The following is a 144,179-nucleotide window of genomic DNA, read 5'->3' as shown; positions in this document are numbered from 1 at the left end:
GAAAATGAATTCTCCACATCTTTGCGCCAAACTAAAAGAGGCTGAGAATAGAACTCAGAGAGCCTGTCAGCAGATGTTGCTACTCCATGATAAACTTCAAGACCTAAAGATCAGATATGAAAATGCTGTGAATGCCAACTTTAGGTGCTTACGATATCCCCTACGCATGAAAATTGTTACAGTAGAAGGCGTCATAAACATGTACTACGAATACACAGGAGAGAAACAGAAGCAAGTTGAAGCTATGAGATACAAGCTATTTGGCGAAGAAGCAGAGTACGAACCCTTCGAAGAAGATTACGCAGAGCACATGGAACAGTGAACAGTTCCAGTTACCAGTCGTCAGTCTGTAAAAAGGGCTCTTTTAAGAGCCACAAAATTATTTCAAAAAGAGTCTGAATTGTTGACATTACCATCTAAGCATTCTATTTCATAATAAATTTTATAAATACACTTGGAAACCGTATCCAAATAAAACAAAGTATTCCATTATATGTAATCACATTCGTTTCAGAAGTTTTCTTAGTATTTTTCTCATTGTAAATTACGTTCAACAGTTAATTTCGTTTTTTTATTATCCTATAAAGAATAAAAAGAGAATTTTTCTTTGTTCTTTTGTCATATGAAGAATAAAAGGAGTTAGTATTTTTTCTACAGTTCAAGTTAATCAATAAATATCTTTTTTTTTTTACCTATGAAGAATAAAAGGAGGTTTTTTTAGTACGTCCAGTGGCAAATATTTGATACATGTTCAGGAAAAAGATGAGAAACGTGTTTAACAATTTCGGACATTAACTACTCAAATAATTTCCCAAACTATGAAATCTTTTTAAACTGCTCCTTTCGTTTCCATTGCAAAAAAGAACACGCTATCAGAAATGATTAGTTCTGGATTAATCAAGCTTATCACGATATCAAGCAGCATCGAGCTCATCAAGGTTTTTTCTGTATCAAACGCCACAATATACATAAGAACAAATTGAAGTAAAGTAAAGTAAAGTAAAGTAAAGTAAAGTTAAGTAAAGTAAAGTAAAGTAAAGTAAAGTAAAGTAAAGTAAAGTAAAGTAAAGTAAAGTAAAGTAAAGTAAAGTAAAGTAAAGTAACGTAAAGTAAAGTAAAGTAAAGTAAAGTAAAGTAAAGTAAAGTAAAGTAGAGTAAAGGTAGAGTAAAGTCAAATTAAAGTAAATAAATGTGCTAATTAGAATAAGTAGATATTTAAGTGAAATAAATCAATATTTTTTTCTATAAAACTTACAAAATTTAATTTTCTGACTTTTATCCGCTCTTTGTCTCTGTTTAAGTCTACATGAAAGTCTTTAATTCTAATCAAGTAGCTGATTAACTGTCATTGAACGGTGCAAATTAAACGACAGGCAACTAGTTTCTAGAGCTTGGGTGATATCATTATCAATCAATTAAGGTATTAATTAAAACATTGGCGTTAAGTGGAGAAAAGCAAACACACTTAGTGTCATTTTCGATTCACGACTTTACGATTTCTACGTGTCATCTTGACATCAATATGAGCATCGTTTGACACACACTGTGTGTAAATAAAAAGCTGGTGTAAAACTATTGAGACATCTGTCTGTATCCAGAAATCATTTAATAAACAATCGGTAAACTAAGTCTATAAAAAAGAAAGAAAATGAATCCTCCACATCTTTGCGCCAAACTAAAAGAGGCTGAGAATAGAACTCAGAGAGCCTGTCAGCAGATGTTGCTACTCCATGATAAACTTCAAGACCTAAAGATCAGATATGAAAATGCTGTGAATGCCAACTTTAGGTGCTTACGATATCCCCTACGCATGAAAATTGTTACAGTAGAAGGCGTCATAAACATGTACTACGAATACACAGTAGAGAAACAGAAGCAAGTTGAAGCTATGAGATACAAGCTATTTGGCGAAGAAGCAGAGTACGAACCCTTCGAAGAAGATTACGCAGAGCACATGGAACAGTGAACAGTTCCAGTTACCAGTCGTCAGTCTGTAAAAAGGGCTCTTTTAAAAGCCACAAAATTATTTCAAAAAGAGTCTGAATTGTTGACATTACCATCTAAGCATTCTATTTCATAATAAATTTTATAAATACACTTGGAAACCGTATCCAAATAAAACAAAGTATTCCATTATATGTAATCACATTCGTTTCAGAAGTTTTCTTAGTATTTTTCTCATTGTAAATTACGTTCAACAGTTAATTTCGTTTTTTTATTATCCTATAAAGAATAAAAAGAGAATTTTTCTTTGTTCTTTTGTCATATGAAGAATAAAAGGAGTTAGTATTTTTTCTACAGTTCAAGTTAATCAATAAATATCTTTTTTTTTTACCTATGAAGAATAAAAGGAGGTTTTTAAGTACGTCCAGTGGCAAATATTTGATACATGTTCAGGAAAAAGATGAGAAACGTGTTTAACAATTTCGGACATTAACTACTCAAATAATTTCCCAAACTATGAAATCTTTTTAAACTGCTCCTTTCGTTTCCATTGCAAAAAAGAACACGCTATCAGAAATGATTAGTTCTGGATTAATCAAGCTTATCACGATATCAAGCAGCATCGAGCTCATCAAGGTTTTTTCTGTATCAAACGCCACAATATACATAAGAACAAATTGAAGTAAAGTAAAGTAAAGTAAAGTAAAGTAAAGTAAAGTAAAGTAAAGTAAAGTAAAGTAAAGTAAAGTAAAGTAAAGGTTAAGTAAAGGTAGAGTAAAGTCAAATTAAAGTAAATAAATGTGCTAATTAGAATAAATAGATATTTAAGTGAAATAAATCAATATTTTTTTCTATAAAACTTACAAAATTTAATTTTCTGACTTTTATCCGCTCTTTGTCTCTGTTCAAGTCTACATGAAAGTCTTTAATTCTAATCAAGTAGCTGATTAACTGTCATTGAACGGTGCAAATTAAACGACAGGCAACTAGTTTCTAGAGCTTGAGTGATATCATTATCAATCAATTAAGGTATTAATTAAAACATTGGCGTTAAGTGGAGAAAAGCAAACACACTTAGTGTCATTTTCGATTCACGACTTTACGATTTCTACGTGTCATCTTGACATCAATATGAGCATCGTTTGACACACACTGTGTGTAAATAAAAAGCTGGTGTAAAACTATTGAGACATCTGTCTGTATCCAGAAATCATTTAATAAACAATCGGTAAACTAAGTCTATAAAAAAGAAAGAAAATGAATTCTCCACATCTTTGCGCCAAACTAAAAGAGGCTGAGAATAGAACTCAAAGAGCCGGTCAGCAGATGTTGCTACTCCATGATAAACTTCAAGACCTAAAGATCAGATATGAAAATGCTGTGAATGCCAACTTAAGGTGCTTACGATATCCCCTACGCATGAAAATTGTTACAGTAGAAGGCGTCATAAACATGTACTACGAATACACAGTAGAGAAACAGAAGCAAGTTGAAGCTATGAGATACAAGCTATTTGGCGAAGAAGCAGAGTACGAACCCTTCGAAGAAGATTACGCAGAGCACATGGAACAGTGAACAGTTCCAGTTACCAGTCGTCAGTCTGTAAAAAGGGCTCTTTTAAGAGCCACAAAATTATTTCAAAAAGAGTCTGAATTGTTGACATTACCATCTAAGCATTCTATTTCATAATAAATTTTATAAATACACTTGGAAACCGTATCCAAATAAAACAAAGTATTCCATTATATGTAATCACATTCGTTTCAGAAGTTTTCTTAGTATTTTTCTCATTGTAAATTACGTTCAACAGTTAATTTCGTTTTTTTATTATCCTATAAAGAATAAAAAGAGAATTTTTCTTTGTTCTTTTGTCATATGAAGAATAAAAGGAGTTAGTATTTTTTCTACAGTTCAAGTTAATCAATAAATATCTTTTTTTTTTTACCTATGAAGAATAAAAGGAGGTTTTTTTAGTACGTCCAGTGGCAAATATTTGATACATGTTCAGGAAAAAGATGAGAAACGTGTTTAACAATTTCGGACATTAACTACTCAAATAATTTCCCAAACTATGAAATCTTTTTAAACTGCTCCTTTCGTTTCCATTGCAAAAAAGAACACGCTATCAGAAATGATTAGTTCTGGATTAATCAAGCTTATCACGATATCAAGCAGCATCGAGCTCATCAAGGTTTTTTCTGTATCAAACGCCACAATATACATAAGAACAAATTGAAGTAAAGTAAAGTAAAGTAAAGTAAAGTAAAGTAAAGTAAAGTAAAGTAAAGTAAAGTAAAGTAAAGTAAAGTAAAGTAAAGTAAAGTAAAGTAAAGTAAAGTAAAGTAAAGTAAAGTAAAGTAAAGTAAAGTAAAGTAAAGTAAAGTAAAGTAAAGTAAGGTAAGGTAAAGTAAAGTAAAGTAAAGTAAAGTAAAGTAAAGTAAAGTAAAGTAAAGTAAAGTAAAGTAAAGTAAAGTAAAGGTTAAGTAAAGTCAAATTAAAGTAAATAAATGTGCTAATTAGAATAAATAGATATTTAAGTGATATAAATCAATATTTTTTTCTATAAAACTTACAAAATTTAATTTTCTGACTTTTATCCGCTCTTTGTCTCTGTTCAAGTCTACATGAAAGTCTTTAATTCTAATCAAGTAGCTGATTAACTGTCATTGAACGGTGCAAATGAAACGACAGGCAACTAGTTTCTAGAGCTTGGGTGATATCATTATCAATCAATTAAGATATTAATTAAAACATTGGCGTTAAGTGGAGAAAAGCAAACACACTAAGTGTCATTTTCGATTCACGACTTTACGATTTCTACGTGTCATTTTGACATCAATATGAGCATCGTTTGACACACACTGTGTGTAAATAAAAAGCTGGTGTGAAACTATTGAGACATCATTCTGTATTCAGAAATCATTCAATAAACAATCGATAAACTAAGTCTATAAAAAAGAAAGAAAATGAATTCTCCACATCTTTGCGCCAAACTAAAAGAGGCTGAGAATAGAACTCAGAGAGCCTGTCAGCAGATGTTGCTACTCCATGATAAACTTCAAGACCTAAAGATCAGATATGAAAATGCTGTGAATGCCAACTTTAGGTGCTTACGATATCCCCTACGCATGAAAATTGTTACAGTAGAAGGCGTCATAAACATGTACTACGAATACACAGTAGAGAAACAGAAGCAAGTTGAAGCTATGAGATACAAGCTATTTGGCGAAGAAGCAGAGTACGAACCCTTCGAAGAAGATTACGCAGAGCACATGGAACAGTGAACAGTTCCAGTTACCAGTCGTCAGTCTGTAAAAAGGGCTCTTTTAAGAGCCACAAAATTATTTCAAAAAGAGTCTGAATTGTTGACATTACCATCTAAGCATTCTATTTCATAATAAATTTTATAAATACACTTGGAAACCGTATCCAAATAAAACAAAGTATTCCATTATATGTAATCACATTCGTTTCAGAAGTTTTCTTAGTATTTTTCTCATTGTAAATTACGTTCAACAGTTAATTTCGTTTTTTTATTATCCTATAAAGAATAAAAAGAGAATTTTTCTTTGTTCTTTTGTCATATGAAGAATAAAAGGAGTTAGTATTTTTTCTACAGTTCAAGTTAATCAATAAATATCTTTTTTTTTTTACCTATGAAGAATAAAAGGAGGTTTTTTTAGTACGTCCAGTGGCAAATATTTGATACATGTTCAGGAAAAAGATGAGAAACGTGTTTAACAATTTCGGACATTAACTACTCAAATAATTTCCCAAACTATGAAATCTTTTTAAACTGCTCCTTTCGTTTCCATTGCAAAAAAGAACACGCTATCAGAAATGATTAGTTCTGGATTAATCAAGCTTATCGCGATATCAAGCAGCATCGAGCTCATCAAGGTTTTTTCTGTATCAAACGCCACAATATACATAAGAACAAATTGAAGTAAAGTAAAGTAAAGTAAAGTAAAGTAAAGTAAAGTAAAGTAAAGTAAAGTAAAGTAAAGTAAAGTAAAGTAAAGTAAAGTAAAGTAAAGTAAAGTAAAGTAAAGTAAAGTAAAGTAAAGTAAAGTAAAGTAAAGTAAAGTAAAGTAACGTAAAGTAAAGTAAAGTAAAGTAACGTAAAGTAAAGTAAAGTAAAGTAAAGTAAAGTAAAGTAAAGTAAAGTAAAGTAAAGTAAAGTAAAGTAAAGTAAAGTAAAGTAGAGTAAAGGTAGAGTAAAGTCAAATTAAAGTAAATAAATGTGCTAATTAGAATAAATAGATATTTAAGTGAAATAAATCAATATTTTTTTCTATAAAACTTACAAAATTTAATTTTCTGACTTTTATCCGCTCTTTGTCTCTGTTTAAGTCTACATGAAAGTCTTTAATTCTAATCAAGTAGCTGATTAACTGTCATTGAACGGTGCAAATTAAACGACAGGCAACTAGTTTCTAGAGCTTGGGTGATATCATTATCAATCAATTAAGGTATTAATTAAAACATTGGCGTTAAGTGGAGAAAAGCAAACACACTTAGTGTCATTTTCGATTCACGACTTTACGATTTCTACGTGTCATCTTGACATCAATATGAGCATCGTTTGACACACACTGTGTGTAAATAAAAAGCTGGTGTAAAACTATTGAGACATCTGTCTGTATCCAGAAATCATTTAATAAACAATCGGTAAACTAAGTCTATAAAAAAGAAAGAAAATGAATCCTCCACATCTTTGCGCCAAACTAAAAGAGGCTGAGAATAGAACTCAGAGAGCCTGTCAGCAGATGTTGCTACTCCATGATAAACTTCAAGACCTAAAGATCAGATATGAAAATGCTGTGAATGCCAACTTTAGGTGCTTACGATATCCCCTACGCATGAAAATTGTTACAGTAGAAGGCGTCATAAACATGTACTACGAATACACAGTAGAGAAACAGAAGCAAGTTGAAGCTATGAGATACAAGCTATTTGGCGAAGAAGCAGAGTACGAACCCTTCGAAGAAGATTACGCAGAGCACATGGAACAGTGAACAGTTCCAGTTACCAGTCGTCAGTCTGTAAAAAGGGCTCTTTTAAGAGCCACAAAATTATTTCAAAAAGAGTCTGAATTGTTGACATTACCATCTAAGCATTCTATTTCATAATAAATTTTATAAATACACTTGGAAACCGTATCCAAATAAAACAAAGTATTCCATTATATGTAATCACATTCGTTTCAGAAGTTTTCTTAGTATTTTTCTCATTGTAAATTACGTTCAACAGTTAATTTCGTTTTTTTATTATCCTATAAAGAATAAAAAGAGAATTTTTCTTTGTTCTTTTGTCATATGAAGAATAAAAGGAGTTAGTATTTTTTCTACAGTTCAAGTTAATCAATAAATATCTTTTTTTTTTTACCTATGAAGAATAAAAGGAGGTTTTTTTAGTACGTCCAGTGGCAAATATTTGATACATGTTCAGGAAAAAGATGAGAAACGTGTTTAACAATTTCGGACATTAACTACTCAAATAATTTCCCAAACTATGAAATCTTTTTAAACTGCTCCTTTCGTTTCCATTGCAAAAAAGAACACGCTATCAGAAATGATTAGTTCTGGATTAATCAAGCTTATCACGATATCAAGCAGCATCGAGCTCATCAAGGTTTTTTCTGTATCAAACGCCACAATATACATAAGAACAAATTGAAGTAAAGTAAAGTAAAGTAAAGTAAAGTAAAGGTTAAGTAAAGTCAAATTAAAGTAAATAAATGTGCTAATTAGAATAAATAGATATTTAAGTGATATAAATCAATATTTTTTTCTATAAAACTTACAAAATTTAATTTTCTGACTTTTATCCGCTCTTTGTCTCTGTTCAAGTCTACATGAAAGTCTTTAATTCTAATCAAGTAGCTGATTAACTGTCATTGAACGGTGCAAATGAAACGACAGGCAACTAGTTTCTAGAGCTTGGGTGATATCATTATCAATCAATTAAGATATTAATTAAAACATTGGCGTTAAGTGGAGAAAAGCAAACACACTAAGTGTCATTTTCGATTCACGACTTTACGATTTCTACGTGTCATTTTGACATCAATATGAGCATCGTTTGACACACACTGTGTGTAAATAAAAAGCTGGTGTGAAACTATTGAGACATCATTCTGTATTCAGAAATCATTCAATAAACAATCGATAAACTAAGTCTATAAAAAAGAAAGAAAATGAATTCTCCACATCTTTGCGCCAAACTAAAAGAGGCTGAGAATAGAACTCAGAGAGCCTGTCAGCAGATGTTGCTACTCCATGATAAACTTCAAGACCTAAAGATCAGATATGAAAATGCTGTGAATGCCAACTTTAGGTGCTTACGATATCCCCTACGCATGAAAATTGTTACAGTAGAAGGCGTCATAAACATGTACTACGAATACACAGTAGAGAAACAGAAGCAAGTTGAAGCTATGAGATACAAGCTATTTGGCGAAGAAGCAGAGTACGAACCCTTCGAAGAAGATTACGCAGAGCACATGGAACAGTGAACAGTTCCAGTTACCAGTCGTCAGTCTGTAAAAAGGGCTCTTTTAAGAGCCACAAAATTATTTCAAAAAGAGTCTGAATTGTTGACATTACCATCTAAGCATTCTATTTCATAATAAATTTTATAAATACACTTGGAAACCGTATCCAAATAAAACAAAGTATTCCATTATATGTAATCACATTCGTTTCAGAAGTTTTCTTAGTATTTTTCTCATTGTAAATTACGTTCAACAGTTAATTTCGTTTTTTTATTATCCTATAAAGAATAAAAAGAGAATTTTTCTTTGTTCTTTTGTCATATGAAGAATAAAAGGAGTTAGTATTTTTTCTACAGTTCAAGTTAATCAATAAATATCTTTTTTTTTTTACCTATGAAGAATAAAAGGAGGTTTTTTTAGTACGTCCAGTGGCAAATATTTGATACATGTTCAGGAAAAAGATGAGAAACGTGTTTAACAATTTCGGACATTAACTACTCAAATAATTTCCCAAACTATGAAATCTTTTTAAACTGCTCCTTTCGTTTCCATTGCAAAAAAGAACACGCTATCAGAAATGATTAGTTCTGGATTAATCAAGCTTATCGCGATATCAAGCAGCATCGAGCTCATCAAGGTTTTTTCTGTATCAAACGCCACAATATACATAAGAACAAATTGAAGTAAAGTAAAGTAAAGTAAAGTAAAGTAAAGTAAAGTAAAGTAAAGTAAAGTAAAGTAAAGTAAAGTAAAGTAAAGTAAAGTAAAGTAAAGTAAAGTAAAGTAAAGTAAAGTAAAGTAAAGTAACGTAAAGTAAAGTAAAGTAAAGTAACGTAAAGTAAAGTAAAGTAAAGTAAAGTAAAGTAAAGTAAAGTAAAGTAAAGTAAAGTAAAGTAAAGTAGAGTAAAGGTAGAGTAAAGTCAAATTAAAGTAAATAAATGTGCTAATTAGAATAAATAGATATTTAAGTGAAATAAATCAATATTTTTTTCTATAAAACTTACAAAATTTAATTTTCTGACTTTTATCCGCTCTTTGTCTCTGTTTAAGTCTACATGAAAGTCTTTAATTCTAATCAAGTAGCTGATTAACTGTCATTGAACGGTGCAAATTAAACGACAGGCAACTAGTTTCTAGAGCTTGGGTGATATCATTATCAATCAATTAAGATATTAATTAAAACATTGGCGTTAAGTGGAGAAAAGCAAACACACTAAGTGTCATTTTCGATTCACGACTTTACGATTTCTACGTGTCATTTTGACATCAATATGAGCATCGTTTGACACACACTGTGTGTAAATAAAAAGCTGGTGTGAAACTATTGAGACATCATTCTGTATTCAGAAATCATTCAATAAACAATCGATAAACTAAGTCTATAAAAAAGAAAGAAAATGAATTCTCCACATCTTTGCGCCAAACTAAAAGAGGCTGAGAATAGAACTCAGAGAGCCTGTCAGCAGATGTTGCTACTCCATGATAAACTTCAAGACCTAAAGATCAGATATGAAAATGCTGTGAATGCCAACTTTAGGTGCTTACGATATCCCCTACGCATGAAAATTGTTACAGTAGAAGGCGTCATAAACATGTACTACGAATACACAGTAGAGAAACAGAAGCAAGTTGAAGCTATGAGATACAAGCTATTTGGCGAAGAAGCAGAGTACGAACCCTTCGAAGAAGATTACGCAGAGCACATGGAACAGTGAACAGTTCCAGTTACCAGTCGTCAGTCTGTAAAAAGGGCTCTTTTAAGAGCCACAAAATTATTTCAAAAAGAGTCTGAATTGTTGACATTACCATCTAAGCATTCTATTTCATAATAAATTTTATAAATACACTTGGAAACCGTATCCAAATAAAACAAAGTATTCCATTATATGTAATCACATTCGTTTCAGAAGTTTTCTTAGTATTTTTCTCATTGTAAATTACGTTCAACAGTTAATTTCGTTTTTTTATTATCCTATAAAGAATAAAAAGAGAATTTTTCTTTGTTCTTTTGTCATATGAAGAATAAAAGGAGTTAGTATTTTTTCTACAGTTCAAGTTAATCAATAAATATCTTTTTTTTTTTACCTATGAAGAATAAAAGGAGGTTTTTTTAGTACGTCCAGTGGCAAATATTTGATACATGTTCAGGAAAAAGATAAGAAACGTGTTTAACAATTTCGGACATTAACTACTCAAATAATTTCCCAAACTATGAAATCTTTTTAAACTGCTCCTTTCGTTTCCATTGCAAAAAAGAACACGCTATCAGAAATGATTAGTTCTGGATTAATCAAGCTTATCACGATATCAAGCAGCATCGAGCTCATCAAGGTTTTTTCTGTATCAAACGCCACAATATACATAAGAACAAATTGAAGTAAAGTAAAGTAAAGTAAAGTAAAGTAAAGTAAAGTAAAGTAAAGTAAAGTAAAGTAAAGTAAAGTAAAGTAAAGTAAAGTAAAGTAAAGTAAAGTAAAGTAAAGTAAAGGTTAAGTAAAGGTAGAGTAAAGTCAAATTAAAGTCAAATTAAAGTAAATAAATGTGCTAATTAGAATAAATAGATATTTAAGTGAAATAAATCAATATTTTTTTCTATAAAACTTACAAAATTTAATTTTCTGACTTTTATCCGCTCTTTGTCTCTGTTCAAGTCTACATGAAAGTCTTTAATTCTAATCAAGTAGCTGATTAACTGTCATTGAACGGTGCAAATGAAACGACAGGCAACTAGTTTCTAGAGCTTGGGTGATATCATTATCAATCAATTAAGATATTAATTAAAACATTGGCGTTAAGTGGAGAAAAGCAAACACACTAAGTGTCATTTTCGATTCACGACTTTACGATTTCTACGTGTCATTTTGACATCAATATGAGCATCGTTTGACACACACTGTGTGTAAATAAAAAAGCTGGTGTAAAACTATTGAGACATCATTCTGTATTCAGAAATCATTCAATAAACAATCGATAAACTAAGTCTATAAAAAAGAAAGAAAATGAATTCTCCACATCTTTGCGCCAAACTAAAAGAGGCTGAGAATAGAACTCAGAGAGCCTGTCAGCAGATGTTGCTACTCCATGATAAACTTCAAGACCTAAAGATCAGATATGAAAATGCTGTGAATGCCAACTTTAGGTGCTTACGATATCCCCTACGCATGAAAATTGTTACAGTAGAAGGCGTCATAAACATGTACTACGAATACACAGGAGAGAAACAGAAGCAAGTTGAAGCTATGAGATACAAGCTATTTGGCGAAGAAGCAGAGTACGAACCCTTCGAAGAAGATTACGCAGAGCACATGGAACAGTGAACAGTTCCAGTTACCAGTCGTCAGTCTGTAAAAAGGGCTCTTTTAAGAGCCACAAAATTATTTCAAAAAGAGTCTGAATTGTTGACATTACCATCTAAGCATTCTATTTCATAATAAATTTTATAAATACACTTGGAAACCGTATCCAAATAAAACAAAGTATTCCATTATATGTAATCACATTCGTTTCAGAAGTTTTCTTAGTATTTTTCTCATTGTAAATTACGTTCAACAGTTAATTTCGTTTTTTTATTATCCTATAAAGAATAAAAAGAGAATTTTTCTTTGTTCTTTTGTCATATGAAGAATAAAAGGAGTTAGTATTTTTTCTACAGTTCAAGTTAATCAATAAATATCTTTTTTTTTTTACCTATGAAGAATAAAAGGAGGTTTTTTTAGTACGTCCAGTGGCAAATATTTGATACATGTTCAGGAAAAAGATGAGAAACGTGTTTAACAATTTCGGACATTAACTACTCAAATAATTTCCCAAACTATGAAATCTTTTTAAACTGCTCCTTTCGTTTCCATTGCAAAAAAGAACACGCTATCAGAAATGATTAGTTCTGGATTAATCAAGCTTATCACGATATCAAGCAGCATCGAGCTCATCAAGGTTTTTTCTGTATCAAACGCCACAATATACATAAGAACAAATTGAAGTAAAGTAAAGTAAAGTAAAGTAAAGTAAAGTAAAGTAAAGTAAAGTAAAGTAAAGTAAAGTAAAGTAAAGTAAAGTAAAGTAAAGTAAAGTAAAGTAAAGTAAAGTAAAGTAAAGTAAAGTAAAGTAAAGTAAAGTAAAGTAAAGTAAAGTAAAGTAAAGTAAAGTAAGGTAAGGTAAAGTAAAGTAAAGTAAAGTAAAGTAAAGTAAAGTAAAGTAAAGTAAAGTAAAGTAAAGTAAAGTAAAGTAAAGTAAAGGTTAAGTAAAGTCAAATTAAAGTAAATAAATGTGCTAATTAGAATAAATAGATATTTAAGTGATATAAATCAATATTTTTTTCTATAAAACTTACAAAATTTAATTTTCTGACTTTTATCCGCTCTTTGTCTCTGTTCAAGTCTACATGAAAGTCTTTAATTCTAATCAAGTAGCTGATTAACTGTCATTGAACGGTGCAAATTAAACGACAGGCAACTAGTTTCTAGAGCTTGGGTGATATCATTATCAATCAATTAAGGTATTAATTAAAACATTGGCGTTAAGTGGAGAAAAGCAAACACACTTAGTGTCATTTTCGATTCACGACTTTACGATTTCTACGTGTCATCTTGACATCAATATGAGCATCGTTTGACACACACTGTGTGTAAATAAAAAGCTGGTGTAAAACTATTGAGACATCTGTCTGTATCCAGAAATCATTTAATAAACAATCGGTAAACTAAGTCTATAAAAAAGAAAGAAAATGAATCCTCCACATCTTTGCGCCAAACTAAAAGAGGCTGAGAATAGAACTCAGAGAGCCTGTCAGCAGATGTTGCTACTCCATGATAAACTTCAAGACCTAAAGATCAGATATGAAAATGCTGTGAATGCCAACTTTAGGTGCTTACGATATCCCCTACGCATGAAAATTGTTACAGTAGAAGGCGTCATAAACATGTACTACGAATACACAGTAGAGAAACAGAAGCAAGTTGAAGCTATGAGATACAAGCTATTTGGCGAAGAAGCAGAGTACGAACCCTTCGAAGAAGATTACGCAGAGCACATGGAACAGTGAACAGTTCCAGTTACCAGTCGTCAGTCTGTAAAAAGGGCTCTTTTAAAAGCCACAAAATTATTTCAAAAAGAGTCTGAATTGTTGACATTACCATCTAAGCATTCTATTTCATAATAAATTTTATAAATACACTTGGAAACCGTATCCAAATAAAACAAAGTATTCCATTATATGTAATCACATTCGTTTCAGAAGTTTTCTTAGTATTTTTCTCATTGTAAATTACGTTCAACAGTTAATTTCGTTTTTTTATTATCCTATAAAGAATAAAAAGAGAATTTTTCTTTGTTCTTTTGTCATATGAAGAATAAAAGGAGTTAGTATTTTTTCTACAGTTCAAGTTAATCAATAAATATCTTTTTTTTTTACCTATGAAGAATAAAAGGAGGTTTTTTAGTACGTCCAGTGGCAAATATTTGATACATGTTCAGGAAAAAGATGAGAAACGTGTTTAACAATTTCGGACATTAACTACTCAAATAATTTCCCAAACTATGAAATCTTTTTAAACTGCTCCTTTCGTTTCCATTGCAAAAAAGAACACGCTATCAGAAATGATTAGTTCTGGATTAATCAAGCTTATCACGATATCAAGCAGCATCGAGCTCATCAAGGTTTTTTCTGTATCAAACGCCACAATATACATAAGAACAAATTGAAGTAAAGTAAAGTAAAGTAAAGTAAAGTAAAGTAAAGTAAAGTAAAGTAAAGTAAAGTAAAGTAAAGTAAAGTAAAGTAAAGTAAAGTAAAGTAAAGTAAAGTAAAGTAAAGTAAAGTAAAGTAAAGTAAAGTAAAGTAAAGTAAAGTAAAGGTTAAGTAAAGGTAGAGTAAAGTCAAATTAAAGTAAATAAATGTGCTAATTAGAATAAATAGATATTTAAGTGAAATAAATCAATATTTTTTTCTATAAAACTTACAAAATTTAATTTTCTGACTTTTATCCGCTCTTTGTCTCTGTTCAAGTCTACATGAAAGTCTTTAATTCTAATCAAGTAGCTGATTAACTGTCATTGAACGGTGCAAATTAAACGACAGGCAACTAGTTTCTAGAGCTTGAGTGATATCATTATCAATCAATTAAGGTATTAATTAAAACATTGGCGTTAAGTGGAGAAAAGCAAACACACTTAGTGTCATTTTCGATTCACGACTTTACGATTTCTACGTGTCATCTTGACATCAATATGAGCATCGTTTGACACACACTGTGTGTAAATAAAAAGCTGGTGTAAAACTATTGAGACATCTGTCTGTATCCAGAAATCATTTAATAAACAATCGGTAAACTAAGTCTATAAAAAAGAAAGAAAATGAATTCTCCACATCTTTGCGCCAAACTAAAAGAGGCTGAGAATAGAACTCAAAGAGCCGGTCAGCAGATGTTGCTACTCCATGATAAACTTCAAGACCTAAAGATCAGATATGAAAATGCTGTGAATGCCAACTTTAGGTGCTTACGATATCCCCTACGCATGAAAATTGTTACAGTAGAAGGCGTCATAAACATGTACTACGAATACACAGTAGAGAAACAGAAGCAAGTTGAAGCTATGAGATACAAGCTATTTGGCGAAGAAGCAGAGTACGAACCCTTCGAAGAAGATTACGCAGAGCACATGGAACAGTGAACAGTTCCAGTTACCAGTCGTCAGTCTGTAAAAAGGGCTCTTTTAAGAGCCACAAAATTATTTCAAAAAGAGTCTGAATTGTTGACATTACCATCTAAGCATTCTATTTCATAATAAATTTTATAAATACACTTGGAAACCGTATCCAAATAAAACAAAGTATTCCATTATATGTAATCACATTCGTTTCAGAAGTTTTCTTAGTATTTTTCTCATTGTAAATTACGTTCAACAGTTAATTTCGTTTTTTTATTATCCTATAAAGAATAAAAAGAGAATTTTTCTTTGTTCTTTTGTCATATGAAGAATAAAAGGAGTTAGTATTTTTTCTACAGTTCAAGTTAATCAATAAATATCTTTTTTTTTTTACCTATGAAGAATAAAAGGAGGTTTTTTTAGTACGTCCAGTGGCAAATATTTGATACATGTTCAGGAAAAAGATGAGAAACGTGTTTAACAATTTCGGACATTAACTACTCAAATAATTTCCCAAACTATGAAATCTTTTTAAACTGCTCCTTTCGTTTCCATTGCAAAAAAGAACACGCTATCAGAAATGATTAGTTCTGGATTAATCAAGCTTATCACGATATCAAGCAGCATCGAGCTCATCAAGGTTTTTTCTGTATCAAACGCCACAATATACATAAGAACAAATTGAAGTAAAGTAAAGTAAAGTAAAGTAAAGTAAAGTAAAGTAAAGTAAAGTAAAGTAAAGTAAAGTAAAGTAAAGTAAAGTAAAGTAAAGTAAAGTAAAGTAAAGTAAAGTAAAGTAAAGTAAAGTAAAGTAAAGTAAAGTAAAGTAAAGTAAAGTAAAGTAAAGTAAGGTAAGGTAAAGTAAAGTAAAGTAAAGTAAAGTAAAGTAAAGTAAAGTAAAGTAAAGTAAAGTAAAGTAAAGGTTAAGTAAAGTCAAATTAAAGTAAATAAATGTGCTAATTAGAATAAATAGATATTTAAGTGATATAAATCAATATTTTTTTCTATAAAACTTACAAAATTTAATTTTCTGACTTTTATCCGCTCTTTGTCTCTGTTCAAGTCTACATGAAAGTCTTTAATTCTAATCAAGTAGCTGATTAACTGTCATTGAACGGTGCAAATGAAACGACAGGCAACTAGTTTCTAGAGCTTGGGTGATATCATTATCAATCAATTAAGATATTAATTAAAACATTGGCGTTAAGTGGAGAAAAGCAAACACACTAAGTGTCATTTTCGATTCACGACTTTACGATTTCTACGTGTCATTTTGACATCAATATGAGCATCGTTTGACACACACTGTGTGTAAATAAAAAGCTGGTGTAAAACTATTGAGACATCATTCTGTATTCAGAAATCATTCAATAAACAATCGATAAACTAAGTCTATAAAAAAGAAAGAAAATGAATTCTCCACATCTTTGCGCCAAACTAAAAGAGGCTGAGAATAGAACTCAGAGAGCCTGTCAGCAGATGTTGCTACTCCATGATAAACTTCAAGACCTAAAGATCAGATATGAAAATGCTGTGAATGCCAACTTTAGGTGCTTACGATATCCCCTACGCATGAAAATTGTTACAGTAGAAGGCGTCATAAACATGTACTACGAATACACAGTAGAGAAACAGAAGCAAGTTGAAGCTATGAGATACAAGCTATTTGGCGAAGAAGCAGTGTACGAACCCTTCGAAGAAGATTACGCAGAGCACATGGAACAGTGAACAGTTCCAGTTACCAGTCGTCAGTCTGTAAAAAGGGCTCTTTTAAGAGCCACAAAATTATTTCAAAAAGAGTCTGAATTGTTGACATTACCATCTAAGCATTCTATTTCATAATAAATTTTATAAATACACTTGGAAACCGTATCCAAATAAAACAAAGTATTCCATTATATGTAATCACATTCGTTTCAGAAGTTTTCTTAGTATTTTTCTCATTGTAAATTACGTTCAACAGTTAATTTCGTTTTTTTATTATCCTATAAAGAATAAAAAGAGAATTTTTCTTTGTTCTTTTGTCATATGAAGAATAAAAGGAGTTAGTATTTTTTCTACAGTTCAAGTTAATCAATAAATATCTTTTTTTTTTTACCTATGAAGAATAAAAGGAGGTTTTTTTAGTACGTCCAATGGCAAATATTTGATACATGTGCAGGAAAAAGATGAGAAACGTGTTTAACAATTTCGGACATTAACTACTCAAATAATTTCCCAAACTATGAAATCTTTTTAAACTGCTCCTTTCGTTTCCATTGCAAAAAAGAACACGCTATCAGAAATGATTAGTTCTGGATTAATCAAGCTTATCGCGATATCAAGCAGCATCGAGCTCATCAAGGTTTTTTCTGTATCAAACGCCACAATATACATAAGAACAAATTGAAGTAAAGTAAAGTAAAGTAAAGTAAAGTAAAGTAAAGTAAAGTAAAGTAAAGTAAAGTAAAGTAAAGTAAAGTAAAGTAAAGTAACGTAAAGTAAAGTAAAGTAAAGTAAAGTAAAGTAAAGTAAAGTAAAGTAAAGTAAAGTAGAGTAAAGGTAGAGTAAAGTCAAATTAAAGTAAATAAATGTGCTAATTAGAATAAATAGATATTTAAGTGAAATAAATCAATATTTTTTTCTATAAAACTTACAAAATTTAATTTTCTGACTTTTATCCGCTCTTTGTCTCTGTTTAAGTCTACATGAAAGTCTTTAATTCTAATCAAGTAGCTGATTAACTGTCATTGAACGGTGCCAATTAAACGACAGGCAACTAGTTTCTAGAGCTTGGGTGATATCATTATCAATCAATTAAGGTATTAATTAAAACATTGGCGTTAAGTGGAGAAAAGCAAACACACTTAGTGTCATTTTCGATTCACGACTTTACGATTTCTACGTGTCATCTTGACATCAATATGAGCATCGTTTGACACACACTGTGTGTAAATAAAAAGCTGGTGTAAAACTATTGAGACATCTGTCTGTATCCAGAAATCATTTAATAAACAATCGGTAAACTAAGTCTATAAAAAAGAAAGAAAATGAATCCTCCACATCTTTGCGCCAAACTAAAAGAGGCTGAGAATAGAACTCAGAGAGCCTGTCAGCAGATGTTGCTACTCCATGATAAACTTCAAGACCTAAAGATCAGATATGAAAATGCTGTGAATGCCAACTTTAGGTGCTTACGATATCCCCTACGCATGAAAATTGTTACAGTAGAAGGCGTCATAAACATGTACTACGAATACACAGTAGAGAAACAGAAGCAAGTTGAAGCTATGAGATACAAGCTATTTGGCGAAGAAGCAGAGTACGAACCCTTCGAAGAAGATTACGCAGAGCACATGGAACAGTGAACAGTTCCAGTTACCAGTCGTCAGTCTGTAAAAAGGGCTCTTTTAAAAGCCACAAAATTATTTCAAAAAGAGTCTGAATTGTTGACATTACCATCTAAGCATTCTATTTCATAATAAATTTTATAAATACACTTGGAAACCGTATCCAAATAAAACAAAGTATTCCATTATATGTAATCACATTCGTTTCAGAAGTTTTCTTAGTATTTTTCTCATTGTAAATTACGTTCAACAGTTAATTTCGTTTTTTTATTATCCTATAAAGAATAAAAAGAGAATTTTTCTTTGTTCTTTTGTCATATGAAGAATAAAAGGAGTTAGTATTTTTTCTACAGTTCAAGTTAATCAATAAATATCTTTTTTTTTTACCTATGAAGAATAAAAGGAGGTTTTTTAGTACGTCCAGTGGCAAATATTTGATACATGTTCAGGAAAAAGATGAGAAACGTGTTTAACAATTTCGGACATTAACTACTCAAATAATTTCCCAAACTATGAAATCTTTTTAAACTGCTCCTTTCGTTTCCATTGCAAAAAAGAACACGCTATCAGAAATGATTAGTTCTGGATTAATCAAGCTTATCACGATATCAAGCAGCATCGAGCTCATCAAGGTTTTTTCTGTATCAAACGCCACAATATACATAAGAACAAATTGAAGTAAAGTAAAGTAAAGTAAAGTAAAGTAAAGTAAAGTAAAGTAAATTAAAGTAAAGTAAAGTAAAGTAAAGTAAAGTAAAGTAAAGGTTAAGTAAAGGTAGAGTAAAGTCAAATTAAAGTAAATAAATGTGCTAATTAGAATAAATAGATATTTAAGTGAAATAAATCAATATTTTTTTCTATAAAACTTACAAAATTTAATTTTCTGACTTTTATCCGCTCTTTGTCTCTGTTCAAGTCTACATGAAAGTCTTTAATTCTAATCAAGTAGCTGATTAACTGTCATTGAACGGTGCAAATTAAACGACAGGCAACTAGTTTCTAGAGGTTGAGTGATATCATTATCAATCAATTAAGGTATTAATTAAAACATTGGCGTTAAGTGGAGAAAAGCAAACACACTTAGTGTCATTTTCGATTCACGACTTTACGATTTCTACGTGTCATCTTGACATCAATATGAGCATCGTTTGACACACACTGTGTGTAAATAAAAAGCTGGTGTAAAACTATTGAGACATCTGTCTGTATCCAGAAATCATTTAATAAACAATCGGTAAACTAAGTCTATAAAAAAGAAAGAAAATGAATCCTCCACATCTTTGCGCCAAACTAAAAGAGGCTGAGAATAGAACTCAGAGAGCCTGTCAGCAGATGTTGCTACTCCATGATAAACTTCAAGACCTAAAGATCAGATATGAAAATGCTGTGAATGCCAACTTTAGGTGCTTACGATATCCCCTACGCATGAAAATTGTTACAGTAGAAGGCGTCATAAACATGTACTACGAATACACAGTAGAGAAACAGAAGCAAGTTGAAGCTATGAGATACAAGCTATTTGGCGAAGAAGCAGAGTACGAACCCTTCGAAGAAGATTACGCAGAGCACATGGAACAGTGAACAGTTCCAGTTACCAGTCGTCAGTCTGTAAAAAGGGCTCTTTTAAAAGCCACAAAATTATTTCAAAAAGAGTCTGAATTGTTGACATTACCATCTAAGCATTCTATTTCATAATAAATTTTATAAATACACTTGGAAACCGTATCCAAATAAAACAAAGTATTCCATTATATGTAATCACATTCGTTTCAGAAGTTTTCTTAGTATTTTTCTCATTGTAAATTACGTTCAACAGTTAATTTCGTTTTTTTATTATCCTATAAAGAATAAAAAGAGAATTTTTCTTTGTTCTTTTGTCATATGAAGAATAAAAGGAGTTAGTATTTTTTCTACAGTTCAAGTTAATCAATAAATATCTTTTTTTTTTACCTATGAAGAATAAAAGGAGGTTTTTTAGTACGTCCAGTGGCAAATATTTGATACATGTTCAGGAAAAAGATGAGAAACGTGTTTAACAATTTCGGACATTAACTACTCAAATAATTTCCCAAACTATGAAATCTTTTTAAACTGCTCCTTTCGTTTCCATTGCAAAAAAGAACACGCTATCAGAAATGATTAGTTCTGGATTAATCAAGCTTATCACGATATCAAGCAGCATCGAGCTCATCAAGGTTTTTTCTGTATCAAACGCCACAATATACATAAGAACAAATTGAAGTAAAGTAAAGTAAAGTAAAGTAAAGTAAAGTAAAGTAAAGTAAATTAAAGTAAAGTAAAGTAAAGTAAAGTAAAGTAAAGTAAAGGTTAAGTAAAGGTAGAGTAAAGTCAAATTAAAGTAAATAAATGTGCTAATTAGAATAAATAGATATTTAAGTGAAATAAATCAATATTTTTTTCTATAAAACTTACAAAATTTAATTTTCTGACTTTTATCCGCTCTTTGTCTCTGTTCAAGTCTACATGAAAGTCTTTAATTCTAATCAAGTAGCTGATTAACTGTCATTGAACGGTGCAAATTAAACGACAGGCAACTAGTTTCTAGAGGTTGAGTGATATCATTATCAATCAATTAAGGTATTAATTAAAACATTGGCGTTAAGTGGAGAAAAGCAAACACACTTAGTGTCATTTTCGATTCACGACTTTACGATTTCTACGTGTCATCTTGACATCAATATGAGCATCGTTTGACACACACTGTGTGTAAATAAAAAGCTGGTGTAAAACTATTGAGACATCTGTCTGTATCCAGAAATCATTTAATAAACAATCGGTAAACTAAGTCTATAAAAAAGAAAGAAAATGAATTCTCCACATCTTTGCGCCAAACTAAAAGAGGCTGAGAATAGAACTCAAAGAGCCGGTCAGCAGATGTTGCTACTCCATGATAAACTTCAAGACCTAAAGATCAGATATGAAAATGCTGTGAATGCCAACTTTAGGTGCTTACGATATCCCCTACGCATGAAAATTGTTACAGTAGAAGGCGTCATAAACATGTACTACGAATACACAGTAGAGAAACAGAAGCAAGTTGAAGCTATGAGATACAAGCTATTTGGCGAAGAAGCAGAGTACGAACCCTTCGAAGAAGATTACGCAGAGCACATGGAACAGTGAACAGTTCCAGTTACCAGTCGTCAGTCTGTAAAAAGGGCTCTTTTAAGAGCCACAAAATTATTTCAAAAAGAGTCTGAATTGTTGACATTACCATCTAAGCATTCTATTTCATAATAAATTTTATAAATACACTTGGAAACCGTATCCAAATAAAACAAAGTATTCCATTATATGTAATCACATTCGTTTCAGAAGTTTTCTTAGTATTTTTCTCATTGTAAATTACGTTCAACAGTTAATTTCGTTTTTTTATTATCCTATAAAGAATAAAAAGAGAATTTTTCTTTGTTCTTTTGTCATATGAAGAATAAAAGGAGTTAGTATTTTTTCTACAGTTCAAGTTAATCAATAAATATCTTTTTTTTTTACCTATGAAGAATAAAAGGAGGTTTTTTTAGTACGTCCAGTGGCAAATATTTGATACATGTTCAGGAAAAAGATAAGAAACGTGTTTAACAATTTCGGACATTAACTACTCAAATAATTTCCCAAACTATGAAATCTTTTTAAACTGCTCCTTTCGTTTCCATTGCAAAAAAGAACACGCTATCAGAAATGATTAGTTCTGGATTAATCAAGCTTATCACGATATCAAGCAGCATCGAGCTCATCAAGGTTTTTTCTGTATCAAACGCCACAATATACATAAGAACAAATTGAAGTAAAGTAAAGTAAAGTAAAGTAAAGTAAAGTAAAGTAAAGTAAAGTAAAGTAAAGTAAAGTAAAGTAAAGTAAAGTAAAGTAAAGTAAAGTAAAGTAAAGTAAAGGTTAAGTAAAGGTAGAGTAAAGTCAAATTAAAGTCAAATTAAAGTAAATAAATGTGCTAATTAGAATAAATAGATATTTAAGTGAAATAAATCAATATTTTTTTCTATAAAACTTACAAAATTTAATTTTCTGACTTTTATCCGCTCTTTGTCTCTGTTCAAGTCTACATGAAAGTCTTTAATTCTAATCAAGTAGCTGATTAACTGTCATTGAACGGTGCAAATGAAACGACAGGCAACTAGTTTCTAGAGCTTGGGTGATATCATTATCAATCAATTAAGATATTAATTAAAACATTGGCGTTAAGTGGAGAAAAGCAAACACACTAAGTGTCATTTTCGATTCACGACTTTACGATTTCTACGTGTCATTTTGACATCAATATGAGCATCGTTTGACACACACTGTGTGTAAATAAAAAGCTGGTGTAAAACTATTGAGACATCATTCTGTATTCAGAAATCATTCAATAAACAATCGATAAACTAAGTCTATAAAAAAGAAAGAAAATGAATTCTCCACATCTTTGCGCCAAACTAAAAGAGGCTGAGAATAGAACTCAGAAAGCCTGCCAGCAGATGTTGCTACTCCATGATAAACTTCAAGACCTAAAGATCAGATATGAAAATGCTGTGAATGCCAACTTTAGGTGCTTACGATATCCCCTACGCATGAAAATTGTTACAGTAGAAGGCGTCATAAACATGTACTACGAATACACAGTAGAGAAACAGAAGCAAGTTGAAGCTATGAGATACAAGCTATTTGGTGAAGAAGCAGAGTACGAACCCTTCGAAGAAGATTACGCAGAGCACATGGAACAGTGAACAGTTCCAGTTACCAGTCGTCAGTCTGTAAAAAGGGCTCTTTTAAGAGCCACAAAATTATTTCAAAATTAGCCTGAATGGTTGACATTATCATCTAAGCATTCTATTTCATAATAAATTTTATAAATACACTTGGAAACCGTATCCAAATAAAACAAAGTATTCCATTATATGTAATCACATTCGTTTCAGAAGTTTTCTTAGTATTTTTCTCATTGTAAATTACGTTCAACAGTTAATGTCGTTTTTTTTTATTATCCTATAAAGAATAAAAAGAGAATTTTTCTTTGTTCTTTTGTCATATGAGGAATAAAAGGAGTTAGTATTTTTTCTACAGTTCAAGTTAATCAATAAATATCTTTTTTTTTTACCTATGAAGAATAAAAGGAGGCTTTTTTAGTACGTCCAGTGGCAAATATTTGATACATGTTCAGGAAAAAGATGAGAAACGTGTTTAACAATTTCGGACGTTCACTACTCAAACTAGACATCATTGAGATGGGAGCCATCTCTGTGGGCCCCGCTGTGAATAACATGTGGTAAAAAATTTGTTTCTTTACCATAGGACATGGGGTTGTCATCTTAAACCAAAGTTTTTGACCTTGACCTTTGACCTAGGAAGTTGTACATACATTATGACACACCCTCTGGTGTTGGTTAATATACATGTCAAGTATAAACTTTGAAATCATAACGGTTCTCTTGATATAGAGCGGACACAATTTGTTACGGACGGACGGACAGACTGATCACTATAGGGCAACCCACCATTCGGTGGGGCCCTAATAATTTCCCAAACTATGAAATCTTTTTAAACTGCTGCTTTCGTTTCCGTTGCAAAAAAGAACACGCTATCCGAAATGATTAGTTCTGGATTAATCAACCTTATCACAATATCAAGCAGCATCAAGCTCATCAAGCTTTTTTGCATATCAAACGCCGCGATATATTACGGTCAACTTCAGAACAAAGTAAAGCAGTGTTGGGGAATCATTAATGACACAGCAGGTCTGCCAAAATGTCCGTTTTTACAGATTTCAGACAAAACAGTGACCTAGTTTTTACACACAAGAATATAATATCTCATCATGTTCCTGAACTACATATGCATGCATTTAGGATAATATTTAATACCTGATGTCTCTACCATTAAAGAAGTGGCATTTATAACAACACATCTGGAAAGAGTTAATAGATCATGCATTGCAAGATTGAACTCCCTGCAGTCAACACAGTTCAGCTGGGGCACTTCTTAAACAAGAGGAAAAGTATTCAAATTTTTAACATCAAGAAGGGCACTAAGGGTTGTCATATATTTATAACACATCTGGAAAGAGTTAATAGATCATGCATTGCAAGATTGAACTCCCTGCAGTCAACACAGTTCAGCTGGGGCACTTCTTAAACAAGAGGCTGTCAGAGTGACAGCAAACCGGATTTTCCTGCAGAGGTCGAACCCTGAACAATTGAGCAAGTATGGACACTACATTTAAGCTTAAAACAGCTCTGAATTTGGATTGTGATTGAATATTTGACACAGCATAGGTTTGTGACACAAAATGAATGTGGTCAAAGAACTGAAATATTTGAAATTGGACATTTACCTATTATGGTCCAATATCCAAAATCCAAGTACATATTAGAATCAGCATATCAAAGAAACCCAAGAATTCAATTTTTGATGAAATCAGACTAAAGTTTTATTTAGGACCCTTTGGACCTCAATGTGGACCAATTTGATAAAGGAGCCCAAAATCCAAAATCTCTCAATACATGGTTAGATTCAGCATTTCAACGAACCCCATAAATTCAATTTTTGTTGAATCAAACAAAGTTTAATTTTGGACCCTGATTTGGACCAACTTGAAAACTGGGCCCAAAAAAAATCTAATATTTAAATACAGGTTTAGATTCAGCATTTGAAAGAACCCTATATATATTTAATTTATGTTGAAATGAAACACAGGTTAATTGTATCCATAATATTTTCTGTGCAAAGGATAATAACTCAAACTGGATAAAATTTTTCTAAAATAAGATATGATGCAATTTTTCAAAACATAATCAATAATATAATAACAACAACCAGTGATGACTAAGTTCTCTAAAATTATATATGATTTAACACTCAAACATTGTTAGAATCAGTATATCAAAGAACCAAAGAATTCAATTTTTGATGAAATTAAACAAAAGTTTAATTTAGGACCCTTTGGACCTCAATGTGGTATTATCTTATTAATAATGAAAAGAAATACAGGTTTAGATTAAGCATTTCAAAGAACCCTATATTTATTCAATTTATGTTGAAATCAAACACAGTTTAATTTTGGACACCGATTTGGACCAACTTGAAAACTGGGCCCAAAATCAGAAATCTAAATATATGTTTATTAATAAACAATATAAGCTTAGTTTTTAAAGGAGTTCACTTCATAAAAAAAAAAAAAATATATAGCATTCAGAAAATTACTTTTTACAGAATAACAAACAAACTTGCCACAAAATTCTTCAAACAATTTACCAAAGAAAAGAAGAAAAAAATCCAAAATCTTATTTATCATTAATACAATGTCTTTTCAAAATCTATAAAACTTATCAGTAACAAGAAATAATTGTAACAGGATGCTGTTACGAAGTCTCCCAAACAAAGCTCCAATAATTCGTCATTCCCATGGTCGCCTGACATTGGGCAAAGTCCAGTACAAATTGGTTTGTGATATGCATAAGTGATGCCTATGGACTGACCCTGTATGTCATTCAAATCTTCTTGAAATGACAAACAGGAATATATATGGTTATTTAGGGGTGGAGATCTGGACCGTTTACAAGTTCTCAAAAGGGGGGGGTGTGTGTGTGCGTGATCGACAGTGGACTCGCCCTTTATTTCATATGATTTGTTTTTTTGTCCCATACAAGAATATATCATACTTTAACTTTGTTTAAACCTGTTTATTTACTTTTGACTTTAATTATTTATCCCTTGTAATTTTTTATTAACTGTGTATTTGCATTCAGGTGTCACAGGTCAAATTTATTCGTTCATTGTGTGTTAATTTACGTTTTTTGATTGAGTTAAGCCTTCCAATTGATATTTTATAGTGTGTTTTTCTATGTTGTGATGTTATACTATTGTTTCAGAAAAGGGAGAAGGTTTGGTACCATTAAAACGTTTAATCCCGCTGCAAATGTTTGCACCTGTCCTAAGTCAGGAATCTGTATGTAGTTCATACGTGTTTCTCGTTTCTCGTTTTTATATAGATTAGACCGTTGGTTTTTCCGTTTGAATGGTTTCACACTAGTAATTTTTTGGGGCCCTTTATAGCTTGCTGTTCGGTGTGAGCCAATGCTCCGTGTTGAAGGCCGTACCTTAACCTATAATGGTTTACTTTTATAAATTGTAACTTGGATGGAGAGTTGTCTCATTGGTACTCATACCACATCTTTCAATATCTATATGGTTTAGGGGTGGGGATCGCGACCGTTTACAAGTTCTTAAACAGGAGGGGGTGGGGGTGACCCCAGGGGACTCACCTTTTATTTCATTTGATTTGTTTTATTGTCCCATACAAGATTATATATGGTTTCGGGGTGGGGATCTTGACCGTTTACAAGTTTTCAAAAAGAAGGGGGTGGGGGTTACTCCAGGGGACTTCCCCTAAATTTCATTTGATTTGTTTTATTGTCCTATACAAGATTATATATGGTTTTCGGGGTGGGGATCTTGAACGTTTACAAGTTTTCAAAAAGAAGGGGGTGGGGGTTACCCCAGGGGACTTCCCCTAAATTTCATTTGATTTGTTTTATTGTCCCATAGGAGAATATATATGGTTTCTTGGTGGGGATCTTGACCGTTTACAAGTTTTCAAAAAGAAGGGGGTGGGGGTTACCCCCATGGACTTCCCCTATATTTCATTTGATTTGTTTTATTGTCCCATACAAGAATATATATGGTTTCGGGATGGGGATCTTGACCGTTTACAAGTTTTCAAAAAGAAGGGGGGTGGGGATGACCCCTCTGGACTTCCCCTATATTTCATTTGATTTGTTTTATTGTCCCATACAAGAATATATATGGTTTAGGGGTGGGGATCTCGACCGTTTACAAGTTCTCCAACAGAAGGGGGTGGGGGTGACCCAGAGGGACTCGCCTTTTATTTCATTTGATTTGTTTTATTGTCCCATGCAAGAATATATATGGTTTAGGGGTGGGGATCTCGACCATTTACAAGATAAAAGTACATTCTCAAATTGAAGGGGGTGGGGGTAAGAATATATATGGTTTAGGGAGACTTAATTATCTACAAAATGTCTAATAATGAACAGTAAATTTCAAACTTCATTTATACAGTCCTTCTAGTAAATTTCAAACTTTATATATACATTCCTACAGATCTTATCAGGAAACAGAAAATTTTCAAATAAATCTGTCACTCCAATGATTATCATATGCTAAGATATTTCCCAGATCTAATAAATAATGAAAATCATACTTGCAAATCTGAAGGGTTATTCTTTTGAACAGAACTATGGTTTAACATAGTACTCTAACATTACATATATAATAATTAATAATGTAATTAACTTCAAAATGTCTAATAATATAGCTTATAATCATCACCACTTAGGAAATAGAAAATTTTCAAATAAATCTGTCACTCCAATTTTAATTTTGAGATAAGACATTTACTACGCATAGTCATAATATGATAACAAGAGAAAAATATTTAAAAATACCACTTTTGGATATAAAAAATGGCGATAACTCAAAAAGGATAAATACTAAAATAGTGAAAATTGAACTAGACCTTTTCATGTTATTGAAGAGACAGTTTGGCCTGTCTGCCTGCCCGCCCGCCCGCCGTACATCCCCAAATCAATAACCGATATTTCCTTCGAAAATCCGGTTAAAAATATGGAGGGTCATGTGGGCTATAAAAGAATGGCTGTTACATTCATGACTACCGGCGGGATTGGGGGAAAGGGGTTACAGCCCAGCAACTCTGGAACAGAAGAACAGAAAATAAAAAAAAAAATGAAAAGGAGCTTTCTTTTATCAATCCCAACACTAATGTAAGGTTTTGAGGAAATCAATCCAGGCATACTGGAGTAAGTGCGCAACATGTGAAAAATTGCCTTAATTTGAATGGTTCAAGTCCATTAACTCTAGAACAACAAAGCAAATTTAAGTTATCATACCAAGAAAGTGTTGACGGAAGGATGGGCGAACAAACAAACATTGATATACCATAATTAAGTACTGTCTTCAACAGGAAAATCGATATTCAATTACTCCAAAAAAGGTTGTCATATTTTTCTTAAAATTTGATAGATAGATCTGGACCTGCTGATCAATGCTGTAGGCATGGTGAGCAAAACTCTGTATTTAACATTTGAAGTCAACCATCTCACATTATTAAAAGATCAAATTTATATTACACAGAAACTGCAAAGCAATAATAAAATTAATGGTATTAGTTAAGTGTTTTATAATTTATTGACATATTATCATTTTCAACAATATTTACACAAAAATAAACAATGATGTGCCATAATTAATGAGCATTTAATGACTAGACAATGTAATGAAAATTAGACTTGTAACCATTTCAACTAAATTTGTAATGAACACCATTAGGCTTTTAACCATTGGAACTTTACAAGTAATGGAAATCAGGCTTGTAACCATGTCAGCTAAATATGTAATAACAGCATCAGGCTTTTAACCATAGCAACTTAAAATGTTTATGAACAACATCAGGGTTGTAACCATGTAAACTTTATATGTAATCCCTTCAGCATCAGGCTTGTTACCATGCCAACATTACATGTAATGAACAGCATCAAGTTTTTAACCATGGCAACTTAACAAATAATGACCTAACTTTGGAAACCCATGTAAAAACAAGAAAAAAAAAATCTTTTTGGCAATACAGTTACTTACATATTTCTAATTTTCCTAAATATTCAATACCTGTTTCAAAAAAAATCCAAAACAACCCTGTACATTACAACGTTTGACATGAAGCCTTCATTTGCTGAATTTATTCCATTGGTATTGTATTTCAAAATATAACATGATGTATGTTAAGTCTTAACGTAAGTATAAACTGTAAAATCTTATACGTTGCAAAACCTGAAATAATTAAGACCTTTTCATTCTGTAAAATGAATTAACCTTTATTTTCTAAAATAACATCATTCATTCCCTTACAGACTAACAGCATCATCCCCCATCCAAAAAAAAAAATCACCAATAATTTTAATCTTCAACTATAAACTATAAACTGCAAAATCAATATGTAAAAAAAAAAAAAAAATTCAATGTTTGTTACAAAAAATGAGATGCAAACAATGATTAAATGAGGCATTTTGACATGTGTCACATACATATCATGTTACTGCACCTATCCCATACATTATCCCCCACCCCTCTTATTTATCATACTGTAGATTTTCAAGTATCATCCTTTTTACAACTGGTAAAAAATCATAGTTACCATAATTCTATCATATCTTTACTAACAGACAAAAATTCAATGATCAGAGAATTATTATAAAAATAGTTTGCTTTAACTTTGGCTGAACTGTTAAGGTAGCACAATACAAAGATTTTATACCTCCAACTCCCCAGTTTTAAAATGCTGTAACTTTCTTTATAATGCTTGAAAATTTATAAAAGTGGTATTTATAGATAGCTAACAGATTACTCTTTCAAATTAATGCAATGTTAGTATTATACAACAATTATGTAATTAATTATAATTTTAACTGTGTCTACAAAATTTTACAAGAAATTTCCACTTTCAATTGAAATTAGCTTCTTCATGGATACCCCGAGAGGGTTGATTTTATAATATGTTGTTCCTAGAGCCATTATCTACAAAAGGGTGTCTCAGATTTTGGATAGAATGTATAGATCAAATTTTACACCTAATCAAATAATCTCTACTTTTATGTGGTAAGGATGTTTACACTAATTACAGATTTATGAGAGAATGGAATATGATAGCGATAATTTGAGACACCCTTTTGTAGCTCCTGCTGTGTTGATTAAGATAACGTTAAAATTTCTTGTGTAGTTATAGAGATGTCAGAGCTAAATTCATTCAAGTGAACTGACCAAGATTTTGCCATTAATTGCATAATGATGGATTACATAATGATTGCATAACAAAAATATTGCATTCATTTAAAAGACTAATCTTTTATCTATCTATATATACCTTTTTTATTAATTTGTATGCAGTCATAAGAAAGTAACATCATTTTAAAGGTTGGAGATTGGAAGTAAAAAAATCTTTGTATTGTGCTACCTTAAATGAGTATATCTGTGAATTATACATAAATTTGACATTAAGTTTATTTGGGAATGTTGCAAAATTTGTATATCTTTTTTTCAACCTATATTTTTGGAACAAATTCTTAACATGTATGACCATTTTTTCTCTGTATTTGTTTCACTCGAAGGGTCAAAGTAAAAAAAATTGTTTTATAATAACATCAATACTTAATATCTATATATATAGGGGTTAGTTCTTCATATAGTATTAAGTTAATATATCTGAGGGGTTAATGGCATACAAACTTTTTGTCTGCATATATATATATATATAATTCAGTGTTCTCCCCAGGATCTTTTTTAGTGCTGTAATAAGCATGCAATATTCGACTGATTTAACTTTTATGTCCTAACATTATCTTATGTCTTTGATGAGATATTGTTTATTTTAAATATATTAAAAAAAATAATTACAAATTCCTGATGAAATAATAGAAGTTTGTATCAGCTGAAGTTTCATTTAATATAGTATTATAGGATCATTTTTTGTAGAGGTTATTGATGTGTAAACAATTCACTCACAAACCAATAAAAGTCCAAAGTTTCTGCATTTTTTAAAAATTCTATCAAGTAAGAAACTTAAAATAAATTTGAATCTTTCTGGCAAGGAGGTTATTTCATTATCTTTTTATTGAATTGGTCCCCCCTGTACACATTCCACAACTAGAACCAGTAGATAAGAGAACAGAAAGCAAACAGGTAAGTGCAGGAAACGCAAAACTGAAAAAATAATGATTCCTTCACTGATATTGAACTTCGCATTTAGTCCTTTCTATTCAACTACCCAACAATCTATTTTCTCAATTTTCACATTATCCTGCTATAAATATATGAGGGAATACTAATATTTGCGACGATCGATATTCGCCTCATTTTTCCACTCTCGAAAATTAGTTTGTTTAGAGTCTAATAAGATAACACTGGTTAAATGCAGTAGCCCTGGATCTGCAGCACATTCACTGCCTGGGGAGAACACAGTATTTACACATAAGGTACATACATTTTACTTCTGCTGCCTACCAATTACACATTCTGTTAAATAGTCTTTTAACTTGATTGTAACATTCATTCAAATCATCACAAAACACATTCTTCCAAATAAAAAACAAAAAAAATAAAAAAATCTGTTCTGGATTACAGTTCTGTGTTGTCTGATTAGTGTATTGTGTAATTAAATAAGAAGTGATCATAAAACTACAGGCTAAGAGACAAACATTTAGTCCAACCATTAATAGAAGATTTAATTTGTACTAAATGTTAAACAGAGTTCCTATCAAGGATTGATTGATTGTTGGTTGCTTAACATCCAGTGGCAATCCTATCCAGAAAGTCTTCCCCTCCAACACATGTTTCAGAGATGAAATGTATGTTTAAAAAGTGGCATACTTTGACATAAACTGCCTTATAAAAAGTGAAAATGCCTAACTAATAATACAAAAGTATAAGACATCAAATACTGTATTTGGATTTCAGAATATAGAATATATTAAATATTTAACCATGTTAAGTTGACATTTGGATGCATACAGTAAAGTTCACTGATGTCTTTGTCATAATGTTAAATTCATGGTCTACTGAATGAATGGAAATACAAGGCAGCATCCAATGTAAAAAGTTTACCCCAAATATATTTTAGATTGTATGTTACTTCTAACATTTGCCGATGAAATCATAAAATCCCAAATATATGAATTGTATAATAAATTCTGTACTAACATCCTGATATTTTTATATAAATTCAACATAGCATGGTACAGATGACATAAATATTGCTCCTTTTCCCATAATTTTACAAATCAACAATTTTTCCCATTATAAAGCTCTTTCTTTACAATTAAGAAGTTCAGAAATACTACTTTTTATCTCTACTAAATAACAGTCTTACACACACTCATATGTCTTTCACACACTCAAATGTCTTGCACTCACTTACATGTCTTAAACACACTCATATGTCTTACACGCACTCTAAACACTACTAAACAGCTAACAAACACAAGGATCTCCATGTGTTGAGAAAACAACACTGTGAACATAAATACGAGGGTTTTGTGTCTTTGGCATAAAATAACTAATTGGAAGCTCATATAAAACATGATCTTGCAAACAAAAGTGAGAATGGTGTTTCTCACTGAGAGGGATCATTCTAACAAATAATTGAAAGAATAACTAATAAAATCTCAATGTCACATGAAACAAATCATGGCACTTAAGTGTTGTCAATAGTAGCACTATGGTTCAATGGTTAACAGCACAATCATTCTAAAACTCTATCTCCCATTTTCTAAGATAAAATATATTATACTCTAATCTCCACATAACTGTTATTCATCTAATAATAATTATTGTCACATTCATTTAACTCTCAATTGAGATTTGTTTATTTTCCTTGAGATTCACACATAATAATACTTGAATAACATCTTTTTAGAGTTGCCTCCCCTTGATTATGATCAATCAAGCTGACATCTCATAGTTGTGTCCCCTTGATGGCAAGGAACCAAGCAGGACTATCACAGATTTAAATGAGGAATTGCACCATTAAATGTTCATACAGCTGATACTTGTTCTTCTTCATCATGATCTGTAAAAATAAGGAATAATATTTATCTCTTTTATCTTTTTCCTCCTCAATATGATGTTTTACCCACAAGGACTGTTTTGTAAATTTTAAAACACTTGTTGTACATTGACTGTGGTTCACTGCAGTAATCTTCTACAAATTGGCTCCCAATATTTTGACTGAAATGTGTGCATTTTTATCTTTTTCTTTGTCATTTATTTTTTCAGGTTTTATTCTTTTTTATATTTTAAGAGATGGTCATTAGAAAACCTTTTTTAAGTTTAACCTTGGTGGTTCTTTTTCATGTTCGCCTATCTCTAGTGAAATGAGTCCTGTGTTCATTCCCTGACCAGATCAAAAGCAGAAATTTATTGAAATGAAGTGTTTAAGAATAAAGATCAATGCTTAGTTCAACAAAGATGACTGTCTGGTTGAAAGTGGTTGGATATGTGTCACAAAATGTGTATATTGACCCCTAGATAATTTTGCTTTTTTGTGTCAATGGGTTGTTGTCTCCTTGACATATACCCTACATTTCCTTTTATTCAAGTTCCTGAATGTGAATGCATATTTTATAGCAAATAGGACAATCCTACATGATTCACTCTCCAAGAATCCCAGAGTAATTTTTTTTGAATTTTGAATTTACCATTAAATTATGACTGATTGATTACTGGTATGAAAAAAAGAATTTCAAGCGATTATATTTAATTATTTTCACTTTACCTAACTTTATTTTCTTTACAAACAATAACAACATTTAATAATTCAAGTATAGAGCTTTTTCAACGAATAAAGTTGCATAACTCCTCAGTGTCATATCAGAAATTTATAAAAAACAAGAGTGCACACGCTGAAATGTCTCGCCTTCTTTACTAATCATCGATATTATGTTGATAGTCCTAAATATAAAGCTTTATTACAACTGTCACATAAACTTAACATTAACCAAGTAAACTAAACATTGACCAATGAACCATGAAAATGAGGTCAAGGTCAGATGAACCATGCTAGGCAGGCATGTACAGCTAACAATTCTTCCATACAACAAATAGAGTTGACCTATTGCTTATAGTTTAAGAAAAACAGACCAAAACACAAAAACTTAACACTGAGCAATGAACCTTGAAAATGAGGTCAAGGTCAAATAAAACCTGCGTGACTGCCAAATAGATCATAAAATATTTCCATACACCAAATATAGTTGAACTATTGCATATAGTATAAGAAAAACAGACCAAAACACAAAAACTTAACTATAACCACTGAACCATGAAAATGAGGTCAAGGTCAGATGACACCTGCCAGTTGGACATGTACACCTTACAGTCCTTCCATACACCAAATATACTAGACCTATTGCTTATAGTATCTGAGATATGGACTTGACCACCAAAACTTAACCTTGTTCATTGATCCATGAAATGAGGTCGAGGTCAAGTGAAAACTATCTGACGGGCATGAGGACCTTGCAAGGTACGCACATACCAAATATAGTTGAACTATTGCACATAGTATTAGAAAAAAAGACCAAAACTCAAAAACTTAACTTTGACCACTGAACCATGAAAATAAGGTCAAGGTCAGATGACACCTGCCCGCTAGACATGTACACCTTACAATCATTCCATACACCAAATATAGTAGACCTATGGCATACAGTATAAGAAAAACAGACCAAAACACAAAAACTTAACTATAACCACTGAACCATGAAAATGAGGTCAAGGTCAGATGATACCTGCCAGTTGGACATGTACACCTTACAGTCCTTCCATACACCGAATATACTAGACCTATTGCTTATAGTATCTGAGATATGGACTTGACCACCAAAACTTAACCTTGTTCACTGATCCATGAAATGAGGTCGAGGTCAAGTGAAAACTGTCTGACGGGCATGAGGACCTTGCAAGGTACGCACATACAAAATATAGTTATCTTATTACTTATAATAAGAGAGAATCTAACATTACAAAAAATCTGAACTTTTTTTTCAAGTAGTCACTGAACCATGAAAATGAGGTCAAGGACATTGGACATGTGACTGACGGAAACTTCGTAACATGAGGCATCCATATACAAAGTATGAAGCATCCAGACCTTCCACCTTCTAAAATATAAAGCTTTTAAGAAGTTAGCTAACGCCGCCGCCGCCGCCGCCTCCGCCGTAGCCGCCGCCGCCGCCGCCGGATCGCTATCCCTATGTCGAGCTTTCTGCGACAAAAGTCGCAGGCTCGACAAAAAAACAACTAATTAGTGCTTATTTTAATTGATATAAAACAGTCACAAAAGTTTCATGAAAATTGGATGAAGTATTTTTGAGTTATTGTCCGACATGTTGACGACGAATGGACAGACAGATGGACACAGTATACCATAATAAGTCCCGGAAACGGGCGTATAAAAAAAATCTTCAGAACAGCAGAGACATATAATACACCAGATTGACAACTCCTTTCAATGGCAATATAATCTACTCAAATATCATACTGCTCTCCCATTATTTTTCAAACTTCTTTTTCTCAATCAGACTTATTACTTCTCTTTTAATTTTTCCAAATATGGTTGAAAAAGTTTGAAAATTATACCTTTTTAAAAGATTACTGTATTTGGCAGTGTATAGCACACAATTGTGTATAATACACAGCATGTATAATACATAAACAAATGATGCAAGTAAAAAATTGACATCAAGATATTGAAAATTCAAGGTAGTCACAGAAAGAGGATTGGTGTAGCTATAGCTGAAACTTCTTTTTTGTTTTTTGATAGTACAAATATGATGTTAAAAATCGGGAAATACTTTAGCACAAATATGAAATTATAAATAGGGAAATATAAATAATATCTTGATATTGCAGGTAATAATCATACTTTTTTTGTGATTTTACGAAAATACGATTTTAATTTGTACTCAATCATTTTCAATGAAATCATGTGATATCATGAGATTTGATCTAGTTGTCAATCTCTTGTATTATATGTCTATGTTACAGTATAAAATAACAAGTGCTTTGTGAACTTTTAATATGCCATTAGATTTTTCATCTATAACATGTAGGTCTACTGCTAAAATTTTGTAACAGTGTGCATAGCATCAACATTCGAAAAATAACAAACTGTATTCTATTGTTAACTAATGTAACCAACGTCCCAGTCACCATCTCAAATAGAAACAAAATTATGCAAACGGAAAGTTAATAAAATAATCAAGGTTAAAACAGGGAAAAAACAAACTGATGATAAAATGTATTAACTGAAATCCTGATCTACTGCTGATAGTATTTGTTAAGAGACATGTTAGCAATTGATCTACCCCCCATTTCTCCTAAATTTAATAAATTTCTCCCATTTGTTCCCCCCTTGAGACGACCCCCCAAGAATTGTCTGACCAATAAAACTTGGTAAAAGAAGGCAATTCATGTTTCTCTAACTAGAAATCAGATCATTGTAAATACCATCCAAAACATTCTTATCAAAAACCAAAAACTTTCATTTATTATCAAAGTACCAGATTTTCCCACACACCCTGCCCACAGTGATCATTCAAATATTTGCCATATGCATGACAGAATCTAATAAAAAGAACCTTAATAAAGGTCAATTCATTTAGTTAGGTAGCATTTTACTCATTTTTTTCTGATGATACATAATGGATGAATATCAAATCTGTTTGTTGACTTTTATATCAATGAGTATACAATGATACAGGATTTCTAGCTCTATACATGAGTGTATATACACAGCAGTACGGTCAGGATAAAGTCATGCTTTAGATCTACAAATGCATTTTCCTACAGTTTCCTTTCCGTTTGTTCAATCTCCTAATAATAAAAATCTAAACATGACCAACAATAATTTAGAATTCAAAACTGTATGTATTTTGTTTTGGTTTAATAATTAAGAAACTTTTCACTGAATAAGTGATACCCATTAAATTTCTGTATTCAAAGTTGCGTACGACTTATTCCTTGTTTTTCTTGATGACATAAGCAACATAACACCTACCCTCTGGTGCTCGGCTGTATTTAGCTGACCCGTTGTAGTATCCCATGCCCCCATCATGCGATCGGGCCCGATCATTCTTGTACAATTGCTTCTTGCGGGCAAGCTGAGCCATTTGAGTTGCAGAATGGTAGTCAGGCAAAGGAGGTCGCCGTACATTAGTGTACGTTTGGTGTATATAGTTGCTATATGCTGTTGAGAAGGCAGAAAAAGGGACAGGACTTAATAATAGCAAGTTAATAATCACCCAACATTCAAATATCTAGTATAAGTCTTGCACATTTAGGCCATTCCATTCATTTACCATTTTCATAAGTCAAATGATATTTAATTTCCATTGTTTTGAATTAAAATGTTTTTTTCTACAAATCCTTTCAAAGGAAATACTAAATGTAAAAGTCTTAAAAGAATAATGTTGCAAATTTCACCAAAACTGCAACATTGTACTAGCATTTTAGAATTTTATCAAATTTCTAATTTCTTATTCAGATCTTATTTTTTTTTAATCTAACAACAGTAAAATTAGTGCATTAATATTATCAAATGGGGAATGACCTAAATATACAATTCATATTTATTATAAAAATTTGATCTTTAATGGTAAGAATGCAAGTCTTCTTCTTTCCTTTTTTTATTTAACAAAATAGCAAAACAATAGAATTCAGAAAAGAGACAGAAGAAAAATATTTCATACATCTACAGGCAAAAATAAAATGAAATATCAAAATAAAACAAAGTGAAATCAATGCATGACAAATTACATTCTAAATTTTTGTCTCAATATTTGGAATTTTCATTTCAAGGATTTACTGTTCAAGACAAATATATTTACTTACTATAGAAACATTTATTTGGGTTCAAATTTTGTGGCTTTAATGATCTATAATAGATATCATTGGGATACATTTTCCTGGTTTAAGGAAGAGATTTTCTTTATTTATTATTTTTTGTTGGGGTTTTCTTTTTATTGTTAAAATAAACCATATTAAAACCTCGACAAAAATTTCTGCTTTTCCAGGTGGATGTCATTTGAATTTTACCAAAGAAATACCCTTGAGTAGTCTTAAAAAGTGACAAAAAATTCAGAATGTAATTTGAACTGATCAACAGTAAAGTATATTGATTAGGTAGTGACAAACTAGCATTTGGGATTACCATGCAATGCATACATTCCACTAATATTTTCCCCATTCCATTCAGCTGGCAATTACCCATCCCATAATTCAATATAAATACGTTATAAATAACAAGACGTCAAATATTCACAACTTTTCTAGAAATAATTTTTTTAAATTTGTGGATTTACGCTTCATTTGATCAAATGGTATAAATATTTAAAGTAAGAGAGATAAACTTATGTCCACAATTTTCTCATATTTGTGATTTCAAAATCTACATTTCATATTTTTTCTACTATGACAACAGTCAAGACGTTTTCTAAACCCCAGGACTTTTTTTCCTGAAATTTGTAAAATAATCACAAAATATTCACTCAATAATAATTAATGTAAAATTATGCAAACCAATAATAATATTCAAGCTAAATTATACAATGAAAAAAACCTACATATTGAAAATGAATGAGTTTATGAGTTATTACCAGCGTGTGTTATGCCATGCCAACAAAATGAAAACCAAAACAGCTACATGCTATAGCACACTAAAATGAAAAGCTTCAAGTTGTCACTCATCTTTCTTTAAAATATTTCCTATAACTGCAATGCATTCCTTAAATTGACTGCTTTAAATCTTTGAAACCCAAAAAAATCTATTAAAAAATGTAAAAGACAGCCCAAAGAAAATTGCAATGTTTCAGCAAAAATATATACCATTATTACTAGAAGTAATTAATCTTGTTTCAACAAACGTGACCTAATATTTAGACAGATATATTCTGTTCTGAATGTTTGGAGTAGATTTTAGATCAACCAGCATTGATTAAAGGTGTGTCTTGTTATTGACTATAACAAGATCCTATCTACTATACTTCCTCTGTTTAGCAAAAACCAGCTTTGGCAGGAAACCTTCTTCTCTTCCTACAGTAGTAATACTGTAGTATTTTGAATCTCAGTTCAAAGGTCACCTTTCTTGTAAGGTCAGTTTTCTCTGATCCTGAGGATGACCTTTATATACTAGTTTAACTGTAAATTGATTCATATTAAATTCATTATTGATCAAGAAGAGTATCCCCATTAATAAAGATCCAAATAATAAAATGAAATCTACACCGTTTACAATCATAGGAAGGATTAAAGATCTCCTGAAGGTATTATCAACTTTAAAAAATATAACAGATACATGTTACCAACTCCGGGGTAGATTGATCTGAAACGTACAGCAAATATTGCCATCCACCATTATATCTAATGTACAGCAAATATTGCCATCATCCATTACATCTAATGTACAGCAAATATTGCTATCCACCATTACATTTAATGTACAGCAAATATTGCCATCCACCATTACATTTAATCAATTCGTTGATTTAGAATCTACTCCAAGCTCATTTTAAGACAGTGAGTAAGGATCTTTTACATAATAACTAAATCTACTAATCACTGAATACACTAAAGAAACTTCAGAATGTTGTCAGCTTGAAACTTTTCATCTTACGAGCAAATTAATAATGATATGAACTGACACATGCCATCACAAACAATGGTGGGTAAATGGATGAGAATGATTTCTCACCTGGCGAGTTTTGCATAACCACATGGTATGGCGGCAGGGGTGGCCGCACCTGTGGCTGTGCTACAGGTGGAGACTGTTGTTGAGATTGAGATGTCGCTGGAAGATACAACAATGTCGTACAATACAAGAGATACACATACACAGGAGATAAACAACAAATTATACTCATATCATGGATAAAGAAATACCTATAACCCAGAGTTTAATCTGTAAAAAAACATATGAAAGGATTTCCTTGAGCACAACACTGGTGTTAACTTCAACAGTTATGCTAGAGTCCAAAAAGTTGGAGCCAAAATATAAAAATATTGTAAATCATTAATATAAAGTAAAATTTAATAATTACATAATTTTTTTCTCATAAGATGCAGGTTCACTTTATGTCATGACTTTTGCTATTTCCAAACTAAATAATTCCTTGTGAATAATTGCTGTTCCAGAATGAACAGAATGATATATCATTGTCTACAATGAAAATTTCATTTGTAACTGTTACAAAGAAAGGTTAGAAATTCTCTTCGATCAGACTAATATCAGAGCTTTAAAGTCTTAATTCAACTGTATCCCTAAACATCAGGATATTATCAGAAGATTGAAAAGTGTCACATCTCTTCCTGTCTTGTACTGATAAATTTGATATCTGATGACAGCTTGTTATTTCCTGAAACAAACTGACCCAAATGTATACCCCCTCTCAATTCAAATCCCAAGATCAATTTCTACATTTCACAGATAAAAGTTTTATTTAAATTACCCCAAATTTTTTTACTCTTAATAGCTTTGTTAAAATCGTTAAATTTGAACCCTAAATTCCTACCAATATGTTCAAGTGAAGACCACCAAAATCTTTTTTTTTTATTACCGTTATTATGCTCAATAACAAGTTGCAAAAGTATAGAAATAAAATATAGCCAAGTGCCTGAAAAAGCAGCTACTAGCAAATTTTGGCAAGGTTTGCAAATGCAAAAAGTATAGATGCAAAATAACCCTGAACCAAAGCAATATCAATCTGCATATATATATATATACAGCATCAGAGAATAACAGAAGCGGGTACAATACTACAAGTAAGGGTCAATATACATACATGGGATTTACACTACAGTTCGTGTGAATTGTACTATGTTCACCCATTCACAGTGAGAAGTCGATCCTATGTGCACCTTACTTTACATCTTGTATTTTGTAGAAATGAAAATTTAAACACTTTTCTGCTTATCTCCATGAATTGAACTAATACTTTAAATAATAAATTGCACAATAAACCGCATGTCTAGTTCACAAGGTGGACAGTTGAACACGGTAGAAGCTTTGCCCACCCCATTCCAACTATGGATGGCTGGGAAAATCCACCTGACCTGTAGTGTACTATATTCAATCAAATGAACAAATTGGAAATTGTTTAAAAAACAAGTATCATGTCTTGTAGTGACTGAAGGGAGACAACCTTCATACTTTATCAAATATAAGGACAAATGTATGATGAGAGAATAGAAGACATTTACCATTAATTCGTTTATGACTTATGACAAATGTTACATATTGAACTTCAATAATTTGTATGCTATTGTAAATAATTCTTTTTCAATTGTTCAAATTTACTATACATAATTTTTCTTTTCAATCAAATCTGATAAATTATTTTCTTTTGGAAATAAACATTCCAAATTTCTTGAAAGATGCTTAGATAACTATAGATCAACATTTTAAATATTAAAATAAAAAAAAGAAATATATACTAGTATTCAAATCAAATTTTGAAAGTACATTCCAAGGAAATATCTTTCAACACTGAATTCTTTTCACAATACTTCATTGCACATCTTCATATCTTTTTAGATTTTCCATATCTTTTCACTCGGGTTCAAAAATTAATATTTTTATTCAGTAAAATTTTAAGGCACATTTACCAATGATCTTAAATATATGTTTAATTTATGAACCTTCTCCAAAAATAAATCCCTTAATAAAAAGACTAATATTTCAAAAGTGTAAGATTATAAGTCTTTTTACGATATAAATCAACTTAAAATAGACATATACAAAATATACAGTGAAGAGGAAACATCAATGGTAGATAAGTATATCCAATGAACGCACTCTTAAAACTTCCTGCAATTACTGTAGATTACAATTTCCAATTGCTTCTGAATTTGATACATACCGGTCTGAGGAGGTACAAATCTATGATGAGGAGATATAGTTCCTCCTGATCCTGCCGAATGTACGCTTTGGGAGTCGTAACTGTTCCGCCCAGAATCACTCTCGTATGTGGGAGGACAACTATGGCTACTACCTGTGGGACTTGCAGATTCTGTTGAACCAAGGGATCCTACAAAAGAATTCAGTACAAATCACAAAAGTCAAGCTTTACCCAAAAGCCAAATACTCATACACTGTATATTCTTTATGTTTGTAGATACAGTGTACAATGTAATAAATTTCTTTGACTGAGGAAAAATGATTAAAAATTCCTCAAATGGATCCATAATAGCAGATTACACAAACTTAGGTACTGTCTTTTGTAAATTTTGCTGAAAAATGACTTTGTTCCCAAGTCTAGAAAATAGGGGAAAAAATCCTCAAACAATTCCATAATAGCAGGTGTACAATTTCCTTTTGTGTTCAATCTATCTGTAAAATTTCAAGGATCTGGTTTGAAAACAGTAGGAGAAATTATTTTATGTATAGAAATTTAGTTATGATAACCAAAAAGAGGTAACCCTTTTTTCCTTTTTGCTCTGCTGATGGCACCCATGATGTTGCTATAAACAAGACAAGTAAAAATCTACCAACACCTATGTCTTGTTTCATAACATACATCGACGAGACAAACACTTAGGAAATAATAAACATTCATTTGAAAGTATATAAACAAAAAGTCAACTTGATTAACTTCTCCATGCAGAGAAATATTACAAATAGACAATCAAGCATAAACAAAACAAGAAAGAAATGCATGCCATAAAAAAACCCTAAGAAATGGTTAGAGATTTTTACTAATCATTTTCATCAAGAAAATGTAAATAATTTCAAGCTTAACAACCTTACCGTTAGAATACTCTCCTCATTTGTCAAAAAAAGAAAAAAAAACATATTCTGTAATTTTGTAAGTTCTTACCAGTCCGAACAGGTTTGTGTCTTGAGCTGATATGGCTCAGAGATATCACAGATGAACTCTCAGGAGTAAGATGAACTGGTCGAGTGTGTCTCGGTGAATGTTGCTGCCGTCGATTTGACATTGGACTAGTGAGATTGGTTGGGGGATGATGATGTGTATGCTTAGATGTGTGGGGTCGGACTTTATCAGACAAACCCATGAGTTTTCGTATGGCTTCGGGAGACTCAGCACCTAATTAAGCAAAAGTCACATGCAATATTAGTTACGAGGAAATAAGAAATCATTCAATAGCTCGGAAATTATTCTATATATAGAAATTTAGTAATAACTTTGTAATTCTAAGGCCTCATGATAATTTATGTCTTTAGAAGGTTTTATCAAATAGGATAAATTGAGATGCATTTTTCAAGAATACATCAACGAGTTCAAATATGCCTATCTATTTAAGTAGGCATTTAGCCCCCATCTCTTTTTGAATGGTTATTCTTCAAACAGCAAAACAAACGTGGGGTGATTTTTCCAGGAAAACAAAATCATTTTGTTTGAATATTAAAAAATCAAATTAACAATGCCCACAACGGAATGGGCTCAGAGAAATAAAGATGGCAGCTTTTGAAAGGGGAAACATTCTACTTTGATAAATTGAAAGATTTCTAAGACTGGGGAAACAAAAGAATAAATAAAAGATATATTCAAAAAACAGCAATACAAAATGTTGTCATGACAGAAGAGAAGCTTTAATAACAGGCAAAGTAAACAGAAAATGATGACTGATCAATTATCATGCTGAAGGTCAATATACAAAGAACATACATAATTAAATATATAAGCAATGTTTATCAATGAAATATCACATACAACTAGAGAGAAACTTTTATTTATTTGCAGAAAATATTATTATTGAAATTTAGTAAAAGGTTCCACCGAACCCTGTGTCTCACCTGCGGTTGGTACTGTCAAATTAAAAGTGTAATGTTGACTTAAAAAGTGAGTCCATTTATCAGTAAAATACAGAATTCAAAAATAAATTGTAACTTTTTGTTTAGATGCTATTTTTGGTCTTGAAGATTAGCTTCTGTCCAAGATTCGTAACAATCAATGAAGGTTTACAAATTTCTTAAGTCAAAAAAATGTAATCCCTGACTGTCTGTAAAATATTAACTGTAAAAACCTAAGTCATGTATCAGAAAAATACTGAAAATTAAAAAAATTATATCCACTTATCAATAAAATATGTAAAATGAAAATAATTAGTTTTAAAATTTGCTCTGGATACTGTCTTCTGGTCATAAACAAGCTTCTGTCCAAATTTCATAAAGGCTTGACAAAGTTATTGATGTCTAAAAAAAACTATAACCACAGACTGAACCTAAATATTGAGAATCGCTATGTCTTGCTTTCATCACTTTGCAAGGATGGAATTGAAGATGAATTCCATTTCCTCATTAAATGTAAAGCGTTAGAATTTAATAGAAATATAATCTTTTGTAATTTAAGTGATATAGTTCCATCTTTTGTTAAAATGTCTGAACAAGATAAATTTAGTTTCATTTTGAAAAGTAATGATACTGACATTTGTACTGTATGTGTAGCTGGAATAAGCTATATGTATGATTTGAACATTCATTTAAAGTAAACATAATGTTGTTAAGAACTGTTGTAGTATTAAAGCTTATTCTAATAGCTTGAATTAATAATATAGTATGAATAACACCTCCACGCAATGTAGATATAAAATATGTGTCTCTTATCATTGAGAAAATATGTCTCTGTATATTTGTTTTTGTTTATTTTTGTCTATTTTTTGTATTTGTATTTTGTATATGTCAGCTGGTATCATTCCTGTATTGGAATTTACACCAATAAAATTATTTGATTTGATTTGATTTGATTTGCTTTTCCAAAATAAATGTCGGAGGCTCAACTAAAAATTAAAAGGTTGAATTTTCTCAAAATTTTGATGTTTAACAGATAGCAGCAATACAAAATATTACCCAACTATAAAAGGGTCTTTCAAATTGGCTGATTTCACTGGCTCAAGACAATTTGTTCACTTCTTACGAAGTCTACATGACATTTTATACTGTATTTCTACTTACCAAATCTGGGACCACTTGGGACTATAACTTTCTTTTCTTCAGTTAAATTTGGTGTTGAAACACTGCTGCTTAATGCATGTAATGTGTGATCTTTCTTTACTGTAGAAGAAATAAAATTTTAGCAATGCAGATCCCAAATCACTTGAAAACTTTTCTATTACTGTAGTGATCTAGTTTGCAATTCTAAACATTTTTTATACGTTTTCACTCTTATAAGTGAAATTTGGTGTTATTTCCCTGGGAAATCATGTGTTTTCAAATGTTTAAAAAAAAATAAAATAAATGGGGAATGTGTCCATGGGACACAGATGATGCCCCTGCTTGCATATCATATAAAGTTATAAAGGGACACTACCCAAATTTGTACTTGATCTGAGTTTTGTGGTAATAAGTATTGTGTATCAGTTTCATAACATTTGGTTGAGGCAAACTAAAGTTAGAGAACGGAAACCTCAGCAATTTTTCCATTTGTAAAGGGGCATAACTCTAGAACAGTAAAAGTGACGCCACCAAAATTCAAACTTGATCTGTGTTTTGTGGTAATCAGCATTGTGTATAAGTTTCATAACATTTGATTGAGGCAAACTAAAGTTAAAGAAAGGAAACAAAAGTTTCAGCAATTTTTCCATTTATAAAGGGGCATAACTCTAGAACGGTTAAAGTGAAGCCATCAAAAACGTTAGATAACGGAATCCAACTTTGGGATATACGGACGGACGGACAAGGGTAAAACTTAATGCCCCCTCCGCTACGGCAGGGCCATAAAAAAGAATATCACATAGAAAATTAGTAATGTAGAGAAACTTGGTTGAGCAGACATCTTTCATTTGACAGAGTCCTACCAAATCAAGATTTTTTTCAATAATTTTGTATATTCAAATTGAATATTTTGAAAAATTAGTTTTGGGTCCTTGTTTACACTGTCATTGAACATGCATCAAATATTTTCTTTTGTCGATTTATGATGTTAAGAAGTGGTTCCTTTGTAACTAAGAGTTTTGTACATATGTGTAATGCTTTGTTTCGGTATAGCAATCAAAAGAGATCCAAAACCCCAAGACATTGGAAACTCAAGTCTTGAACAATACAAATCTATATATACCATATGTCAAGCTCAAGTACATATTCATGTATCCTTTGGATCTTGGTAGCAAATATTAAACATATAGTCTCCTAACAAAACATATTCTTATAAAGTTAGCCATTACAGAATCTACAGTGTATTGTGGGTAATTTTGTTGTTCATACACCAAATATAAGTTATATAATGGTTAACTATCCATTGTGTAGGATGTTGTCAACCAATCACAAGCTTTTGCTCTGTTTTTGAAAATATTACCCAGAATGCATTAGATTCTGAATGGTTAATTATTTCCCCTACCAGGAATTTCACACTGATGAGACATTTCCATAAGTTTTTCTTCATTGTCTATCACTTTTAGATTACATAGATATGACTTCACACGTCGTTTCATCTCGTTTTCCTCATACATCTTTTTTGCATTAGGTAACGTAGAACCACGCCGTGCCCTCATTCTCTTCATAGTGGCTATACCAGAGATCCAGGTACTTTCGTCATGACTGGGCGTACCCAAGAACATTGTACTCACATCCTGATGCAAAACAAAATAGTTCAAATATATTTTACTGATAAATATATCAATCACAAGAAGTTTGTACTTATATATCTATGTTTATGTTCATAACCTGAATGATCGACATACTTCACTTGTATTTTTTTACCTTATATATTTGCGTAATTTAAAGAATATTATGTAACATGTGGCCTGTAATGATTTTTGTCCTATTTTAGTTATGCCAATGAACTATATCTGTATATTTAATTCTTATACCATTAACACTAATATCAATACAAAGTGTATTATGAACATGTTAGCAAGGATCCACAAATTTTTTCACACAATTTTGGTAATTTTGAGATGACTTGAAAGTTCAGGTCTTTTTTTCAAACTGTTGAAATCATTCACACAAAATTCATGGCAGCAAGAAACTTGTATTGACTGGATTCATTGCATTTACTTCTTGAAGTTTCTTACCATTTTTTTATAAGCATTCAAGAACGATTTATGGAATGCAAAAGTCTAAAACTGAAATAATTTTAATGACTAAAAACGGTAAATTTCTCAGGAATCGTTAACGCTTCTTTCCATTTTGAAGACGAAATAAACACCAAAGTTTCCAGCTAATACTAAATTCTAGATTTATTAACGGGATTTATTCTGTTTATCAAATGATAGGAAATCATCGTATTTTTAAACAGAATTGGTGATAGTCTTTACTGAAAAGTTTTGAAATAATGAAGTTAGTTGTAATGGAATAGAATTTCTTTAAAGTATTATTTCTGAGCTTGATCACCACGACTGTCATTAGCCAATATCTCCCAGAGGCATCCATATGGTTATTAGGAGGACCCCCAGGATTATCATACTATACTGTTTCTGGACCATTGCTTGATAGTATCCATGTAATGAACTAAGTTAAACTTACATATTTTGCGGAAGCCATGTTGCATATATGTCTTGTTTCTCTTGCTATTAAACGGAACTTTTCAAAGTTGACTAAACCATCTACATAGGAATCATTCCCTAGATGTATAAATGTCAAATCTTTCTTTGCAATGGGGAAGAAAGGCAGCTGAAATATATAAAATATGAAAGTTTATCGAAAGCAACATTTCTAAACAAGATGTACTGTGAGGTTTTGCTCAATAGTTACACCTCAGTTCAATACAAAAATATAGTTTTCCACAAGTAAATAGAGGAACATCAAAGGAAGAAAAAATTGGTTGCTACATTACGCATAACCAGATGATTTATTGATTGATTGGTGGTTGAACACCACTTTCAGCTCTATTGTAACACCTGTAACACTGTTGATGCTGACACAGTCACATGACTGGCATACTAATAACTCATCTTTGGGGACATTTCTTGCATTTGGAACTGCTTTCTGATGCATTTCTTTTTAACCAAAACACATATATTTTACTTACTGTGACAAATTTTTTTAAACTTAGTTTTTCTGCACCATTGGTCTGCTGTCTCAATGATATATATCCTACATCTCCTTTTATTCATATTAAGAAAAGAGTTAACTGATCAATCAAATTGGTTTCAATTCTAAAACTCTAACTTACCATTGGAGGTTGAACGTTTTCATTATTCATGAGATTCCTGTATTTAGACATGTTCCTGGAGGGATCCATTAAGTCTCTTAAATCCTGCAAAGAGATAAACATAAAATAAAGTAAAATTTTTAAAATCCAGTTGAATTTATATTTTTCAAATTTCAAAAGCACAATTCAGCTAACGAGGACACACCAAATTAATAGCTTGCTTGTCTGAATCCCTGCTTCAAATTTTTCGATATGTGTTTATTTTGATGTTGTTGTTGTTGTTGTCTTTTCTTTCCACGACACGTTTCCAGATGTTACTTTTAAAAGCAAGTTTCCAGCTTTGTATTGAAATAATAAATAAATTTGAGTTCATAGGTAAAAATTTAACTCAAAATAATGAGTTTTATCAACAATGTCGCAATTGTTCATAAAATTCATAAAACTCCAAAGCACTGAGGCCAAATACACAGACTACCGACATATTTTGGTGAGACAATGACACATTACTGAATGTTAAATGCTAGTCTGGAAACGTAGTCACCATTGGCATGTCAAGTAAATTATGTTTGTCATATTTTGAACATGATCAATTAAGGATATTTGTGATTTGAACTCAAATCTCCAATAGGCATGTATGCAGATTTTTTTTTCAAAATCATGAAGTCAAGTATCCATGAAAATTAGTAACCACAAAAATAAAGTAATAGTATACTAATATGCAGATTCTGAATATTTTGACCTGTAACCTCCTGGTTACAAGGATGTAACTAAACACAAACCAACAGAGAGAAAACCTGCCCTTCCTCCTTTTTTTTAACTGGTGAGGCAATATCTGACATCATTGTTACACAAACTTCAATCATGTCCTTGTATTCATAACTTCATACTTACGTTGTATGTTTTGGCATATTTATTTGGCACTTTTTCCCAGGTATTGCGTAGCCTGTCCACACAGTTATGACTTAATCCACTTATGATAGCGAACAAAGAATTAAAGTTTTTACAATCTTTACAATGACGAGCCATTTTAATAAAATGTTTGATGAGTTTCATTCTCTTGACTAGATTCAATTCTCCACAGACTTCCGATATCACCCAGAACATCTCTCGGTTCACCAACTGAAATACACATTATTGAGGTAATAATAACATTTCACATTAAACTTTTTAAGACATAATTTTCCAGATTTTGTGATTTGTTGATTTTAATTTTGACAATACATGAACTTCCAATTGGTGCTTGTGCCAGGAAAAATTTAATGTCACAAAAAATATATCTTTACGTCATAATGCCCTATAACACATTGTTGCCCAAATAACCCCAATAACCGGGGCAGTTCATTCATAAAATTAAAATTGGAATCTAGTGTATTGTTAATGCCATTGACGTCTCTATTGCCTTAAAAAGCATGTTTAATTTATATTTTTTAATTATTAGGGAATTTAAAGAGCCAATAAGCCTCAAAACATACCTGACAACTGATATGATTTTTTCAGGTCACACTTTCGAATTTAATCGCTTATCTCAGATTTTCCAATCATCTGTTCTTAAAATAACCTACGATTTTAATACAAAGTAGCATATCCAAATCTGGATATCTAAACAAGAATGTGTCCATAGTGCATGGATGCCCCACTCGCACTATCATTTTCTATGTTCAGTGGACCGTGAAATTGGGGTCAAAACTCTAATTTGGCATTAAAATTAGAAAGATCATATCATAGGGAACATGTGTATTAAGTTTCAAGTTGATTGGACTTCAACTTCATCAAAAACTACCTTGACCAAAAACTTTAACCTGAAGTGGGACAGACGGACGAACGGACACAGAGACCGAAAAACATAATGCCTCTAGGTGGTGCATAAAAAAAGTGTTTTTTAGTTGAATAAGGTATGCTCTCTATAAATGTAAATGCAGTTCAAATGAAAGGTTTGTACTCATATGTCCAGATTTTAATTTTCAATTATTGTGATTTCAAAGGTATGACATTATTCATCAGTATTTTGTGTATTTTCTCTTTTGATCTTTTTTTGTCATAATTCTTCATATCATGCTTCTCGCTTGAGATAGAAAATTATCTCTAGTATCTGAGGCCCATTAGCAACAGCGTACTTTTTCTCAGTCATGAGAAAGATAATATATGACATCATGCGACTACATCATTGATGTTGCCTAGGAAATCAGCGATAAACAGATTATCAAGGGTCTTTCAAACTCTAGGATGTTTCTTGGCTACATTTCACGTCAGGGCTGTTGCCCATTCTCTCTTTTGAAAAACAACTGATAATCTATAATTCTACAAGCATTGCCTCCCTTTTCATATTTACCAATCAAAATTGGAAGAAACCTAAAATTTGATATAATATAAAAACAAAACTTTGCTTTGTACCTCTGAAAACTTGTTTAAGCTTGGGGTTCCATATTTTGCATTGAGCTTGAACAGGTCATCAATATACTCCGTTGGTTCTATATCTTTAAACACTTTGAAATCTTCCAACGTCAACTGTGATGCCACTTCTGTCGTGTTCAACTGTAGTAGACTTATCTGTGCCTCTCTGATCAGTTCTGACCTCAGCTCATCGGGTACCAGTGTCTCCGTGTTCAAATTATTCTTTAAGTAATACCTGAGTACACATGGAACAGTGCGCCTGGGTGAGTGATCAGAAACAAAAACACAATATTAACCCCTGGAAACTCCATGCCTGGCACACACACACACACACACACACAAACAGACAGACACTTAAATGCGATGTTAAAACATGATGATGTGTTAGATAAATTGTATATGACATATCAGAACTGTTCCATTTCATTAGGAATTATTCCTTCATAGGATGTATTCCATAACTTAAACATTTGAACATTTTTTCCATTTTTTTTTCACTTTTCATAATGGTTTGGAAAAAAATAATAACAAATTTTGTGAATTTAAAATTTTATATTTCAAAAATAATTTGACAGGATATATATGACAATATCTGTTAAAAAAAGAAGAAAAATAATCTAAAGAAAGAAAATCAACTTTCAAACTTAGGTCTGATATCACTATCATATACAATTGGATAAAGACCTTTGACCTTAGGAAATATTAAAAAGTTAATTTTATAATATTAATCTGATCTTCAACATATATTAGGAAAATCAATATTTGGTATGTATTAAAACAATTATCTGATAATTCATTTGCAGACAAAATATTTCATCATTTTGAAAATATCCTCCATTATCTTTATTATTCAAAATAATATAACAACAATTTGAAAGAATATTATACAAATTTTGTTACTAAAAATTTTCCTTTAAAGTATTTCTTTCCTGAGAAACTAGTCATTTATAAGTGGCTTCTAATATTAAAAAGAACAACAGACAATTAACTTAGAATTTTTCTTACAAATTTACAATAGTGTGAAAAAGTTCCAAAATATCAAGAAAATTCCTACTTATTTAACAAGTCTATTGTATATTAAAAACAATTTTTTCCAAGCTTAAAAAGTTTCGAACCTCAAGTGATGTTTTCCGTTGAAGGAAGTTTAACAATTGAAGGCAGATATTTAAACTTTATACCAGGTCACCTATTCTCAGTTGTCTTCCCCTTAATTGTGGGATATCAAAAATAAAAGGACAAAAAAAAACCTGCCCGATTTCAATCTTATGTCTAAAAATAAATTAAGAAAATGCAGTCTTTTTATTTGGTAAGCAGCCAAGACATTCTAAATCAATTGTTTGAATGCTGATGTTTACACCATAAAACATTTATGAGAAAACCAATTTTCTTGTTCAATTCTAATTTGCTTGTCACAAAACAAAAGTTTTTCATAAAAAAGTACCAGAGGTATAATTTACTCATTCTGAGCTACTCCCACATAAATTGTTCTGCAAGGTTTCTACAACTGAGTCAGTGGCATTTTTTCAATGCTCAGCCAATGTGAGAAAAAAGGTCTCCCCTTATAAACTGGTTATTTCAAATGCAGCAATTTTATTCACTAAAAATATTGGAGATCTTTGCATTATAGAATTTAAATGGAATTATGTTCACTTTCTTAAAGTTCATTTCTAGAATATTTCTGATTTTTAAAACATAAAATATAAATGTTGCCTGCACACTTATTTGTTTATTTAAAGTATGGATTAATACAGAATCTAGTATTATCATGCCCTTATTAAAACTAGTTCAAATTGTTAAACATATGATCATCTTTGGACAAATGCCCAATATAAAACTGGAACAGAAATGTGTATGATCACGTGATGAACCTTATACAATAATCATGAATATGAAATCTTCCGTGATTTATCAACAGGAAATCTCTACTTAGTGCAATCCAAAATACACTTACTAAATATGTAAAACTTTGTTAAATGTTAGTAACTTACTCATCAAGCAGATTAAATATATATTTTAGATATATACAGGAAGTTAATGCACATGCACGATATTAATAAACAATAAAATGCTTCGCTGGGGCGCAGCTTGATACGACCGCAGAGGTCGAACCCTGAACAGTTGGGGCAAGTATGGACACAACATTCAAGCTTGATACAGCTCTGAATTTGGATTGTTATTAAATATTTGACACAGCATAGGTTTCTGACACAGAAAGAATGTGGTCTAAGAACTTGAATTTTTTTAATATACCTATTATGGTCCAATGTCCAAAATCAAAATACATGGTTAGATTCAGCATATCAAAGAACCCCATATATTCAATTTTTGTTAAAATCAAACAAAGTTTAATTTTGAACCCCAACTTGGACAAACTTGAAAACTGGGCCCATAATCAAAAATCTAAACACATGTTTAGATTCAGCATATCAAAGAACCCCATATATTCAATTTTTGTTGAAATCAAACAAAGTTTAATTTTGGACCCCAATTTGGACCAACTTGAAAACTGGGCCCATAATCAAAAATCTAAACACATGTTTAGATTCAGCATATCAAAGAACCCCATATATTCAATTTTTGTTGAAATCAAACAAAGTTTAATTTTGGACCCCAATTTGGACCAACTTGAAAACTGGGCCCATAATCAAAAATCTAAACACATGTTTAGATTCAGCATATCAAAGAACCCCATATATTCAATTTTTGTTGAAATCAAACAAAGTTTAATTTTGGACCCAAACTTGGACCAACTTGAAAACTGGGCCCATAATCAAAAATCTAAACACATGTTTAGATTCAGCATATCAAAGAACCCCAAGAATAAAATTTTTGTTAAAATCAAACTAAGTTTAATTTTGGACCCTTTGGACCTCAATGAAGACCAATTTAAAAAACGGGACCCAAATTAAAAATCTAAAAAAACGGTTAGATTTGGCATAACAAAGAACCCCAATAATTCAATTTTTGATGAAATCAAACAAAGTTAAATTTTGGACCCTTTTGACCTCAATATGAACCAATTTGATAGTGGGGCCCACAAATAAAAAATCTAAATACATGGTTAGATTCAGCATATCAAAGAACCTCATATATTCAATTTTTGTTGAAATCAAACAAAGTTTAATTTTGGACCCCAATTTGGACCAACTTGAAAACTGGGCCCATAATCAAAAATCTAAACACATGTTTAGATTCAGCATATCAAAGAACCCCATATATTCAATTTTTGTTGAAATCAAACAAAGTTTAATTTTGGACCCCAACTTGGACCAACTTGAAAACTGGGCCCATAATCAAAAATCTAAACACATGTTTAAATTCAGCATATCAAAGAACCCCAAGAATTCAATTTTTGTTAAAATCAAACTAAGTTTAATTTTGGACCCTTTGGACCTTAATGTAGACCAATTTAAAAAACAGGACCCAAAATTAAAAATCTAAATACACGGTTAGATTTGGAATATCAAAGAACCCCAATAATTCAATTTTTGATGAAATCAAACAAAGTTTAATTTTGGACCCTTTTGACCTCAATATGAACCAATTTGATAACGGGGTCCACAAATAAAAAATCTAAATACATGGTTAGATTCAGCATATCAAAGAACCCCATATATTCAATTTTTGTTGAAATCAAACAAAGTTTAATTTTGGACCCCAATTTGGACCAACTTGAAAACTGGGCCAAAAATCAAAAATCTAAATACATGTTTAGATTCAGCATATCAAAGAACCTCATATATTCAATTTTTGCTAAAATCAAACAAAGTTTAATTTTGGACCCTTTGGACCTTAATGTAGACCAATTTGAAAACTGGACCCAAAATTAAAAATCTAAATACACTGTTAGATTCGGCATAACAAATAAATAAATGTGATCAAAGATTTTACAAATCTAATGCGCCATACTGTGCAATTAAAGATTACTTCTTAAAATTTTTCAATATTTGAAATTTGAAAAAAAAATAATATTTGAAGAATAATTCTTTTTAATTTCTGAAATCTGAAATGAGAAAAAATTGACCCCCCACAATTTCTTTTTATCCCCCCCCCTTTTTTTCCCCAAAAAATTCTTTCCCTCAAGATATGGTCATAATCTCAATTCAATTTTCCAATGGAGTTGGCAACCATAATTACCCATTTAAATTTACCATAGTGCTAACTTAATCTATTTTATAATAGAATTAAAAATATAGTGTCAAATCTTTCATATGGATTTTTTTGTAAAAAAAAAAGATGCAACATTTGCAGATATTTTTACTGGTCTTCCTGTATAAATATGCATTTCTTTAAACATAATTTAAAAGCAGTGTAAGGGAAGTAACCAAAACGTTGTATTTGGATTACCTCCCTTACACTGTTTTAAATTATCTTTATTGTTCATTAACCATTACTTTATACATAATTTAAAAGCAGTGTAAGGGAGATAATTTCAATGATGTATTTGATTTATCTCCCTTACACTGCTTTAAATTATGTTTTGTACTAAAGTATTTGTCCATTAACCAGGACAACCTTGTTTTTCCCCCTTTTTTGCCCCTAATTCCTAAACGGTTTGAGCCATAACCCCCAAAGCAAATCCTAACCATCCCTTTGTGGTATGGAAACTTGTAGTATAATTTCAGAGAGATCCATACACCGTTCCACAGTTATTGTCTGGAAACTAGAAAATGCTTATTTTTGGCCCCTTTTTGGCCCCTAATTCCTTAACTGTTGGTACCATAACCCCCAAAATCAATCCCAACCTTCCTTTTGTGGTATTTAACCTTATGGTCAAATTTCAAAAAGATCCATTCACTTAAACTAAAGTTAGAGTGCGAAAACCAATGTGTATTCGGACGACGACGCCGGACGACGACGACGACGCCGGACGACGACGACGACGACGACGACGACGCCAACGTCATACCAATATACGACCACAAAATTTTTTTGCGGTCGTATAAAAAAGTTAGTCACACGAATAAATAATTAATTAATATAATATGCAGATATATAAAAGCTATGCATTGTATGCAGCCCTTAAAACTAAGAACAGAATGTCTAAAGATCTAAAAACTATCCACAAAAAAAACTTAAACCTTTTAAAGCATTCTTAAACTAGAGCTCCTAGACACCTGAATTGCTCCCCCTGGCAAATTTACCCCTTAATTGCTCGAGAAGATAACTCCCAACAATTTTTTTCTTGGATGGCTGTTTTTCATTCAACAGTATTCCTATATAGAATGTTGCATACAGTTTCCTACCAAGTTTGGCTTAAATTGGCCAAAGAATTCTAGAAAAAGACATCTAATGTGATTTCCTAATACATTTGAATGGTAATTATTGTCTGAATATAGTTGCCATGTTTTGTCCTTGACAGACATCTAACACGATAATTGCTTGTAGAGAGTCAACTGCCAATACAGTAATTTCCATAAAAAATATTTTTAAATACTCATCCACCATAATCAAAGAATGCCTACACAGGTATTTTTTTTTTACTCCAAATGAAATCAAATCAAGAGATTTGCAGAACTTTTAATCAAAATCAAGATTTATTATGAACCATTGTTATAAGAGACCATGAAAATATGATTTCCAATAGAATATCATTGGTAACTTAATATTAGCATTGACACCTTGTTTGCCATCAAATCAAAAATGAAAATTATCTGATCAAAGTAAAAGATTGTCTTCTTATTGGATCAAAACCTAATGATGGTAATGTGTAGAAGACTTTAAATGCATTTAATATTCCTGTCTAGTTTGGTTAAAATTGGCTGCGTGGCTTCAGAGAAAAAGGTGAAAATATGAAAAAGTTAATGGAAAACAGAAGACAACAATGGATGCCAATTGATTGCAATAGAAACAAGAATGCTATTTCATTCCTAAAAACTCCTACTTAATTGATTAAACAAACATGGCTACATCTTATGCTAAACTGGTTTAAAGTATTTTTCCGTTTGACAGCAGATTTTTAATGGACAATACTGACCTAAGCCCTGTTATAAATTTTGTTATAATTGCCTGTTGATATTTACCAACTTATAATCAATCAATTTTGAGTGTGGCAGTAGACAAATTTAAATCTGACAATTCAATGATATAAACATACCATCACAATTAAAAAGTTTTCTAAAAAAAAAAATCTAACAAATTTATTTGCATTGTTCAACCAACACCAAAATGTGTAACATTAAGTTTCCAAAATTCACTCAGTATTTCCCGGAAAATTACTCCAAAAGAAGTAATGTAGAAATGTCTGAATAATGATCAATGAAAAAATGTGCATGCTGTGAACACCTTTCAACCCAAATAAGCACAAACTCAGGCTGAGTTCCAGGAGTATACCTTAATTTAACAGCACCTGCTTGTAACTCAATATATATGTTAATAAAATGGAAGAATCGAGTTCAATGTTTCAACTGGAAAAGTCGTTACACTCTATCAAGACTATATTTCCCAGAGAATATCTGTGGACTTACTACTAAATCTTTTAAACCTAAATTTACTTACTGAAATTTTTTCTGTTATTTATTTTCAAATGACATTGAATGTCCATAATTCTGTGAGTCACTGTCCAATATGAATAAAGGAAGAAGTTTGGAATATGTCAATGAGACAGCAAACCAATGACATAAAACAATCAAGAAATGTTCACATTTCATTCATTTAGTTCAAATGTTAAAAGCTTACTTTTTCTGATATTATGTTCAATGAACTAACAGGATTTATAGTAAGTCATATTACCTGGGAAATACATTGAAATCTCTTGTCTAATATATGTAACAGACATTTCCCGAAACTAACTCTCAACCCCCATATCAGTATTTAATTGAAAAAGTGCATAATTTATCTTTAAGGTGCTGTATCAATTTATATATAAACTGTGGCATGCAATTAATTCAAATATTTGAAATAAATATTGAAAACTTTAAAAATATTTAAAACATTAAAACAAATGAAAGTGTTTACCAATATGAAAAATGATCCTTAAATATTAAGGCTATTTAAACTACTTGAAGTGTGTATTGTTTTGTGTTTTTTGTCTTTTAGCCATGGTGTTGTTAGTCCTTTGATTTGTGGTTTGGGATTGCCCTCTATGTATCATCCCTACTTTAACATGGGACATTAATCAGTGACATTCTGTCTCCAAAATCTTAGATTTTGCAATAAGGAAAATTTGTGAATGACTTATAATATGTCAGGAAGTGTGATTCTATAGAAGCTAAATATATAGTTGCTATCTAACTGCAGATGGCTTTCAAGAAATATTGACTCATTTCTGAGGAAGATATAGACGGGTATATATGAAGAGTATGTTTTCTTGGCTGAAGATATTGCAAAAAGAGAAGCAAGGATGTTCTCCACTATAGACACTAAATATAATGTCTAAATTCTGGCAATTTTATATTAACTTGAAATAACTTTTACATTCATAATTTTCAAGGCTTTGTCCTAATTCAAATATAATTTAACAATCATATACAGGAGAACATCCCTGTTACGAGGTCTACATTGACATTTTTATATAGAATGGAGAAAAAGGGAATCCCTTCTACCAAGACTTTCAGCTGAGAGGATAAGCTACATATGACATCGTGTCTAATTTTGGCCTTCACTTACCTGCCATTGAGATTCTGACGATCAGGTAAATTACACATTTGATCTGGTAAACGCTTCTGTTTAATCAGACTCTCATTTTCTACAGTCACTTCACATAGAGCAAAGTTACTGAAATTAAAAATCAACAACAATAACAAATTTACATCAGAAGCATTTGATAATGTTTTTTGATAACTTCTATGTCATTTGGTCTCTGGTGGATAGTCATCTCATTAGCAATGATACCACATCCTTTTATTTCTATATTTACCATAAAATAAGATCAAATTTCTGAGAGACCCCCTGATTAAATTTGAAATCTATCCATTTTCATTAAGCCCAATATCTTGGTGTAAAATAGATACACACAATTGTGCTAACACCCCCATAGGTGCATATTATATAAACATTCTAAAATAAAAATCATTCATCTTGTAAACTGTAAGAGTTGAGAAGTTAAATATGCATCATATTTGAAAAATTTAGTAAAAATTTACCAAGTTTAACTACCTCTTGTTTTGTTGAATAATAACAATTGGTTAAAATAAAATTTCCACATTATTAGTATTTTGCACATATATTCTACCAAAATGAAAACTTTCTAGCTTGGCATTTGACAAATGATTAAATTATAATTTATGCCCAAAATTAAACCTGATTACTGAGTTGTATGGTAATATAATACTACCTGCTAGGATCTGTAACACCAAATTCTTGTAAAGCTAACATTACCACTTCTCTTGCTGTGACATCCTTTAAACACAAATATAGTGTATAATCTAACTACTGTAGTTGACTGTGTATACTATGCATTCATGAATAATATACACCCCCTTTTCAACCCCGAAATTGTGAAAAAAATCTTGTCCACTGTAAAATACCTTTCATAGAGAACTTAAACCATGTATTCAATTGTAGCTAAAATACTGCTACATGTTGATTTGATTTGGTTTGTGCTTTATTTTCTTTTTTTCTTCTGTATCTAATACTTCTTTGTAAACAACAAGTCATACTGAATTAACTGACTTTGGTGAAATTCAATCAAACAATAAATTTAATACTTTTTCACATTGCAGAAAATAGATCATAGTATAGATATAGTTTCCTGGTAATTTTCTAACAGAATGAGACCATGTTGAAGGAAAACAGAAAGGATATCTGATTGTGAATGAGACCATGTTGAAGGAAAACAGAAAGGATATCTGATTGTGAATGAGACCATGTTGAAGGAAAACAGAAAGGATATCTGATTGTGAATGAGACCATGTTGAAGGAAAACAGAAAGGATATCTGATTGTGAATGAGACCATGTTGAAGGAAAACAGAAAGGATATCTGATTGTGAATGAGACCATGTTGAAGGAAAACAGAAAGGATATCTGATTGTGAATGAGACCATGTTGAAGGAATATGAAAAGAATACCTGCTTTAAACTACATAGATCAACATAGAGCTAGTTTATGCAGATTTACTTCAAATTTTCAAAATTCAATCAGTTTAAATTTGAACCTTACTAGACACTGAACAAAAATGAGGGTTCATTGACTGTATAATACTATCTTACTTTGAGAATTTTTACACTCAATATTTGTTTGGCTTTACTAAAACTGTTTTACATCTAATCCTTTTTACACTCATTTAAAAATCTGAATATATATGATTGGCACCTGTCTATCATTAGACATCAAACTGTGCACTCTGAATACTTTCTGATAAAATATATATGGATTTCTGTCTCATTGACACTTGTGTAGTATATCTCCATGGTCAGGACATAAAGATTAGCCTAGCACTCATCAGCATATACACATTACACTTAATTTCGTACCTTGCGTATTGGTAAATATTTGAAAGACTGATCGGCCCTGAAGACTTTAACAACATGGTCAGGATACTCTGGTTTTGGATCGTCAACACTAAGTAACGACAAATCAGGATTACTGGCACTTAGATGATTAGGCATCTGAACGGTCAATGATGATGATGAGCTTTTGGATGTATTGTGAATTGATGCCGAATATAAACTCTCGTCAGATTTGTTCATGTTTTCACTGTGAATAAAATAAGAATAAATTACGATATAAAACACAACTAAAGCATATTTTAACACTATATAAATTCTTAGATTGAATAATTTGCATTAGTAAAATCATTTTCCATAGAGGGTTTTTTGCTAAGTTTTCTATGACAACTTTCTCAGCTTTTTTCCCTTGTATCTTAAGTTACTTTCTCAGAAGCCATTTTTGCTCCTGCATCTTCAATTGCTCACTAGTTTATTCGACCTTTCTTGTTTCATATCATGCATTAAAACAATATTATGTATTGAAAATATATTTTACCCATGGCAAGATTGCAGCATCTTCAAACTTAAATTATTTTCTTTGATTGCATCATTTTGCTGAATCTTTAGTAAAGCTGTTTTCTCATGCTTAAAATGATACCTTTGTTGTTTTATTGATTCTCCAGATAAATTTGTATTAGAATCTATCATAATGTCTGAATGTATACGTTTAACTTCCATAACTTGACTTAATTTTAAGATAAAAGTCATGCTTACAATTCCATATTTGAAGTACTAGCATTCCTTGGAAAGAAACCTCCAATTTTCTTAATAAACGCTTTCTTTCCAACTGTTTTGAACCAAGATTTATCCTTTTTGTCGAAGCTTTTATCTTTCATAGATGATTTAATGAATGGAGACATATTATCTAAATCTGGAGCAGATAATCGTTTTGTTAATGATGAAGAACTCTGTGTAGATTGTCTATTTTGTTTATTTTGTTCTGTCACTTCTATCATTTCCTTAAAATCTGAAAAAAATTGAAGAATAATGATGTATGTAATAAAATTGAGAATGGAAATGGGGAATGTGTCAAAGAGACAACAACCCGACCATAGAACAGACAACAGCAGAAGGTCACCAATACATAGATATAAAAGAAAAATGTATCAAAATAGATTCTATAGATATAGATATACATAGTTACATGAGATACAATAATCCTCCACTCAAGATAAATTGAAATTTTTTGACATAAGGCTTGCAGAGCTCTTTATATATCTAAAATTTTACTAAAAATGAAAAAATATTGTTTACCAAAAGACTGGCAAGGTAAAGTTTAAATTAACTCTAAGAAATATATTGTTATGTCAATTCGGCTAATCCCTCTGATCATGAAATTATACTCATACATACGTGGATTAATCTTTTTATTGTGTGTACCAATTTTCGTAGATTAAGGAAAAATTGTCTTTTCATGGATATTTGATTTAGTGGTTTTATAAGTCAGCATACAAGCCTATAGAATTTGTAATTCAGTGAACATTTAAATGTGTGGTTCTCCTGTACCCATGAAAACTACAAAAATTGGTATCCCTCAAATATAATGAATCCACAGTATATATATTTTTATATCCAAGATGTCTCACATGACTTAATTGGTAAGGCAGAAACTGCATATTGACAGAGGTATTTGAAGTTATCACATCTAGGATGTATTCAAAACAAACTTTATAATATGAAAAATGCTTATTCAAGTATAATATACTGCATTTTGTATAAAAAGTTCAGTAGCAAATCTAGTTCAATTTATAATCTCTATCATTTAATGTCTCTAGTGAATGGATTAGAATCACAAAGATCTAACAAAAGTATAATGCAAAAGAGAGGCGAAAGACACCAAAGGGATATAAAAGATATGCAAAATTGTTTTAGTATACAACACCATTAGGTATACATACCTGGCAAATTAGATTTGATAGCCATTGACAAATGTGTGGTCCCTCGTAACAATTCCAATGCTCGATTGTGCGTAATATTCTGAAAATTCTGACCATTCACTTCCATTACCTGCAAATAAGATAACATATATTTAAAAGATGTAGCTACAGAAAAGCATCCAATTTAATGTTTTTTTTACTAATGATAACAATTCATATTTGCACAATTTAATTGAAATCAAACATACTGGTGCCGTTTCACAACCGTCCCAGATTAGGGAAGGTTTGAGCGCTCACAAACATGTTTAACCCCACCACATTCTTTGTGTCTGTCCCAAGTCAGGAGTCTGTAGTTCAGTGGTTGTCATTCATTCATGTTTGTCGTATTTTTTTTTCGTTAATTGTTTTGTTATAAATTAGGCTGTAAGCTTTCTCAATTGAATTGTTTCATATTTTTCATGTTGGGGCCTTTTATAGCCGACTATACGGTATGGGTCTTACTCATTGTTAAGGTTCATGTGGACCCTTTGGCTAAAATGACTGCATTTTCACCTCAAAATTTACTCTGAGTACAGACAAACCTGCGCATCTGGAAAAGTTTTAAGGCATAGCATGCCCTAGATAAATAAACTTCTAATGCATTGTATGTTTTAGAAAATTTAAAACTTAACTGGATTTAGGAGTGCACTTTTTTTCGTCCCTGCAGAAGATGATAAAATTAACAAACAGTTGAGTTTCACTTGATATGGTCCACTTAGGTACACAGTTTAAATCACCAATTATTGTCAGGTATCTATTGTCCATCTATTGTCCATGTCAATCAAAACAGTTCACTTCAATTATTACCTGTGGGGAAGTTCTCAAACCTCTTTCCCAACTTAGTTTATTTTGGCACCTTCTGGAGGAATGAAAAAAAGTGCACTGCAAAATCCGGTTAAGTTTTTAATTTTCTAAAACATAAAATATATTTGAATTTTATTTATCTAGGGCATGCTATGCCTTAAAACTTTTCCAGATGCACAGGTTTGTCTGTACTCAGAGTAAATTTTGAGGTGAAAATGCAGCCATTTTAGACGAAGGGTCCACATGAACCTTAAAGGCCATGTGGTTGTCTATAATTGCTTACATCTACTTCATTTGAACTTTGGTGGATAGTTGTCTCATTGGCAATCATACCACATTTCCTTATTTTTATATTGACAACAGCCAACTTTTAGAAATTCTATCATAAAAAAAAACCAAAAACATAAGACTATTTAATACATTATAAGCCAAGTTTATTCAAGTGACTTTAGCAATGTCTCTTATATACTTAAATGATCAAACTCCATTAAGACTTTATTGCAATATTACTGTAATAAAATTGAGAATGGAAATGGGGAATGTGTCAAAGAGACAACAACCCGACCATAGAAAAGACAACAGCAGAAGGTCACCAACAGGTCTTCAATGCAGCGAGAAATTCCCGCACCCGGAGGCGTCCTTCAGCTGGCCCCTAAACAAATATATATACTAGTTCAGTGATAATGAACGCCATACTAAACTCCAAATTGTACACAAGAAACTAAAATTAAAAATAATACAAGACTGACAAAGGCTAGAGGCTCCTGACTTGGGACAGGCGCAAAAATGTGGCGGGGTTAAACATGTTTATGAGATCTCAACCCTCCCCCTATACCTCTAGCCAATGTAGAAAAGGAAACGCATAACAATACGCACATTAAAATTCAGTTCAAGAGAAGTCCGAGTCTGATGTCAGAAGATGTAACCAAAGAAAATAAACAAAATGACAATAATACAGAAATAACAACCCTTTCTGTTCCATTGGTTAAGGTATGCTAGAAAATATGTAAGGTATTGCTTCATGATTTGAAAATATTCCTAAAATGACAAAAATTATGAGAATTTGCATCTCACCTTCCTTGTTTTGAAGAAATCAAATAAAACTACATGTTTTGAAGTGTGTAAACTCACCTGGTCACCCCTTTTGAGGCCTGCCTCATAAGCTTTGGATCCCTTTTCAACTTTAGAAATGAATATACCACATCCTCTCTCTAAACCTCCCAGGACAGAAAAATGCAGCACCTCTTCTCGTGTAGCACGAGTTAATGTCACACTTCTTGTCCTAGCTTTAGCACCACAGGCGATATTCAGTAACCTGAGTTGACCTGTCATTCCCTGTAGATAAAACAGCACACTTATTAGTCAATATCATCAGCTAAGATTTCTGAATTAGGCAATCATGACATAAAAGATTTTCTTATAAACATCTACTTTTCCTTTCCTTAAGGTTGAAATTATGTTTTCTTTGTATAATGTTTTTTTGCAGTACTGTTAGCTAAGTAGATCTGTTAGTAAGATGTGTGTTCATTTTCTATTCCTCACTGCAATAACAATTATTATTTTAAACTTTTGAAATATCACCTGATCAAGTATTTATCCTAGTCAGATCAAATAAAATATATGACTTTGTGACTGATTATGAACATGTCTTATTTCAAGGTGGATTAGTTCTTTTTTATCTAGTTCCATTGTATGGTGTTACTGAAGAGTTTTAAGTTTTTTTCATACAAGTTTAATTTCACCATTACTACATGAAAATTTGTCAAATTTGTCAACTATGTCTTGTTAACACCATCATAAATGACCTTCACAAAGTCAATAAAGTGATCAGACTAAAATATTATTCCTTAGGTTTTGTAGCTCTGATTCCTTTAATACCAGACTTTGGCTATACTTTTTGTCCTTTTGGTTCAATCAACTCTTCAATTTTTTAACAACTTTTTCAAATATTTTTGCCTTGAGCATCACAGAATGGACATTAATTGTTGAAAAGCGTATCTGGTGCAGTAAAATTAGTACTGTACATGTTATTTTATGGTATATTATATAAAGGTATTACTCCATTTGATAACAAATTATGTAACAGTACCTGAGTTTCTAGCATAGCTTCAAAGCTCTCCAGAAATTCACTCAAAACAGAATCTGTTTCAAAGTCAATAAAATGATTGTTGACCCACAATAACACAACCCGTGTGACCTGAAATAAAAATGTATTGAAGTTAATATCAGAAAGGCAGCATAAGCTAAGATGATAAAATATGTTACAACTAATGTAAGTTAATGTTGCCTAAGAGCTAAGAAAAATTAACTTTATAGCACAATATATATCAAATACTGTTAGTTCAGAAATTCTTGTATTTGTTTTTGGTGTACAAAAATGGGAGATGAATTATAACGAATCCAGGGAAAGCTGCATACAAATAATGCTATCAAATATTTATTTCTGGGGAAAATTTCCTGTCACAATTTTTGTAAAAATAAAAACATTTCAAAAAGTTTCAGCTACTGCAGTAATTATAATCTGGAAGTTTAGAAGTGAAATGTATAATTTAAATCATGCTTACACTGCATAAATCAGCCTTCATAACTGACGGCAAAACAAGAGCATTAAACACCTGTCTGAACATCATGTTGCAGACGGCAGAACGAATCCAACTCCTGTATATAAAATAAAGAATATCACAAAATTTCAAGTGACTTCAGTCCAAAAGCTACTTACCTTATTTCGTAATGTTGTTTGGTTGAACCATGTTTGAAGTCTGTAAGCTAATTCCATGGGACTTTTGAGAAATATTCTGTAACAAAGTAGGAAGTCTTCTACAAACGTAGGATCAACAGCTGAATGTTCCTGTACCAGATGGTTCATCAAGTGATCCGGTGACGCCTGAAATTATATAATTGATAGATTGATTGTTGTTTGCTATATGTCCTGTGTCAAATATTTCATACATATTCAATAAAAAAACTTATTAACAATACATCCAATTGGTAAGTCTTGAAAATTGGGACAATCAGGATGAAAGTGCAGAAATTTGGACTACCACTTCAAAAAGAGTTTTGTTGGATAGTGGCAGCAACTTTTGCTAGCAAAAGATCACCTATGAACCCCTTAAAGATGTTAAATTGATATTACTGTTAACTGTTGTTGTCATAACATTTAGTATAAACTTAATTGTCAGACATAATTTGTCAGGAGTCAAATTTATGTTCCAGACAATTATCCAAGAAAAAAGAAGACTTTTCTTCACAATTGGTTTCTAACATCTCAGACTATTAACTGATTATCATCTTAATGTTCCCTGTCAAATGTTGAGGTTTTCAGTCAACAATTACCAAATTTTAAGTACAGTTTCAAAATTTTGTGTAAATCAATCAAATTTTACGACTTACCCTAATTATAATCTGTCCTCGTCTGTTACCTCCGTCAAACACTCTATGTTCTGTTACCATGACAACCTCCCCGTCTTCCACATGTCGTTTTGTGTTTTCCTTGCCCTGGTTCATGATTTCATAGTAATCTTGTTGAGCAATGCTAAGAAACTGACAATCATCAACAATGGTTCTCATGACCCCCTCATGGAATATTTTATCTAAGGTTGGGTTTGTTATACCAAAGCTGCAAAAGAAACACATAGCTTCCTTTATATCTATATGATGAGAACTCCAGCCTATTCCTTAAGAATAAATTTTTTAAACTACAGCATTAAGATCAGAATCTTTTTTCATAAGTCTCAAACTTCAAAATTTTCAAGTCATGGACTGATATTTTAATATCTTTCACATAAATTTTGAAGGATGAAATGTACTAATGAAACTTGATCTATTACACTTCACACTTTATAAGTTTTATACTTCAACTCGAAATTCTGAAAGTTTTAATAACAGTTTGCAGTAAGTCCGATAAGATTTTTTAAAGAACACATACTAATACAAATCTTGTTTAAGATTCAATGACCTTTTAAAATTACCTTTTAACCACAATCAACTAAAAAAAACAAAGAAATTATCAAATAAGGAAATCCGAATAAAACAATTCAGCCTCTAACTAGGAAATTTCATATATCATTGACCTTGCAAAGAAACTTTAATATAAGTGACATAAATCCTTATTTTGTTCAAAATAAAAACATTCAATGCTGATGGTCAGTTTGCTAGATAAAATGATCAAATATGAATGATTTTGAAGTTCAAAAATGGTCTGATACTGTATGTCATTTTCAGTTATAGACAAGTTTCTACTTTTGTGGATATTTCCTGGTTGGCTGGTAATTTTTTAAATGTAAGTTGAAGGAAAACTAAGAAAAACAGACATTAGTGTGGCCTATAATTGCTTACTACCACTTCATTTTTCTCTGGTGGATAGATGTCTCATTGGCAATCATACCACATATCCTCATTTTGATATTATCATGGCCATCATTAAAATTTCAGCAGAACTCACCTGTCCCCCATGTACAAAAATTCAGCAGACCCATCTTCCTTCAGGATTTCTACTTGACCATTAAGTATGACTGACCAGGAGTCCAGCTCCTCTTTGTCCTTCATCACAATGGTACCTTTATGTTCAATGACAGCTAGCATCATTACAGCACACAATGCTCGTCTAGTTGGTAAGGTCATGTTGGCAAAAGCCTGTTAAAATAATAGAAAAGTAAAAATCTGTTAAATGTTTTCCCCAACATCTTCCTTTTATTCATGAAACACTATATGATATTCTAAGAAGTAATCATCTTATTAAATGAACAACAATATTACTGCATTTCTAACAAGGAGCTTTTGCTTTCATGTATGTAAAATAAGTTTCATAAGTTATTAAATGACTAACACCATTAAAAAGATCTTTTATTAAGCCTCTACATGAAAGCTTTTTTCATTTATCAAATAAATTTTCACACATGCTTCATTGGGTGGGGTAAAATTATAAGCCTGGTATCTTTGATAATTTATTTTCTTAACTTATCACACATTATCTTCTTGTCCAAAGTAAGAACTAAACAATTCATTCATACTGCAATAGACTCAAGGTAATATAGAGCTTGATACATTTTGTTATAGTTTACAAGTGTGCAGGAGGAATGCAGGGGAAGAAAAGTTATCAATTATGCTTTTTTATTTTTTTTAAACATAAACTGTTAACACAGAGATATGTCTCGCCTATTTGTTATTTTGATAATGCAAATGTTGAAATTAAAATAGCAATACTTTTTTTTAATATGTAAGTTATGCAAGTATTCAAAGTCAATGAACCATGACTGAAGGTACAGGGCTAAACAATCTCCATGGAAATGAGATGTGCCAATACTAATACAACTGTATACCAAATACCACTGAAATCTCAAAGGTCGTTCCCTTTAAACAAACACAAACAATAACTTGTAAACTATGTAAAAGTTTCAAAGTCAATGAACCATAATGAGGGTGTGGGGTTATATAATCTCCATGGAAATGAAACTTGCAAATAAATATCATCGACTTAACATTAGTGGTTCATCTTAAACTGACCTTATCACAAACTAATACATGTAAACGAAGAAAAGGTTTCAAAGTCAATAGACCATGACTGAGGGGGCTGGGCCAAATAAGCTCCATGGAAATGAGATATGCCAATGCTTATACAATTGCATACCAAATATCATTGACCTACCACTAGTGGTTCCCCATAAACTGACCTAATCACAAACTAATACATGTATACTAAGCAAAAGTTTCAAAGTCAATAGACCATGACTGAGGTGGCGGGGCTAAATAATCTCCGTGGTAATGAGATGTGCCAATGCTAATACAACTGCATACCAAATATCATTGACCTACCACTAGTAGTTCACCATAAACTAGACCTAATCACAAACTAATACATTGTTGACGACGCTGATGCCGAAGCCGACGCAGGAAACAACATACCCATGTCTCGCTTTTTGACTCCGTCAAGGCGAGACATAAATGGGGAATGTGACTTGGACACAGATGATGCCCCCGCTTGTATGTCATATAAAGTTATAAAGGGACATAACTGAAGAACGGTAAAAGTGACTCTGAGTTTTGTGGTAATAAGTATTGTGTATAAGTTTCATAACATTTGGTTGAGGCAAACTTAAGTTAGAGAATGGAAACGAAAAATTCAGCAATTTTTCCCTATGTAAAGGGGCATAACTATAGAACAGTAAAAGTGACACCACCAAAATTCAATCTTGATCTGTATTCTGTGGTAATTAGCATTGTATATAAGTTTCATAACATTTGGTTGAGGCTAACTTAAGTTAGAGAACGGAAACGCAAAATTCAGCAATTTTTCCATTTGTAAATGGGCAAAACTCTAGAACAATAAAAGTGACACCACCAAAATTCAAACTTGATCTGTATTTTGTAGTAATAAGCATTGTGTATAAGTTTCATAACATTTGGTTGAGGCTAACTCAAGTTAGGTAACAGAAACCAACTTTGGGACGTACATAGGTACGTACAGACGGACAAGGGTAAAACTTAATGCCCCCTCCACTAGGGCGGGGCCATAAAAATGAGCAATGTCTGAGCTACCTTACAAAGTCTAAGAACATTAGGTACACTGCAACAATACTACTACAATTATATTTCTATTATGCAGTCTGTATCCCAATTAAACATAACAGTACAACCAGCAATAAAGAACAATAAGGATGTATGGACACTTGTTTAGTATTGAGACCATATGTTACCCTGTATGGGTTTGGGTTAAAATCTCATTCACTCACTTCTGAAGTCTGACAAACTGCAAGTAGATATAGGAAGATGTGGTATGAGTGCCAATGAGACAACTCTCCATCCAAGTTACAATTTATATAGATCTGTTCTTGCTTTACAATATATATTGTATTTTTATATGACTTGTGTGTTACATCATAGATTTAATAGCTACACTATGAGATTTTCAAGATTCATCAAAGTAAAGTTTCGATTACCATATATGTTCTTGGATAGACAGAAAATTATCCACCATAAAATATCAAGTCATTGGAGGGCATATACAAATACAAAATTTTCAATGGACCCTTCATATCCTTGTATATTCCCTCTACATGCTATCAGAGTTGCAACTTAGGTCAATCTATAACCTCAAGGACTGTACTTTTTCTTAATAAACCCCCTAAACTGTTGAAAATAATAATAGAAAAGGTTTAGATTTATGTGACTTTTGCCTGTACTTTTGTTTGTTTTCGTAATTGCTAAGTATTTATTTCAATATACATGTAACTATATATAAATCACTGTGTCTATTTTTGCATTCTTCCACTGGACTAAAGCCAAACCTACTTCACAAGCTTACAAATAACTAGATATCAACATGTGAAGCAAATCCAATTCCTAAAGATGCAATTTTCTTATCATAATCATTCTATTTATAATAATGTTGCATTTTGAACAAGTTGGGGAAATCTTTCTTTTTGTAACTTCCATATCCATATTTTTTCTTCAAATCTTACTCTAAAATGTTGTATAAAGTCTAGCAGTATTTCAATATCATCATCAGATCTGTCTTGGGGGTGTTTTTGTAAACATTCTTGTACTGTGTCTCTCTGTGACTGAAAAAGACATTATAACATTATAAAATAAAACTGTCAACACAGAGACATGTGTCTTGAATGCTTTGCAGCAAATCAAAAACAGCAGCTTTGATAAATCAGCATAGGTATTACTGTATGTATAGAAGAGTGGATAAACCTTCCAAAATACTAAAATTCAGAATGATTACTCCCATGCTAAACTCATTCAGTCTTCTGAACTTATCATTTTACAGTGTAAATACTTTTAATTTATTGGAGCGAGATTATAGACCTCCAAATCTTTTTTTGAGACATTCACATGATAATACAATAGCATTCAAAATATCATTGGTCTTTCAATAAATTTATTTTTCGTAAACACACCTGATTAGATTTCACAGATGTAAAAATTCAAAACAAACTTAAGTGTGATTGGAGAGTGGGTAATAATATATATATACTGCTTGTGAAGTCATATGAAATTGAGAATGGAAACAGGGAATGCATCAAAGAGACAACAACCATTATATACCCTAGCTGTCCCTGGGGCACTGTATATATATTGCTTGTAACTTAAGTCTAGGAAGTCATATACCCTAGCTAACCCTTGGGCACTGAAATATCAATATAGCAAGTTAAACAAAATGCTGCCATAACTTTTGAGCCCAAGGATAGATCAGAATCGTAGATAAACTTTTATCATGCCCCCTGGGACCTCTGCTTTCATGCAGAAAAACAGATCTAAGACAGACATTACTAAACAGTTAATTATGTTACCAGTGCAATGAATGTAATATGCATATTATATAATTTATCATTTCATATACACAATCGTTCTCTTATCTCTTTAATGTGTCTAATAATCTGTGGAGAATTCTAAGTGCTGCCTTTACCACAATATGTCAGATGTTTTCGTACTTTCTACTTTTCAGTTATAGTACAAACATGTTTTCTATAGATCATGAGAAAAATGCTCTTTATTTATATTTTAGGACTTTGACGTTGATTGGTGATCTTTGATAGTCTCTGTTAAATTTGATAACAATTTTCTAGACTTTGGACCACATATTTCTTTTGTTCATTTTTTAATGGAAAAATTTCTTTGATTTATAGAAGAAGACTCTTAAATTATCTAACAATAAACCCTATTCTTTATTCATTTTTCTGATAGAATTCAAAACATTGTAAAGAATACCATGAAGATAGAAGAATAGTCAGAAGTGATACTATCTGGTACACTGTTCAGGTTTCATATAAGTTAACAATTTTTCAAATGAATAAACAGTTAAAACTAAAAAACAATAAATTAAGAAGACACAATAATTTTGAGATCACAACCTTTGGGATAATTAAGAGCTAGCAGAAGATATGCTTATAACAATAAGAGAAAGGATGGTCAATCATAAGACATTGATTTCAAGATTATTCAATTAATGATAATTGTAATTTTTTGTTTAGACTGCTTAAAGTACAGCAGGTTTAAGGACCGTACCTTACATTATTTTATTTTATTTAATAACAGATTATTTAAAGAAAGCTTCTACAGAAGATATAAATCTGCTATAATAAACAAGTATTAAATTGATTTTCTGCATGTTTAATAACAGATTGCCACATGTAACATTCAATAAAACAGATAGGATTAATAGTGTTCATCTGGCAATTTGCTCCATCAACAATTTAGGAAGCAGTTTTCTACCAGCCCATCAATTGGAATAAAAACATATGTTTTACAGCCAACTTCAAACAGGTCATCTATAAGTAGGTTATTATGCACAATGAAAACAAACTGTAATGTACTAATTCAAGTACAAGTCTGCAAACCTTTGTTATAATAAGGGAGACACATTATAATGTACTAATTCAAGAACAAGTCTGTAAATCTTTGTTATAATAAGGGAGACACACCAAGTGCCACAACTTTATCAACAACAAATGACACACTTGAATATTTTCATCTAATCATGAATTATCATTGCTTCATACATAAATGACTTCTGGAAGTAAGGTCAAGACCATATGTCGTATGCCAGACAGACATGTAATCTCTAAATCAATTCAAAGACAGAATGTTTTTATGCAGAGTTACTGAAGGACATCACCTGACCACTGGAGGGAGAAAATTGGGTCAAGGACATATAACATATGTAAGACATATACTCATTGCTATAAATAAACATACCAAATATTGCTAACCTACCATGTATAGATACTAAGGAGCAGACCTCATCCAGAAAAATTCATCTGACCACCGGAGCATGAAATTAAGGTCAATAGTCTGACTAGCCAACTAAATGATATTTGTTAGGCAGACATATATTCATTGCAACAAATCCACATACTGTGGATTCAATACTATTTGTGGGATATCAATTTTTGTGGATTTCTTTGGTATGGGGAAACAACAAATTTAAGTATCCAACGAAGTACAAATTTACTTTAGGCTTGTATCCAGACTTTGACAAAACCAAAAAATCAAATATCAACAAATAATTCATTTTTCCACAATCCACGAACTTTGGTATCCACCAAATCCAAATATAACTGACCTACCTACCATCCAAAGTTACTGTGGAACAGACCTCTTCCAATAACCTGACAACTTGAGTGTGACATTGAGGTCAAGGCCAAATGAAATACAATAGACAGATGTACTCCTTGTAACCAATGCACAGACCAAATACCATTGACCTATCATGTATATTTACTATTTTAGATATTGAGATTATTTGCAAACAGTTATAAACACTGCCAAAAATGCATTAACTATTTCTTGTTGAAGAATAACAAACTAAATTCAGCATTTGTCCTGATATTAACTCCAATATCAGTTATAATAGTGATTGTAAACAAAACACTGGATTAAATCAGATACTGACCCTTGGGAAATGTGTCAAGTTAGCTGATATCATATAAAGATCTCCCAAAGCCAAGAAGAAAGGCCATTTTCTGAAGAAAATCTAGTCTCCCAACATTTTAATACTTTGAATCTTTAGATGTGCAAATGATGATAAAAATCTATATATATTCTATTCTTCTAACCTTCAAAATGGATCTCCCATATTCATAATTGAAACTTCTTACTTGCGTTTTTTACTATTGGTAGCCTTTTTTTTTCTTATTTTATCAAAAATATCTTAAAAAGAACCTTATTTCCATCTTTCTCAGGTTTATTCTAAGCAAACCACATTCAGACTAAGAACATATTATTACTCCAACAGTAATTGTAAAACAATCCCCCACAAAACCTACCCCTGTGGATTCAGCATATCCTTCCTCATCATCAGAATCCACCATACTCTCAGGTAATCCACTAATATCCATATCCACATTTTCCTGGTCATCGATGGATGACTGCATCATATCAGAACCTGAATAAGCACTAGATGTGTCACTTGCTCGTGAACATCTTTTCATATATTGTTCATTTCGTAAATACTGTTCACGCAATCCATAATCGGCAGATAACTGTAAATAAAAACAAAATATGCCTTTGGGAGTGAAAACAATTGATTTGTATGTCAAACATGTAATATAACACAGAAATATGATTTTCATTTATGACTGAATCATAGTTATTCAAGCTAAAGATCAATTTTGATTTTGACTACAAGTGTTCCATGACTGTTTAAGGCAAACATTGAATTATGTGATTCAAAGGTTAACTTAAAATTTACTGATTCATTCATGACAATTGTCGGAACACTGATGCATGCCCACTCTATATGGACTATTAAACACCACTGTACTAGTTTGGGGGATGGGAGACAAAGCTACAATGTATATATGGGGATATGTGATGTCAAGGAAAGTTTGTGTGATAAGTTGCAGAGTTCTCCCCACAACCCTTACATCAACATGATATAAATAGATTTATAATTGAATGTATTATAAATGTCTTAACATAGTTACGGAAACAGTCCCAAACAGTGTCTCATCCCATATGTTGTTATTTGAAAAACAACGAGTTGCATTCAGTGACATATGTGAATAAAACCTCAATAAATATTTTTTTATGCCAGGTTTACAATAGAAGGGCCTATGGGGATACTATGTTTTCTGGTTTGTGTTTCCCGTATTAGGTAAATGTTTTGGTTTATGGTAATTTGAAGCTTAGTTCATATGTTCATTATGGCGTGAACTTTCCAAAATATATGCTTACCGTAGTTATGGTTCTGACCCAGATTTTGTGGTTTACTGAATATGGAAATATGATAGTGACAGTGGGACTTGGTGTCCTCTGGACATGTATTCTTGGTTTTTTTTTTTGGTCTTTTTTTTTTCATTTTGGTTCAATAAAAACCAGAAGTGCCTTTTAAGTCCCTTTGATAAAACTAACCTGTTCAACAACACTATCAGAATTCATCCTTCGTATAGGTCTGGTCCCTTCCTGGTGGTCAAATTCTATAACACGATCGTTACATGATTGCCGTGAATGGCCACTTTTCATAACCTGGACATCAGGATAGTCAATCTGAAAAAACATAATAAAAAATAAATTAATGAAAACTACAGATGGAATCCACAAATCTATGAATAAAACTTTTATATTGCTTACGGCTAACTGTGTCCATACAAATCCTTGTTTATAATAATTCTCAGTAACAATTGATGAGTCCACATGCACTGGTAAATGTTGATTGTTTGCTTAGCATCAAGTAATAGAGCAGTATTTATGGGTTTTACCAGAGTTTTAGGTAAACAATCCATCTTTGCCATGCAGTCACAATTTTTATCATGTAATAGTAGTTAGGGCACAACTTGCTAATGTGCACATGACCTATACCACTACTGTACAAACAGGTAGGCTTGTTTTTTTAATCTAAAATTAACTAACAAAGATGGATCCAAAAGCTATATATTTATTCTTTGAATTGCATGCATAACCAATGTTAACAAATGTGGATTTCATGGGTATAGGTGAACTATGAATTCAACTGTTCAAGGTAGTACAAATTTTCTATAGGCTTGTATGCATGCTTTGGCAAAACCATGAGATCAAGTTTCCGTGAAAATACTATTGTTCCTGGATTTAGGTACCCACGAAAATAACTGAATCCACAGTATACATCCACAGTATACGATAAAATCATATGTAACAAAACAAAGCTCTTACATTCAAATGATCCATTACAGTACTCAATATGTCCATCACTACGACTCTTTATCAAATTTCACTTTTCAGTTTTCATGTCAATTCAAAATAATTCCTAACACACTCTTATAAAGCAAACTATATACAGTAAAAGACAACTATTACACAAGAGTGGAGGAACATGTAACTCTCCTGATATGCTATTCTATCTTATGCTTTCAATACATTCTACTAATTACAAATGCACAATTATGCAAATGGCTAATAACCATTCAGCTTTAACTTCAGGACTTCCTGATTAGGAAGATAAAAGTGTATTTTCATCTCGCTTATTTCTGTAAATCAGGTCGTATGGTCAAATAAGCCAACTACTGGCATCTGCATTCATAATGAAGGTGAATATCTTCCCGAACTTATGATGGAATCAATAAACCATACATTTATGAATATTATCTTAATGGCAATCAGCACCTTTTCTGATCAAGCCAATAGTAATTTCACATTTCAATAACTGATGGGATGTAAATAACATTTGCAATTTCACATTTTTATGTGACCAGCTTAAAAAGGGGGACATTCAAATATCATAAGTTTTAAAAAACTGATATCAGCATGGATAAAAGAGATAATAATAGTCCACAAAACATTACAGAGAACACTAAAGATTGAGCAATAAGAACCTTACCAAAAACTGGTGATGAACTTGGGTGTGCTTGAATGGTCAGCAGCTTATAAAAAGTCTCCTTAAACTTGGAAATGACCTAAACAATTGTATGGTTTCATAATTGATTTGTAATTTAAGATTGAAGAATGGCGCTACAATGTTAAGTAATATATTTCCCAATCATTGAACTTCTTTTTTAAAGAAAACCAACATGGCTGGGATGCATGCAACTGCACAAAAGTCACTGATTCAATCTTTTTTTCAGAAATTTTTAAATTAATGTTTGCCGATCAGATATAAAGCAGGATATCAGTAAACCATATTAGTTTACTAGACAAATTTCGTAATTCATGACAATTTTTAGCATATTTACATCATTCACAACGCCTGATCCAGAAATATTTTATGCCTAGGGATTCAATATTTATTTAAACCATTGCACCTAATGGCTACATAACATTTAAGATAGTAGGTTATGGCCAAGGTTTTCCTAAGGTGTATATTAGGTTTGAAAAAAGCACAAAAGCATTTTATTTTGACAACTTCTCCAAAATGTGCCTATAAAGTTCTCTTTTTGAAAAGATTTATTTTAACTAGCACTAGCAGCTTTTGAAAATGATCCATTTAAGAACCAAATTTTGGCTTTATTGATATTTTATAATAAAGTAGTAAATCACTGCCATATTTTGCCAAAAGTGGATCCTTGTTCCTTTTTTGTAAATTAAAATGGCTGATTTAAGGTTAATTTTTTTATTGGCCTGTCTAGCTCTTCTACCTTCTGAAATATAATACTTAATAATTTAATCTCGTCATAAATGCAGGATTAGGACACGATGTCTCATATCTTGTTAGTGTTACTTTCACAGGCCAAACAAAAATCAGAAAAACAATGTATTTAAGTAACAACTGTCAATTTTGGATGCTTAACGTTTGACAAATACATTATGTTTCAATAGAGCAAAAAAGAAGATGTTATCCATAATACTCACTCAAAAATATGAGTTAATACCAGTCCATTTTGAATTGTCCCCAAAACATTAAATTTCCTTTGTATTTTCCATAAAAATCGTGATCTCTGGACACATGATATTTGTAATAAATTTGTTATTACAACCCTAAATATAAAATCAATCAATTTTATCACTCAATCATCCTTCCTCTATTCTGACAGAATTGATGATGAATCAATAATACTATTTCAAACCCAATACACAAACATAAACAGAATATTCAGAGTAAATGACAACATCCATCTCTCTGCATAAAAGGTCAAAATATTAATCCTGTCTGATATTCCATTCCATCCAGCAAATCTCCTGTAAACAGGTCAAAATTAATCACCATTTACTATTTCTTTTCTTTGAACAATAAATTGTTAAGAATCAAGCATCACCTAAGAGGACACATATCAATAAGGAAACATGATTATTTGGCTTTTGGAAAAATTCATTTTTTATCACCAGCCCATATATCCAAAATGTGACCCCCCAAAAAAAGAAATGAGTACATTTAGTTAAAAAAACAATTATGTACAAAAAAAATTTTTTTAAAAATACATAAATGAAAAAAAAACAAATGTTGACAATATTGACACCTTTGGTATTATATATATTCTACAGAAAAGTTTCGGGAATGGTTAACCATGTGATGATTGTGATTGAAGTTTAGTTTATATATAGACATTCATTACACCTATCATGTCATGAGGATTCTTACAATGGATGGAATACAAAAATGTATGTCCTATGCAACTGTACATCAACATGCATACATTTGTTTATTTAAACAAGACAGTTCAAATTATATAAAAAAAATTTCAATAATGGTACAAAAGTGTGTGGACAAATTCTCAGACAAGGTTAAGAAAAATCTATCTGTTATAGACTGCATTTTTTCCTGTTAAGATCTTTATTTGTCTATTGTGCTAATGTGCTTATTGCTTCAACCTGCTAATCAGTTCTTAGTCAAAGGTCATTCCAAGCTATTTTCCAGTGTGAGTGTAGGACAAAATATTACACAATATCTCCATTATCAGGATTACATAAATCCATTATAACCAGAAACATAAAACAATAGACTGACGTCATCAACTTTATATATAATGATAACCCTTATATCATAAGGATATTAATTTCTGTAGACAGATTCCACTATTTTTTGGTAATAAACTTGGCTCATTAGTTGTTAATTCTGTACTCTAAGCGAGAGAAATATGGAGAAAAAACTACTTGTATTACAATTCCTGTGCACAAAAACAATTGTTTCTGTAGCAACTTCTTCAGGTTTTCTCAAGACAAAAAGTTGAAAAGCCAAAATTATAAAATGTTTAAAGGCATATAGGCCAAACAGGTCTAAATGAAAAAGACAAAAATCATTGAATGTCAACTCTGCCTTGGGGAATTGCAGCTGCAGTTTTAGTGCTATTACATAATCTTATTAACTGAAAGCAGAAATTGTCTTTCGAGTCTATAAGTACCTACAGCTGTATCAACTTTGGAGTACTTTCGTTATATTACATTGCACTGCAAGAAAATTCTGCAGTCATGAGACTATCATGACAACTCATGACAAAACTATTCTAACAGAATAATATTCTATTCAAAGAACAGCAATAAAAGTACTGTTCCTTCACTTTTTGTGTGTTTTTTCTGTGCATGTACTGATTTTGTGTCATGGATGGATACCCCATATCCTTTGTTTCTCTACTAAAGAAACATCAGTGATAAAAATATGATAACAGTCACAATCTTTTTTAATTAAGATCTTTAGTATGCTACATTGGTGGCAGTGACTGATAATTATAAGATGAAAAGAAAACAATTTATTATGATTCCAACTTTCTAACCATCCATTTTTTTACCCGACTATCTTCTCTTTAGTCCATCGTACAAAAAAAACTTTCCAGTCCATTTTCAAACCTTAATTTGTTTTTCGTCCATTATAATTTTGTGGTATTAAGTGTCCAAGGATCAGGTTAGAACGTGATGGTTAATTATTCCCAAAAAGATTGTTAAAAGGATGAGACAATTACTAAGGCAATCGTATATATATTCAGATAAGAGTAACTTCAAACAGACTCTTGAAATTTTGATAATATTCCATATTACATAAATAATATTCTCAAACAATTTTTGCCATTTTTCTTCTGAAAAAATTAGAAAAATAAAGAGTGAATCTGAAGGAACTTCCCCTAGATTACCAGGAAACAAAGAATTTTGTCACTGTCTTTCTTAGTTTGGCTATGGAAACTACCAATGACCTCAGAATTTATTTTTAATATTTTCAGTTTCACCAGACATTTTCTTCAACAGGAAAGCAAATATGGGAAGTTTGGGTGAGCATCAAGACAATGAAAACTTTTACCTTTTTTTCCTCAGGACCATAAACTATTTAGAACTCCTCTTTAACAGGAAGAGATAATAAATTCTCTACAAAGTTCACGTCCACATTTTGACATTTAGAAACAGATAACTAACCTGACGATTCCGTAAAAATTCTCCCAATGGATGACAACTTTACATTGGAATCGTAGTATATTCTCCTACATTGTTAATTAAAACAAAATTTTATATCCCACTGACATTCCCAAGTGCCTGAGAAAAAAATCCATAATTCTCTATATTACAATGATAAACTGAGAAACACAATATTGCTGTCTTTTTTAATTCTGAATCCAGTGATATTCCATAGAAAACACTTTACTTTTTGCATTTTTCTGTTTGAATCTGTCTGGTTGCCATGCCAAAACAAAGATTCCTAAACACTTATTCATATCACCTCAATGAATTGAACATATGTCTGTGAAAGTTACGACTTAAAACCTATGTCAATTTCAGCAGCAGGCATTTACTGAAAAACACTTACGACCTTGCATTTGCACCATGTTAATGCTCTACTAATTAAATGAATCATTAATAATTTTCTATAAATAGCATCCAGGTCATTGAAGAGAAATTATCATCCAGTCTGATCAATACAAACAGCAATACTGCAGAGTACCTCAAAAAGAATTTAATCTTGAAATCTATTGCGAAACAGCTAGTATCAAAAATTACTTTCAACTTAAATAGTTCATTTATATTTTACCTGTTGCGCAAGCATGGCAAGTGTTCTCAATTTTTGTTCCAATTGGAAACTTTGAATTGAACTTTCCCCATCTTTATTTTACAGATAAAAAAACATTTCTGAGGATATACATCTGAACTCTGGTGGATATATATTATCTCATCGCCCATCATACCATATTTCCTTATTTCTAATAACATTCAAATCAATTATTTTTTGTATTATGGCTATCAAGGATTGGCTGATTTGTTGTTTCTCCCGTATGTAACCTAAAATAGAGTCTTTTTTTACAAGTACATCAGGGTGTACACTAAACTTTACTACATCCTCTCTCCACCTCTTCCTTTTCCTATTACTGATTTATCAAATATTTCCACATCTACTTTCTTATAAAAATTTCCTAGGGACAAAAGTTGGATTTAACATTACAATAGGTACTATAGATTTAATAGTTGATCTGCTTTAAATCTTCAAATTTTTCTGTATATTTGTTTTTTTCATTTTCCCTGGAATTCTTCCATTTGCAACAGCATTTATTATAATTACAGAGACTGCAAACTTTTTTTTACTCTATATTATATCCTTTTCTTCATAATGGTAGAAAAAAAGAAAAGAAGATGTCAATGGTCCAATAAGAAACCAGAAAAAGACAGACCACACCACAAGTAAAACACAAAGAGTAAAAAAAAACATTTTCACATACACATTTAAACATGCACCCCACCAAAAACCTGTGGATTAACACGAATGTCGGTTTAGCAGAATCTGCTTCACTCTAATTACACCAATAATGCAATCAGATTGCTTATGTAAATTTGAGTAAGTGGTAGTCAGTGGCACCATGTTATAGTCATGCCAAAGCAGATTGTCAACATATAAGACATTACCTAATTCCTAAACAATAAGTACATTTGAATTCCATAACCCTTAAGAATGACCAAAGGTGAACATTTAAAATGAAAATACAATGATTTTTCAGGACAGAGGATACACAAGATTATGTGTCAATTCTCTGCAAATGCATTTATCAAACTTTCAGTTCAAATACATTTTTTTGTACTAACCACAGGTTTAAAAGATCTAGAAGAAAGATAAACTGTTTGTTTCCACTGCATATCAAAGACAAAAATATCATAATGTTTATCAAAGAATTCAGAATTATCATCCCAAATTGTGTTTATTATGAAACCTTTCATGCTACTGAAACAGAAATACAAATTAATGGGGATCTAATGATGGCTTTTTGTAACAAGATACACCATCATAAAGCATTTGATGGCTAAAATGTCCATTTAACAGAGGATGTTATGTCCATTTATCAGTATATATGTTTTAGCATGTGTTTTGGATGACCTCCTGAACTTCTATGATCAAGGCTACTATAATGAAGACAAGTGGCAGTAAATCTTTTATCCTGCATTTAATTGCTGAGGAAAAAATACCTCAAACAGATCACAATTCCAATTGGAGGAAGTCATACATTTTCAGGGGGTAAAATGCATGGTTAACATGGCTGCCAGAATGCTCTGCACAATCATTAAAAATCACTTACCTGTTTTAAAATGCTCTTAACAGGCACAATTTAACATTAGAAATGTATTTCAATATTTGGGGTTGTCAATCTTAGATTTTGCATCTTTGCTGGGATTTTCCACAACTAAAGGTTGTATCATATTGGGTCCTAAGTGGGCAAAATTTCCTTTTAAAAAATAGTTAAAGTTAAGCTTTTCCATTAATAGTTTTACAAAATGTGAAGTTAAATTTGAGTAGGTTTCCCTAAGTGGGTAGGTGGAAATGACAGTAAAATCTGAAATCAAATTTGAGTAGGTTTCACCAGTAGTGTATGTACAGTGAAATCAGAAATTAAATTTGAGTAGGTTGCCCAAAGTGGACAGGTGGAAATGACAATATCCACTATTAGTATGTGTATAGTGAAATCTGAAATTAAATTTGTGTAGTTCGCCTTAAGTGTATTCTTTTTTAATTTTAGATCATTTTTCTCAAATTTTTTTTTTTTTTGCCCATTTAATTCTCTATCTTTAAGCGCCTAATTTATCTCCATTCTTTATTTTTTGGAAACATTTTTCTGTAGAAATGGCCCATAATTTTCCATTCTATAAACCCCATCCAGACCCTTACAAGAGGACAGGAGTGTGTGTACAGTAAAATCTGAAGTTAAATTTGAGTAGGTTGCCCTAACAAATGACAAAATCCACCAGTAGTGTATGTACAGTGAAAACTGAAAGATTTGGTTGTTTTACACAGGTGTTCAGTGTTCAAAGGTCAAATTTACTAAGAACATTTATTTAAAAATGAGATGATGTGGAAAGATTGCCAATGAGACAACTATCCATTCCTAGTTTGTCCTGATACAAGAGCATGGATACTCTGGTTTACACAAGAGTTAAGTTTGGAAACTTTCCATGCAATAATAGTTAAACATTGTTTGAATACTAGCTCATATGAGCTCTCAAGAGGATTCCAAGCTACATGTAGCTTGCACACAGTATTAATGATTAAGATTTTAAGCAAGTGATGTACTACACATTAAAGCCAGAAGGGATTCCATGCTTCATTTTAACTCAAAAATAAGGTATAGCTATATTCCTTGCTTCTTCAGGGGTGCATACACACTTAGATGAGACAGGAGCATAATCCTTTTCAATTTTTGCAAAGAAATGTTACAAACAGGGAAGAAAAACAAACTTTGTAATCTTCACATTTTTTCAACAAAAAATATAAAATGACATAAAAGCAAATTTTGAACGGATAAGGAAATTGCTGCTTGATAATAATATCACATGAATAATTCATTTTAGGCCCATGATGATACAGTCTTTTAAGTATTTCCATATTTAACATTGTTTAACAATTTTGTAATAATTTGCTAGATATGAATCTCTATATGTGTGTTTATTTGTTAATAACATAAAAACATTGATGATCTTACATCATATCAAGTTCTTAGATGCAAACTTGCTGAACTGTATTTCTGCATTTTCTACACAAACATACACAAATAACATGACTGAGTGCATTAAATACATGTGCAAAAGATCTTCCCTTGATTATGAGAAAATGCAACATTTTCCTAAAAGCTCAAATTTTTCATTTAAAGACTAATTACTACTTAGTGAAATTAAGTACTCAAATTAAATCTTTACCTAAAGTTTGTTGTTTGTTTAACTATTCCTCCAAAATAAATCGAATCACAAAAACTTCTCTTACTTGGCACAAAAATTGTACGAATTCCAAATCTAAGTACAAGATTAAAATCTCACTAACTTTCAGAGGCAGCTAATTTCGTTTATAATTCAAAGAATAACAATTTTTCCAAATTTTAAAGATTACTAATAAAATTTCCCTGTGTGTATATTGTTCAAATGAATATAAGTATCCTTGTTGTCTTAAAAAGGATATGACAGCATTATGTGGGCTTGTAGCAGGAAAGAGACACTAAATAACAGAGAGTGTGTATTTATAAAACGAAAACATGTCAGTTTTAATTCTCAGTCAGATTCTTTCATTCAAATATTTGAGTGTTCTAAGATCTGCATACAGTGTATCTTTTCTTTAAAAACTAACGTTTATATAAGTAGGCATAATACTGTCAACTGCCAATGTGAAGTTTTTCAAAAATAGACTTGATTACCACTTAATTGACTTATAAATAAATCCTTTCTACAGTAAAATTGACTTGATCTTTTGAACAGTGTTTGTCAGTATTATATTGACATTACTTCCAAGTTAACCTTACAGTGGTACAATGTCATGTAAGGACATAACCTCTTAATCACTCACTAATTCTGACCAATGTTCTATCTTTGAAAAATAATTAAAACTATCAAACAGTTACCAGGTTTATTTCATTAACATCAAAATGATCACAGTTTCAAGGCCGGAACCTGTTAAGAGGGTTTTATTTGCATGTATTCTTGTACTTAATTCTGATCTTCCTTGAACATCAAATTACTCATTTTGTTTTAGGTTTGTCCAGTACAAAACATGTATTTTCTTACTTCAAGATTTTTGTTTCTTTGTTGAAGTTTGTTTTGTAGGACTTATCATGTTCACCAATATCTATTTTCAAAAAGTTGTTGAATCTTAAAATTGTCAACATTTATTTCTTGAAAATAACTACTTTAACACCACTTTCAGCAACCATGGCAATATAATGGCAGCCAGACTTTATTGGGGAGGAAGTCAAAGTATGTAGAAAGAACCACTAACTTTGGCAATATAATGGCAGCCAGACTTTATTGGGGAGGAAGTCAAAGTATCTAGAAAGAACCGCTAAGTTTGGCAGGAAAACCGACAATACCTTTAATAAAATGCTTCGCTGAGCGCAGCCTGACACGACCTCAGAGGTCGAACCCTGAACAGTTGGGGCAAATTTGGACACAATATTTAAGCGTGATACTGTCTGAATTTGGATTATGATCAAATTTTTATATAATATAGGTTTCTGACACAAAAAAATTGTGTTCAAAGATCTTATAAATCCATTGCGCAATACTGTGCAATTGAAGATTTCTTCTTGAAACTTTTCAAAAAAATTCGAAATTTTAAAAATTTTGAAAAAAAAAATATGAATCCCATAAAAAATTGGGAAAAAAATCCCCCCCCAACTTTTTGAAACCCCCCTTAGACAATAACCCCAAAACTCAATCCCAGCCTTTCTCTAGTAGTATGGAACCTTGTAGTACAATTTTAGAGAGATCCATACACTTACACACAAGTTATTGTCTGGAAACTAGAAAAATGTTTGTTTTTGGCCCTTTTTGGCCCCTTATTCCTACATGTTTGGGGCAATTAACCCCAAACTCAATCCCAGCCTTCCCTTTGTTATATGGAACCTTGTGGTACAATGTCAGAGAGATCCATACACTTACACACGTTATTGTCTGGAAACTAGAAAAATGCTTGTTTTTGGCCCTTAATTCCTAAAGTGTTTGCCCCCATAACCCCTGAAATGAATCCCAACCTTCTACTTGTGGTATTAAACATTGTGGTACAATTTCAGAGCAATCGAAATACTTGTACACAAGTTATTATCCTGAAACTAGAAAAATGCTTGTTTTGGGCCCCTTTTTGGGCCCCTAATTCCTAAACGGTTGGGACCATCATCTCCAAAATCAATCCCAACCTTCCTTTTGTGGTATTGAACCTTCTTAAAAAATTTCATAGAGATCCATTCACTTAAACTAAAGTTATTGTCCACAAACCAATGTGTCTTCGAAAGACGACGCAATCCCAAAAAAATTTTTGCGGTCGTATAAAAAGTTGCTGAATCTTAAAATTGTCAACGTCTTATTTCTTAAAAATAAGCAGTGTAACCTTTATTGTTTAAATTGAATTTTGAAAGTAGAATTATATTTAACTCTTTAAAAGGAAAATGTAAGTAAAATCCACTTAAAATTTTTTTGGTTTATCAACATTAAACTCTAAATTCAGCTAACAAAAATAACCAAAGAGTCATTCAAATATAATAACGTTTTCCTACTTATTGTCAAACCTTCATTAGCAATACACTAACAATTTAATCAAGGATTGACCTAATAATCATATCTGCTCCATACAAATCTATTTTCTAATCCTTAAATGTGTCACCCAGTCAACCACTCTTAAATATTTTACATCGTTTTGCCAATCCTGAGGACTCTTGTCAAACTAAGAGTGCACACACTGAAATGTCCCTTCAGCTTAACTGACCATAACAACTGACTGTTCTTGAATTCCTCGCAGGGGTATTGACAATAGTACAACTCTTACAACATGATGATGCACATGTATCTAGAAAACAATCAAGTTATCCTAATGAACCATGAAATTTAGGTTGTTAACCTTTAACACATTACAGACCATATAAATGATATAGACCCAGTATTATAGTCAACCTTTTAATCTTAGTAAGTTAATCCATTCCAGAATCAAAAAAGACATACTTAAATACATATATACAATTTTGCATGCAGCCATGACCACTGAGCTATGAAAAAGAGGTTGAGGGCAATGGCCAAATATTTTAGCAAGATAGTTTTCAAAGCATTAAACATCTATATATAAGAACTTAGATACATGGAATATATCGAACTTAGATACCCTCTGAAATATGAAGCTTTATACAGATAGTTAATGCCACCACTGCTAGATAACTCTATGACATAAATCACAAAGTATGTTGCAGGCTAGACAAAATAAGAGCCAGGGTGACAATAGTGGTAATGACTGTGAATGGAGAATTAGATCAAATGTCACTGAACTACCAAGCACATATCTAACATAAAAATAATGTACAGCAAAATTCAGTTATAAGTGCATGCAATTATAAATGCCCCTGTTGAACACTGAAGAAAATGCAAAATTAATAAATGCAATTTCAGGAATTTTTAAAGACAAATACTGGCATTAATGCCTCAGAATTTAAATGTCAACTGAAATCAATTTGATGCTCAAATCACCACAGTCTTTTGCATAATAAAAACGTGGAAATGATTATAAGAATTTACAGTAATTGTGACATAAGTACTTACAACAATCATCTCTGAAGGTTCTAGTAACAAACATTCACTGTTTCTTCTTGTACATCCTGGTGTTCTTTTACCAAAACTGAAAATGTAAAAATTTTATTTTCATTTGATGATCTTTAAAACCAATTGAGAACTTGAATGATTAATTTCCCTGATCTTAATATTGTGTACCAAAAAACACGAAAATCCATACCAGAAAACTCAAAGTTATTTGAAGAGGAATAAGACATTTTAAAACTTTTTGATTTCAGCAATATAACTGGATCTGGAGTGATGCACACATTAAAGTTCCATAACACTTAGATTTTGATATGAGTAAACTTTCATTTAAATTTGAAAAGAATCCTAAAAGAAGTGTTCATGTCATTTTGTTATTTTTGAATCTTCAAATTGATATGCTTGTGATAAGGTGTACTATGAATAACTCTGTTGTTCATTAGAACATGCTTTCTAAAACATTCCCTGAAAAGCTTTGTATGTATCATTCTATTGGAGGATAGACACTTTATCAAATAACACAATAGTTATGTATTATAAAACCATATTTTTAATGTGCTTTCAGAGCCAGAGAATACAATAAATGCAGACGTTTCATAATTCAACGTTTAGAAAAAACCATTACAGATTAATTTAACTTTGTGCTTTGAAGTTTTTATAATGTTTTGCTTAGTGTTTTCACAACCTTCACAAGAGGAAAATGACTATTACAATACTTAGAACTCAAATTGAAATTTCCGGCAAATTATTATGTAACATGAGTTAAGTGTTAATTACTTGATGATAATTTTTATCAATATCATTAGCATTTACCATGTTCAATGAGGAATATATAAAGGGGGATTCTTAATCATCTATATATAACTGAATGCATGTCAAGTCAAGTTTTTATATTGTCAGCGGTTTACTGTTTTACACCGAAATTTTCCACTTCTTCATTTTACACTATATATAGAACAGGGATTGTGTCCATCCATGTTCTACCAAAGCTTTGTGATAATTAAACATGCCATTTTGTCTTAGGTATATACATTGTAGAATATTGGTCATATGACTCCTAATGTTCTATGTATTTATACATCCCAGGCTATACAATTTTTAAGTTTGAATGTTCCTGATGAAGGTATATAGAAAAGCGTTTCAGAGGGACGGGACGCATAAAATTTATAAAGAGTTATTCTCATTAAATGTGATCAACTTTCCTGTCCAAAATTCCGTTAGAACTACCTTTTTGTGTTTTTGGATATTAACTTAATATTTATCAGCATAAATGATTTACTGCTAAATAGAAACAGTTTTAAGTAAATCTGAAATACTTAGTTTTATAATACAGACTGTATGTATTAGGGTGTATTTAATTTACACCAAGACCTTATTGTCAATGCAGAATAATTGTTTTCAATAATTTGGGAGGGTTTTTTTCAGCGATTTGATCATATGTTATTGAAAAACCTGATAAATGCAGGGTATCCAATTCCATTTAACATGTAAGTAAATATGTTGGTGCAAATCAAATTACATCACAAAATTTGGAGAAAATCTCAGATGACTCATTAAATTTTCTCAGTTTCTTTGATTATGAGTATTCCTAGAAATATAAAGTAATTTAGCTCCCACAAAGCCTTCAGTGAAACATCAATTTGGTACTAACTTCCTTCCATGTCTCTAAATAGAAAGACAATAAAAGTCAATTATATAATATATAAAATACTGATGTCACATCTTACATATTCAGAACTTATTTCAAAATACCAACTCAATTACCGCAGATCGTGAGAACATGCCAAATTAAATATTAAAACAACCAATGCTTATAAACAAAATATGACGTGAATACCTTAAGTCTCTTGAGTCTAAATCTGTGATTTTCTCTGACAAATTTCTAATTCGAAGAGTCTGAGACAACCATAGATTCCTATCATTACACATATCATTTTTTACATTATCACTATATACAGTCTCCCTACAATCACTCAAATCATTATCCCTGCACAAATTAGTTCTGTTGTTGTTGTCATTAGCCAAATCAGTTAAAGTGCTTCCAGTTAGATAGACCAACATGCTTTAGAAACTCAATAAATCAGACGACAGAATGACTTTTCCTAATTTTACAGTAAAATGGATTTTCTTCACACTTCTCTATAAATTCCATCAATTCCTTAATTCTCATCATTTATAAAAACGTTTTCAAAGACATTCACTTTCAAAGAATATATTTTTCGCTTAATCATTGTGATTTTGTTCTTGGAAAGCAATAGAGACATGTCTCCGCTTTTCACATACATGTAACATATATATATATATATATTACCATCAAAAATTAATCACATGACTGTTGATAAATTCAAAATTGAAAAACAAGTACTATCCAATAAAATGCAGTTGATTAGCCTCCTCATTAAGATATATACTGTAGAAAAATTAGCCGCGATGACACAACTTAATTATCCAACAAAATACACAAGGTACCAATGTGTGATGAAAAAAAAATATATATTTGCTGATAAAAATTATCCACTGATTACAATTCTGATAATGATTACATGTTATATTGTACACTCTGATAATTAACTTATAAATTCTGTCCCACACTGTGTCAACCCCAATATCATAATGTTTAACTTAGCCCAGGAGAGTTCAAGTCAAATTTTCAATGATTTTAAATTATTCAAATTTGTCCATTTTACTCCATTTAAAGTCCTTTATAACATGACTATACACAAGAAATTAACATTTACAGCATATAAAGGGTATAAACTTTATCAATCAATAATAGTCCCCAGGTACACAAAGAGGAATATGTAAATGTAAGGCTAGTTATTGCCCAATTAAAATCATAACTCCTAACTTGCAATATCTCACATAACCACACACAAACATTGCTCAAGCAAAACTTTTTATACACATCTGACTATTTATCATGTCATTCTACCAACAACATGTATGTTGATAGTTCAGTATGTGTTTTTTCCTTGGTCACCAATGTACAGTTGATGACCTGACCATGTAAAAAAGAAAAATTACAATTAACAATTTAATTTTCATGTTATGATGACTATACATGTTCTGATTAACGTTTATTTTTATTATTAATAAGTATTTCAATTTCAATTTCCATGTATAAAATGGCCATCATGATCACAAAATTAGACTGTGAAATAAACTCAATTCAGGAATCTTTGAACCTTACTACAAATTAGAAAGGAAAGGCTAATTACAATTTTATATGTTGTGTCTGTGATGGTTTATTATACAAAAAACTCACTTGGGAAAAATATTCATCTAATTGAATTACCAAACAAAAGGTGCGACATCTTATTCAATTAAGGGTAAAGTTACTGCAATTCTGAATGTTTTTTCAATTAGGGTATTCTTTTTTTAATTGCATGATGTTCATTTATAAGATGTACTGCTTTCTGGAAACACTGCCAAAAAGTTAAAGCAAATTACTATATGGTATTAGTTTTGCTCATTGTTGAAGGCTGTACAGTGCCCTGTAGTATTTTACATCAATGCACTTGAAATTTTCTTTCTGGTTGATACCTCATTGGCATTCATACCAAATCTCCTTATTTTTACACTGATCTTATATATTGATTGATTGATTGATTGATTGGATGTTTAATGCTACTTTGAGCACTATTGTGCTATTTGAGGTGGTAAATTTTTAATGATGGAGGAAGCCGGAGTGCCTGGAGAGAAGTGATCCCATATATGCCAGTTAAAAGGTTAGTTATAGCTATAGGTGCATGTAAGAGCAAATCACTGTTTCTCAGACTGTTCCATCTTAGCAATTGACATGTTTCAGAACCAAAAAGCTGTTGGTAAAATCAAAAGAGTACCGACTTCTTACAAGAAAATTGGTTGCCATATATATGGTTTCTGTTGTAATTACAGATGTACTTAAAAAACTGTTCACTAGATGTTAATAATACCTTCTCTCTTATTAATATGTCTGTCAATATTTTACACCTGTCTACCTAAAAATTCCTTCACTACTTACATAAATACAACATATTCAAACCATCAAAGAAAAAACTTGAAAGTGTTGAAACAAGTGTCTGTTTTACAAATATTTTTACTACTTTCTGATTGGAATGAACTTTTGACACCTCACAAGGACAAATCAATTTCTCTACCATTTATCATGTTAAATTTGGTCTGCTCTACAAAGAACAATGTTAACTAATGATTGAATGAACCATTAAGGTGAGTTTCTGTTGTTAATACAAGTTCAAGGACCAATTAATCCTCAGTCATAACAAATCAATTTCAAAAATAGTAGATTTGTTTTTGTTTTTGTAGGATTCCTATCATAAAGGTTAGTGTTGAATTTATTAAACCAATCTCTAAATATTGTCATTAAACAAATAAAATGTTTGTGACATATTACAAATAAACATGAATTATATTAATGCAAAGAATGAAGAAGAATAAAAGAAGAATGTGTCTAAGGACACAAAAGCCCCTCTCAAGCTTCAAACAAACTAAAATGGGACAGATGGATGGAAAGACGGAAGGATGGAAAGACGGAATAATGGAATGATGGAAAGATGGAGGGACAGAAAGTGTTATTTTTTAGTTTCAATAATCACATATTTCGAAGTTACTTAATGTCAGTAGATATTTGTTATTATCCAGTGTGTTAACTGTAGTGTTTGTAAAAACCACATATATAATGTGTTTCACTGTCAACCAATATGTCTTGTAAGACTGCTTAAGGCTTTATTGTCATACTCAAGATGAAGAACTTTTCTTGTACCAAGCTTTGTCATTTCTAGTCTTACATGTACAGGGTCAACCCTTGTTCATATCACACATGCAAAATGAAATTATGTATATATAATGTATCCTTTTATTTCATCTTCCACATTTGTTTTATTTTTGTTAGATGTGGTATTTCAGTGGCAAAATATAAGTTGTCATAATGGTGACTTAATTCATCTTGAGGCTTCATCAACCAATTCAAGTACAGTAGGTATAAATAAGGGGCCAACATGTACATGTAAATAATACTTGAAGTCAATATATCTTACATTTTAAATCTCAATAGTACATAAAAAGATGATTATTTGCTTCAAAGTAGCAAGTATCTAAAGACAGCTGAAATGTCATTCATATTTATATGAGACAAAAGCTGCAGGATCCAGGAAGAAAATTTCATAATCTGAGCTTGGTTAACCATTCTGATATTTTTCTCGCTTCCTACATACCAATAAAAAATGTCAAAAGCTTAAATTCTCTTGTTAATTAAAGAAAAATATGTTTATCCTTCAATAAAATTATATATTTTTCTCTGATGAAAAGATTTTTCTCATTCAGCAAGGAATTACAAATCATCAGAATTTATCCATAGATTTTTTTTAATTCTTAGTAATAAACACAAATGCACTGACATGACAACTCATAACAAAAAAGTATTTCATCTTTTCACAAACAATTCTTACTGGGGTTTTTGCATGACATAGATTCCATATGCTTATAACTTCAATGAAATCTCATTATCTTTTCTTTTATCAAACTTTGTTTTTGACAAAAAAACATATGTCTCATCACAGATTTATCAATTAAAGTTTTTGCTGTGAGGAAACCTAATTGGAGGATCATAGGAGTCGTAATTTCTCAAATGGAAAATGTATAAGGAAAAACAATATTTAAATACTAAATGGGGAGTGTGTCCATGGGACACAGATGATGCCCCCGCTTACATATCATATAAAGTTATAAAGGGACATAACTGAAGAACAGTAAAAGTGATGCTACCCAAATTTGTACTTGATCTGAGTTTTGTGGTAATAAATATTGTGTATAAGATTCATAACATTTAGTTGAGGCAAACTTAAGTAGAAGAACGGAAACAAAAAATTCAGCATTTTTTCCATTTGTAAACGGGTATAACTCTGGAACTTTTAAAGTGACACCACCAAAATTCAAACTTGATCTGTATTATGTGGTAATAAGCATTATAGTATAAGTTTCTTAACATTTGGTAGAGCAGAGGCAAACTAAAGTTAGAAAACAGAAACCTACTTTGGGACCTATGGACGTACGTACGTACAGGCGGACAGACAGACAAGGGTAAAACTTAATGCCCTCTCCGCTACGGCGGGGGCATAAAAATGTATCTTGTCTAAAAAAGAAAGGATTCTTAACATTTTTGTCATGTTATGTATGTTCCAGATAATGCATGATTATTTAAAATGCTGGCATATATCAAGCTTTCCTGATTTTTAATTGCCTAAAATGATGGGTGATATTTTTATTTGAAGTAGAGGTAGTGCCCATAGTTCAGTGTTCTCCCTAGTATTTTCAAATATAACTATGGGGTTTCAAGTAGAATGACAGCTTCCTTAAAACCATTGTAATATAACCACATTTTATTCTATTACAAAACCTATTCAGATAGAATCAAATTAACATGGCGTACAGCTGTGTCTAAGGTCCTGGGTAGTGGCGTCAATGCATCATGTTGGCCTATTTTAAGTCATATCTGAGTCTGATTATTTTATCTCCTACTCCAAGTCCTGATGGCTTATAATTTTTTGAGCTTAAACTATACCTCTGGAAAACTGATTTAAGCTTTGCTAACACTTCTTCAAGCTTGTTTTTACAGCATTTGATCAATTTCATTTTGATGTAAGTCTGATTTAACCACACAAATGTTAACAGATGCAATGCCTAAAGGTATTAGTTCCAATAAACTGGTATCACAGTCTATGAAATATAAACTGGTAACCAGGTCACCCACTGATTTATAGCACCAGCAGGTTCTTACTTTCATTTTTTGATGAAGCAAAGATGAGTTTACCACATCTTTTATAGATCAAGATTTAAATAGTTCTCTTGAAAATGCAGATGTTTCAATCAGCCTTTAAATAAATTTAACATTTACAAACTTGTAATTTATTGATCTTTTCTAAAAATGAACCTTAATGACACATTAACTATAAAATAATTCCAGAAAAGAAATGTAACTATTATAACTGAAGTTTAACCTGAAACTAATGTAGAACTATGTCAAAATAGACTATATGCAGATAAAAAGCACCAAGCTTGGTTGTATGGTTATGGCAATGCAGCAAGTCTTTTTTTTAAGGTATAGACCTCTAATAGTATTACCTCTGAATGTATTTTGCTAAAAGACACCATCATTGATTTTCAAGATTCAGGGTTAGACATGTAAGTTTATTTTGGCCTTTTATTCATGAAAACAAGCAACATACTTTTCATTTTCAACCAGGCAACAAAACAGATAATCATGGGTGCTCGTAAATAATTTTGTGTGATTTATTAAAACTTGGAACTTATGGTCTGGCTACTCTGGCATAATATCAATGGAACTGAACCAAATACAAAACTTTATTTTGTTTGAATTTGAAGGATTCCACACTTGTACCAATTCACTTCAAATTAAGGTTCTTGCCAAAAAAAATCTCAGTACATGTTCCAAAAATGAAAAAGTCTAGCATAACCTATGCATTACTATATATACTAGATCAGTGATAAGTTCACATACAAATAAATATGTAAACAAACAAGTCCATTTGCTAGTACAACTTTAAATACTTGATCTTTTGTAAGATATTTAATTACATGTACCCTTAATAACTTCCTGCTAATCTAAGCATGTTAATTTGTAACACATGTAATAGATTAAATTAATGGGTGACTAAGAGAATTATAAAGCACCATACAGTGATACTAATTTCTTACTTATTATATCACTTACATGTGTAGATAAGTTGTAAAACACAGATAATCATTAGGAAAATCACTATATACACATGTCATGTAATTGTGGATTAATGGTGTTGTCAGTTTGTTTTTGACTTGTGAGTTTGAATATCCCTTTGGTATCTTTCACCTCTTTTTTTTTAAATGCATATGCATGAATAAATGGAGATGTGGGTATTCATCAATGAGACAAAAACTCAATTCATGCAAATTGACACAAATAAAACACACAACATCAAGGAGTCAACATGTGTATATAATATGTATGTTCAGTTATAAATAAAAATTAATTTTGTTGATTGAATGTATAAAAAAAAATGCCTTTTGAGTGCATACAAACACATTCAACTATTTGTGATGATTGATTGACAAAACTTGCATTTTCAATAAAAATTAGGCATGTTTAATATTTCACAAACATTTGTTTAAATGGCAGCATTGTATTGTACAAATTGGCTATTTTGCATAATGTCAGATTATCACCTGACAGTTTTCATATCAGATATATTCATGATATTATCAGGTCAAGATATCATTCCAAGAACATAAGGCATGAGGGCTGATATTATAATATGATAATATTAAGCTATATTTCAGAAGGTGGAACACCTGGACCTTTAATACTTTCCACATATAATGCAGTCATTATCAGTAAAGCTGGCAAGACATTTTGCTGTGTGCTCTCTTGCAAAATGTCAGGACACATAGACGGTCACATTCAACAAAGAATCAATTTAGAATGAAGAGCTTCAAATTAATTTCATCAAACTATGCCACAGAAATCAAACGATCAACATTTATCAATATTAGATAAGTCTAAATCATTGGTGATGGAAAACAGCCAAACCTAGATTCCATCTACTAAATATAAACTCAGTGATACTGCTCAAAGATAATGCCATCTGTTTCAATATCCATATGAATATGAATCACATTTTTTTTTAATTCCCAAATGGATTAATTGATAAAGTTAAAAATCCCTCTTGTTGGTGATTTTTCAAAGTGAATGCTGGTGAATTTGGGTGATACACTCGGAAATATCTCTCTGTATATTCCACAAGTAATATGACCCAATGAAGCATTGAAGTACATTGTACTAGAAAGCAAAGTTTTTCATTCTGCAATTCTGACTGGATGCTTTTAAACTTACTGTAAAGGTGAGGACCACAATTTATACAGAAATCAGATTTTTGGAAGTTTAAAGCGAATTCCTTTTCTAAACATTTCAATAAATAAGTAGTAATATAACTAGTATCAAGATGAAGATAGACAAATAAATAAATATAATTTGTCCAACAAATTGTCCTGGGATTTTACAAGTATTGATATTTATTTCTTTGCAAACTTCAGACAAAATTATGACTGATGTGACTCAAAGGTAGATCAAATAAAGACGAATAATTCATCTGGTCATCCAAACAAGTAAAACTGTGAGCTACTGCTCACTGATGATACCCCCGCCCAAATATTTCTGTAAACAGGAAGTTGTTCAGTGATGAATCTGAAAACGCATCACACGGTAAAGCTGACTTATATAAACCCTGAAACCAAATTTCAGAAATCCTTGTCAAGTAGTTCCTGAGAAAAATGTGACGAAAATTTTCAACTTGGCTATCATGTGTAAAATAATACAAGTGTTTGGTAAACAGGAGGTTGTTGAGTGATGAATCTGAAAACGCATCACACTGTGTAACTTACTTATATAAACCCTGAAACCAAATTTCAGAAATCCTTGTCAAGCAGTTCCTGTGAAAAATGTGACGAAAATTTTCAACTTGGCTATCATGTGTAAAATAATACAAGCGTTCGGTAAACAGGAAGTTGTTGAGTGATCAATCTGAAAACGCATCACACGGTGTAACTTACTTATATAAACCCCGAAACCAAATTTCAGAAATCCTTGTCAAGTAGTTCCTGAGAAAAATGCGACGAAAATATTCATCGGACTGACTGACGGATGGATGGACTGGCGGAAGGACAGACAGAGGTACATGTAAAACAGTATACCCCCACTTTTTTAAAGCAGGGGTATAATAATTGTTAAAGGGGCATTAGCTACGAGATATAAACAAAATTAATATGTGATTTTTTTTTTTGTTCAATAATTAATGAAAGTGAAATAGTGAAATAATAATTCGCTTTTAGCAGCCAGTTTAGTTCAATTTGGCAAAATAAGCTAAGAAACATAGCCGATGAATTATTCACTTGCAAGTGAATAATTCGACGTCATAGAATCCGTATTCGTGTGACCTTCAATTTAACCCATTAGCAAGAGATTGGTTATGCATGTATTAGTCGTGTTCAGCCATTAAAAGGAAAAGAATGTCAACATTTCATTGAACTCAGATTCGATCCACAAAAAATCACTTATACAGGTATTTTTTAAACCTATAACATGAAATCAAACAGACCTAGAAAAGTCCAATTGCACGAGGTCGCTATCTATTTACATTTATGTTTATGTTTATCTCAGGTTATGTGACCATTGGCAGTATTCGGAGGTCATCTCGATTGTTAATTAGATGGGGTCTAAGACTAAAATACACATGAAATACTGATACATATTATCGACTCCATGCATTGCTAATTGTTTATTTCAGACTTATTGTAATTTGGATATACGTTTTAGTAGGTTATAAATCAAATATGAGAACTTGAGTCAAATCGGTGAACATGAATTTGACAGCTAAATGAAATATTTGCCATTAGACATTATATTTGGATCCTATATACAATGTATAGCTAAACTTCAACCCAATTGGATGCTAATCTGTTAACACTTGGACTTGTATTTTAACACATATCACTATATCAGCATTCTTGATATTTTGGTCAGTGGGTCTCTCACAAAATTTTATTTCTATTCCAAGACTAGCAATATAATACTCTTAATTAATTAAACAGCACAACACTTATCCTTCATACATTTCTGCTTTAGTCATTGTTTACTGTCATTTGGAAAATGTATTTGAAAACATTATTATCAGATAATTTCCGAATGTAGGACAGAAAGTCACAGGACAAAAAGTCACAGACAAAAAGTCACGGACAAAAAGTCACAGGACAAAAAGTCACAATTCAGTTTTGAGATTATTTTTCTTTAAACAAAAAAACACTAATTTTAAAAAAAAATTTTTTTTTTTTTTCTTGAACTATTATATATGAAGCAACTTTGTAATTAAAATTTAATCAATAAATATCAATAAGTATCAAATAATTGTTATGATAACAAAATGTCAAAGTGGCTTCGTACTTAAATGGCTTCATTGTGCCAAGAAATATATCCTTTGCATGATTAAAATTTAATAAATTTTCATTTTTCAAGGCTTATGAACAATGTCCTAAACTTAAAAATGAATATATGAAATAAAAAGAAAATATTTCAATATCTTTCTCTTATATATTCAAACAATTGTCAACAAATTATTTGTGACTTTTTGTCCTGTGACTTTTTGTCCTATCAAATTTGTGACTTTATGTCCTGTGACTTTTTGTCCTGTGACCTTCTGTCCGTTTACCTAATTTCCATGTAACACTTAAAAGACAAACTCAAAGTAGCCACATACTTTATAATTTTTTTCATACAAGTCAGAGATCAGAGATCAGATTTTATTTATTTCAAAAGCATGTTTCATCAAGGCAAATTGAAGAATCAGCTTTACATTTGGCCATTTTTGAATGTATTCTTTTTTCTTCAAAATCAGTTGATACTTAAAAATCAAAGGCCTTTCAGCAAAATCGGCTGGACTTATCAAGCTACATGTACACATGTAAATGCAGCTATATACATGTAGACCTATTCTTTTATAATAGATTATTCAGAATTTTTTCTGTAGTAGATGATATATATAAAAAACTATTATAAGCTTTGATTTACACATTATTGTAGCTTAAAATCAACAAATTGAGTTCTTCTACCCAATGATCCAAATATATCCCTGATTCGTTACAGAGGGATAATATCATGCCAGCCTTGAAAGAAAAAGAGTGTCCCCCCTCCCCCTTAAAGCTGAAACACTATACAAGTTATTACCTTATAAACTCAACTTCCTGGATCATATTTGCCATTTAAGTTTTAAATAAATAAATCCATTTTATGAAAAAAATTCATTTAACTGTACACAACATTTCTGGCACTTTCCATTCCCCTTTAATGAAGAAAACAGAATTTCACATGAATAGTACAAACTAATCCTTTTTCACCACATTCACAGGAGATGGCACAAATGATATTACATCACTTCAACACTTCACTATCTCTTCATGACAAGACGTATACATATCATTTTTTATTTGCTGCAGTATCTTAACTGCACCTTTGCATCAATGAAAAAATACATCTACATAACAGTATGCGCTAAATGCCCTGTTTTAAGTTTGGGGTATTAAGTGGCCGCACTTCCTAATTGCATCCAAGATCCTGTGCCATGTATCAACTTTCCACTTGAAAGTTTTCTAACATAATGATCTGTACTCAAGCTGGGATATTAGTTCAATGGTTCTGAATATCTTTAGATTCTTGAACTTTTATCAAATTGTTGATAACTCCAAATTCTTATGCTCCAAAAATTGATCAAGATTTCATTCAGATGGTTCATTTTGTCATATTCTATCATTTTCTCATACACCAAAAAATCTATTTATGAAATTACAATCAAAGAATTAAGTTTCTTCGCTTTTCACAGCAATTCCATCCAAACACTAAATTGGAATTATATTTTGTTTCCACAGTGAAAAAGTAGTTTCCGCAAAAAATCTAACAGTTAATTTACATGACGTGTCATCACTAACGAAAAATCTGATTTCAACAAAGCAAATCAAATAAAAAAATAAAAAATCCAATTTGTTCCAGTATTCCAAGTTCAAACTAACGTTAATATCTCATCCAAATGAGAAAAGTTCGAAAAGTACACAAAATGTTTATAAACATCGGGTGTGAAATTGAGTTAATTAAACACATTCCTTTCTTTTACTATCTTCACTCCATAACAAAGATATTTTACAGCTCATATAAATCTCAATGATTCACAAATATACAAAGTCCATTGTTTGGGTATCACCTCTTAAAGATCAAATATTGACTTATGAATCAGCCTAAAGAGGGTTAGAGATAACAGCTACTAATCACTTAGTAAGCTAATTAATATTCCTTTTATCAAAGATAATCGCTATGGTCATTTGATCTCATATCTATCATAAAAAATCTGACATCTGGACATACTGCTGGTAATTGTTTGATAATATACAAAGCATGTTATTATTACAATATATTGTCAATTACCCAACAATTTTATAAAGCCAGGACAATAAAGTAATATAATTGGTTTTCATACTGCTGTCTTGGCCATCAACAAATATTGTTAACTTAAGTGTTACAAGAATTAGATTTTACAATTGAAAAGAACATATTCATCTTTAATCTTTTTTATTCATCTTTATATTTTACATTTTTTACTTCCAGTAGAAATTTTTTGCGACTTTGATATTTTTATTTGCTTTATAAACTTTATGATGCATTATACATAACAAAGACCATTATATTACTGGCCTTTATAAACCTAGTTTTTTTGCCAGATGACACAGCCCATTGTTTTACATGTGCATTGTAGCATGGGAATTATAAAAGGATTACATTTTATTATCATTTCCATGTTTACACAGGAATGTCACAATCAATTCATCAAAACATACGCAAAATTTTACATTTTTATACTTTTTTTTCCCACAGATAAAAAAATTAAATAAGTTGGTTAAATAGATAGTTTTATATATAAATGCATTGCCAACATAGTAATATATTTATAAGGGAGCAAGATAATAATCACTTCATTTTCATTGAAATAGAAAGGTAGATTTTTTAATAAGTTCAATGCTTTAAATATTTACAAATATCTTTTTTTTTCCAATATGCTGTTTATTTTCCTCCCCCCTAATAGTTCAATTAATGTTCAAGTGTTAATAATTAATATACCATTGCAGAAATTCCCCTAGCTATAGAGAATACATCCCAATTATAACACAACATAAACAGGTCTCTATCAGTTTTCCTGCTTTGATAACATCTATCACAATTGATTTTGACAACTCCATGATAAAAGTACCAATGTCATGATTTCCAATGTATCCAGAACTTTCAAATGAAAAACAAATTTTGCAAGCTTCCATTAAAAGGCAACTAACAGTTGAAAAAAAAAATATTTCCTTCAAGTATCAAAATGTAATTAGATATGGGTGATGGAATAAAAGCTCTAGTTGACTTCTATGAAAGTGCATATTGTCACAAGGGACATCTCTAAATCAATAGAATATTGTTAATTTTTAGAATTTTTTATCAGATTTTACTACAACACTCAGGAATCAAATTACAGCCTTCCTTATCAAAATATTTTTTAACATTCAGTGCATTACATTTGTGTGTAAAAATGTTTCGCTTGTGTGTTGCTTTTTATTACACTTGCACACATTAATTTTTAGAAAAAAAGAATAAATGTTCATTGGGAAATTAGCATAAAAATAAATCACTTTCTAAAATTTCCAACTTGACAGTAAACAAATTGCTTTTATTGCCATTCCTCATCTTAGCATTTGCAACAACATATGTATTTGGTATGATTGACTAAAATCTTATTAAAAAGCTGTATTAGATGTGGAATAATATGGAGGTCATTATGTCCCACTGGTAAAGACTAACAATTTCTCAGACATTTTCATTTGTTTTTACATAAAGTTCTATCCCTAAGCACCACTGTTGCCATTTGTTTGTCTTCTACTGCAGTTATAACATGCAGATGCTGGGCATTACTTAGTATACATCAATGAGTGACACCATTATGACATAGCAACCCAACAACACAAAAAAAAACCATCTCAAGTTCACTTGTTCTTCTGCTCTGCTGAAACATGCCTACCTTGTAGAGATTTTGTCAAACATATTTCCAAGCATAGAGACTCAATCACACAGCAAAAAGCTAATCTGACTTAGGAAAGTATATAAACAGACCCTTATAGATACATATACAACCAAGATTTTTAAATGCTAATTAATTTGATATAAAGCAATAATTCTATACATGGTATATTTGCAAGACACAAAGTTGTCCCTTTATCTTATATTTATGGTTATATTCAGGACACATATACTCATATATACATGATAAAGGTCTAACTATCTTAAATTTCGAACTAAATTTAGTGAAATCTACTTAAAATATGAAGATAGTCGTATCTATTTACATTTCAATCCTCAGATTTCGGCTTTTAAATAAATTGTTTCAATTTGATGATATGTAAATATTTTTGTGAAACACTATCTCCTAGACCTTCCAATTATGTTGACTACTTATATCTGATACAATGTCTGCTCCTTAAAAATATCAGATATACTGACAATGCAATTCATTTTTTGTATGCCCTAATTTAGGGACAAGTGCATGCCCCATACAATAATTATCAATGGCTAACCTTCTAGTGGGCATGCTATACAGTGTGATAATATCCACTCATTTTTGCCAAACATTCTGTTAAAAATGAACTAACCTCTAATCAAGGTCTCCAACAAATAAATATAAATATTAACAATGAATAAATTGTTTGACACATTAATATGTTTTGCCTATAGTGGTTGCCCTTAAACTGACCTAATCACAAGCTTTAACAAATTGTTGATGCACACTGCCAATCCACGGAAACAGCACGCTCAAATCTATGCTACATGTCATGGTGAGACAAACAAAGGAGATGCAGGGTAAATATAATGAGGCAGCAACACAGCAACACAAAAATCCAAAAGTTTTGATCCAATTATGAAAGAAAATTGAAATCCATGACTCCAAAATGAAGGAGGTTATCAATGCATAACAAGGCAAGGTGGTAGGCAGGCAATCAGCTCAACTTCAAGTCTCATTTTATAAAAAAAAATTAAATGACAGAAATGTTGGTGTTTATTAATAAACTGTATATAAGCATTATATATGAATTGAAAGGGGCTTTAACTCCTTGAATATCAAAAAAGTAAAATAACAAAAATACCTAACTCCAAGGAAAATTCAAAACGAAAAGTTCAGAAGTGACAGTTGTTAATTAAAGTAACACCTATAATAGCAAATTTGGTTTACATATCTAAATGCAGTTTGGTGATACAAACATTACACATTTACTATATAAACACATATGCCAAGTAACTTAGAGGTCCTTGTTCATTCTTACTTTGTATAGATAGCTCTATTGCTTTCCCACATTTAAGGGATGGCAATTTTTGGTAGAATCAATACTAGAGTACTCAGTTCAACTACTTTGATAATATCAGTAATTAAAGTTTTTAAGTGTTAAGTTTCTTTGTTATTGTGTTGTCTCTTTAATACCCTCAAATAATGTGAGTAATTAACTGTACACAATACAAAAGACAATTTGTTTAAAAGGATAGTAGCTACGATTTTCATTAAAATTATTTTTCTAATCTATATGCCGGATTTTGTACAAAATGTTTATTTAGAATTTACTTTCTAATTAGCATTTAGAAGCTTTTTAAAGTTTTACACCTGAATTTAATTTTTGTCTATAGACAAAAATTCGATGTTAAGCCAACCCTTATTCATATGACCTATGTTGACCTTAACTCCGCAGTTCCCAATGCACAATCGCAAGTTGTCCCTCGAATGGAAAATGTCGAACAGAGGAATGTTATCGCAGAAATGGAACGTGTGTTAACAGTTTCTGCGAGAAAAAGAAACAATAAAGAGGTGCAGACAAGTTATTGTAAATTCAAAATAAATAACGGCGATGAGATCGGTCATTAGAATCATTTACAAACATGTACACCCGTCACACAGATGAAGTCATTATATAAGCAGTCGACATTACGACGGTTTGCGATATGTAAAAAACATTTCTGAACTTTTCGAATCCAGATCACATGAAAATAAATCGTGACGTGTTCAAATCATTATTGTCCAAAATATCTTTATAAATTTAAGAGCAGTGATCTCACAACTTAGAAGACATTAAAAATCAACTTCTTACAATTTAATATTATTCTTCCTGTGTACCCTGCATGAAGGCCCCAATTCAATTCACAAACACGTGTATACGTTATCGGCATTGTTTTGTCATACAAATATAAAACAAGTGTATAATATCGCCATTGTTGGAGAACCTTGGGTTCGAATAATACGCAGGCATTTGGTATATTTTGTTGTTTACATAATTTGATAAATGGTTTCAAATACTGTCGTTTAATCTAAAGAAATTGTCAAATACGTAAGAAAACAAAAGCACATGTTCATATTTATTTATATCTTGGTCATCTCACTCACTGTGTCGGCAAAGTTGGGGAAGTAAACCCGATGCATAATTAATGAGATGAAAAGGCACGCTTCACGATATTAATTATCAATTATTAACACTTCTGTACTTTATATAAACATTCCACCGATCTTATTGTTAATTTAAAGTACATATCTTTGATTTTAGCAGCTTTAAAACTTGGTCATAATTTTGTCAAAATCGTAGCTACTATCCCTTTAATACATGAACAATCAAAGGTGTTACAAAAGTTAACAACCAGTAAACTGTCAATTGCTGTATAAACATTGTCAGAGTGAACTGTCAATTGCTGTATAATCATTGTCAGAGTGAACTGTCAATTGCTGTTTAAACATTGTCAGAGTGAACTGTCAATTGCTGTATAATCATTGTCAGACTGAACTGTCAATTGCTGTATAAACATTGTCAGGGTGAACTGTCAATTGCTGTATAAACATTGTCAGAGTGAACTGTCAATTGCTATATAAACATTGTCAGAGTCCTACAAAATGTCAAAGTCTTTTGCAGCTCATCACAAAGGGATTTAATTCTGTTCTTATTCAAGAAGTTGTTATATACTTCATCAGATGGAAAGTTAATCAAGATTTTAAGTATTATCAGCAAGAAATGTGTGAAAGATGACAGTTTTGCATGTGATTCCACCGAACACTGAGCAGGATGTTTCACTCTTACATAGTTATGGAATATGGATGTTTGTAGTGCCACCATAAGTCCAGACAGCCGATTTTGGTGGTGGAATTTCTACCGTAGTTTTAATCTGCCAATAATCGAGCAATCAACATTAACCAGAACACTTTTTATGTTACTATTTAGAAAAAATTTAAAATATAGCTCATGGAACACTTCAAAAATATTTTATTTGCTTTGAGTATGATGTTTGCACTGGAGTACTTGTATATATACCTTCCACATTTGCATGTTAATACTACATACCTTTGTTTATGTCTGGACCCATAATCCATGCATTTACAGTCAAGATTTATTCAAAGCACATAAAACACTTCTTTTTCTGGTCTTTAAACAATGCATTGCAAAAGTCGTTTTTTTATCAAGGCACCAACAAGACAATATCCAGACTCACATATTTGTATACGAAATGTATACCTGTAATTAATATCTTGTATTTCTGACATAAATAATTTCAAACATTACCTAATAGGCCTACTCTGCCATCTGTCTCCCCATCCATAAAGGCCATTAAAATATACATATCTTCAGATGATTGATTAGAGTAGGATTTAGTCAATATTTACTTTTCACTTTTATAACACAAATGTAGGTATGTTTGGACAGTACAGGTGGGAACACTTTAAATCAATAAAATTTTATTTAATATCATTTAATTCTCATGCATAATTTCTCTACATCATACACCTTAATGCACATTTGATGAAAAAACAAGCAATTTATTGTTATAAATATGTATATGAAGTCAAGATCATGATGCTTCACTGAACAAAATCAGTATGAAACTTTACATCTACATTTTTTGTACTTTTATCCTAATTTAAATTTACAACCCATTTTCTAAAAGACTTCTGTCAATAACTGCATTGAAGATAAATTGCTTTTTAACAGTATGGGTCACACCTGGGACTAAGTTAAGTGAACCTCAAGGTCATACTTATTGAGTTTCATATGAGACCTCTTGAACAAAAGTAAAGCTCAGTCTCTATAACCCATGAATTTCCAATTTCAAATTTATAGAGCTATTCAAAATTAAACATTTATCACTTAAGGGTCAATTTTTGCCTGTCCTTGTTGTATAACCAGGTGTTACCATGTACATTTAACTCCTGCAAGACTATATAGGCAATTTGGCTTATTGAACCTCATGTCATCACACCCTGATTTTAGGAAATCGTGGTAAGATGCAGCATTTGGATCGGTTTCACAGGTCAATATACATGTAATCAACCTTCAGGGTAAGGATTATGTACATGTTACCAGAAAGGTGTGAAATACATTGAGTCATAAAGGACAGAATTTATCATCATCCTTTGCACCGTTTGATCAACAGTGGATGTAATAAACTATAAAATTATCCTTTTACTACATGTATTACTAATGGATCTCCATGTCCTATTCATAATAACATGTACACAAATATTTTTATAGTCAACTTTATAAACATTTGTGTAATATCATACCATCTTAAATGAGAGCCAACCTTGTAACTGCACTTTTCATTTGCAAGTTTATGAAAAAGCCCCCCCCTTCAAAGATGATTGCAGAAGGTCAGTATTGATTAATTGATTGATGTTTAATGCCACTTCCAGTATTCTTGGAATTATCATGGCAGCCAGTTTTTATTGGTGAGGGAGCAAGAGTTCATTGCAAAATACCACAAGAAAACTGGAAATACTTATTCAAATAAGGTCGTTGTCAAAAGCATCTTGCCAATGAACAGGCTTCTAACTCACAACTTCAGCAGTCCACGCTTAACCACAAGTCCTACAGCCCAGGCTTGAAAAATTGCTTTCGGGCTTGTAAAATTCTTCTCAACAAGCCAACAGAATCCAACTAAAATTTTCAAAAAATTGAGCTTCGGGCTTGTGGACTCAAAAAAGTTTATCGTGAAGGCTACTTCAGTGTTGACAGCTAGTGATCATTGTGGATGAACTACTTAAGACTACTTTGCCATTGTCCCCTGGTAAAATAATTCTGGATTTATCTATTGATGTAAGAAAATATAAATGTGAAGTCAGTAAAACAGGGTCATCTCTAGTTCACATAAGGTCAAATGTATTGCATACTGTCAGACACAAAAAACTGGAGGGCATTTTATCATATTCATATGTATCGTTCTCATCAATCATCTATTTAAAAGATCCAGGGGAGATAACTCCTTTAGAGTTTCATAAGATATGTTCAACAAATTTTACTAAAAATGCATCAAAAAGTCCTTAACATTTAGCAAAAAAAAAAACCAAACCTTTTTCTCCATCTACAAAGGACTCATAACAAAAAAAGTCAAAATCAAATACATGAAACCATATTCCAAAGATTTTAAAATGTTAGGAAAAAACATATTCAGAAAAAAACAGAATATAAATTATGATCAGAACAGTATATAGAACTTAAAAAAAACTTAATTGCATAAATGACCAAGTACTTACTACTTAATTTCACACATAAGTATGTCTTCTATATAATCCAAAGCAAAGTGTTTCAATAGCTGTATATACTTTACACAAAATTATCACATTCAAAAGCTCTTGTAAAATGCATTCCAGAATTAATGAAAAAATCTTGTGAACCATGCATTCATCATTATAGACACCATGAGAGAGAGGTCTGGTGAAGGGGAAGACCTTAAATCTGACTGACTAACATGACAAATCTTGACTACCTTTTCGTACCCCGAGGAAATATATATATATTTTTAATATTTAATTCAATTAAATAGTCATTTATACTAGCCCTTTGGTAATTTATTCATCCTTCTCAATTACCTGATATGTACACAAACACACATACCAGCCTAAAACTTGTTTAAAAGTGAAAACAATTTTGACACTTGAATGATGATAAAAGTTTTTACTTTTTTTTATCAAACTGCTAAGATATCTATAGTGATTTTTATTCAAATTATATCTTCATTTTATGTAAACATTATTCAGACATAGTTCAGACAGTTATTTTTGTTTCTGCATACCTCTCCTATCATAAAGGAATTTCTTAATCACCTAAACCTACTTTCAGCAAACTTTTTAATTGGAGAGATAAGTCACTATAAAATCAAAAGTCATTTACCCAGTAATTTTAATGTTTGACTTATACAATATGGAAGTTGGACCCTCCAAAACACAAAGTTTACAAAAGTTGACATCTGGAGATCACCACACAATACGAGCCTTCAGAAAAAAAATCCATTTTTTTTAAGGAGACAAAATGGGGGTCAGAACCTGATTTAGTAAATGTTTTCGTAATTAAAGAAAAAATCAAAAGAAAGGAAGTTTCAACACCCTCTTTCGTCTCTGGGACTAATTCACATATCAACTTTAATTTCGTTTTCAAGGGAAGATCTAGGGAGGTTCCACCTGAAAAATGGGGGTCAGCCTAATTTACTCTTAATTGAAAAAAAAAGTCACAAGAAAGGAAATTTCAACTCTGGTCTTTGGATCTACCATTGATAATTCATGTATCAAATGTAAGTCATCTGTTTAGAAAAACTCAGCAAAGAATTACAATGTGGTAGTATATTATCTGCTGCTAACTTTAATAACCAATTCAAATCAAATTTTTCTCAAATTTTTTTCTTTGCAAACTTTGAAAATTTCTAAAGAAATGAATGTACAATATCAATAATTGTATTGCTAGCTGCAAACTTCTGCATTTATTTCCCATATGAAAGTAAACAAAGGAAACTCCATAAACATGTAAAATCTACTGATGAACAAAATGGTATGGGTAATCACCTGTCAAACTTGTCATTAAAATCAATCATAGGGTTTTCATGTCATTAATTACATAGGAATATTGTCAATATAATCCTAAATTATTTTATCAATAACTAACTGGACAAGATCTAGACTAGTAATTGATAATTAGACCAAAACAATCATTTAGGATCATCAAAAATAATCACAAATGTATAATTGATTTGTGGCCCCAAAAACTGCATTTTTTTATTTGTCATTTTTTTCAAATTTATATATAATGAAAAATAAAAGTTAAGGTTGAAATTTTTCACATTATATTTATGTGTCTGTCTTTTGAAAATGAAAAAAATAAAGAAATAATACAATAAAATGCTTCGCTGGGGCGCAGCTTGATACGACCGCAGAGGTCGAACCCTGAACAGTTGGGGCAAGTATGGACACAACATTCAAGCTTGATACAGCTCTGAATTTGGATTGTTATTAAATATTTGACACAGCATAGGTTTCTGACACAGAAAGAATGTGGTCTAAGAACTTGAATTTTTTTAATTTACCTATTATGGTCCAATGTCCAAAATCAAAATACATGGTTAGATTCAGCATATCAAAGAACCCCATATATTCAATTTTTGTTGAAATCAAACAAAGTTTAATTTTGGACCCCAATTTGGACCAACTTGAAACCTGGGCCCATAATCAAAAATCTAAATACATGTTTAGATTCAGCATATCAAAGAACCCCATATATTCAATTTTTGTTGAAATCAAACAAAGTTTAAATACTGGACCCTATCTTGGACCAACTTGAAAACTGGGCCCATAATCAAAAATCTAAACACATGTTTAGATTCAGCAAATCAAAGAACCCCAAGAATTCAATTTTTGTTAAAATCAAACTAAGTTTAATTTTGGACCCTTTGGACCTCAATGTAGACCAATTTAAAAAAACAGGACCCAAAATTAAAAACCTAAATACACGGTTAGATTTGGAATATCAAAGAACCCCAATAATTCAATTTTAGATGAAATCAAACAAAGTTTAATTTTGGACCCTTTTGACCTCAATATGAACCAATTAGATAACGGGGTCCACAAATAAAAAATCTAAATACATGGTTAGATTCAGCATATCAAAGAACCCCATATATTCAATTGTTGTTGAAATCAAACAAAGTTTAATTTTGGACCCCAATTTGGACCAACTTGAAAACTGGGCCAAAAATCAAAAATCTAAATACATGTTTAGATTCAGCATATCAAAGAACCCCAAGAATTCAATTTTTGTTAAAATCAAAGAACCTCATATATTCAATTTTTGCTAAAATCAAACAAAGTTTAATTTTGGACCCTTTGGACATTAATGTAGACCAATTTGAAAACTGGACCCAAAATTAAAAATCTAAATACACTGTTAGATTCGGCATAACAAATAAATAAATGTGATCAAAGATTTTACAAATCTAATGCGCCATACTGTGCAATTAAAGATTACTTCTTGAAATTTTTCAATATTTGAAATTTGAAAAAAAAATAATATTTGAAGAATAATTCTTTTTAATTTCTGAAATCTGAAATGAGAAAAAATTGGCCCCCCACAATTTCTTTTTATCCCCCCCCCTTTTTCCCCAAAAAAAATTCTTTCCCTCAAGATATGGTCATAATCTCAATTCAAATTTCCAATGGAGTTGGCAACCATAATTACCCATTTAAATTTACCATAGTGCTAACTTAATCTATTTTATAATAGAATTAATAAAAATATAGTGTCAAATCTTTCATATGGATTTTTTTGTAAAAAAAAAAGATGAAAACATTTGCAGATATTTTTACTGGTCTTCCTTTATAAATATGCATTTCTTTAAACATAATTTAAAAGCAGTGTAAGGGAAGTAACCAAAACGTTGTATTTGGATTACCTCCCTTACACTGTTTTAGATTATCTTTATTGTTCATTAACCATTACTTTATACATAATTTAAAAGCAGTGTAAGGGAGATAATTTCAATGATGTATTTGATTTATCTCCCTTACACTGCTTTGAATTATGTTTTGTACTAAAGTATTTGTCCATTAACCAGGACAACCTTGTTTTTCCCCCTTTTTTGCCCCTAATTCCTAAACGGTTTGAGCCATAACCCCCCAAAGCAAATCCTAACCATCCCTTTGTGGTATGGAAACTTGTAGTATAATTTCAGAGAGATCCATACACCGTTCCACAGTTATTGTCTGGAAACTAGAAAATGCTCATTTTTGGCCCCTTTTTGGCCCCAAATTCCTTAACTGTTGGTACCATAACCCCCAAAATCAATCCCAACCTTCCTTTTGTGGTATTTAACCTTATGGTCAAATTTCAAAAAGATCCATTCACTTAAACTAAAGTTAGAGTGCGAAAACCAATATGTATTCGGACGACGACGCCGGACGACGACGACGACGACGACGCCAACGTCATACCAATATACGACCACAAAATTTTTTTGCGGTCGTATAAAAATGAAAAAATCTAAATCAAATTACATAACTTTGACTTAAGACATCAATTTTAGTATTGAAAACACATTCCATTATAAACATTGTCTAACACCAAAGATAGATTATCGATCATCTGAGATAATTGTGACACAGCATCTCTTTTTTACAATTCAAAAGAGAAAAAATCATCAATAGGAAAAAAGCCATTGGCATTACATAATAATTCTGACAGACAAAGTGGAATCTACAAAATACAAATCTCATGCTGTTTTTTCATGAATAAGCTACAATGTACACCAATTGACCAGAGGAATAGGAAATGCACAAATTTGAAAGTCAATAGAGATAGAGATGTCTTTGCTGGTTTTCATTTTTTTTCATTTTTCTAGATTTGCAATAAAAGCAGATTAGATATGCTTTTTTATGTCATTGTGAAACTTTAATCTAAGTCAAAAGTTAACTACTTGCAGAGTTTTTACAATGCTTATCCTAAAATTGATTTTCTTGTCAGTAATAAGGTCACAAACCAAAACATGTTTGCCCTTGCCCCAGCTACTGCATGAAAATTTTTCTTGTGAACCGTTGACACTTTTTATTCTGTTGCAGTGCACGTGTCAGACCAGTAAAAGTGAAAACTTCCTGGCAATAGGGGGATCATATTGTCAGAGTATTTCAAACATACACAACATGGCAGTGGCTAAGAAAAAAAAAGGATCAAAGATTTCTCCATGTCAGTTTTATGTTTTAACTTCACTATGATTGCCTTTTCAGTGCTGTAAAAATCATGAAATGACATACATGTACAAGAGGACCTAATTTATCAAAATAGGTCAAATAAGTGAAATTTACCCATTCATTGCAAAATTAAAGAACACTTATTCTTTCTACACAGATAAAAACTCAATTGGCTACAGGTTTTTTTGTGAATGTTTTATTAATAAAAAGAAGTTTTCTTGTAATGAGGTGTTAAAACATTTGCCTACAGTAATAACACACACAAAGTTGTTTCTTATTCAGTTCTTAACTCACAAGTAAGAAAAGACCTATATTATTCAATATAAAATATATTTTGTAACAGCCACAGCAAAGATAATTCTGAATATAAACATATAACCAGTTGCAAATTTCAGTCAGAAAAAAAATGCAAAACTAATATAAGCTGCAATATCCTACCAAAATTTTTTGTTTTGTTTATGCAGGCTAATTACCTCTGACAATAACCTACATAAAAACACCAATAACTTATTAACAGTGAACACCTGCCAATAAAAAACAATGATGTCTGTTTGTACATTGTATGTATCCATCAGGAAGCACCTGCTTTCTTCATCAGTGATAACATTAATAACCTCAGAGTACATGAAATACACACAAAGAACAAGGTACATTTAATGTAACATGACCATTACTATTATTTTCTGTCAATGAAAATTGATGTGATCAAAGATAGATAAATTCTATAAGCTAAAGTGCATCAGGATTATTCTTAATAGTTTAATTTTTATCCTTAAAATCTGTTAGCAAGACTTTAGTATTCTCAATTTCTCAGACTTCTGTTTAAAGCAATCAAATTTCTCCATCCAGCTAGAACAATATTTTAGTCTCTGAAATTTCTTTGGTTATAATCTTGAGAAATCTAAGGGTCACGTTTTCACCAAACCAGGTTAACCACATTAGTAGGAGAGAATATGAACTATGAACATACTGGTTCTCCATCTGTTGCCACTCCACAATAACAACCACAGTTATCTAACTTATTCTTTTGGTAACAATGTCAGGGCCCTATCAATAAAACTGAGAATGGAAATGGGGAATATGTCAAAGAGACAACAACCCGACCAAAGAGCAGATAACAGCCGAAGGCCACCAATGGGTCTTTAACGCAGCGAGAAAATCCTGCACCCGGAGGTGGTCCTCAGCCCTAAATAAAATTGTGTACTGGTTCAGTGAAAATGGACATCACACTAAACTCCAAAACATATAACGGAACTAAAATTAAAAAAACATACAAGACTTACGAAGGCCAGAGGCTCCTGACTTGGGACAGGCGCAAAAATGCGGCAGGGTTAAACATGTTTTGTGAGATCTCAACCCTCCCCCTATACCTCTAGCCAATGTAGAATAAAGAAACACACAGCAATACGCACAGTAAAACTCAGTTTAAAAGAAGTCAGAGTCCGATGTCAGAATAGGTAACAAAAGAAACTAAGCAAAATGACAATGATACATAAATTAACAAAGGACTACTAGCAGTTACTGACATGCCAGCTCCAGACCTCAATTAAACTGATTGAAACATTATGTCTTCATCATATGAAAATCAGGTACAATTCCTCCCGTTAGGGGTTTAGTATCATACCATCATAAAATATATGAGAAGAACATAATCCGTATCATGCCAACAACTGGTTTTACAATAAATGTGTTTATTTCCGATGCACAGACCCTATGAGTGAATCAATATTAATACCAAAATATGCAATCCTTAATGACCTGACAACAGTATCGTAACTATATCCCTTCCGAATAAGTCTGTTTAAAGGTTTGGTTAGCTTTTGAGGTGAATGCCGACATTTTGTGCTTTGTAAAGAATATTACCATAAAATATTGGATGTGAAATACCTGAACGTATAAGATGTCTGCATGTTGAGCAAGAGAATCGAACAAGTTGAGATATATAAACACCATAAGATGGTCAAGATCAATATCCATTTCAGGGATCACCACTTGCTGTATTAAGTGTGGTACTCCTTGACCCATAAATAGAAAATTTGTCCAGAGGGAGATATCAATTTTTAAAGGAAAAAGAGGGAATATCCCTCCTAGAACTAGTGTTTGGCAGGTATGTAATATGATAACTTTGGATATTAATTCTTAATCATTTTTAATTCACTTCGTCTTCAAATTAAGATACTATTTCGTACATTCATGTTTACCTATCAACTGCCTATCAAAGGTATAAATAATTTTATAAGCTCCACCCTTGAAAACTTTTCTTAAGTTATCCCTGAATTCACTGTCAACATTAAAATAAGAGAAAATTTTAAAAATTAAAATAGGAAGACATTAATCTTATGTTAATCATTGGTTTCATGACCATGTGTATATCAGGGAGACGTGGCAGACCAAAAACCCATATCATGACTTCATATACTTTTCAACTACATTCTAAAAAGCCTTACCTGCTGACAGGAAGAAACATTGACCCTTCAATAAATACTGATCCAGACAGCAAAATGTACCAACATGTACTTAATTCTCCTTGGCTGAAATGAAAAAGACAACTACAGTGTAACAACAATATTTTTTTTTCAAGAAACAATTTCATTCCCCAAGAAACTTTTTATACAGCACATTATTCCACAAACACTTTTTTATTTAAAATTGACAAAGTTAACCTTGTTTCAGATGTAATATACAAATGTATTGAAAAAACGTACATGCACAAATGTATAAATAAGATGTATGAATAGTGTTTAATTTCCAGTGGTAAATATACATGCATATCAGGAAGGGAACACAGCTTTCCTCTACCCTAAAAGTCCAGCTTTATGTACTTTTGTTTTCTAAAGAAAACAAATACTTTTCAATGCAAAATAATCATTTTATTTAATGCAGCATGCTGAGTGGAGAAGCATCAAATACCCATTTTCAAGTCTTTGGTGTGACCGGGCAGGAGTTCTACAACAAGACCAAAAGACTTAATTAATAGAATCCATATTACAGATGGGAAACTTATTTTGTCCTTCTTCCTTCAGTTTGAACCAAAAATGCCTGGATATTGTATTTTCCAATATTTTTAGAAACATACAATATCAATTTTTAATTTGAAAGAAAAGTAATTTTGTAGATAATTAAGGATAAGATTACAAATACAATTTTACTTGCCTGTTTAAAGCCTAAGAGTCTATGAACAATACACATACATATCAGGAGGTGCTTCACAGATTTACCGACTCATGAAACTAAATTTATCAATGAATTCATATGTTGGCCAAATTTCATACAAGTACTTCTGCATATATTACTGATTTTATACAAAGGGATTATATATACAAATGTAAAACACATAATATCAATACTTCTCATATTTAATCTTGTTTCATTCCCCTGTATATCTTATTTTAAATAACTGGATTAGAGATTTATCTTTAATCGCAGGTATTTTAATCTACTGTGGTGAAACCACAAATTAAATTGAAATGCATTCTCTGGACATATCCACCTGACCAACTGCTTTAGACCAAATTTCTCAATGATTACATTTGAAAACTTTCCAAAAACAAATTCCCATGTATGGTGCCAATTTCAAAGATTTATACTTAAGGATTCATCCTTTTGGAATTTTTAAGTCATTACATAGTTTTCAAAAATGTCAACCTGTGCACAACTAAAGTTCCAATGGACATGTTATTTAGGAAATTTCATTTTTGTAAATGAATTCATGATAAACTGTTGTAAGTAATTTAAATGATATTCTACAATATTTCATGATTTCATTATACAAGTTATTTTTAATTTATTATTCATAAAATGTTTTTTCAACCATTCAGCAATTACTTTGAACCTGTAAAAATATAATAAGCCAAAATTTCTACATATTTTTTCATTTTTTCAATCAGAATAAAAGAACATATCCCCCGCATAGCACATATTTTATCTATCCAAGGTACATGGGCAATAACTAAAAAAAGCATGTTTTTTTTGTTCTTTAAAACTTTTTATTAATATCTTAGAGAAATGAAGGCTTCAGAGCAAATGCAACATGATTTCCATTATAATTAATATTTCCAAGGGGGATAACTCATTAAAAATATTTGATCAACACTTAATTTCGTAAGTGTCAAAGACATTGCTGATATAAACCTATGATATAAGTTTCATAAAATTCTGGCAATAATTGTAGACATGAGAGCGCTGACAATGCAATTTTCCATATAATCCATATTTCCAAGGGACATAACTCTTAAAAATAAATGATCGGCACTGATTTTTGAACTTGTCATTCATGATATTAACCTATTATATAAATTTCATAAAAATCTGTCAAGAATTATACACATTAGAGCGCTCATAAGGCAATTTTCCATATAATTAATATTTCTAAGGGGCATAACCCTTTTAGAAATTATTGATTGTCACTGATTGTCCAAGACATTGCTGATATAAACCTTTGATATAAGTTTTATAAAAATCTGGCAAGAAATGTACAAATGAGAGTGCTAACAATGCAAATTTCCATATAATGAATGTTTACAAGGGGGTAACTCTTTTAAAAATAAATGATCGGCACTTATTTTTGAGCTTGCCCAAGACATTGCTGATATAAACCTATGATATAAGTTTTATAAAAATCTGGCAAGAATTGTACGTGTGAGAGCGCTAACGAGACCAACCTGACGGACGGTGTTTCTATGTTCCCCGCAACGCATTGCACAGGGGACAATAAAACAAGAATTTATGTCCATAGGACACTATGCCCTGCTCGCACCTTTCAATCAGAATAAATCAAGAATAAATGTCCATAGGAAACCATGCCCTGCTTGCACCTGCTAGCCCTATAAATCAAAACGGATTTCAGATACCCAAACAAATCTAGATGGTCTCTGTGTTTGTAAACAACCACCTACCCTATCAAAATAAATGCTTCAGCAAATTCTGTGTTCAGAAATATATATTCAAAATGCCATCACACTTAAACTGAAAACTAAGAAGATGTGGTATGATTGCCAATGACACAACTACAACTCTCCGGAGTCTCCACCAGAGACTAATAACATAGAAGTTAACAACTATAGGTTACTGTACAGCCTGATTGCATGATTACATGATTACAATCTAGCAGTTTTCATTCCCTTCTCCATTAAAAATCAGAACAGAAAAAATAACAGCAATCTTTTTAATAAATATACCTAAAATAAACACTTACCAGTATAATATGTCATTGGCATCATGGTATTCATATCTAACAGTACGACATAGTGCACGCAATGCTGGCTCTCGGAGAGATGATAAAGCTTCCATACCATGTAGATGAGAAAATATAACATCAAGGTCCTGTAGGAGAAAAATAAATACATATACCGGTACCAAGATATACTAATTTTTTTTAACTTTTCAATAAAAAATCAATTTCAACAAAGAATAATGTATGTTTGATAATATTTTTTATTTGTTAATGCATGTACATGTATATATATTCTACAAGTACACATGTATTTGAAATCGGAGGGTGAGACAAAAAATATAAAGCATTGACAACCAGTTAACATGCTTAGCTCTATGATACACGTAGGTCTCCCTTCAACATGTGACAAAAGGGAATTTTTTACTTGTTGACGAAGCATCACATGGGGCTTTTCAGGGTTTCTGAATTTGTGAACGAGCCATCACACATATCCAAATTTATGATATGGACAGAGGAATGGGAGAAAAGGCTACCATTTTTGTCTACCTAAAATGGATTGCACATATTGACCCAGCTCTTAAACATCAAAGAAAAATTTCTAAAATTTATGACTAAGGATTCATTATTCGTATATTCAATTTACCTTTTCTGTTCTTTCTTGTGGAAACTTCTGAAGAGAAACGACAAACTGTCGGTCTCCATGACTACCATGTTTGACCCTGTCACCATGGGAACTATGCCTTTGAAGATTAGGATACATATGTTCCAGTGATAGTAAATTTAACACTCATAGGAAAAGTAATTAGATGGTTCCAGTCAATAAAAGTAGCATTATGATAATCATCACATTAAAATATATTCAGGAATCTGTTTGGCTATAAAGATGTGTTTTCACATCCTTCTTTATTTTTTTAAATACCTGTAAATGATAAAGAAATTAGCATAATTATTTGCAATAAGTATACTGCTACATGTACACTGTATCTTAAATATATAGAGCGATTACCAAAATTGGTGAATATGAACTAGGAAAGGAAATACATGTCTCACTCTGTTTCCTGCCTCCCGACAGACCCTTTGTTTGATTGACCAACCATTAATTATTTCATTGCCTTGCAAAAAGAAAAAATGTGGATAGTGTCCACATGTGGACACAGATGATGCCCCCGCTTGCAAATCATATAGTTATAAAGGGACATAACTGAAGAACGGTAAAAGTGATGCTACCCAAATTTGAACTTGATCTGAGTTTTGTGGTAATAAGCATTGTGTGTAAGTCTCATAACATTTGGTTGAGGCTAACTAAAGTAGAGAACAGAAACTAAAAATTCAGCAATTTTTCTATTTGTAAATACTCATAACTCTAGAACGGTTGTGTATAAGTTTTATAACACTTGGTTGAGACAAACTAAAGTTAGAGAACGGAAACGAAAAATTCAGCAATTTTTATGTTTTTAAAGGGACATAACTCAAGAATGGTAAAAGGGTCGCCACCAAATTTCGTACTTAATCTGTATTATGTAGTAATAAGCATTGTGTACAAGTTTCATAACGTTTGGTTGAGGCAAACTAAAGTTAGAAAACAGAAACAAAAAATGTGTTCTTGATCTTAGTTTTGTGGTAATGAATATTGTTTATAGGTTTCATAATGTTTGGTTGGGGCAAACTTAAGTTACAGAATGGAAACTAAAAATTTTGCAATCTTTCGATTTATAAAGGGGCATAACTCAATAATAGTTAAAGTGACACTACCCAAATTCAACTTGATCTGTGTTTTATCAGTGGAAGTCAAAATTAAACATTGCATTGTATAAAGCATTGATTGTAGTTGATTCAACTATAATCATGGACAAAGGAAGATAACTCCAATTTTAAAAATTACTTGATATTTAGAAGAAAATAAAAATTTTGCAATTTTTCCATTTATAAAGGGGCATAACTCTAGAACGGTTAAAGTGATGCCACCAAAATTCAAACTTGATCTGTGTTTTGTGGTAATAAGCATTGTGTATAAGTTTCATAACATTTGGTTGAGGCAAACTCAAGTTAGAGAACGGAAACCAATTTTGGGACGTAATAATTGTTTTCTGTCATTAGACTACCGGTAGACTATGAATTTATTTCTGAGGACTCGTAAATCAAAATTTAAAATAAAATTGACCAAGGTTGAGAATTAACGTGTCATAACAAATGGAAGTTGCAAGTTACATTGTGCATCAGTGTAAATCAGGATCTGACATGGAGAAAACATGTCTCTTCTAGAACTATCGATAAGAAAACATAAAATAATCAAAGTACATGTATACTTGTAATATATGGAATCTGACCAAATGTCTATTAATAAGTGTTGAATTCAAATTTTTTAAAACTTTTTGGCTCATTATTCTCCTGTCAGCTGAGCCATATATCTATCTGTAGTTTTTATCATATGACTACAAATGTTGGTCATATATTGTTGGTTAGGCTCCAATCCGTAGTACAATTATGAATAAATTTCAATGGTGGCCAAAGAAAAATTTACAAAAAAAAATCTTTGCAAAGGAATATGACGATTTTAATGCAATAAATTGATCAAACTTTAACTAGAGACAATCTCAATGATTGCTTGATAATTGGTTGCTTAACGTCCAGAATCTTAATAAATAAATCCATTGGCAAAAATCAAAATCTTTCTATATGTTCTTCATGTAAAAAATAATTCCTTGCATGAAAAGTTGTTTCTTTAAGTCCAGTATAATTGACCCCCCCTCCCCTCCTTCATTTTGGTTGAATTTAAATTCTCTTCAAAACTGAAAGTAGATTGGTGATCAAATATTGTAAATGTTGATGTTATAAGATACATGTATTTGCTAAGTAAAAGGTCACGGCAGCAAGTTTACAAAAAAGGGCACAGGGTGTCAGAAAAAATAGGAGCTCTGCATCCAGTAAAAATTTTCAACTTGGAACACTGTATGTGTAATTATAGATTGAATCAACTTAAAAAAGAAAAGAGAAGATAACTTATTTTTTTTTAAACAAGTGTCTTGATCTTTTCAGCAAAGGGTATATAAGGTTAAGCACTTGACCGAATTTCAGATATCCTGAATTCAACTTCAAAACTGCTATTCTTTTAGTAAATAGGGCATACTATAGCTCTACAAAGTATCATATATTTTTTTAGGGCAATCCCATAACCTTTGTAAATACATGAAATATGAACCTTTATCATGTTTACATGCTTTTTTCTACTTATCTTTTTTACAGGTTGGGGAAGATCCTCATAAATTGGTATTAATACCAAAACATGGTATCAATTTACAGATAAAATATTTAAATCTGAATTAAAGGATATTTGCTGTCATGGCGCAAACATTCATGCAGCAGGCAACGTTTTGCCCAAAGACACCATGACTGAAATATTGGCAGAAATATCATCTGGATAAAATTTAATGCATGGCCATAAAACAATTCAATTTTTGGGGCCATGATTGGGCATGACCTTTAGATCAGTTATCATCAGAAAAAATGTTCTCAAAGGGAAATACGAACATTAAATTTTTGCAGTTGTATAAAAATATTGACCCTTACATGAATGCATGTGCCATGACACCAATTATACAGTAGTGTCCGGTAATTCTGCCCATCTGGTAAACCCGCCCACTCCCATTTACTTACGTAATTGTCACTTCTGTGAATATTTCGTCTGCAATTATATTCATAGGAACTGTACTTATCATCACTGCATGTCAAATTTTAAAATAAAAATCCTTTATTACGAAAATATTTAGTGATATATATATAATACAGTTCCTAAAGCTAACGATAATCATATTATTGCTTACAAAACTCATTTCTGACTTGAAATTTTTTTTTTATTATCTGGAATCCCTTTAAAAGTGGTCTATTAATAAATAGATCACCTTTTCCTTTCATAAATTTGTGATAAACTGTCCCTCCATACATATTTACTACCCATGGGCCGATTTACCGGACAAACACATTTTCGATAAAAACACAGATGACCCACTTGTTTTGTTGATTTTAAAATTTATTTCAGATTATTTTGGGGAAATGAGATAAAATACTCAAAGTTGATTTGTCAGTGAATTGATTTATATTAAATTTGATACAATTTGTATATAATTAAGCCGAAATACATACGATCAAAGCCTTGTGTAGGCAGATTTACCGGACTGCATCGTAGTGAAAAATTAAATTTTACTTGTACATATATCACTGAAATTGAAACCTGGTTTAGTGTATAGCACCCACTAAAGAGGATCTTTCCCTAACACCAGTCTGTGCCAAACTGTTTCAGAGTTTGTCTGACGGAAAAAGAAATTTGACCTTTTCTGCTATATTTTCAGCTAAAAATTCTAAAAATTTCTGTCTGACCAAATGATTTTTTGTCTGATAATTTGTCGGTCAGACCGGGTTTGTGATATACTGCCTAACCTGTTTTATAATGGTCTCTGGAACACTTAACTCCCTCTCTAGAGAACCCTGAGGGAAAACAATGCTTAGCACAAATCTTAATAACATTAAGTTTTATATTTCATTTCAAAAAAATCCTTCACTTTCAGGTAAAAATGTTATACATTTGTATGTAACAACACCTGTAATATATTTCAACTTTTTGGCATATAATTGTCCTCCTGTTTTACAAATTACATACTTTTGTGACTGTGTGAGATCATTTTACGAATTTGGAAGATGTTACCTTCCTAATTTAGTATAGGTGTATAAAATACGAAAGCTGTTTATTCATTCGTTTCATGTTTTGTAATGCAAAAGCGATGATTCATGTGAAATTTTAGGGATTGACCCTACAGTATCTTTAAAATTAGCATTAACAAAAGGTGTGCTATAAGTTATAATATGGATTTTTGTCTACAATGCACTGCTTGTAATTCTTTTTCAGCTTAATAATGGACAACACCCTAAATCTGATTAACTTTTTCTACCTGGCAAAACATTCGCCATATTGAAACGATGTTTACACTGAAAACGAGGCGAATTTCGGTTCTTTTCTCTTACTTAAATTCCTCCATACATTAAGAGCACCTTACCAAATGCAAAGAGGTGCTAGAAACAAAGATGCCGATTGTTATTATTGTAAGCAAGCAAGTAAGTAAGTAACTTGAGTGTAATGCAACAAAAGTTCCTTCATAATAAATGTTTTATAAAGTGGAAGAAATATTCTGAAATATTATTTCCACTGGAACAAATATTACAGTATTTCGGTTCCTAACGGAATAGAAGGGTATAGATCCTAACGGAATAGTAGGGTATAGAATATTTATTCCAAATGGAACAGACAGTATGGCATTGATTGTTTAAAACAAAGTTTCTAGGGGGAACTTCTGTTAGGCGGGACAAATATACGTTGACAAAGTAAGTAAGTAAGTTTTGTTTAAAGTCGGCATATATACAATAACTACTGATCGTGGGGGGGGGGACTTAGCCTTGAACAACCGACCAGAAATAAAGAAGACTCCACAAGAAGAAACAAACACCACCACCACTTCACACAAATAAACGAGTGGAAATTCCATACATGTGCTGTCTGGAAGCATATGATAATAATATTGTTTATTTTAACAATACACAGACAATAACATTGAGCAACACGATCCCTAAAAACACAAATTGTTTGTTTAGCAAATAGGGGTTTTTCAATCATTAGTTTTACTGTACGTTCTTGTAATATTAATATTAATATTGTATTTGAAATGAAACTCATCAAATACTGAAACTACTGAGTATTGACTGTTATTTCACACACTACATGTGTACTTGTGGTCTAAGCATTAATCGATATATTATACACGTAACAAGTTTTCATTGAAGACAAAACGGGGAGAGGATAACAAGGGTTGACACGGTTAATCAAAAACACAATTCGAAAAACATCGTTAAATTGTTATAGTATCGGCATATAAAAAAATAAGGTTTATAAGAGTTCCTCTTAAAATGAAAATACCGTCAGATATTGCAATATTGCATACATCAGATGCTATCAAAATTTATGATATGACAAAACATCGTATGGTTACTGACAGAGCCTGGAGAAAGAAAAAAAAGTTATTTCGTTACTGCATTTTAACAATTTCTTCAGCATAATGTCATATGTTTCCATGGCAACAGTCGGAAATTACTCTTCCCTTTTTACGGTCGACCTATCTATTGTAAAAAAATTGCCATTGTCCTGAATATGCATAAAATGTTTGCCACTGGACGTTATAGGCAAGCAACAGGTTTCAACCATAGTTTTAAAACACATTTTTCCACCACTAAAACTGAAGACTTTTTCTGCAATATGATTAATAAAGACTTTGGTGGATACTTGTCTCATTGGCAATCATACCACATCTCCTTATTTTCATATTAAGTTTTGATATATATATATATATATATATATATATATATATAAAATTATTATATTTAACAATTTTACAAGTTTAAAAAAATAGAGCTTATATGTAATGTGTGGTGGAGTTGAAAATCATAGTGAGATATAAAAAAAATAATAATTTATTCCGTGTTTGCTAAGGGACAAATAAAAGTACTGAATTAACTACGCAGCTATAAATATTCATAAAAATATGAAGGAATGTTTTGCACTAACAAGAATCTATAGTACTCAAAAATGCAAATGTTCGATGCATATTTCATTTTTTTGTACATACTTATAACCAAATTTGATGTAAAGAATCAATACTTCCATTGCTCATATATTGTTGTATAAACTATTTTTTTCACATTTTGCCATGCTGGGGCCATTTATAGCTCACTGTATACGATATGCCTGGTTTGTTTTTTTTTTTTTGCTCATACGGTTATCTATTTTTGGTCACTGGTTAATAGCTGTCTCATTGTCAGACTGTTGCCCAAAATATCACCCTTTGCTAAATGAAAATTATTTAGCTTAAAAAATTACCTGTTGAAGAATCACAATTCTGAATCAAAGTGCGTGTGAGCCCTGAAGGATGATTGCCAGGCGCGTAGCTACGTTTACGTCAAAACGCCCGGGCGTACACATGAATTTTGGAGACAAAATATTTTAATCTAAATAAATTAAAAAGAACTAGTGAAAAGCACATGAAACTTGTTATTATTTCTTCAATGGTTTGTAATTGGAGATAAAAGTGACAAAATTTACCTTTTACTCAAATTGTGTCATATTATATGTTTACATGTACTAGTATTATTTTCATTTTCTGTCGAAGTCGGAATCTTCTGTAAATTCTTCTCAGTTTCCTATTTTTTAAATCAGTCCATTATCTGCTGAGATACGACAAGTAATTTGTTTTTTTTTATATTACCCCTGACCATCTATGAAAATTATTTATTTCATGTGTCTATTTGAGAAATTTGTGCATAAAATCGGGAGAACATAAGATGGAGTCAAAATAATTATAACACCGACAACATTGAGATGTAGACTTGCTATCTTACTATCTCTAAAGTTTTGGATTTTCTATTCTATCCCACATTTCCTTTTAAACCTTATTATACAGTAACTGGTTTGGATGTTTTTCCATGACTTTGAACTACTAGTAACTTTCAGTAACTGCGAGTACTCCTACTTTTTATGTCGGTGCATTGTGTCTTTTGTTTTTAATTTTTTATGTGGTGTTTGTGCCTCGAACTGATCTTTTGATTTTAGCCAATTGCAACTGATGTTTACAGTTTGTTCTTATGTTCTGCAATTACACAACTGTTCCAGGTTAAGGGAGAAACAAGTTAAACCCCATCACATTCTTAATGTGCATGTTCCGGGTCAGGAGCCTGGATATCAGTGGTTGTCGTTGGTTCATGTCTGTCATATTTGTTTTTCGTTTGTTTTGTTATAAATTAAGCCGTTAGTTGTCTCGTATAAAGTGTTTCGCATTTTCATGTTGGTGCCTTTTATAGCCGACCATACGGTTTATGGTTTTTTTCTCATTGTTGACGGCCATACGGTGGCCTATAACTGCTTACTACTTCTTCATTTTAACTCTGGTGGATACTGGGCTGTCTCATTAGCAATCATACCACATCTGCTCTGTCATTTTTATAACAATGAATAAATTAAACATAAAAAGTCAACAAATTAAACTCTAAAGTATGTTGCTATTGATGAGTTTTTGATGACAGAAATGGTATCTCTTTCTCGATTATGCGTGAGCTTTCTGGGGTTTTGTCCCCTTCAAATCCACTTACAGGAGGTCGGCTACCCATTACCCGCTGGGGACCCTCAGAACCCTCGCCGAGGTTCGGCGTACACTCGAAAATGGCCTAGCTACGCCACTGATTGCGTCCATTTTGCAATTGGGACTGAAAATTAGACGTTGCAGTGTATAAATAGCATTGTTGTTCAGTGGTTGTCATTTGTTGATGTGGTTCATAAGTGTTTCTCGTTTCTCGTTTTTTATATATATATTAGACCGTTAACGTTGGTTTTCCTGTTTGAATTGTTTTACACTAGTCTTTGTGGTGCCCTTTATAGCTTGCTGTTCGATGTGAGCCAAGGCTCCGTGTTGAAGGCCGTACTTTGACCTATAATTGTTAACTTTTTACACATTGTGACTCCGATGGAGTGTTGTCTCATTGGCACTCATACCACATCTTCTTATTTCTATTGGAAGGCAACGCTATGAATTGATTCAACTACAATTATGGATAAAAGGAAGGCAACTCCAATTCTAAATATTAATTTAACATTTTTATTGACATACTTTATACATAGCTAGATTCATGCACAATTTATATAATTTTCTTGACAAGCATAGTTATACAGTAACACCATGCGGTGGCATACACACCATTTTGTAACTTGAATATCTGAGTATATATTTCATTTATAATTTTCTTGAAATGTTCAATATGACAGGATGTGTAGAATTTTTCAATGCACTATGTTTTGTTTATATCACATATGTAGTGATATAGTCAGGAATATTGCTAACTATGAAGACACCCACATAAGTGTTTTGATTGATGAATGCACATTTACCTCAAAAATGTACGACATATTAAAAAGAAATACCACAAGCAGATGGGGCAAAAATCTCTTTTCTTATTATTTGGTTTCAATTATTTGATGTATATATTTGTAGATCTTATCCTGCTGATCATTTTTCCCTTTTAAAGTTTCTTTTTATCTAATATAGTTTTAAAGATAATAGACAAAAAACGCAGAAAATATCTTCCTTATAGTAACTAAAACAGATAATTTTGTTTTATTAAGAAATAATCAGATGAGTTCGATGAGCAGTTTACCAGCTTTTTCTGAATCCATTTATTTGGTATAATTTGTAGCCTACACTCTCTCTTTATATTTTGTTTTATAATCAGTGTTCCATGTCTTCATTTCAAATGGAAGGTTGCGTTCGTTTATTGCTATCATATCGTCGTCGTCGTCGTCCGAAGACATTTGGTTTCCGGACAATAACTTTAGTATTAGTGAATGAATCTCTATGAAATTGAACCACACGTTTCAATAGCACAAAAGAAAGGTTGGGATTGATTTTGGGGGTTATGGTCCTAACTGTTTAGGAATTAGGGGTCAAAAAGGGCCAAAAAAGGCATTTTTCTAGTTTCCGGACAATAACTTGTGTAGAAGTGTATGGATCTCTATGAAATTGTACCACAAGGTTCCATACCACAAAAGAAAGGTTGGGATTGATCTTGGGGGTTATGGTCCCAACTGTTTAGGAATTAGGGGTCAAAAAGGGCCAAAAAAGACATTTTTCTAGTTTCCGGACAATAACTTGTGTAGAAGTGTATGGATCTCTATGAAATTGTACCACAAGGTTCCATACCACAAAAGGAAGGTTGGGATTGACTTGGGGGGGGGGGGGGGGGGGGTTATGGCCCAATTTGACTTTGATGGTTATGGCTCAAACCGTTCAGGAATAAGGGGCAAACACGGGGGGTGGGGGGGGGGGGATAAGATTTTTCTGGTTTCCGGACAAATACTTAAGTATTAGTCAATGGATCTCTTTGAAATTGTACCACAATGGATCTCTATGAAATTGTACCACAATGGATCTCTATGAAATTGTACCACAATGGATCTCTATGAAATTGTACCACAAGGTTCCATACCACACACAGCAGGTTGGGGTCGATTTTGTGGGCTTTGGCTATAATCGTTAAGAAACTAGAGGCCAAATAGGGGCCAAAACAAGAATTTTCTAATACTGGCTAAGCTGGTTCTAACATAAATTATTTCTGATCTATATAAAGAAACAACAAATACTGATATGACAGGAGATACACACCAAACAGGGTGTGTGAATTTTATATTTAGTTTGTAAACAGATTTACTAAGTATAGCGCAACAGCAAAGTTTTGCACAACAGCAAGAAATCTTCAATTGAAAATAGATACAAATCTTTTAACCAATTTCAATGAGGAATAATTTAAAGTCTTGAATTGTTTGAGGTTTTTACCATGTATTACTATATTGGATATTTGGACATTTTTAAAAAGGTCTACATTGAGGTCCAAAGGGTCCAAAATTATACTTTGTTTGATTTCATTAAAAACTGAATTCTTGTGGTTCTATGATATGCTGCATCTAACTGTGCATTCAGATTTTAGTTTTGGGCCCTGTTTTCAAATAAGTTCATATTAAGGCCCAAAATTAAACTTTGCTTAAATTCATGTTTTTTTTATATGCTGAATCTAACCATGGAATTAGATTTTGGATATTGGACCATTAAGTAGATTAAATGTCCCATTTCAAATTTTTATGTTATCTGACCACATTTATTCTGTGTCAGAAATCTATAATGTGTCAAATATTTAATCACTATCCAAATTCAGAGCTGTATCAAGCTTGAATATTGTGTCCATACTTGCCCAAACTGTTCAGAGTTCGACCTTTGCGGTCGTATCCAGCTGCTCCAGGCGGAGCGCATTTTTGTGCACTGTATCTGAAAATATGTTTAAATTCCTTCCGAGTGCTTACTTTCCTCGTCAGCAACAGATTTTCTTTTTTTTTAAACAATTTTAACATATCTATATTCCACAACCTTGGACCCATTATTACATCCACAAATTTAATGAAAATTTGAAGTTAGCTTTCAATAGATATTTTGAGACAATACAGATATGTACAAATTATTAAGCACTTAGCAACAAATTGCACTGCCTAGCAGCCGCTGAAAGATCATTTTGGCACGGAAATAGAATAGAGACTACTAAAATAACATTGATTTTTTTGTTAAATTAAGATTTATTTTCATTTCTTTAATAAATGCAACAGGAGATTAAGGAGAAATTATGGTCATCAGATGCGTTCTTTGAACCATTTGTTAAAATTTTACTGCATTTGGCGTGATAATGTCCTATGGAGTGAAGAAAACCTCTAATGATTTTGAATGTGCTATGTTTAAAGTCACAACACAGCAATTACTAGACTGAAATTGGGGCAAGCATTTGGTTATTGTGTTAAATCGTTTGAAACATAAGTCCAATGTTCACTGAACTCAGCTTGAGATCTTTGGAAAGAACAGTTTAGTTTTGGGCATGAAATTCCTAATTAACATTTTGGAAACACATACTTATGTCTTGCCCATGACAATTTGGCACTGGTTAGATAAAATTGTGTCAATGATATTGGAAGCCGTTTAGTTAAATATGTACAGTTTAAAATCAAAGCATAATCTAATAGTTGATTAATTTCAGCTTACATCAGATAGGGACTACACTTAAGTTGTGGAGCCGTCATATATTCTTTCAGCCATAGTCAGGGGTAGGTGTTATGCAGCTTCCAATGTGAAGTTGACAAAACGAATACTGCAATTATCACATTTTTCATATAATCTAATCAACATTTCATCATCAGTATAAATTTCAAGAAAAAGATGTACATGATGATATGAGCCAGACTTCACATTATGATTGCAATTCAATTAAATTGTTTTTTATGATAACTCAAAAAGACTCAACTTTAAATCAACGAACAAAATTTAGTCTTTTTGAATTACAGGAGAGCTAGAGTATGACATGAGGCCATTTTTTTTATCCTATAAATTCAAAAAGCAAACATTATTATAAATCAGTCAAATAACCACCTTTAAATGTTCATAGGACATTAGACTATCTAACTTTCAATTATCAGTATTTATATTTTTACATTTTGTCTTACATATAGTTACTTCAAACTCCTTGCATTTTGTGCAAAACTGTAAACACTACCAAAATATCTTGTCATTGATATTTAGATGTTAGGAAACGACCATTTGATATTCGAGGGAGAGTGCAGGAGGATTTTTTGCGGATTGACTAATAATTTTCAAATGTTGCTACTAGTCAATTACAAATATTAAAAAAAATATTGTGTGATGCCCAATCAGATTAATATAACTTATCAACGTATTTTAACACGACGTGTGTCGCATGCATGTGGAGCAGGATCTGCTTACCCTTCCGGAGCACCTGATATCACCCCTGGTTATTTTTTTTTTGGGGGGGGGGGGGTTCGTGTTGCTCTGTCATTAGTTTTCAATGTTGTGTTTTGTACACTGTTTGTCTTTCAATCGTTTTTCGTTTTTTTGCCATGACATTGTCAGTTCGTTTTCGACTTATGAGTTTGATTATCTCTTTTGTATCTTTAGTCTCTCTTTTGCTATTTATGCTTATTTTTTCCGTGGCTTCGACGCAGCAGAGACATATTGTATTATATGTCTCTGGACGCAGGTAAATTTATTTTCACTTTTGTACACAACTGTTTCCTGCCTTTTGTGTGACAGACTATTCATAAGGAGATGCGGTATGATTTCCAATGAGGCAAATGTCAATTAACTTTTAGTTAGTTGAATATTCAAAAAGGTTTGGTAGCCTTACCTCTTTAAATGTTTGTGCTTGATCTTGGGACCATTTCATTATATAAATTTATTTGCAGTTAAATCTCTGCATCAGCTTGTCTTGCAAAATTTGAAGGTTACTTCGATAAATAGGAATAACATTGAATGAAACGATTTTTTTCTAAACAAATATATTTTAATTATAGTTCGAGGTTATTTTAGCTAATTCATCAGGTATAAGGGAGATCACAGAAGAAGGTAGATATGGGACATAATTGGTCCAAACATTATTTGTATCTAAACTGTCCTGGTTTGAAAAAAATAAATGTTGATTCTATATATATACTAGTACAAAACATTGCAGTTTAAGTTTTAGATATAATCTTTTCATGGATATTACAGTTGTAAAATGAGAGTAGATTCAGTAAAATGACAGAATTTGGCCCACTCTTGACTGACTCCAATATGGCCGATATGTACAGAAATAATATATGGCACAATCGCCGTCAAAAAGATATTCACACAGGAAGTGATTTTTTTATGTTCAGTGACAAAACAAATTCGGCACAACGTTTTTCATCTATATTTATAAACAGAGACGATCTAATGAGCATAAGTCGCTCACCTGGGATCTATGTGCATTTTCAACATTGAAGACAATAATATAATTCATGACCTCTCTTTCGTTGATTTTGTATTGCTGATAATTTTTTTCTATTTTTAGTTTCTGTCTGTCTATATAAAAATAAGGAGATGAGGTATGATTGCCAATGAGACAACTATCCACCAAAGTACAAACAAATTGGATTTAAGCAATTATAGGCAACCGTACGGCCTTCAACATTGAGAAAAACCCATATTATATAGTCGGCTATAAAAGATCTCACAAAACATGTTTAACCCCGCGGCATTTTTGCGCCTGTCCCAAGTCAGGAGCCTCTGGCCTTTGTTAGTCTTGTATGCTTTTTAATTTTAGTTCATTTATATGTTTCGGAGTTTAGTGTGACGTCCCTTTTCACTGAACTAGTACACATTTATTTAGGGGCCAGCTGAAGCCCGCCTCCGGGTGCGGGATTTTCTCGCTGTGTTGAAGACCCATTGGTGGCCTTCGGCTGTTTTGTGCTCTTTGGTCGGGTTGTTGTCTTTTCGACACATTCCCCATTTCCATTCTCAATTTTACTCACATCGATGACGAACGAAGGGTATAGGTCTATCAGGTCAGAAGGGTTGATGTTACTATTGCTAACGAGATGATCCATGTTGAAGAACTTTTTACGAAAATCGGCGGCTTCATTGTACACCCTAGATACTGGACACTTGGTGAAGAGGGTGTTAAAGTCTACGGCTGGATAACGTTGAGCATTCAGGGCGACATGGATATTTTGTAATCGACAGTGATCAACCAAGGCTGCTTTATGATCTTGATAAGTTACTTTTCTCGGTTTGGAAGGCAACGATGATGTATCTAGGCTCCTCCCGTCAACTCTTGGCAGCGAGTCGCCAAGTGAATTGTCTACTTTGGGAAACATATATGGAATCGCACTGCCTGAAACACAGTTGAGTTTACTTTTGCTTTGGATTGTTTTGTATGGTTTTATCTTGTTTTCATCGGAGGGGATCACATGAGAAACAAACCAGGATAGTTTATGTAATACTATCTTTGCTGGATCCACCCCTGTTGCTCTTAATACTGCATTTGCATCAGAGTCTCGCACGAGTGTGAGTTCGTGTTTGATCCATACACAATCTTGTCATAATCCCTTGCGAAACCAAAGATGTGTTTTAAAGGGATGGCGAATGAAAACATTCCTTTAATTGCAGGTTTTGCGATGATGTAACCATGTATAGCTGCAAAACCAGTGTTATCAGCCTCGACTTCAGTCGTAGTATATTTTTACCACAATTGGTTGAGACCTCGCGATTTGCTAAAGTCGTCGGGATATGTCAACAACCCCAAGATAGTAGTAGCTATACCTGGATCATTGAGGTATTCAATCTGCTGATACCATTGTTGACAAGGGAGACCAGATCTGCATCGGCATACGCTGTGTCGTCGTTTTATGCAGAAGTCGTCCTTCCACCAAAAGATAACTCTCAGCCGGATGAACAAACAGATCTTGGGTTTCGATGTTGATTCTTATTTCAGCACCTGAAGTGTTTAAGGATGCTCCAGTTTGGGGTTCGTATTCATGGACTTGATATTCCTGAATACTTTCATCAAAAGACAAACCATCTGTGATACTAAGTATATCATTCATTTATTGATAGCGTTTGACGAAGTCGTGAATGGTTGCCATTATTTTTTCGATGACGTCAACTTGCATAGAAAGGATTGAATGATCAGGCTGGTTAAAATGTTGGTAAACAATGTCGCTTTGCATTGTTGTTGATGTCTGATCTATGGCCGCACATACGTTTATTTAGCCTTCTTTTCGTTTCACCGACATATACCAATCCGTGAAGGTTACACTCTAATCAGTAGACGGCATTTGTTGATTTACAATTCAGATCATCGTAGCTTTTGGTAAAATAAGACTTTTTTAGTTAAACTGCTAGTGAATTGAGCATTTGTTATTAAAATTTTACAGGTTTTGCAGTTTTTTGTTTTACATTTCGAAATGAGACAGTGTTGTTCAGAGTCATTAAAATCCAAAATGTCTTGTAGAAGAACTGAAGTCTGCGTACGTAGATTATTGCTGTTGTTATAGTATAATGATCTGAATGATCTGTGGGTGATCTCAGGTGCTCCGGAAGGGTAAGCAGATCCTGCTCCACATGTGGCAACCGTCTTGTTGCTCATGTTAATACAAACCCGGTATAAATAAGTCTAATTCGGTAGGTCAAATTCGGGGAAAAGGGGACGGGATTGTAGTTACGACATTTTGAACATATGCTATCATCTGTGAAACGGATATTCCATAACTGACAACCAACTCGTGATGGAAGAAATCAATACACTTATACTGGTTACTCAAGTTATTGTCTGTAAACCAATTATTTTTGGATGAAGACGCTAACAATGTCAAAACATTATCTGACCACTAAAAAATTTGTGGTCCTATAAAATTTAGGAGTTTGACTCATCTGCATTAAATGTAAGTACAAGTAGGGACTTCCCTTTAAGCATCGACTCTTGGTGCTTTAATACTTCAGATTAGTCATAATATCCTTTTTTCAATGTTATTTGCAGTATATATACCTCATAGTTAATTATGTGGGTTTTGTTTTGTTTTTTCTTTATAAATTGAAATTTCTCTGCACAAACTACTTAAGCCTCTAGTTTATTTAAGTCAAAATACACTTACCTGGTGCACTTGGGTCAATGTCAACATAATATTAATTGCATTATAATATATTTCTATTATTTTTTTGTATGTGTTTTTTGTTGTTTTTTTTTATTATTACACATTTTACATATCTATTGTCTAGATTGCATTGCATACGTTATTGTTTATAATCATATTGTTTATATGCTATATGCCTTCCTTCGGCCCTAATTTGGTGAAATAAAATATTCTATTCTATTCTATTCTATTCTATAATAAAATGCTCTGCTGGGCGCAGCTTGATACAACCTCAGAGGTCGAACCCTGAACAGTTGGGGCAAGTATGGACACAACATTCAAGTTTGATACAGCTCTTAATTTGGATTGTGATTAAATATTTGACACAGAATAGGTTTTTGACACAGAATGAATGTGGTCTAAGAACTTAAAATTTTTTAATTTACCTATTATGGTCCAACATCCAAAATCTTAATACATGGTTAGATTCAGCATATCAAAGAATCAAAAGAATTCAATTTTTGATGAAATCAAACAAAGTTTAATTTTGGACCCTTTTGACCTCAATGTGGACCAATTTGATAACGGGGCCCAAAAATCAAAATACATGGTTAGAGATTCAGCATATCAAAGAACCCCATATATTCACTTTTTGTTGAAATCAAACAAAGTTTAATTTTGGACCCCAACTTGGACCAACTTGAAAACTGGGCCCATAATCAAAAATCTAAACACATGTTTAGATTCAGCATATCAAAGAACCCCAAGAATTCAATTTTTGTTAAAATCAAACTAAGTTTAATTTTGGACCCTTTGGACCTTAATGTAGACCAATTTAAAAAACGGGACCTAACATTAAAAATCTAAATACACTGTTAGATTTGGCATATCAAAGAACCCCAATAATTCAATTTTTGATGAAATAAAACAAAGTTTAATTTTGGATCCTTTTGACCTCAATATGAACCAATTTGATAGCGGGGCCCACAAATAAAAAATCTAAATACATGGTTAGATTCAGCATATCAAAGAACCCCATATATTCAATTTTTGTTGTAATCAAACAAAGTTTAATTTTGGACCCCAATTTGGACCAACTTGAAAACTGGGCCTGAAATCAAAAATCTAAATACATGTTTAGATTCAGCATATCAAAGAATCCCATATTTTCAATTTTTGTTAAAATCAAACTAAGTTTAATTTTGGACTCTTTGGACCTTAATGTAGACCAATTTGAAAACTGGACCCAAAATTAAAAGTCTAAATACACGGTCAGATTTGGTATAACAAATAAATAAATGTGGTCAAAGATTTTACAAATCTAATGCGCCATACTGTGCAATTAAAGATTACTTCTTGAATTTTTTCAATATTTGAAATTTGAAAAAAAAATAATATTTGAAGAATGATTCTTTTTAATTTCTGAAATCTGAAATGAGAAAAAATTGACCCCCCACAATTTCTTTTTACCCCCCCCCCTTTTTTCCCCCAAAAAAAATCTTTCCCTCAAGATATGGTCATAATCTTAATACAAATTTCCAATGGAATTTGCAAATATAATTACCCATTTAAATTTACCATAGTGCTAACTTAATCTATTTTATAATAGAATTTAAAATATGGTGTCAAATCTTTCATATGGATTTTTTTGTAAAAAAAAAAAAGATGCAACATTTGAAGATATTTTTACTGGTCTTCCTTTATAAATATGCATTTCTTTAAACATAATTTAAAAGCAGTGTAAGGGAAGTAATCAAAATGTTGTATCTGGATTACCTCCCTTACACTGTTTTAAATTGTCTTACTTGTTCATTAACCATTACTTTATACATAATTTAAAAGCAGTGTAAGGGAGGTAATTCAAATGATGTATTTGATTTATCTCCCTTACACTGCTTTAAATTATGTTTTGTACTAAAGTATTTGTCCATATAAAAATGCTTGTTTTTTGCCCCTTTTTTGGCCCCTAATTCCTAAAATTTTGAGGCAATTACCCCCAATATCAATCCCCGTGAGCATTCCCTTTGTGATATGGAACCTTGTGGTACAATGTCAGAGAGATCCATACACTAACACACAAGTTATGTCTGGAAGTTACAAAAATGCTTATTTTTGGCCCCTAATTCCTTAACTGTTGGTACCATAACCCCCAAAATCAATCCCAACCTTCCTTTTGTGGTATTGAACCTTACGGTAAAATTTCATAGAGATCCATTCACTTAAACTAAAGTTAGAGTGCGAAAACCAATGTGTCTTCGGATGACGACGACGACGCCAACGTCATACCAATATAGGATCGCAAATTTTGTTTGCAGTCGTATAAAAAGGGAAGAACTTCCTTTCAAACCCTTCTTACACAATAGACATCTAGATAAATACATGATTGAAGGTGGTTCAAAAGGAAGTCTTGCCAGGAAAAGACCTAATCATCATTATCATTAAAGATAAGCTTCGATCAATAAACCAAGTAGTGTTCTCCTGTGTACCTGTCTTGAGGTACCAGCTGTGTAAGTCAAAAGATAAGCTTGTATCAATAAACCAAGTAGTGTTCTCCTGTGTACCTGTCTGGAGGTACCAGTGTAAGTCATAAGCTGTATGTTTCACTTGTGAAGCTTAGCATCTGAATATCTTGTGTCTGCAAAGTCCCAATCTGAAAAAAAATTGTTTTACCTAACACACAGATCATATTTATGTTTATGAGTTTTATCATTAGCATGTCAATGTTGAGTTCTCATGTGTTGTTCTAAGTTACCAGATTCACTAAACCCTCTACCACATACATCACATTTATAGGGTTTAACTCCAGTATGTGTTCTTTTGTGTCTCTCTAAGGGAGCAGGTCCTACAAATCTCATACTACATACATCACATTTATAGGGTTTATAACCAGGATGTGTTCTAAAGTGACTCTGTAAGATTCTTTTAGTACTAAATTCTTCACCACATAAATCACATTTATATGGTTTATAATCAGTATGTAATTTCAAGTGTATCTGCAGATAACTAGGAAGCTTAAACCTTTTACCACATACATCACATTTATGAGATTTTTCATCAGAATGTAATATCAAATGACTCTCTAGGTGTTTAGGATGAGCAAACCTTCGACCACATACATTACATTTATGAGGTTTATCACCAATGTGAGTTCTTATGTGCACATCTAAATCTCTTTTTCTATTAAATCTGCTACCACATACATAACATTTATATGGTTTATCAGCCTTATGCAGTATTATCATGTGTTTCTGTAAAGTACTAAGCTGACTATACTCTTTACCACAGACTTCGCATTTATGAGGTTTATAACCAGTATGTGTTCTAGAGTGTGTCTGTAAGTCACTACTTGTAATGAATTCTTTACCACATACATCACGTTTATAAGGTCTATGTGTTCTCAAATGTTTCCTTAAGTCATTAGGAACATAAAACCTTTTATCACATACATCACATTTATGAGGTTTATTACCAGTGTGAGTTCTTGTGTGCACATTTAAATGACCTTTGTTAATGAATCCTTTACCACATATAAGGCATTTAAACTGCTTTTCATCAGTATGTATTCTCATGTGTTTCTGTAAAGTACCAAGTTGACTAAACTCTTTACAACATATATCACATTTATGAGGTTTATCCCCCGTGTGTGTTCCTTTGTGTTTCTTTAAGTATTCATTCCGTCTAAACCCTCTACCACATACATCACATTTATAAGGTTTATTTCCAGAATGTATTCTTAAGTGTCTCTGGAAGTTACCGTTAGATTGTCCAACAAATTCTTTACCACAGACTTCACATAGAAGTTTTTCACCAGTATGTGTTCTCATATGTCTCTGTAAGGTACCAGTATGCATGACTATATCATTTGCCATAGATATCACAGTGATGAGATTTATCACCAGTCTCTATAGTTCCTCATGTGTCTCTTTTAGTTACAAGGTCCAATTAATCCTTTGATCCAATATTAGGTTTATGTCCAGTGTGTGTGCAAGTTTCTAAAAAGTTTCAAAGTCACTACTTCAAATAAATGTGTACCACTTAAATAGCATTAAAGTTCTCAATACGGTACACAGATGACTTACTTCTTCACCATATACATCACCTTAATGAGATTTATCACCAGTATGTGTGTGGTTTTGACTTCTCATGTATCTTGTTAAGCTAACATTCTCACTAAAAAACTAACCCATACATCATAGTTCGGGGATGTATCTGAAGTTTATGTTTTAATTTGTCACAGTAAGTCACTTAATATTTCCAATTTATTCCTTACTACATATACCATATATATATATGTCTAACCTTTATAAGGTTTATCCTATTGTGTCATATGGTGTACTGAGTCCCTGTAAGGTACAAACAAAGCAAAGTTATACCACATCTTCCTATATCTATTTAGAATAAGGGAGAAATACACAAGTTAGAACAAGGATTTATGCATATATACAAGTCACAAATATAAGTGCCTTTAAATAGAAACACATAACATACATGTACAAATCTATTTGAGAGTGGATTATTAAGTCACAAATATGTATATATATATATATATCATATAAATCCTTGATTATTTTAGAATATTAAAAGAACAGAGTTCCAATGTCCCCTGTGTTGCACATATTTTATCTATCAAAAGGCAATAACTAAAAAAAGTACTTTTTATTTTTTTTTTAAACAATTTATAAATAACTTAGAGAAATGAAGGCTTCAGAGCAAATGCAATGTGATTTCCGTTATAATTAATTTTTCCGAGGGGCATAACACATATTAATATTTGATCGTCACTGATTTTCGAACTCGTCCAAGACATTGCTGATATAAAGCTATGATATAAGTTTCATATAAATCTGGCAAGAATTGTACACATGAGAGCGCTAACGATGTAATTTTCTATATAATCAATATTTCCAAGGGGCATAACTCTTTTAAAAATAATTGATCGGCACTGATTTTCGAAACTCATCAAGAACATTGATGATTTTAACCTATAATGTAAATTTCATAAAAATCTGGCAAGAATTGAACACATAAGAGCGCTCATAAAGCAATTTACCATATAATCAATTTTTCCAAGGGGTATAACTCTTTTAAAAATAATTGATCGGCACTGATTTGTAATAAGATAGGAAAAATTGTAGATCAGTGTAAGCGAAGTGGCACAGAATCTGTTTTATTATTTTTAAAGAGATATAGAATATAAATTGTGTAATACCAAGGTTTAAATAAAAAGCACTATTGCATACAAAGTCACAATTCATTTTGCCAACTATTAAAATTCTCCATGGGGGATTTTAAGCCAAGAGGACCTAATGCATACCTGTACGTCATCAGTGTACTAAATTAGAACATCTATGATTTTGAATGAATATGTATGTGTTTAAATATATTTTTTACTATTCTGAATGCCTTTTTTTAATGTATTTAGTTAACAAAATTGAGTTTTATAAGGGTCAGGTCGACACCTCTCGTGTGGGATATCCCCATAAAGCGGGAGAGTTGGCAGGTCTGACAATTGCATTTACTGCATTTCTTTCAAAAATACTGAGCAATTTTTCAGAGAATAAAAGGAGCTAAATTTAAAGTCAATGTCAGATACTGTGGATCCCATAATTGCATAAAAAATTATTAATTGCAATTCATATTTCAATCAAATACAATGTATGTCAGCAGTTTCATGTTATATGCTCATCTTTAATTAGAGGCAATGTTGGCAAAAAAACGTATTGACCATGCCAGCAGTAAATACCAGGAAATACTGGTCAATTGAAATTATGATAAACAGCAGAAATTACCAAATAAAGATTTTCTAATAAAGTTTATCAATTAACCTTAAGCTTGTAGGACATGTACATGGGATCAATAGACAGACTTGAAGCTAAGAAATTTATATCCCAAAGTTTACTTGCTGAAAAGGTTGTTTTTGGGGCATTTTGTAAGTTGAAACATAGGTTTACCTTTTTCCTCCTCTAATGGTTGCTTATTGATTTTAACAAGCAATCTGTGAGTATTGCATGGCAATACATAGTCCCCTACCGGTTAAAAATTCATTGTAATTGAGCAAACCTACCACTAAATTCTTCAAACAATTTACTAAAGAAAAGGAAAAAAATCCAAAATGTCATTTATCTTAATACAATGTCTTTTACAAATCTTTAAAAAATGAGTTAATTCCCTTTGAACAGAAATCTAGTAATTAATAAGTATTTCATCAATAATTTAATTCTAGGGAAAGGGCTTTAACTGAACAAGGAGAAAAGCTAAAATCGTGAAAATCGAATTTGACCTGTAACTTGTCATGATAAAACAATACACCAAATATCAAATCAATATCTTCAAGCATGAAGAAAAAAGTCTGGAAAACTGATTTACCAGACTGACGGATGGACAGACAGACGGACGGACAGAGTGCAAACCTAATGTCCCCTTCGACTTCGTCGGTAGGGGACTAAAAACAATTATATGACACTGAAGTTCAATAGTTGTAGGGTGGTATACAAGATTTTTCATTTCCATAAAAAAATGGAGATTTTTTTATTTTTGAGGCATATTCTTTTAACATTTCAATTTTAGAACATTTACTGATTTTATGCATCTGCTCTTATCATGCCATTAATGATTTGGACTGAAAGAGGATTTTGAAAGGCTGTTGAAGTGTATTTTAATTCATTTTGTAATTCCATATTTTCCACAGTGTTCTCCCCAGGCCCTTAAAGGACCGCGGGCCCGCGATGTATAATTTTCTACCGTGGTGGTATCGTTCTTGCCGCGATGTATAATTTTTCTCCGTGGTGCTAAAATTTTCGGTAAAAAAATCGTAAATCGGTAAAGTTTTAAACGACTTGTTAAACCTTTTCCGTGGGGTATAAAATTTCAGATGAAAACTGACCAGTTCAATCCAGTTCTTACAACTAGGTTGTTTACACCACGTGATCGATTTACCTTTTGAGGTTAACCTTGATGATTGAATTTAATCGATGTACATCATTCTTTTGTGTTTTAATTAATTAAGAGATCATAATTAATGATCAGACTTGTGAGGGACAAGCAGACATTTGTTAATTAACTCTATTACTCCAGCCTTTGGTTATAAATAATTTGCGTATTTTAAACGTGTTGGAGTTACTTCCCCTGATTTAGCTTATTACAAATAAGTGCTCCTAAAATATTATCTATCACTGAAAATAGAAATAAAGTACAAATTGAATGCAAAATTATATAAGAATGTTAGCTTAAGGATAAAAACTTTCATTCAACATACCAACAAAAATATATTGCAAATTATTTTTGATAATCATACTTTTATTAATGCACAGACATATTATAATAAATAGGTAGTATTTTCCAATTGTATACTGACTTAGCTTGATATGATATATGGGTATACAGATAGATGATATAAATTTACTTCTATTGTCTGTCTACCAAGTAACACAATAATGATTCTAATAATAATTGTATTGTTGTTTAAAAGAATCATGTCTAAAGCTATGGAAAATAGTTTTTAATTTACTAGAGGTTCTGCATTAAAATTTAATCTTGTTTAAATTTAATTGTTATCTAACAAAAATGGGGAATGTGTTGTGTAACTACAAGTATCAGGACAAATTGGCTTGATCAAAATATAAAAAGTGACTTAAGTTTAAAGACTAATAGTGCTTTCTTTTATTTATTCTTAAAAGAAATTCAAGTATACAAACTGTTTATTGATTTACTTCTTTTTTTACCAGGAATTTTTTTGACCCAAAGTCTACATAACACAGTAAACAAAACAAAGACAAAAAAGTAATGACACAAAAACTAACAAGAAAAAAAAAGGTGATGCAACGCGATACGACATACTGTACAAATCATTTTGACACGCGTTACCCTGGTGCTATCCAAAAATCCTGGGGAGAACACTGTTCCAGATATAAAAGTCATTAAAAATGTACTTCTTCAGCATAAAAAAATTAGGAATCTAATTCAATCTGCATTGCAAAGAAATACACTTCATGTATTCAAATAAACAAACTTATATTGTTGAAATTGTTGGAGAAAAAACTAAAAAAAAATTGTATATATGCTCAGGTTAGGAGTTTTGAAATTTTACTTATTGTTTCAGAACAATCACTGATAAGTGTAACCTAAATTATTGATTAAAAGCAGATGATTACTGCACTGATTTATCAAGTATTTATAGATCCCACTTAAATATCTTTATAAATATAGATTAAATTTTTTATTTTTTATTTTAAAACATTTTATTTTAAAACATGCTGTCTCACCTTCTTTACTTATCATTGATATTATGTTGATAGTTCTAAATATAAAGCTTTACTACAACTATCACATAAACTTAACATGATCCAAGAAAATGAGGTCAATATAAATAAAATATAAAGATACAGACTTAACCAAGAAAACTTAACATTGACTAATGAACCATGAAAATGAGGTCAAGGTCAGATGAACCATGCCAGGCAGACATGTACAGCTTGCAATCCTTCCATACAACAAATATAGTTGACCTATTGCTTAGAGTAATAGAAAAACAGACCAAAACACAAAAACTTAACACTGAGCTAAGAACCATGAAAATGAGGTAAAGGTCAGAAGACACCTGCCAGCTAGACATGTACACCTTACAATCATTCCATACACCAAATATAGTAGACCTATTGCATACAGTATAAGAAAAACAGACCAAAACACAAAAACTTAACTATAACCACTGAACCATGAAAATGAGGTCAAGGTCAGATGACACCTGCCAGTTGGACATGTAAACCTTACAGTCCTTCCATACACCGAATATGCTAGTCCTATTGCTTCTAGTATCTGAGATATGGACTTGACCACCAAAACTTAACCTTGTTCACTAATCCATGAAATGAGGTCGAGGTCAAGTGTAACTGTCTGACAGGCATGAGGACCTTGCAAGGTATGCACATACCAAATATAGTTATCCTATTACTCATTATAAGAGAGAAATTAACATTACAAAAAATCTTAACTTTTTTTTCAAGTAGTCACTGAACCATGAAAATGAGGTCATGGACAATGGACATGTGACAGACGGAAACTTCGTAACATAAGGCATCTATATACAAAGTATGAAGCATCCAGGTCTTCCACCTTCTAAAATACAAAGCTTTTAAGAAGTTAGCGAACGCCGCCGGAACACTATCCCTATATCGAGCTTTCTGCGACAAAAGTCGCAAACCCGACAATAATAGATATTGTTAAGTAGATCAAAAGTAATACGTGAATTATCAAATCTATCATTCCTATATATCAAGCATCATACACTTGTGTATTAATTATTGAGGTCAAGAATTGTGTATTGTGTTATGTAATAAAATTTCTGATTAATCATTATTATGTAAAGTTAATGTAATAAGTATTTCAGTCAATGTGATTGGCATTTAGGATAGTTGGACCTTACAATTAAAGCCCCGCCCCGCCTGGTCTCTGATTGTTTGCTGATCATGGCAGTTGTCAATCATACTGGTATTGTATCATTACTCTTACCTAATGAAAATGACCAAACTAGCTAGCAAATTGCAATTGTCAAAACTTAAAAGACATAACCTACATGACCTAACAGTACCCAAATTGCACCCATTTTGCATAAAAATTGATGGATATCATATAAGTTTTCTCAGAGACTAAACAATTTGTATCATTTATCATTATGGTTATGCACGTCTTTCAACTCAGCAAAATATTCTTTGAAAAATACACAAAACGATCTTATTTATATATCAATAGATGAAATCTCCAGTGAAATAAGCATGATAAGTTAAACTTACAGAAACGTTGCAATTGCATGCAATGTGTATAAAAATTTGACTCGTAAAAATGAGAAATAGAAATATATATCAGACATCCTTTTATGCAAAATGCATAACAAGCATGGACTATTGCCAAATTGTTCTTAAAATGTGGAGAAATAAAAACTTATAATAACATCCTTTACTTGATTTTAAAAGATGTTAACCATGGATGCAATTTAGGATCAAAGGTTAATGGATTCAAAATCAAATTTGTAGAACTATATAGTAAATAAGGATATATCTACAAAATACACACAGAATGGAAACTTCTGTCCATTTCTCAGTGTTCTCCCCAGGGCCTTTTAGCATCATGGTAATGTGATGCTATATTTCTTGAATGTGATTCTATCTGAATTGATTTTCTGATAGGTTGTGATATGAATGTGATGCTATATATATTTATTTAGAAACAAGATTTCAAATTTCCCTGTCTACCAGGATGCTATGAAATTCTTGGGAGAACCCTGTGTCTTATATTATAAACAAAGATGGAAAACTGTTAGGACAGGTGCAACTTGGTTACCGTCATGTTATATACAGATATAATTGAATGAACTTCTCTAAAAGGTATTATCCAAATTTTTCAGTTCATATGTGCATACATACAGTGTACATGGAGATTTTAAGCACAATGAGACCTATTGCATAAACTATATATGTCAATACTAGTGTACTTAAGTAGAACATCTATGGTTTATTATCTGATGTACAGTAGTTGTCGTCTGTTTATGTAGTTCATACATGTTTCACGTTTCTCGTTTTTATATAGATTAGACCGTTGGTTTTCCCGTTTGAATGGTTTTACACTAGTAATTTTTGGGGCCCTTTATAGCTTGCTGTTCGGTGTGAGCCAATGCTCCGTATTGAAGGCCGTACATTGACCTATATATATAATGGTTTACTTTTATAAATTGTTACTTGGATAGACATGATAGAGAGTTGTCTCATTGGCACTCATAATTTTTGTACCACATCTTCCTATATCTATTTAGAATGAGTAAAATTCGTACATTTGTTCAAATATAGTTTTTACTCCTCTGAATGCCTTTTTTAAAAGTATTTGGTCTAAATAATTGAGTATTATAAGTGTCAGGTCAACACCTCTCATGGGGGATATCCCCAAATTTATGATCATTTATAAAGCAGGAAAGAACTTGGCAGGTATGAAAAATGCAGAGAAATATATACAAACAGGACTCATCGGAAACGTTCATTCATGTCGGGTGTAAATGAACATTAATAATTATTTATTAATATAATTAGCTGCAGAACCATAGCTCATAGGTACTTACTCTAGTTGGTATCAAGTTAAACTCCAAGTAAAAAAATACAACGTGACAATAATCGGGGGATTGAAATTACTGGGGAGTGAAATGACCAGAAATGGACGAATACAGGAAAAATCGGCCCACAGACAACTCAGACCGAGTCAACTCGTCTTGACTAATAAGTCAACTCGGACGGCCTATAAAATCAAGTCGGACCGTTTATAAAGTCAAAAGTTAAATGATTTAAAATTATTAAATGTTATGTTTTATATGACAGTATCATTTAAAAATTTTGAAAAACATACTGTAATCAAATTAATTTGTTTAATGACTTATAAATGTGAATTCAAATTTCTACTTATCATGGCTTTATCAATTTATTCAAGAATTTGTATAATCTTACTAGATCTATACAAATCCTTGATTTATTATATAACTTACTTAAAGTAAAAAAGTCTATGTTGAATTTATTTTATTTATGTTGGAATTCGTCATCTAATATATCACAATGTGTACCTAATCTTAAATGAGTCTTAAATCTCTAGCAATTTTCCTGTAATTACCAGTTTCTCTTAGAGGAGGAACGACAGCCCAGGTGCCGTGTGCAAAAACTTTTCAGGTCACGTGGTTCGAAATCAGCTTCCTTTTGGCAATTTTAAATATTGTAAAAGATCGATTTGGTCATGTTTTAA

General features: G+C 31.6%; 2 protein-coding genes across 11 annotated transcripts; both read right to left on the bottom strand.

The window, feature by feature from the left end:
• Nucleotides 1-28,631: 28,631 nt before the first annotated feature.
• LOC127709431 (rap guanine nucleotide exchange factor 6-like) lies at nt 28,632-121,318 on the bottom strand. 10 transcript variants are annotated; one of them, XM_052214961.1, is made up of 29 exons: nt 121,288-121,318; nt 116,988-117,263; nt 116,366-116,493; nt 113,619-113,702; nt 86,531-86,606; nt 74,513-74,647; nt 73,426-73,641; nt 70,114-70,212; nt 67,098-67,288; nt 66,047-66,272; nt 65,376-65,540; nt 64,746-64,853; nt 63,788-63,991; nt 61,835-61,943; nt 60,651-60,903; nt 59,922-60,144; nt 58,783-58,847; nt 58,116-58,223; nt 50,508-50,766; nt 49,008-49,235; nt 48,138-48,221; nt 47,489-47,635; nt 46,362-46,593; nt 44,981-45,079; nt 43,823-43,834; nt 41,925-42,092; nt 39,761-39,856; nt 37,070-37,258; nt 28,632-33,079 (listed from the first exon to the last, which is right to left on the bottom strand). In XM_052214961.1, exons 2-29 carry the CDS (start codon nt 117,102-117,104, stop codon nt 33,045-33,047), a joined length of 4,056 nt encoding a protein of 1,351 aa, XP_052070921.1. In that variant the 5' UTR covers nt 117,105-117,263; nt 121,288-121,318; the 3' UTR covers nt 28,632-33,044. The 10 variants fall into 10 exon arrangements, with proteins under 10 accessions (XP_052070921.1, XP_052070917.1, XP_052070918.1 ...); XM_052214957.1 differs by lacking the exon at nt 43,823-43,834 and adding an exon at nt 42,882-43,112; XM_052214958.1 differs by lacking the exon at nt 43,823-43,834 and adding an exon at nt 42,882-43,112 and having other exon boundaries at nt 50,508-50,742.
• A 13,103-nt stretch (nt 121,319-134,421) lies between these two features.
• LOC127708923 (zinc finger protein 235-like) lies at nt 134,422-136,647 on the bottom strand. The gene has a single exon (XM_052214106.1). It carries the CDS (start codon nt 136,274-136,276, stop codon nt 135,125-135,127), a length of 1,152 nt encoding a protein of 383 aa, XP_052070066.1. The 5' UTR covers nt 136,277-136,647; the 3' UTR covers nt 134,422-135,124.
• Between the last annotated feature and the right edge of the window lie 7,532 nt (nt 136,648-144,179).

This window comes from Mytilus californianus, unplaced genomic scaffold (assembly GCF_021869535.1).
Source record: "Mytilus californianus isolate M0D057914Y unplaced genomic scaffold, xbMytCali1.0.p SCAF_7, whole genome shotgun sequence".
NCBI classification, from domain to species: Eukaryota; Metazoa; Mollusca; class Bivalvia; order Mytilida; family Mytilidae; genus Mytilus; species Mytilus californianus.
Note: the sequence above shows the minus strand (reverse complement) of the source record. Positions and strands in the feature narration are given on the sequence as shown.

Coding starts and splice junctions, on each gene's coding strand:
- LOC127708923 (XM_052214106.1), bottom strand. CDS start 136,276: ATGGCAAATGATATAGTCATGCATACTGGTACCTTACAGAGACATATG.
- LOC127709431 (XM_052214957.1), bottom strand. CDS start 117,104: ATGTATCCTAATCTTCAAAGGCATAGTTCCCATGGTGACAGGGTCAAA. Junction 49,236..50,507: donor GCTTAAACAAGTTTTCAGAG/GTACAAAGCAAA, acceptor TGTGTATTTCAG/TTGGTGAACCGAGAGATGTT. Junction 37,259..39,760: donor GGTTATGCAAAACTCGCCAG/GTGAGAAATCAT, acceptor CCTTCTCAACAG/CATATAGCAACTATATACAC.